The sequence below is a fragment of the Manis pentadactyla genome, chromosome 5 (genome assembly GCF_030020395.1).
Source record: "Manis pentadactyla isolate mManPen7 chromosome 5, mManPen7.hap1, whole genome shotgun sequence".
NCBI classification, from domain to species: Eukaryota; Metazoa; Chordata; class Mammalia; order Pholidota; family Manidae; genus Manis; species Manis pentadactyla.
Window position 1 is genome coordinate 6,670,485 of NC_080023.1, and position 141,868 is coordinate 6,812,352.

Here is a 141,868-nt window from a genome sequence, read left to right on the forward strand (position 1 = left end):
CCACGCAACATGCTCTGGATCGATGGTCCACGGCCCGGACAGAGGCCCAAACAGCACCAGCGGTCCAGCTGGCAGGAAGCAGCTCTGCCCCCTTTCCTACAGTCAAAGCGTCTGGAGTCTACAGCCAAGGCCCCTGATCAAATGTACCTGGTAATCGGAGAGTCTGAGAGACCAAAAGTAAAACGGCCAGTTCCTTCAGCGACTGGACCTGTCACTGGCCTTGCTGTGCGCGGCCTCTTGGTTCGGGGCTCACAGGCAGGTTCATGAACTGGGCCACTCGGCACACTGGTGGTGCCAAGCCCTGGGGCAGCTGGGCCAGCCGCCTCTGCTGGGCCACCCAGCGGGATTCCTGGCCGCCTCTCCAGGCCATGGCCCCCAGCCCATCCTGCTCTGTTATGGGCTGACTTGTGTCCCCCCCAAATTCATATATTGAAGTCCTAACTCCCTCAAAATGTGACTGTACTTGGAGAGTGGCCTTTCAAGAGGCGATTAAGGTAAAATGAGGTCCTATGGGTGGGCCCTAATGCAATGGAACTGGTGTCCTTCTAAGAGAAAGTGGGACCCCGACATGCCTAGAGGGATGAACACGTGCAGACACAGTGAGAAGACAGTGGTCTACATGGTGAGGACACAGGCCGCAGGGGACATCAAACCTCCGACACCTTGATCTTGGACTTCTGACCCCCAGACTGTAAGAAAACGGATGTTGTTAAGCTGCCCAGTCTGTGGTGCTTTGTTACGATGGCCCTCGGAAACTAATATATTCTATATTTGGAAATCTACCAAAGTCAGGCATAAATTAATACTAAACAAGAGAAAATTTTCTCCACATCTGGACAATCCTTTGCTTTTGTAAGTGTGTTAAAAATAATTTTCAAAAAACCATAAAATCGTCTTCTCATACAGATATGACAATAAATGTGTTAAAGATTTTTTTTAACTCATTAGTCTGGGAAGGAACTGGCCAGACACTCTAACCGGTTCAAGAGAAGCTGAAGAACATTCTCAGGTCAGGAATGTTGAGCGAACATGCAATGGAGGCAGCCGAAGCTCTGGTGGACAGGACACAGATGCGCGCCAGAGGCCGGAGTCACTCTGGTCCCACTGGTCCCAGGCTGAGTCAGGTTTACGCTGTCGCACTTCGTGCCTTAACTGTAAGGGGGACCTCCTGCTTCAACAGGGGTCTGGGACAGCATCGGCGCTCAACAGGATGACAAATAAGGCGCAAGTGACGCCTCTTCTTAGGACACATTCCTCAGCAGGGGAGAGAGAATGTGGCCTCACCAAATAGGCCTCTTAGGGGGCTGAGGGGTCAGGCGGGTGAACGCGCTTGGAGGTCCCACAGGGTGCAGCAGACCTGCCCGGCAGCCAGCCTCGGCTCTGCGGACTGGGGGGCTCTAGTGCCATCTGGTGGCTGGAAGGAAACCCGACACGAAACGCCTGGGTAGTCCATGTGCGTTCAAGGGAAACGACTATTTTGTGGAGCAACTGCCATCTGCCCAGAACTGTGCTTGGCCCTTCAAAACACCCTCAAGCTGAAGGGAGGCGGGATGGGAACATTAGACAGGGATTCAGAGGAAGACGTTCATGACAGTTCACTACACGAAAGGCAAAGGCGCGTGTATGGTGTGAACTGATTACAACTGTGGCTGCATTTATTAGTATCTGATTGCACAGGGAAATGTCTGGAAGGAAAAATCCCACGGTGGAAACAGAGTCCTGCCTCACTGGGTGTGGAAGGTGAGATAATGCCCTGGAAGCGTGGAGGCCGGGCGTGTGGTGTCAGCAAGTGTTAGCTGCTGTCAGCTGCTAGAATCACATTTACCATCACCATCTGTGGGTGAAGAAATTATTTCCCCTTTTTACTTCTGTGTATTTTCTGATTTTCCTCTGTTGTCTATGTTACATATCAAAAATGAGAAATTAAAGGGGAAACTTGTAAAAGCTCCCATGGAGAGACAAGTAGGAGTTTCCACAGTGTCGTGGCAGCAAGTTGTTCTCTCCAAACCTATCACCGGCCCGGCAGACCCCGCATGCCCGCTGGGTCCGATCCGGGCTTTGGGCTCTGCCACCACCCCACCTGGGACCTGGGGACCCAAAGCTGCCGCCTCCTGGCTGGGTGGGGTTGGACAAGTTCCCTGACCTCCCGCCGTCTCTTTCCTCATCTGTTCCTGGAGACAGTGACAAGATCCACCTCATAGGCTGCAATGAAGCTTAAGCAGGCTGACACTTGCAAAACTTGTACCCTCACGCCAGGCACAGGGTAAACACAGGGCATCTTGGCTGCTATTGCTCGGCAAGTCACTGCCCATCTCAGGGCGTCAATCCAAAGAGGGATCTAGACTAGATCAGGATTTCATAGAGGAAGAAGGAAACAATACTGCTCAACTGTCAGTACTGCACAGGAGTCAACAGGATGGGGATGGAGAATGGCCCCTGGGCTAGCAGGGGGACCTGGACAAACCGTGTTTCACTGGAGTCCTGGGGACAAGAGCTGTCTGACTGAACAGGGTTCCAGAGAGAAAAGAAAATTAGAGGGTCAATTGAAGAGGTCCAGTATTTTGACTCAAAGGTATTCTAGGAACATTCCTTGGACAGCTGTTTGTTGAGCACCTACTAAGTGGCAAACGCTGCTCTCGATAACAGCAGGAACAGGAGACAAAATTCCTAGGAGCCTATGTCCTGACGGGGAAACAACCAGAATCAGGCAGTGGTGTGGGGGGAACAAAGGGGAGCCGGGGAAGTTGAAGTTTCAGATGGGGCGCCACCTACTGGCACAGACACAAGGTGGGGCGCCACTGGCCGGCACAGGCACAGGGAGTCTGGTAGGTGCTGGGGCAGCTAAGGGAGGCTCCTGTCTATTTGCTTCTATGTTCTTATAGAAACAGGAAGTGAGATCCTGAGCAGAGGAGCCGGCATGAAGGCACAAAGCCCGGAGGACTGTGAAGACTCGGGGACAGTCCAAGGCAGCACAGGGTCCAGACCAGGCAGGATGAGGCGGACCAGAGGCGGTTGTGGCAGAAACCAGAGCACGGCTGTTTCTCACCAGACTGGCTCAGGCGCGTGTGCAGGACAGACAGGTGGAGGCTGAGCAGGTATGTTTGGTAAAGAAGCTTGGAGGGTGGGTTGTGCACGATGGGACATGGGGGTTAGCCTGGGAGGGACGTGGACAGAGACACGAGGAGTGAGGGGAGTGGAAGATGAGGGGTCACTGGACTGTAGGCCCCTGTGGGGAGGGGCCAGGATCCCCGAGAGAGGAGCGGAGCAGAGGGGAAGAAGAGCAAGACAAGGAGAGCAGACCACTCCTGTGTGACCTCCACATGTCCAGTGTCCCCCAAGCACACGCAGACCACGGTTCTCACCTCGCTAGCCGCATGCTTCTGCACAGGTTGCTGCACCCAGGCAGCCTCCCTCTGGAAGCTGGGGGAGCCAGCCATGCAGACTGCAGCATAGATAATAGTTGGGAGAACCAGGAATTGAACCTGAACCTGACTTCCAAGTTGACAGTCTACTCTGACACCAAGCTATTTTTCCACAAAAATCCTCACCTCCCTGTTCCCATCATTGGTCCTATTACATTTTTGAGGGAGAGCCGGCCATGGCAGTGTTTGGGGGCTCATTCTGTACCAGTCCTCTGCGTTTCCTAGGCAAGGAACCTCTGCTGCGACACAGGTAACTGCACTTTCACGTGCTTGCTCCCCCTCTGATGCTCTGACGACAGCCCTGCGGACACAACTCGCTCTCAGAGGCCAGCATGAATGCTGGGAAGGAGAGAGGACATGCACATTCACAGGCCTGCCCAGCACCAGACCCAGGGCAGGTATTTTCAAGTAGCGGCTGGGAACCTCCGAGCCTTGTATGAACCCTGAAAGACTTGGATCTCATACTGCAGGAAAAAAACCCAGAGAAGATCCTGAGAGGTGGAGCTAGCCAGTGATGGCAGCCAGGCTTCAGGCTGTCCCGACAGCTTCTGAAGCCCAGTCCCAGGACGGCCGGATTGAACCTGGTCTTTATCCATGCAGGCTGAGTCCTCGTTGACAGTTTTATGTCACTATGGTCTTTAGATTAATAAAGATACAAGAGGAAACATACATTATATAGAAAGGCAAATTTCAGTTATTCAAATTAAATTATAGTAAGTTTCATATACAAATAAATCTTTGTAAATAAAAATACAAAATGCTACAAATTTCAACCATGTAAAAATGCAAAAATAGTATTTGTATTATCTATTTTCTTTCCTCTTAACACAACCAAAATGTACAGTAACTGACCCCAATCTACCACGCTTGCTAAAGTCAGTGGGGTGGCTTCTCAAGCCTCTGGCTTCTGTGGCACGAGCCTGCTAGTCCTGCGTCTGCCTCCACGTGAGCCAGCAGGCCTTTGCTCCCAAGCCCTGAGCTCAGGATGCTTCCAACGACTGCCCGTCCCCAGGAGGGAAGCGGACTGTCCTCAGGCTGGTCAGAACGGGCCGGCCCGGGGAAGCAGCCCTCTCCCGAAGCGCCGCCGCGGGCCTGCCGAGCTCAGACGCCTCTGGCGTGGAGGACTGCCGGCGCAGGGCGTCACTGCTCCAGCTCGTTTTCGTTCTGCAGTGTCTTCATCGCCAGCCCCCAGAGAGTCATGCTGGAGAAAAACTGCCCCTCGGAGTTCCTGTATGGCGCGGCAGACGCCCGGCCGCCCAGGGGGTCGCCGCACTGATTGTCCAGAGCGGCCAGAGACGAGCGGATCAGGGACATATTGTCGGCCTGCAGCGGCTCGTCGCCGGCTGCGGTGTCCGCGTCTGAGTAAGCGTACGCCTCATGCTGCCCCTGCTGCGGCTGGGGCTTCGCGAGTTTGGCAGGATCCAAGCCAAGCTTCTCCTGCTCACCGGCTCCATGGGGCTGAATCAGGGAGCGGAACTTACAGTAGGAGCCGCCAGAGTGGCTGTCAAATTCTGTCACTGACTCTCCCACTGCGTGGACGGGGAATTTGACAGGCACGGGCATCAGTGTCACAGACACATCTTGGGCAAGGGAGTCTGAGCTCTGAGGCTTCCCCAGGCCGGAGGCCTCGGCAGCCGGAGCAAGCTCCGCCGGGGCTCTGCAGTGCATCTCCTTGTGGCGCCGGAGCACGGCGGAGCGCGTGAAGCACTTGTTACAGGTCGCACACGTGTACGGCTTCTCCCCGGTGTGAGAGCGCACGTGCCTGCGCAGGTCCCCGGAACCCCCGAAGCACTTCCCTGTGGAAGAACGGGGGTCTTTTAGAGGGGGCGTCTGGAAGGGGCTTCCCCTCCCCACCCTTACAAACACCCAAGGACTCTCTGACGGGAGCCAGTCCTCGTCCCTCCCCAGCTGAGGCCCCTCCCCCTGCAGCCTTCTGCTTTTGGGTATCAGGGCGAGGCCGCGTCTTCCTGCACAGAAGTGACTTGCTGGCCAAGCCAGGGTGCCTGCCTTGCTGCTGTGCTGGGAAACCTTGTCAATTTCATTTACATTTGCAGTAAACCTAACAGGACCAGACAATAATTGAGAAGCATCTTTTCTGAAGGTACTTTATGTATTCAGCTTTTAACCTAATTTTACACATACTTTTGGTTCGATTTTCTTTCTCTGTGACTATGATAGAGGTAGGGGATCTGTTTCCACGATTAGAGTAGGTAAGACGATCAGAAGAGAAAAAGTCAGTAAATAACCTTGCAGAAGTCATAATATATTGATGAAGGACTGAGAACAGACTGCACACTTTATGTGGCATTATGCTCACAACTCCTCACTTATCAACACGCCCCTGTATTTCAATTCTCAGCTGTCCAGCCCTAGTCAAGCAAAAGGTTTTTTGTGTTTTTTTTTAAAAAAAAGCTTTTGAACAATCAAATTGGAAGTCAATGCCCATGCAGAAAATTTTGGGCACTTTTCCCTCCACATAGCAAATACTGAAACATACCACAGTAACCTTCCTCTGTATTTTTACTTCTCCATGTTGCCCACAACATTAGGCTGTCTGTCACCTTCACATTTTTAAAGGTTTTAAAGTAAAAATATTTTTAAAGTTTGCTGTATTGTCTTTACAGTACATTTTGTTCAGATACAGCACTTCATGGGTTAGAAGCTTCATAACTCTTCCTCGGTTTGTGTCGCACTTGGCCTGCTTCCACCTGTTTGCTGCTGCACTTGATGTTCCATTGACACCTTCCTTTTCATGGTTTCCTTAAGAAATCTTCGATAGTGGAATTACTGGGCAAAAGCGGACAGCCATTCTTAGGGTCCTTTATACACAGCAGTCCCCCCTTATCTGTGGCTTCAGTTACCCGGGGCCAACGATGGGCTGGAAGCAGATGATCCTGCTCCTGATGCATCCTCAGGTCAGTGGCAGCCTGACACCAGGTCCCGGTGCCCACGCCATCACCTCCCTGCATCTCGTCAGGGGACATTTCATCATCTCCTATCATCCCAGGAAGGGCGACTGCAGCCCAGAAGATGTTTTGGGGGTGAGAGAGAGCCCGTGTTCACATAACCTTTATTACAGTATATGGTTTTAACTGCTCCGTTTTATTATCAGTTATTATTATTAATCTCTTACTAGCATAATGCCTCATTATCTAGCATAGGCGTGTGTGTGTCTAGGGAGAAACCTAGTATACATGGGTTCAGTCCTATCCTCGGTCTCAGCCATCCACTGGGGGTCTTGGAGTGTACCCCTGCAGGTAAGGGGGGACAACTGCAAACTTTAGCCAGGCTCCGCATGTCCCTGCCATGAGGATACAGTGAAATGGCACCTGCCTCCTGTAGCCAGGCAGGTCGGCAGCAGAGAGAGGAGGGTCCCTCTGCACCGGTGCGGGCCTGCAGTCCCCAGAGCACAGAACATCAATGCTCCAGGCTGCACCAGAGTCATCCCTGCAAGCGAGCAGCCTGGAGTCAGATTAAATACAGCCTAAGAGGACTGCCTTGGGGGTGATGAGACCAGAGCAGAGTAAGTTTCCTTGGAGTAAACTGCTAAGAACCAAGGCTAGAGGGAAAAGCCCGGATGGAAGAAGATGCACGTCTGCATCCTGGGAAGTGCAGTGACATGCTGGGGGAAGGAAAGGGGGAAGAGACAGGAAGGAAGGCTATCTTCAGAAGCAGGAGATGGGAGTGGGACAGGGAGAAGGGACAGAGAGAAGGAAGAGCAAGGAGAGGGGAGGCTTTAAACGCTGCAAAGCCCAGACTGTGGAGCGTCTTAAAACTGAATCTGTCTTTTGAACTCAAGAAAATGAAAACATACTCCTACACACAAACTTGTACATGAATGTTCATAGATTTACTAAGTGAAAGAAGTCAGTCACAAAGACCACATGTAGTATGAGTTCATTTGTATGAATGTCCAGAACAGAGGTGGTCAATCAGTGGTTGCCTGGGGCTGGGGGATAGGAATGGGGAGTAACTGCTAATGGGGTGGCATTTCCTTCTGGGGAGATGAAAATGTTTTAAAATTACATGGTGTGAGCTTGTACAACTCTGCAAATGTACCAAAACCACTTGATCTTTCATTTTAAATGGGTTGGTTTTATGGCACGGGCATTTTATCTTAAACTATTTAAAAAACTTGAACTTATCATGTGAGAATGTTCTTGCTCCCTTTCTCCCCTCAACCTGCAGGCTGACGTTGTCCTCAGAACAGGTTAGTGAGGCGAGCGAGGGGACGGAGAGGGAGGAGCTTGGGTGTGAGAGCAGAGGTCCCACTTTGCGTCCCCCTCTTTGGGGGCCTCAGCCAGCAGCCAGTCCTAGCTGGGGACGGGGAGGAACCTTTAAGCTTCAGTCCAGGTGACAGTTGTAACTAACATTTTAAATTGGTGATTTGCGACTGCAGTCAGGATCATTCAGGATCTAAAGTGATGAGCAATCAGTGTAGTCAGGGAGTTGCCTCAATTTGTATACTTTCAATGGGAGATGAAAACAAAATTGCCTTCTGGCCATATCCCGAAGTCCTTCCCTATTTTAGATCCAAGTACAGTTAGAATCTAGAGCCACTCTGAATGGAGCTCCAAGTCCAGGCTTCCCACAGCTGGACTCTGAGCATTCTCCCCATTTGTTCCGAACAGGAAATCATAAAAATGATTACTCACTGTTCACCCAGAATTCAATTTGCATCGTCAAGTACTTGCCCACAGGCATAGGTGTGCACACAGATGCGCACGTGTGCACACAGGTCCATGTGCACATACACACCTGCCCCGAGTTCTTTGGAGGCTCCAACACGCTGACCACAGGTAACAGGTGACTTGGAGGGCCCGTTCCCTCGTCTGTGCAATAACGTACCTTGAAACTGAGGACTGCTGGCTTTCCTCTCCTTCCCTGATGCGCCCAACACCAGTGGAAATGACATTTGCTCCGTAACAAGTGCTCTCAAGAAGCCCTCCCTCCCTTTGACCGCATCGTGTGCGCCAGATGCCCAGCATGACAGACAAAGCTGCAGGCCCAGGGCCCGCTCTTCAGGCCGCTGTGCTTTGGCACCTGCTGCTGACACCAGACTCTCCCACTTTCCCAAATGCCTATACCCCACCGGTCCACACCGGAAGCACGAGCACCCATGACTCCGTCAGTCATCTTTGTACCTGGAGCATCTTAGGACTGCTCTGGGCATCTTCCCTGAAGACCCTCGGTAAATGTCTGACACATACACGCAGGCGCAAGTGTGGGGAGACCAGGGAGGGGGAGACCACGGGAGGTGGTACAGAACAGCACTGCTGCCGTTTCACCTGGGAGTAAAGGGATGGCCTAGCTGCGACACCAGCACAGCCACCAGCGGGAGGCCCTGGAGACCGGCGCCTTCCCACAGCGGGAGGGCCAGGTGGCCCGTGGGCTTGCGGAGCTCAGACACTTACCGCACGCAGAGCAGCTGTGGGGCCGCTCACCCGTGTGCCGAGCTCTGTGCTTCACCAGCTTCCTTTGCATATTAAAAGACTTCCCACACTCATCACAGGTAAAGACTTTATCAGCCGTGTGTGTCTTCTTGTGCTCCTTCAGATTACTGAAGTTACTAAACCCTAGAGAGACCACAACAGGTGTTCAGCTGAAGGACTGAGGACATTTGCATCATAATCTTCAAGAGAAAAAGGAAAACTCTCAGCTATACCTCGGCCACAGATGTCACACAAGTGTGGCTTTTCTCCTGAGTGAATAATAATGTGACGCTGGACATCACCAGAGGCTGCAAACCTGTAACGTAATTTGGAAACGCGATTAAGAGCTTTTCCACTATACTACAAACCTTATAACTGCCAAGTTACTGAGGGAAGAGTTGAACTGCTCCTAAATTGCTTCAGAATGTAATCAGAAGTGGTCTGATTTCATTAAGAATGTGCATTTTGAAAAATCTTTACTTTTTTTTTTTTTAAAGCAAAGTAGAAAATGATGTGTTTTGTTTTTAAAACATTTTTTTCTTCCTAGTTTCATTAATCTTTTTTCTTCAGAGATGGTCACTGACTTGGCTCAGGGAGTTAATTCTAACCCAGGCTCCTAGATGTAAAAAGCTATGCTCTTTCCTTGCCATCCCACTTGGTAGAGCAGTACAATACATCTGGGGGACGATGTTGCATATGTGACTTTAAATGCATGCCTTTTAAGTGCAGATCAGAAGGCTCACATTTAAAACATCACTCAAAATAAGACATTCAGGACCACAAATGAAGGGATACCATGGGAAACAGCAGGGGTTCTTGCTGCCAGGCACCTGAACTAAGCAGTGCATGACACCTGGGCACTGAACTTGGCCTCAGTGTTCAGGTAGTTATGGCAGAAAGGGAGCCATGCTGGGCTAGGTAGCTTTTCTTTGTTTTCCACCATCTGCACAGACAAAGTTTCCTGGAACTCAACCAAGCATTGCTTCTTCTGTGAATGGTTAAATGAGTGAATGAATGAAATGCTATGTGACTGGTGCAGTCAGTCCTGGTTGATGCCCACTGACCTAGCATGACCATGGCATGAATGTATGGACCCCTGACAAATGACCCAGGGAGGAGCAGGGTCCAAGCTGCAGGCCTACGTGCCCATAGGAGGGGCGATCTCCTCGGGCTGCATTCCATCTTCAGAATCAGATTCTCTGACCCAAAGTCAATCTCACCGCCCCAATCAAATCCCTCCACCACTCCTGCCACGGAACTTTCAGTCCTCACAGATCCAGCTGGGGGCACTTCCTACCACCCTCTCCTCTGAAGTCAGGCATTCAGACTGCAAGTCTCATTTCCATGACTAGACAGTCACCTCCATCAGGGCATTCATCTATTTTAATAGACATTTTTCGACTGAATGGAAGTTTTAGCATAAAATAATTTTATTTCATGTAAAATCCTATTTTTTAAGACTTGTGACCTGGATTTTCTTTCAATGAACACCTCTTTTTGTTATTCTCATGGGAGCCACAAGAAAGGCCAGAGGGTTGGGCTTTACCTATGTTGCTTAGTGACAGTGACCCACAAGGGGCCCCAAGATGCCGATCTGCAAAAACATCCAGACTACACATGGCAGAGCAAGCCCGGAACTGACCTCTTTCCGCAGATTTCGCAGATGTATGGTTTTTCACCAGAATGCCGGCGTAAGTGAGTCTGCAAGTTACCTGCCTGCAAAAATGAAAAGAAAAAGCATGCCACTAATGAAAAGTTTTTTTTAAAGTTGCATAAATTCAAAAGGAAAATTGACAGGTTTAGCCAGATTCTAGTCCAACTTACAGATGACTACGTACATATGACTCAAAAGAAGCTGTGTGCGAGGTGATGGAGGACTGGCACGGTTGTGCCTAGGGAGTGGCCCCTGCCCAGCATTCTGCTCAACACAAGCGCATGTCAATTCTCAAAAGTGCCCGTTGTGAGCCGCTGGCTGTTCCTATCACAGGTGTGCACTATGCTTCCCTCGTAAACAGGCCTGACCCACAGCAGAGGCTGCTCCGGTGGTTGCTAAGCTTGTATTCAAACAGACTGTGGTGTTTTATTTCATGTATTTTGAAACTTACATCATCTACAGGCAAGCATCATTTAAAAAAACAAAAAGCAGCCCTTGTATTTGGTTACTGCAGTGTTCACTGTTTCTTTAAACACCATTCTTTTACTCCTCAAGAGGGGAAGACACTGCCAAACAGCATAGTTGTTCCATCTGACAGCTGTCTTTTTCACCTTTGTGTAAAACACAAACCAGGGATTCACAGTAGTCATACATATGCAAGGCCTTTCATGTTCCTATTTTCTGAAACTAGCAAGGCTTTATAAAGAATAATTTATTTAAATGAAGATCACAAAATACATTTCTATGTAATCAATAGAAAATCAATATTAAATTGGCTAAAAGTACAATAAAATTAACAGAGCAAATGCCTGAGATATTTAAAAAGCTCCTCAGTAATGCTTCAAATTAGAACTTGGAAACAAAATCTGCCATTGCTGTAATTTAATAGTCCCAATCTATCATTTCCCCTACTTTACTTTTTATAGTGTTCTGTTTCAAGAACACTGAAAAGAATGAATATACCCACGGGTAGTAATGTGCAGGCATTATGCACAAAATAAGCCTAAAAAGGAGAATGATCAGTAATATCCAATTAACAAATTTGGCTTTGTAAACCTGCAAATTGGATTTTAAATAGAATGCAAAGGCAGTTTATGGTTATGGGTTGGAAGATAGGACTGAAGTACACTGGTGAGCGGAAACTTACTAGTAGAAAAAATATGCTGGTGAATTTTGTATTATATAAATGGATGGTCATGTCTAATCAATTCTAGGGACTCACTGAATTAGATACTACCTTTCAGAACATGATCAATATGGTTTAGAAAAAAATTCAGTTTATTTTATGTAACTAAGGAGAATTAAGACTGGCAAACCACTGGGAAATATCCAGCTTTTAACAGAATGACCATCAATACCAAGACTAAAACCGAGGTCAACAGCAATACTCGTTTATTATGACAGCCTTTGCACGCGCTGCCAAGTGCCCTTAGGAACTGGTGTTCCCGTCTCCACCTTCTGGGCGAGAAACTGACGTTTAAATAAAGCAGCTACTCCTGTGAACGTGCTTGGGCCAGGAATTAGGACTCGTCTGAGTCTAAATTCTCATCGTGCGTGAGGGGAAAACCTGAAAGCATGCATGTTTCTGTGAATAAACTGTCTTGTGCTGAATATCCAGTATGATGACATCACTGTGATTCAGGAAGCAGCTCACTGGAGTTCAGATAATGCACCAAAGATTGTTTTAGATCAGTAAGTTCCAAATTTCACAAAAGCTCATCAATTATATAAATAGCACCATCTGCTCACCTGCTGAACTAGACTCACTTGTTTCAAGTTATTTTGAAAAGTATATATTATGACTGAAATGCAATCTGAGTCAATTCTTAGCAATGATGCATCTTTCCTTTTAAAATAAACCATAACAATTACTCGTTTTCAAATCAAGTATAATAGAATGGTGTTTCACTCAGTATTATAATAAAGAGTAAAGAAAAACACTTTACAATGTCTCTTTAGCTATTTAATATTGGAAATGTATAAAGACAATCTTCCCCCAGATCAAGGAACACATAAATAGTATAAAAGCAGATTAAATAATAAAAGATTCAGGCAAAAAAAGTCCAATAAAGCCATCAATAATTTATAAATTACACAGCAAACTGGGGCCCTGATTATTTGACCTTTAGTCAAGTACCTATTTTTGGTAAACTTTGATACACTATAATACTCATTATATGCTAAGTACACAGGGCACCTCTTACAAATTATCTGTAGTTGGATATATGAAAACTCTAGCAAGCAGTAGTAATCCTATAGCAACCTAGAAAATAGGTTTCTAAGAAAGAAGCACTGGGCTAAGCAGCTGCAAACAGCATTGCACCCAGCCCCCAAGGTTCCGTGTGAAGCAGCAGCACTTGCCGTGTACAGGACAAACGCAGTTGCTGGGGGACAGCAGCCGGCCTCCTACGGTCAGCATCCAATGCCCAACCAGGTTTGCTGACTTCCGCTGTGCTGTGCTGTTCAGCCTTGCTACACATTAAGCCCTAAAGGAAGACCTACTCTTTCTAAGCAAATTACCATTTTAAATGACGGTGGACTTGTCAGAATTTTGAACAGAAAAACTGCTGCAGGAAAGAACATCTGATTTTTAAGGAATGAACTCCTTCCAAAATGCATTTGAACATCGGAATTTAAACCTGCAAAAATCAAGTGTGAGCCCTCTCTCAGAATACTCTCTAATAGCAGCTGACTGTTTGGGTTTGCACAGCACCACGGGGGGATGGAACCGTGGCTCTGGCAGCAGGCCACATTGGTGGCCTGAGAGCGCCTCTAAGCTGCCTCTGCACAATCGTGCCCTGGACCCAGGCGCTGTGTCCCTCCAGACAGCACAGTAGAGAGGACACAGCCTCTCACTGCCACCTGCTGCACCAGCGGCTCAGTGTTTCCAAGTTGGCCTCCGGAGAGATGAAACAACTCTTCCTCTCCCCAAGGGCAGCCAATGACATCAAACAGCCCTTGTCCTAGTTCTCATGTGGCGGGTGTTCTGGACCTGTCACTTAGTTTCGTCTCTGGATGCCCCAGACAGTCCAGGCCCTACACACAGGAGACACGTCCCTCAGATGGAGGCTCACTCATTCTCTGCAGCATGGCGTGACGCTTATGTCCTGAGACCCAGGAATACATGGTGTCCAGAATTGTACCGATAGGTTTATATTCTGCTGTCACAATCTAGGATTGTAGCTTTCAAAGCTGATGTGTCATACTGCTGACTCATTATTACAGTTGTGGTTAACTTTTTTTTTCAAGACTAACCCTACTAAATACTAAATTGAGTGAACAGAAGGAAAATTCCTTCTTATTGGTAAATCTGTTTCCTAACTTTTGAATCTCCCAGAAGGGCAAATATTTACAAAGTCACTTGTACCAAAGCAAATGCTCGGCAGCATTCCCATTCATCACAGCCACGAATGTTTAATCCACTTCATTATGAGAAGGGAATGTTTGGTTTAAGGCAAAGGTCAGGTTGGCAGCATTACGAAGTGTCCCTGTGTAAAAAACACGACTACTCTCTTGACCTAGAGACTCGCCAGCGACGTCAGGCTTACCTCGAGGGCTTGCCTAAGCACTCTGCTAATACCTGTTCTGTCCCCATTCCCTAAACACCACCCCCTCTGGTAGAATGACAGCCCTTTTTGCCCATACTGTCCCCTGTACATATTTCTGTCACAGCACTTCTGACATTTTGTTGCACTTTTTTGTTTATACACCTGTTTCTTCCTCTAACAAAGGCTCCTCTGAGCTTTACCCATCTCTGCCCCCCAGCACATGGCAGAGCTCCTCGGGCACTAAGGCCTGCAGCAAACACTCAGAGAATAAAGTTTTTTAAGTCCTTGTTGACAAAAATTTCATCACGTTACTATGAAGTAAAACACCAGTATATATCTATATGTAGTAACTCTACATTCATAAAATTCAGACAGAAATGCAGACATCGACATGGAAGGAGGGTCTCTTCTGGCAGACAGGGGTGCTCTTGGAGGGACTCGAGAGGGAAAGTGCAGGGCAAAGACTGCGGCAGTGTCCCCAGCCTAGCTGCACATCAAAACTGCTGCATTAAAAAAGTACCAGCATGCGAGCCCACCCCAAACCAACGGAATCTGAACGTCTGAGGATGGGGCTGGCATCAGTGCCAGGAGAAGGCTGAAGGCAGACCCTGGATGCCTGGGTGTCAGGTTTACTTTATCCTGTTTGCAGTGAAGAGTCATAGAAGACTTCCAAGCAAGAGAAGGACAGAATTTAAACTGTCATCACAGCTTAAATGGATAAAGGACTTCCGTGTCCATTTTTTCACTTTATCTTCCTAATATTCCCATGAGGTAGTACTGTCCCTATTTTAAGAATAAGAATGAGGTCCAAAGAAGTTGTCATTGCTAATTCATGCTCATTAATGCCAGGACTTGGGCTTTCCTGCGATATGGAAGCAGGTCAAGATTAAAATGGTGGTGGTGGTGGGGAGGGGGAGTGGCCTTAGAAAGACGGGTGTGTGAGAGCAGAGAGGCCTGAAGAGACAAGACGAGAGAGAGGACACGGCCACGGGCCAGGGCAAGTTTTCTGAGCTCTGTGTGCCAGGCTGGAGTCCACATACTTCATCAGGGGGCACTCTACTGGGGGCAGCAACCTGACTTCCTGGTTTCACAGATTAGGAAGCTGAAGGGCCTCAAGGTTAGGGAGCTTGCCCAAGGTCAGAGTAAACCAGAGGCAGGACTGAGATGCAGGCTGTCCTGCTCTAGAGTCTAAGCTCTGAAGCCCCCGGCCAGGCTGGTATGAAGAAGGGCCTCAACGAGAACGGCAGCAAAGGTACCATGGCCCTGTTCAGCTCAGCACAGCCTTGCTACATGTCTGGGTGTACTGATGGTCTCCCAAAGGATAGATGAGGCACCCCCACCTGGACTAACAATGCAAAGCGTGCTGTTAGGACTTGGTGAAGGTCAGGAAGGTGGCAGGTCTGCGTGTGCTGGAGACAGATGGAGGGGAGGCGGGAAGGGCTGGCTCTGTGGGAAAAGCAGCCAAAGGTGGTGCTGTTCTTGCTGTTGGCTGCTCCGCAGGGCCTATCAGCCAACTCTGACCAGACCAGAGGCCTCTACTCCTTCAGCAAGGCCCCACCCCAGAGTCCTGTTCACAAACAGCGTCGGCACACACACAGTGCGAGTAAAAGCGTGTGTGTGGTGCCTCTTCCCTCCGCACGACTGGGTGCTCATGCCCACGCACAGCTTCTGCTCATTCACCTCTGCGATGCTAGTGCCCAGACACAGGTGGACGAAATTATTTCTTCCTTTTGCAGAAGGGAAGTAGGTTTCTACAGCCTATACTCAACATTTTCTCTGGAATATGAAATCTCTATGTTTCTTTATGTCTAAGGCCAGATCAGCGCATGGCCCAGGGGAAAGCACAGCCATGGTGGCCGAATGGGAGAATTAAGACATGTCCAAACGATCATCACAGGGGTTAACTTAGAGGTACTACAAGCATGGAACAAAAACTGGTCTGCAGGTATGCTTCCTATGGTTTCCTGGGGGATTCGCTCAGGATCTGTTCACACCTACAAAAATGGCATTTTCCCTCAGTGAACTAGAATTGTGCTTCCTGATTTAGTCTGAAGTCTTCTAAGAACTGGCATCATCAGAGGCTTCCTGACAAGTCTAAAAGAATGTCTCATTTGTAATAAAAATAAACACTGGGTTTCACGTTTCCAAATTATTAACAGTAAATAAGAGTATTCCCACCTGAGAGAAGTGTTTCCCACAAATGTTACATTCAAAAGGTTTCTCACCTAAAAGAAAACAAAAATAACTTGTAAAATCATTAATAACAGTTACACAATAGCTTTCTTTAAAGTGTTTAAGCATCTCCTGGGTCCTACCTTTCAAAACAGAACATGACATTCCTTGTTGTAAGAGTATGAAAATGGGAGTCACTACCCCCTTATAATTCTCTCTCACCCTTACATGACAGGCAGAGGTGATAAAAGTGAAATCTGTATTTACTTTTCTCTAAAACTTAAATTGCTCTCCAAATATAAACCTGTGTTGAAATCAACTTATTTATTTGCATTCAAAACACACCTAGATTTTGGGCGTGGTCTTTCCTTCGGTTGAAAATCACGTGAGTTTTCTGCTGAACAGCATGAGCCACGCTCACCAGCCCTGTAGCCGGGCTCCTCCACTTTGCCACCTGTGCCTAAGAGAACCAGGGAGACTCCTGCACACCTCAGGAGGCACAAACACGGAGAGCCCACACAGAGCGGGGCCTCCTGCAAGTGTGGCTGGGAGGGTGCCCGCTCCATGGCCCATCAGCCTCAGCTGACACACGCTACTGGGGAAAACAAGACTCCAGTATGGGGTGTGTGCTCCCCGTCCCCTCTTCCTCCTCAGACGTTAGTGACTCTGATGACTGCACTTTGGTACAGGACAGGTACAGAGCGTGTCCTCTCCTACAGAGGAGCCACAGCAGCTCTGAACAAAGGCCCTAGAACACTGTCTATTTAAACGTACATCAAGGTACCACCTTTAACTTACATAAATGCAGTTTGGAGACCAAGAACCTTCCATTTCCCCCATTCCTCTCACATCAAGTGGTTTCATGAAGATCCTCTTTAGAGCGGAATGTCTCTCTTCTTCCTGTACTGCCAGGGCTCACTAGCTTTCTGGGTTCCTACTAGGATCTTTCCCTGTAACTATTTCACGGTTTCTTCAAGGATGAGGGGGAGCTTTCAACCATGAGTAATTATAATCATATTAATTCTGTATTTGGGGGCTCCATTTATGTCTGGAATTATGGGGATAATGGGTAATGTTAAGTTAAAGCCCCTGCTACAAGATACAAATTCGAGAAAAGAGGTCTCTGATACTGAGACTCCCAGTGATCAGGGCGAAGAACCCCGCTCCCAGGGTTCTCAAACTTTTTGGTCTCAGGACCCCTTCGCACTCCCAATAACTGAGGACCCTCGAGAGCTCTTGTTTATGTGGGCTGTATCTGTTGGTTTTGTCCATATTAGAAATGAAAACTGAGTGATTTTTTTCAAACACATGACAAGACACATCACTGGCCTCATCCCATGTCCTCAGCCTTTGGCTGAGCGCACTGTACACTTGTGGAAGGAGAAGGAAGAGGCGAGTAACAGCATCCACTACGAGGGAAATGGTTTTGGCTGCACAGACCCCACACAGGGTCCCCAGACCGTAACTTGAGAACTGCTGCCCTTCTCCATAGTGTACTGATCTTCCAGTAAACATCTTTGCCATATGACTGTATGGCTATGTCACCATTCAAAGACGTTCTCCCAGAACGAACAATTTAATGTTTGTTTCCTTTAAAACTAAACAGGTATGTTTCTCAAATAAAAATTATCTTTAGTCTCTAGGAAATTTAAGTAAACAGAATGACCTACATTGTTTTTTCAAGGCAAAACTGGGTCAATAACACTGCCTTCAGAGGGGCAATTTTGAACTACTATTGATAATGATCATAGGACTTTATATTCAAACATATTAACACTTATAAAGGGCTTTCATACGCAGTAAGTCTCTCAACAATAAAGTGAGGTGATAAACACCTCAAGCAGCCTAGAAACCCACAGTGCAAGCGGGACGTCCCATCAGGAATCGCAATTACAGAAGCACCTGACAAGCAGTTGTTTGGGATGCATCCTGTGGCATATTGCTTCTTATGCCCATAAAACAACTGTCATAATTTAGACTATGTATTAAGAGTCATCATGTTTAATTATAGAAAGGAAAGCAATATATACATATTGTATATAACAGTTAAAACAATGTTAGGAAAAAATACACTTTATGGAAAGGGGAGGAGGTATGAATTAAGGTAATAAAACTGAAAATTCAATGTTCAAAATGGGAGACTTTTTCATTGGAAAATATCAAATGGTTAAAGCTGATCCTTATAAAACAGTTTACCTCCTGCCTCCCAAACCACAATTTAAAAAACCTGATATTCAAATTACTTTCCAGAGAACTTTTAGAATTACTTCAACTATTTTCATTAACTAACGTACATTACACTTTCAAAAAATGCACTTAATCCAATCCAAGAGACAAGTAAATATAGCTTCTCTGTTTAGAATGTATTTGAAACTTTCAGTTCATCAACTTAATATACTATACTTCTTTAGAGATGGAAAGTTTATCATATAAAAGCATCACTAAAATATGCCAGCTCGTCAAACTGGTTCTATGAAAGCATCTACAGAACTTTAGGATTATTCTTTCAGAGGCATCACCAAAAATATAAAAGAAGTAGCTAACACTTCTTGGTTTTGGGGGTAAACAGCAATGACGTACTCAAGCAACAGCAACACTTCTTACAAACACGGGAGCAGGCAGTGGAGGATGGGCACCTGTGTCACTTCCTTCCCTTTGGCCTGCGGGCCCTGAATCAGTGTACCTGTATGAGACCGTCTGTGAAGCTCCAGATTGCTTGGGTGCTTAAACGGCTTTCCACACAATTCGCACGCGTACTGTCTCTGTGCCTGAAGTATCTGGGACTGGTCTTCCAGCGCTGCGGGGTCTTCGGGCCTCTCCATTTCATTAATGCAATTAAAATTCTCAGAATTGACAAGTTCTTCACCTTCTTTTTCTTCAGGACTTTGGCTGCTAGCTTTCTCTATAGTACTTTCACTAGCAGATTCTTTCCTCTTTGTTCTTCCATCATTTGACATGGGTTCAGATATTGGCTCTGCAGATTTTTGTGATTTTAGGAAACTCAGCTTCTTAAGGTGAATGGCCTTTTTGAGCCTCATCTGTTTGGTAGGTTGTTGGCATGTGTTGTCTGACTCAGGACCTGCAGCAGATTCACTCAATGGCTGGGCCAGGAAGGTGGAAGGCAAGTGCTCAGAGGACTCCAGGACACACTCGGAATGACTGACAGCACAAGGCTGGCTTTCTATGGCACTGAGGTCTGCAGACGTGCTGAAAGTGAAAGGCTGCTCAGTAACTCTCTCATGACTGGGACCAGTGGCCTGTTTATAGTACTGCTTACTGTAAAAGTTTCTGAGTTTGTAGTAGTAATTCGGCTGTTTGCAAGGCAGTTCTGTGCGGCTGCCATCCAAAGAATCAGGGGCTTGTTTTGATGTTTCACCTGAAGAATGATGAGGATTAAGCGACAGTGGAGCATGAGAATGCGATTCCTCCAAAGCTTTACTATGCTGGACCTCGGCCGAACACTCTTGCAGCAAATGCGGAGGGTAGTTCTCACTCATGGCACAATTAGCGTCAGGAGTCAAGGCGTTTTGCAGGGAGAATGTACTGTTACAGGGCACGCCAGGGGGCTGTTCTACAGTGGCTGATTTTAGAAATGTGTGACACAGATTGAGAACATTCTGAACTTGCAGACACTGTGCTATGTCCAGCATTACTTGTATATTGTCCTGGGTAAGATCTAGATGAGAAGTGTACATGAAGTCCAGGATCTGCCCAATGCCGCTTACATTTTTAATATCCAAGTGAAAAACATCATTTTTCTGGCCTGAAGAATTTTGAAAGAGGTTCCTGATAAAAGAAAGGATATCTGTTTATAGTGTTAACAATTCACACATTCTGGTAACTTTTTCTTGTAGTAGTATTCATGTTAGTATTCAAAATTACTGTCCTATAAATGCCAAGATTTTAAAATTAAGTATGTTTTAATTCTTAAAAAAATTGCTAAAAAAATAAAGCGATTCAGATGAATTAAATTAGTGTGTTGGGTACCCAATCTTTTGAATAGACTTCAAAGTAAAATTTTGAAATACTGTACAGCAAAGGACACTATCAGCAGAACAAAAAGGCATCCTAAAGTATGGGAGAATATATTTGTAAACGACATATCCAACAAGGGGTTAACATCCAAAATATATAAAGAACTCACATGCCTCACACCCAAAAAGCAAATAACCCTATTAAAAAATGGGCAGAGGATGTGAACAGACAATTCTCCAAAGAAGAAATTCAGATGGCCAACAGGCACATGAAAAGATGCTCCACATCGCTAATTATCAGGGAAATGCAAATTAAAACTACAATGAGATATCACCTCACACCAGTTACGATGGCCAACATAGAAAAGAATAGGAACAACAAATGCAGGCGAGGATGCAGAGAGAGGGGAAGCCTCCTACACTACTGGTGGGAATGTAAACTAGTTCAACCACTATGGAAAGCAGTATGGAGGTTTCTCAAAAAACTAAAAACAGAAATAGCATTTAACCCAGGAATTCCACTCCTAGGAATTTACCCTAAGAATGCAGTTTCCCAGTTTCAAAAAGACATATGTTTATCGCAGCACTATTTACAATAGCCAAGAAATAGAAGCAACCTAAGTGTCCATCAGCAGATGAATGGATAAAGAAGATGTGGTACATATACACAATGGAGTATTATTCAGCCATAAGAAGAAAACAAATCCTACCATTTGCAACAACATGGATGGAGCTAGAGGGTATTATGTTCAGTGAAATAAGCCAGGTGGAGAAAGACAAGTACCAAATGATTTCATTCATCTGTGGAGCATAAGAACAAAGCAAAAACTGAAGGAACAAAACAGCAGCAGACTCACAGGACCCAATAATGGACTAACAGTTGCCAAAGGGAAAGGTACTTGGGGCGGGGGGGGGAGAAGGGAGGGAGAAGGGGAATAAGGGGCATTACGATTAGCACACATAATGTAGTGGGGTGCACAGGGAAGGCAGTACAGCATGGAGAAGACAAGTAGTGACTCTATAGCATCTTACTACACTGATGGACAGTGACTGTAATGGGGTATGTGGTAGGGACTTGACAGTGGGGGGAGTCTAGTAACCACAATGTTGCTCATGTAATTGTATATTAATGATAACAAAGAAAAAATTGAAATATATTCTCATTTCTCCTTTTGCAAAATGTAACTAGCCATATGTATTATTAATTGCACAGAGTATAGAAAACTAAAGGACACACATTTTTCAACATTTCATATTTAGTCTGACAATTATATTTCAGGCCATAAAAACATACAAAAATATCTAAGTGCCTTAAAAACAGCTAAATATAAAAGTAGCTTTAATAAACGAACTCTCAATATAAAATCATTGTAATTTTAATATTTTAATTGTGGCAAAATATACATATTTGCCATTTGAACCATTTTTAAGTGGCTAAAAATTTTACACTTATATGGTTCAAAGGTAAATTCAGTGGCATTCTCATTGTTGAGCAACCATCACCACTATCCATCTCCAGAACCTTTTTATCATGCCAAACAGAAACTCTGTCCCCATTAAACCCTAATTCCCATTACCCTCTGCCCCTCAGCTCCTGGTAAACACCATTCTACTTTCTATGAATCTGACTACTCTAGGGACTTGATATACATTCATCTTGAGTCAGTGATTTATCTGACTGTTAGGGGTTTTTTTCAGCAACCCAATGGTCCATAAGCAAGAAGTGAGAAAAGCTCTATGAGTTCATGAGGGAAAAAGGCACCATAAGGCCCAAGCACTTTATTATGGACACAAGTCAAAAGCACAGGTGAACGAATTTGTTCTGTGTATAAACTACCAAGCTGAGTTAGGTAAATTGTCTTGCAAATCTGTTGAAGACATTTTATCGAATGCAACCACCTATTTCCCCAAAACAGCCTTCAATTCTCTTCTTACCCAGGGAAATACAAATGAGAAGGGGAGGGGGAAACTCAAAGCAGCCAACGTATTACAACATCTAACCCCAACTGTCCTGGGAAGATAGAGGAAGCAGACAACAGCAAAGCCTGAGTCTGGGACCATTCTGCACAGGGACAAAGAGTGCTGCCTACCTTGGAGAGCTGATCCACTATCATTTGTACTCAGAGCACATGCAACAGCTGAGGTTTAACTGGTTGGTTTGGGATTATCAAGGAAAGAATAAAGCATGTTCCATATATTGTTTACTAGAACAGTAAAATGGTATTTTAGGAAAAAAGTACTAAAAAAGCTTTAGTGCTTAAAGAGAGATAAATCTCAGCTAATCAGAAAATGTATGTAGAATACTTAAGTTTAACAGTGTTGAAACAAATGAAATACTACTGCTTGATATTATTTAAAAGTAAATCTTTCATATAAGCAAAAATGACTATGGGGACTAAGTAAATTGAGTTCAAACCTGCTTTCTCAGAATATTCAAATGAGAAACAAAAACAAATTGAAAAGCAACAACAATACTATGTAGGATGTTTTCCCCTCTCTAAATTCTTATCACAGCAAAGTTCTTACCAGGAATTCTATTCCTCAATGTCTTTTTATCCTGAGAGGATAAGAAAATATATATACAAGGCTGACATAAATTAGGATTACTAACATCAAAGGCAAAGTGCCAAAATACTCTTGATCAGCCCAAATGTATTTTTAGTTGCAAGGCTCTTTTCCCCCCAGGTCACTCTAAATATAAAAGCAGAAAACCCACAATGTGCTACAAAAGATAAGGACAGTGAAATCCAAGGATAAAATAAAATTTAGTCAAAATATTTCCATGCTAGACGAGCATTTTCTCGGTACATTTAGAACAGCGTCTAAAATACGTACCTAAAATACTGACTGAACGCTGCTAGCACGTTCTTATGTGCCTTAAAGCAGACTCCTTTCACCACCAGCATACAGTCACAAAGCAGACCCTGAATGCGCTGCTCGTGCAGTTGCTGGAGGAGATGGCAGCTGTGAGTAGCCACTGGGTCCATGCTCCACCATTCAAGACCTATGACAAAGAGTGTGGACAAGAGAGTGATTCTCAGTGACATGACCGTAATGGCGCCATAATCACAGACTGATCAGTGATGCAGTGTCATGGCTCCCCATCCCAGTCCCAGTTAAAACAAACAAAAACAAAACAAAAATTTTGTCTTATGCCTCGAGACCAGTGCTGTCCGACAGAGCTACCTGCTGCGATGGAAATGCTCTACCTTTGCCCTGTTCCATACGGTAGCTGGTAGCCACATGCGGCCACTGCGTGCCTGAAATGTGGCTAGAAGGGTCAAGGAACTGAACCTCTGATGTAATTTATATTTAAGCAGCTGCCATATTTAACAGTGAAATTCTAGAAAATGGCCATGATAATACTACATGCATTTCCTTCGTTTCTACTCAAGAATATTTCAATGAAAAAATATACATACATGAACACTCATAAGGTTAGAAAAAAGGCAACTGGGCAAGATCAAGTCAGTATTTACTGAGCACTCGTACACGGGACACTGAGTTAGAAGTTGAGGAAACTTAAGAGCTTCTTTGGGGAGGTAAGGGACAAGTCAGTGATAAAAGGGGCATCACAAGGCGGTGCAGCCACTGACTCGCTCCTGGCGCCTCTCTGGAAAGGCACTACACTAGCAGCGCCCTGAGGGGAGGAAGAGAGTAAGTCACCCAGGTGCCTGGGGCAGAAATACTGGCAGGAGGACTTCAAGGCCAGTGCCTGCTGATCTGAAGGGCCTGCTGAAGCCCAGGAAGTGGCAGGACACGACCTGGGGTGGGGAGCGGGGAGAAGGACAGACCAGGTACCAGGTTCCAGGGCTAGGACAATGAGCAAGGCATGCCAAGCCCTGCCCTCATGATGCTTAAATTCTAGAGAGGTACACAAAACACAACTAAACAAAATGTAGTATTTAGAGCTAGATCAGAATACACAGCTGGGTAATGCGTCGGCTCTGACATTCAGCTCAGCCTAGTAAGATGTGATCAATGGACGAGGAATAGTGGGGAGAAACAAAGACAGAATGGGACAAGATACAGGGTTAAAATGCCAGTTCGGTACACTAAAAACCTAAAAAGCCATTCTCTGCTTCATCTTCAGTGCGCAAGCATCACTGAAAAGTCATGAAACTCCAAAGCCAAAATCGCAGCTTTTAACACAGCCCCAACTTCAACCATACTATTATTACCTCATCTCCTAATACTCCCAGTGTGGCCGGCTGAAATAAGCTACTCGTGGCTCCCCCAACAAGCTGTGTTCTTGGCCAGTTTTGGAGCCCCAGCCCACTACTCATCAGCTCACAACCTCAGACAAATGACCTCCCCACGTCCTATTTCCTCAATCTGCCTCACAGGTTACCGAGGTAGTTGTGAGAACCCACACATTTAGAAGAGAAACTGGCACATACAATTTTTCAACAATTGTTATCCACAAGGAGGGCCTGGAGAGTCTGTTAACAATGCAGATCCCAGATTCTGTCCCAGAGTTCTGTTTCTGTGCAGAGCTGGGGCACAGGCACCTCCGTTTTACGATCCGGGCGGCTCTGAGGCAGGCAGATTGCAGTCCTCTGCCTTGCTCTCTCCCCCAAAAGCCTTTGGTTCCGATACTTCCTGCCCTAGGAATACTTCATTGACATCCAACTCTCCACCTTCCAGATAGCTCCCATTCCCCTCTCAGGGCCCAGGTGAGCTGTCACCAACTCCCTGAAGCCTTTCCTGCCATTCTGAACATGTTCTTTATTCCCCACTGTTCTTTCTCCAAGTCTGACTTTGGGGTCCCCCCTCTGCGATCTTACAGCACCTTGGACACACTTCCATATGATAACATCACTACTGTCCATCATTTGTGTGCCCAACTGTGCTGTGAGCTCTGAGGGCACCATCTCAGCCTCTCTGCCTGGCACGCACAGATATTCAACAATTACAATTTATGCTAGCTAACTTCTGTTGCTAATCACTGGTGGTTTGTAATGATTTTATTTGTCTTTTTGACTCCCTCTACATTCCCCACAACAGCTCTTCTCATTACTTCCATTCTCTTCATGCCACAACATCTGTCTCCCTCATCCTTAAGAATGACAGTGACCCTCACTTAACTCGGGAGGCTGAGACCCTGGATAACGGGCTAGGAGCCATTCGCAATTCCTAATGTCCCACTCAGCCCACCCTCAATCTCTCTGGCTTCATGGCATTAAGTGTGCCTTCTCCTGTCCAAAGCCAACTTCCTTTGCCCCACCCCCGTCCCCGCTGTCCTCCACGCCAGGACTCTGCTTCATCACCTCTTTCACTGCTTCGCCCTGTCCCCCAGGGGCTCACCCACTCCTACAAACACAACAAGATCGCCCATGATGAGTAAAAGCAGAGTGAATTACACTGCCTGAAACAACACAGAAAGGGAATCGTTATGGCTGGTGGGGGGGGGCACTGCGCTCAAGGATCCTCCCCCGGACGCATCTATTCATCACAGGCCTCTTTCTTACACTTTTCAAAATAGCAGCCTATGCATCCTGCTGCTTGCTTATGGCTCCTTCCTCCCCTTTTCCCCTCGCTACCATGCCTGCTGTGCCCAAACAGAAGTGCCCACAGTGGCTTTCCTCAGCCCCACCCTCCCACTCCCCTGCAGCTTGTGGCGGTGACGTCTGCCCACGTGCACTTTGAAATGCCTCCTTCCCCAGGGCTCTCCTGGATCTCTCACTATACCCCTGATCCGCTCCATCTCTGTGCTGCACTTCTTCCTCTGCAGGCCTCCAAACGTTGATGTTCCTTAAGATTTCGACACCTGAGTCCCCTTTCTCCCTTGACAATCACATCCACTCTTGGCCTTCATCTGTCCTAAGCAAACAACTCCTAAATTTCATACCACCCATTCCAAATGTCCAGCCTTCTGCTAAACATCTCCAATTCTATGACCCCTCAACTTGGAATATCCAAAACTCATCCCCCATCACCTCACCCCCAGCTCTATGCCTTACATTCTTATTCTATTTCCTAATGGAAAGCCTAGTTTATACTATGTAGAGTTTGGGTACTGGCATGGCCTCCTGGTTTGAGATCAAGATGGAATTCAGAGAAAATGGACTAAAGGTGATGTCATCTATAAAGGGCAAACCCCAAAGCACTGGGCGGGGGGTGAATTACACTGCCTGAAACAACACAGAAAGGGAATCGTTATGGCTGGTGGTGGGAGCACTGCGCTCAGTGATGAGTCCTCAATGGTACTGAAAAGCCAATGACTGAGTAAATAAATCATCTACCTACCCGTGCCCCATTGATGGCTTGAAAAGAAAAGGATTTTTGGCTTATTATCATTAGCTTTCATTTATTGACTATTTATTATGGGCCAGGCACTGTGCTAAGCATATTCTATCCATTAACTCAAATAATGCTACATACGCGAACCATATTATCACCGTTTTACAAGTGAGGAAATTTAGAAATGGGGAGTTTAAGTAACTAGCCCAAGATCATAAAACTGCTATGTTCCAAAGCCAGGATTTAAATCCTGGTTCAAACCCTGGAGCCCATGCTGTTATGCTATGCTATCTCCCAAGAGAAAAAGGACAATAAAAAACACAACACAAAACCTTCTTCCTTAGACTAAATGTGAAAATGACACAAATATTCTGAATCTATTTTAGACATTTTCTAGCTATACAGAAACAATATGCAGTTATGAACCACTCCACAACTTACATGGACTATAAAAATTATAACTATTCTATATCACTTAGTATAATTCCCTAATTGCCTCATGATGTCAATCCTGTATCTCCCCCAAATTATAAAAACCTCCAGAAAAAGAACTTGCCTCTTATATGTTTTACATGTCCAATGAACAACAACTATAAGTATTAATGCACCATGTACTTAATAACAGTAAAAATAAACAACAGATGTATTAATTTATAAAACATTTCCTATATGCCAGGCACTACTCTAAGCTCTCTACACAGATGAACTCATTTAATTTAGATACTACTCTTGCCCTCATTTTACAGATGAGGACAGGGAGGCATTTGGAGGATTACAGACAGCTGCAACTTCTTTGACACTCCTCCCATGGGATGCGGTTCTAGGTCTCCCCTTCTTGAATCTGAGCAGCCTCTGCCCTTATCAACAGAACAGGCAAAAGGGTGTAAAGCTGCATTCACTTCTGGGCCCAGGCCCTAAAAACTGACGGCTTCTACCTTCTGGAAGGCCTGAGTTGGCTGTAAGATGCCCAACTGGAGAGAATGGAACACACAGAGCAGGAGAAGGACTTAGGTACCTCAGTCCAGCCTCCAGCCATCCCTTCCCAGGTACCAAATATGGAAGTAAAGCCACCCTGAATTTTCCAGCTCAGCCCCACCTCCAGCTGAACACCACACCCTGCTGACACCTTGTGGAGCTGAAGAACTGCCCAGTGGAGGCCTTCTGAAGTCCTGACCCACAAAACTCTGAGATAAAACTGTTCTTAAGTCACTCCGTTTTGGGGTAGTTTGTCACATAGCAATAGATAACTTGATCAGGTACAGGGAGGATGGACATAGCTAATAAGTAACAGATAATCAAGAAGCAGAGTTGGGATTTAAACCCACGGACTCTGACTCCAGAGCCTACATGCTTAACAACTACTCTTAGTTACATGCGCCAGATCAAAGGCTTTTCCTTGGATCACATCAGTTGCCTCTTCAGTCATAAGCCTATGCCTTACAGTCCATCCCACAGATAAGCACCAGTGAGGCACAGCACACGTAAGGACGAATGAGTGCAACATGAGGTGTTACGGTGTGACTTAGGAGGGCTTTCTCCATCTTTGCAGTTAATTCGCTTTGTGACAAGGACTATAAATCTGCGGTGAAGGTGTGGACTACATCTGTCTTATTGGTCAGTTTATCTCTGGTACTTAGAAGAGTGCCTTGGACACAGTAGGTGCTCAATACATCATTTCTGGATGGATGGAGACTCTGGGTTTCAGTTTTTTCATCTGTAAAAATGGAGGATTGCCCCAGTGGGTTAGATAATCTCTAAGGCGTCTTCCTGTTTAAATGTTACCAATCTATAATAAGGATATGATGGTGTACAGATGGACTGAATGGCATCAAAAAGAGTGGAAATATGGGAAAAGAGAAAAAGAAAAATACAAGAAAAAAGTGTAGCCAGATATGAATGAAGCAGTGCTTCTAAAGGAACAAGTGTCAGAATGGAATTTTATCCTGTAGCGATGGCTCCTACAGCAAAGCCCCTTCTGTTCTGTGGGGCAATTTACCAACTGGTTAACCACCAATTCTGTTCAGCGGTGCCATTAATAGATTACTTCTCCAAGAGTGCGCAGTTCATGCATCTCAGTACTTAGCTTGCCTCAGAGTGGTCCTATCTTCTTCTCTGGCCATCGTGTTTTTCAAATAGCTTCCCAACACCCCACCTCAAACTCAATGGCAAAAGCACTGGCTTCAAACAAGCCGGATTCTTGTCTTAGCTCCATACTAACTCCGATGCTATGCAGGCCAACTGAGTTAAACTGATGTTGTGTGCCTAATATGTACCAGACATTGTCATGAGGATGGAACGCTGATAAATTGAATGAGACCCGTTTCCTGACCTTCACAGGCTGTGTCTCAGTTTTCAAATCGTTCACTTGATCTTACAGTGTCCACTATATGCCAGACTCTGAGGATAGGCTGGGGAACAATTTGGATAGTCATACATGCCTTCATGAGTGTCAGTCTAGTGGGAGGAACAAGCATAGTGCTGGACTGGAGGCCATTCTGGTAAATTCCTTCTTTTATGGGCTGAATTGTGAGCCCCCCAAATTCGGTGCTGAAGCTCTAAGGCCCCAGGCTGTGGTTTTGTGATGGTGGCTCTGGCAAACGAATACACCTTCTACCCCAGGCCCAACGGCTCACCTCCAGAGTGAAACCCTCCTTATCACCCACCACCCGAGGTTTCTCACAACACTATGTTCATACCCCGTCAAACTTTCATTCACTCAATCAACAAACCACTGTCTGCCAGACCTGTCTTAAGGGCTGAGAAGAAGAGCTAAACCACTAAGGGAAAGGCACTCTCCTGGGTGCTTTCCCTTCACCAACTCAGTAAGCCCTACAAGGCCCGGACGAGGAAGGCGCGGTTACAGCCGTTTCACGAGTGTGGCACGGAGGTCACGCGGGGCGAGCCCGGCTGGGCTGAGCTGCGGGGTCCGAAGCCCCGCGCCCCTGCGGTGACAGAGGGAAGCGGAGCCGAGGGCCGGGCGGCGGGGGCGGGAGGGTCAGGAGGCCGGGGCAGGAGGCCGGTGGGCGCAGGCGGGGCTTCCAGGCCGAGGAGCCGCACGAGGACTAAGGCCCGCTCCGGCACCGGGTCTCTGTGCGGAGGCAGGGCTCGCGCGGTCGCTGGGTAACCCACGCGGGACCCGCCGGCTCCCTGGGTCCTCGCGGACCCCGGACCCGGCGGTCGGCGGCGGATCCATGCCCTGCCGGGCCCTGGGGGGCCCGGCCGCCTCTCCCACCGTGCTGGCCCCGAACACCCTCGCGAGACCGGCCTCCCGGCCCAGCGGCCACCTTACCCTCGGAGGCCGCTTCCTGCCTCGCAGCCGCCTCTTCACCTGCCTCCGCCACGGCGCTCTTCGCCACCCGCCGTGGTCCGCTGCCGCGGAACCATCATGACAACGCCCCCACGGCCGGCCGGACCCGCCCCCCGGCTTCCGGTGTGGCCACTTCCGCCGGGATGGCCGCACTGCGCAGGCGCCCCGGGTGGCTCCGAAGCGAATTCTGCGCGGGGAAGCTCAGGAGGTAGGTGGCGGTTACACCCGAGGAGCGGCGGTTTTTCCACGTGCTCCCCGCGGCCGGTTGAAACCGTGGCGGGCGCTGACTGAGAGCTGAGGGGCTGTGGTCCAGAGGTCCGGCCTAGAGGGCTGGCGCTCAGCGAAGGAGGATGGTGGGAGGTGAACGATGCCTGCATTTCCACCATTAGAGCCCCTCTGGCTTACACAGGAGGAGGAAAGCCATTCCGATCTTATTCGTGCTCTGGGGAAGTGGAAGCAGTCCTGGACTTAATATGACCAGTTCTCCCCGGTTTTAAAACGGAAAGGTCTGTCCCGGGCACCGCTGGACTGGGCTTCAGGCTTGCAGATTTTGTCTTCTCTGAGTCGTGGGGAGCCCGGTCCCTAAGGAGGTGGCCTTAGGACATCATGGTTGAGAGCACGGACTGAGAGCCAGAATAACTTGGTGTGAATTGAGGTTTGCCGCTAATTGGATGTGTGACCTGCAAGTTAATGAACCTCTTTGTTCCTCAGTTACGTGGTCTGTAAAAAGGGAATAATGTAGAACCCAACTCAGGACTGTTGTGGGTATTACAGGAGCACAAATGTGTGAACCACCCATGACAGGGCCGGGTACATAGTAGGTGCTCAGTAAAGGTCAGGATTTTTCTGAGGCAGCACCTACCTCTGAGGAGCCAGGTGGGGGGTGCTGGTGTATTTGCAGGGCTGAGTTTCTTGCAGAGAGGGCTCACTTGGGACTTACAGAGCAACCTAGTCCCCTTTCCCCTTGCGCCTTGCATAGTGCCTGACACATGGCAGATTTCTGCACAGTTGTTACACCAGTGAAGGGATGCTGTTCAAAATGATGTTGGTGATGTGGTGGGTGGGGAGGGGCAGAGATATGGCTGGACTTCTCCCAGCCTCTCATCTGTTAAGTGAAGATAGGTGTACCTCCTTCTAGGGTTTTTGCAAAGAGCAAAGGAGAGGTCCTGTGGGAATGCACATCAAGACTGTCATCACCCCCTCATTCAGAAGTTGAGGCAGAACTGTGGACAAGTGTGTACTCATTTGCCCCTCCCTGGTACCATGCACTTGGTTTTTGGGAATTCTACCTCTGGAAGGGGCTTTGGGCTGGTCTAGTTGGCCTGACCCGTTGTTTCACAAATGGAAGAACTTGAAGTTCAGAGGGGATGGTGACTTGTTGGGAACTGTGCTGAGGTTGCAGCCTGGCTCCTCAGGTGGGCTGTTTTGGTGGTGGTGGTGATGGGGTTTAGGTCTGTGTACACATGTGTGTGAGAGAATGTTTTAAGAATAGTGAGTGTAATTTTTGTGAAAAAACAAACAATAAAAATGTAGAGGGAGGAAGGTACAAAGTCACTCTAGATCCCAACCCCAGAACTAAACTGAGGTAATGTTACCAGGTAATGTTACCAGGATCAGGTTGGTAGAGTAGACATTCCGTGGTTTGGGGAGCCAGAGAAGACTGGAGTGAGTTTATGAAGATAAATGAGTGGATTGAGGGTCAAATTTAAAGAGACATGGTTTTAGGAAGGGACTGAGTGTAATAGCATTGAATGTACAAATTATAGGTCACGGGGACATTATTTCTGCCACTGGGTAAGGATGAATTTTCACATCTGGTATCCTATTTAACTTCCCAAACAAGGCTGTAAAATAGGTATTAGGCCCATTTTATAGATAAACAGATTCTGTAAAGTTAGGGTACCTTGAGGTTGCACTGTTTTGAATTGGCAGATGCAGGCTTCAGTTCATATCTCCTGGCCCTGATTCCAGACCCTGCTCAACAATGTGGCTGTCACCTTGATAAGAGGAGCCTGAGGTCCCCAAGTCCCTCATCAGTTATCCCCCAGCTGATGCTGTCTGCTGCCCCCAACTCAGTATCACAGATACTTGGTGGGTGAGCTCATACAGAGGACCTGGTGTACCCTCGCGGTGGAGTACCTGGCTGTATATGGATCCCAGTGCACACTTGGTATTCAGTAAATGTCTGCTTAATTGGATGACAGTGGCTTCCCTGGGGACAAGAAGACGTATGCTCACAACCAGTCCATGAATGCTGCTTTCTGCTTGCCTTTCTCTTTTCCCTTGCCCACATCTCTAGAAGGAAGAGCGCACAGAATCTGCGTGACTGAATTGGGACCCAGCCTTGGGCACAGAGGGCGGGGAAGCCAGGAAAGGGAAAAGAACTCTTATTTAGGCTCAAACCCATAACGAATGCCATCTTTTTACAACTGGGGCCAGACATTGAAATATATGACATCTGAACGTAGTGAACAGGGTGTCCTAAAATCCTAATGCAGCATTCTTCCAGCTTTCTGAATTTCCAGAGTAAAAATGTTAAAAATTTTATCAAGGACATCATTTGAAAGTTTAATAATATTTAAGTTTCTTTCACATTTGTTTAGTCTTGTGAAATTTGAACAAGTTTAATGGTTTGTTTTAGGCCATACTTGCTATTTTCAGTAGGATGGAATTTTCAAACCATGTCTTTTTGTAAGCTTACAGTGTTTACACTTCTTGAAATTGTTAAAGCTGCACTAAGACATGGGACACGCTGTCTGCTGTGCAGTTAGGATGGTTTACTGCTTTTCGCAGCCCACCTGCTATATACTCAGGCAAGTGTTTACTGCATCAAGGACGGGTGTCTCCCCCCAGGGGGCTAGGTGAGTTATGAGACCTAGTCAAGGTGACTCTTGCCTGGTGCTGGGGTGTCCTCAAGGCTCTGAATAAGGGAGGGGTCAGCTTCTTAACAGACCATATCTCATTAGCAAGCAGGTGGCCATACTGTCCCCATTTCAGATCAAGTGCAAATAATGTAATGGTGACTCTAAAAATCCTGAGGAAGGCACTAAGAGACTGAGTTGTAACTTACTGTGCAAGTTACCCATTCTGCCTTTTTTAAAAAAAAAACTATGAAATTCCTAAATGTGCACAATTTGCCATAAAAGACAGGATGAGAAAGGTTGAAGAGGTATTTTCCAAAGGACATGTGACCAAATTCTGATTCTCTCCTGACCTGATGTTTACACTGTATGCGGCTCATCCCCAGAGGATAACCTGTTTTGCATAGATATTCTGAGCATAGTTTTGGTTAACATCACTGTTTTGTTTCCAGCTGTCCTTCCCTGGCTTTTAAATCCTGACCTTCCATGACAGATCTGTCTCCCAGTTGAATCCCAAAGCTTGCTGAAACCTTTTCCTCTCCCCTCTCCCTGATGGATGAAAAACAGAATAGGCCTCTTCAGCAAAGCTCTAGGCTGGAACTTAAGTTGAGGGGGTAGTTTTCACTGTTGAATCTCATAATGAAAGTACTTTATAATTTTTATAGGCTTATTGTAGCTGTTTGTACCTTGTGGGTATAATGGCCATCCATTTCTTATTGAGTAACTAAAGATTCACTCTTGTTGTTACATGAAAGAGCCCCTACAGACTGTTTGATAATGTGGGGTTGGCTCTTGTTCTGACCTTTGTTCTCCCTCTGGAGGCAGGTTGGCTGATCTCGTTATTGCTTGTCCCTAATTGAGCATCCCTCTGCCACGTGCAGGATGCTGAGCCTGGAGGGAGCTGTGTGTGATGCCAGCTCTCCCACACGTGTGACTGTTTCATACATCTCTACCATAACCAGATGAAAGGGTGCACACCCCAGAACAGTCATGTTTGCTCTTCTCTGGAATTGGTGTCCTCCCTTGCCAACCTACCCAGATGGCAAGCTGAGAGAGGGGGAGCCTGGGCCAGGGGCCTGTGTTTGTGTGTAGCATATTAAACATAGCAAGCTGACATTTGACGGTGCCCTGCAGGACAAGAGGCCCCCCCGGAGAGACCGGCTGGGGTTGCGGCCAGGACTGAACTTTCCATTCAAGGCTGAATGGACAGGAACAGCCCCGATGCTTGCTTATGTGTGACCTCCAGCAGTGACCCTGAACGTGGGGCTGGAGGGGAGATGGTGATTTCATGCATGGGAATTCTCTGCAAACCAAGAGTTGCTGAAGGATTTTTAGATGAAGTCTTACCCCAAGCAAATTGCATCAGTTTACTTGATCCTTACCTTCATTTTCATAATGAGGAAGAAAGTGCTGGGTTAAGTAGTTCTCAAATATTTTTGAGGTAAAACTTGATTAAAAAACTGCATAACTAAGGAAAGTTACTGTGACTCCTGTAACACTTGTAGGTGAATTTGTTGTTTTAAGCACAGTGTCATCTGCATGGAGTTTTTAAGTGATGGATGTTTTGTGCAGATGACTTAATCCTGGGGCAGTGCAGAGCACACCTAGATTTGTGAATGCCCTCCAGTAATTCAGCACCCAACAGTGGGGACATCTGGATATGGTTCCATTTATTTCTTTGCTCAACAAGCCACATGAAAGAGACCCCTCACCTACTCCTTATCCATTAAGACCATCCTAGTATTTGAGCACCTGTGGATACATAGTAATGGCTAGAGGAGGGTTTTTTGTGATTATAAAAATTGTCTTAAGGCCTCTTTGCCACTTTCTAAACTTCCCTCGTTCCCCCCTCACTATGTTCTCACTGTATTTGGGGACCTGAAATAATTCACAATCCACATCTAAAGGCATGTGGGGATAAATGAGCCTAAAGTGATTCGAAAAGGTGAGATATTTCTTTTAACACCCCAAGAGGTAAGCCTAGAGCCAGCCTGCCAAGTTTAAATCCTGGTTCTGCTGCTGTGTGTCATTGGGCAGTTACTTAATTTCTCTGTGCTTCAATAGCTCATGAAAATTGTGAGCAATAATAGTCCTTCCCTCATAGGATTAAATTAAGTAGAATGTGTAAAGTTCTTAGAATAGGGCCTCGCACATGGTGAGCACAGTCAACAATGCTAGCCATTACTATCATTGTTAATTATATTTTACTTACACGGTGGGTAGAGTATGTAGATTGTTAATTTTGATTCTGCTGTTTGTAGCTATGCTATTTTCATGTGAAATTATCGTTGAAATGTTAACTGTATGATCATTTACTGTGAAAAAAATTTCATATTACAATGATTATCTTATTTTTCATTTCTTTAAAAATTTCTTTTTTTTTAGGGAAAGACAAAAACATCTTGGATAGAGAATACTTAATCATTTAACTAAAAATGGTATTTTTTACATGTAATGCATGTGGTGAATCAGTGAAGAAAATACAAGTGGAAAAGCATGTGGCTGTTTGCAGAAAATGTGAATGCCTTTCTTGCATTGACTGTGGCAAAGATTTCTGGTAAGTTGCACAGAATTCATGTAGATCCATAGTAAAGGTCCAGACCAGTTTTAGAAGCCCTGGCCACACAAGGCCTATAGAAAAAGATAGAGGCAAATTTGAAGAAAGAAAGAAGTTAAAAGTGCTTTACAAGGCCGTCTGCTTTTTAAGAATGACTTAAAGAGAAGAGTTGAGGGAAGAGAATTGCATGTTTAGAGCCCTCAATCGTCAGTGACCCTTGCTGTCATCTCATTGCCACTGTGACCAGATCCGGGGAGGTGACCACACAGAGTAATGGTGCGCTGATGACACTGAAGAGAGAGATTTATAAGCCAGAAAATGAATTTACTGATTCACAGTGTCTGGGAGAAGAGAGTTGGTTCCCCCTAGAAAGCTGGAGGTGATGGCGGGCGTATGAAGCTCTGTGGCCCCCCAGTGTCAGGCCCTTCACCGAAGGGGTCTCTGGAAAGGCAAGCGTGGAGGCGGGCAGGGGACATTGTGATCTGCTTGTTCCCTGGCCCTCCTGGCAGGTCATTTGCAGATGCCAACCCCTCCACCTTCTGCCAATCCCCTCAGCTTCCGAGGGTGGGTGAAAAGGCAGCCTTTTGGTGCATCTGACCTATGTCCATGGCATCTGGATATCTGACTTTCATTCTAGACAGTTTCTTTAAAAAGTTTTTTGGAAACTGCTTGTCTTTGTTCATAACTAATCCTAGGGGGAAGCTTGCTGCATAAAACAGGTAAAAATTGGGTTGTTTCTCATTAGAGGGCTTTGCCCCCAGTTGTGTCCCAGACATTTCCCTGAGGACGCATAGGGCTTCAGAGAGATTGTCTGAGACAGAACTGAGTTTCCTTTTATTACAAGACTCCAAGACCCATAATTTTTTAGTGACCTGTTACTACCATCTTACACTAGCTTTTAATTTACTCTGCAACTAATTACTGATTGCCTGCTGCATTTCAAGGAAATCACCCAGATTTTGTACTTTAGGATGGAGCTACCCTGTTAGAGAATTTTTTAAAGATTCAGTGTATATTCACTCATGACTTAAAAAATAATCCTGCCTGTCGATTCAAGACATTTTTATATAAAAATGGGTGGGATGTTTGATGGTGGGTTTTATACTGAACAGTTTGGAAGAAGGAAAATGTGTTTGTGATCAGGAGGCTGTTAGCATAGTAAGTGCTTGTGTCATGGACAGATGTGAGCTGAGACAGTGCAACTGGAACGGGGAGTGGCCTGGGAGCACTGCAGAGCCTCTGATCTGACAATCAATCTAATGGTGGGACTTTTTATCACGTTCAAGGGGTGATGACTATAAAAACCACGTGAAGTGCATAAGTGAAGATCAGAAGTATGGTGGCAAAGGTTATGAAGGTAAAGCCCACAAAGGCGATATCAAGCAGCAGGCATGGATCGAGGTAATGCCTCCCTTATTCATGGGGTAGCTTCATCCCCCCTTTCTTAGGAAGCCTGAGAAGAAATGCATCATCCATGTAGAGAAGACCCGGAAACATCATGTCCTGGGATAGACTGAGGTTGATCAACTAAACCTTCAAAAGAGCTTTTAATTTCTCTGTTAATACAATTGCAGTATACAGTTGACCCCTGAACAATATAGGGGTTAGGGACCCCGATCCCCTGTGCAGTTAAAAAATCTCCATATAACTTGACTTCCCCCGAAAGTTCACCAATAGTCTGCTTTTAACTGGTAGCCTTCTGATAAACAGTAGATTAACACATATTTTTTACATGTATTTTATATACTGTATCTTACAGTGAAGTGAGCTAGAGAAAAGAAAATGATTACTCAGAATTGGGAATCTCCAAAAAATTTTTCAATATATTCATTGAAAAAAATTCACATGTAAGTGGACCTGTGTTGTTCAAAGGTCAACTGTATTTTGTCTTTAATCCATATGTTTTATAGATTTCTTGAAAAAATGTTTTATAATTCTCATTAGCCTTCCCTTACCACAAAGCTGGATGGAGACATCTAATCTTTTTCTGCTTGTAGTGATAATGCACCTTTTATAACTAAACCATGTAAATTGGTCATGTCTGTCGGTCATTAGAGTCAGACAAAATAAAGATATTTTCGTAAGTATAACGAATTTTCTACTACCTAAAATAAAGTGAACACATACACAATAAAAATGGCAAAAGCAGTGAAATCCCTAATTCACTGAGAGGTACAACTTCCTGAATGTTACTCACCATTTACAAAATAGAAGAGGAAGGATTCAGAGAGGAAGATAGGAAAATGAAGACAGATGGCATCCATGTGGAAATTCTGTGTTTCCCTAGGAACTGAGGAAATAATGGTGACTCCCTTTGATGGCAGAGTTTAAAAGTACGTTTTCTGATATGCATTACCTCCTCAGTAAATTCTTAGGAGGGAATGTCTTCAGTTCACGAAGGACTAACAAACTCTACCCAGTGCAGATTGGGAAGCTAGTGAAACTCCTTAACCAAAATAGTTAGGCTGGTGACCGTCATGCATACTTTTGGGCCTTGGGCCCTGTATCTGTGATCCCCCTGAGAAACAGATGACATTATGAGACCCCAAGCTTATGGTACCTTGGTATATGAGTTACACCTCTGTTGACATCATGTCTTGAATGAAATCCTCTGAGCAGGGGCTAGCCAACTGCTACCCATGGGTCAACTATGACCCACAAGTCAAATCTGGCCCTCCACCTCTTTGTAAATAAGTTTTATTGCATACAGCTATGCCCATTTGTTTACATATTGTCTTTGGCATCTGCAAAGGCAGTGTTGAGTAGTTAGGATGGAAACTGGATGGTCTGCAAAACCTAAAATCTTAACTCTCCAGCCCTTCACAGAAAAGATTTGCCAAGCCCTAGTCTAAACTGTCAGTTTTCCATAGCTGTATCGTTGTATTAGATCAAGAACTTCCCTTCCGATTCTGCGCTGGCCCACCTGTCCACTTGCCATCTGATGCCCACCCAACTCCCTGGTTGATGTTGTTAACAGATGGAAAGACTAAGTGTGGTATGCTCAGAGAATAAACTGGGCCTGCTGTGACCCACCTGACAGATGGATTTGAGGGTTTCTTCTTTTCCTTAAATCCTTACCCAAACCCTTCATTTTTAAATACAGAATTTTGGAATCCTGTCAGTGTTACTGTCTTGAGCATCCTTCCAGTGGTCTGTCTGCATGCACAGTGTGGTCAGAGGGGTCAGGGAGAGATACGCCCCTTGGGTGGGTCTCTGTTTGCCTCCAAACTTTGCCACCAGTGGCCTGTTCTCTTCTGACACCGTGTGTTGCTCTCGTAGTGCCAAGTCAGCCTGGCTTGGTCTTTGCTCACGTTTGTGGTGTTCTCTTGAGTTTTCTGCCTGGGTGCCTAGATAAGCTTCACCATATCCTTGTCTTAGTTTCCTGTATTAGTTTTCCCGGGTCTGTTTATATTGTATCACTTCTGTTAGGTCACATGGGTTCTTCCCTAGTGCAGGGACCCCCTGCTGCACTGAGTGTGTTTTAGCTGCGTCGTCCTTGTATTGGCTCCTCAGTGACCATCTTTCTTGTGTACTGTCATCTCCTTAACTTTAATAATTGTCGTTTTTCCTCTGCCTTCACCGTGACTGTCACAAGCAGTTTGTCTAGTCTTCTAATTTAATTTTTATCTCTGTTCTATTCCTGCTGTTTGATTGATTTATTATATCTTAATGCTGTTGTTTTGGTCTTCAGTTTATTTTCTAGTCCCTATAATAATCCATTTTTGTCTGATTCTTTTGATCACTTTTCATTTGTTTATATTCTTTTCTAGTTTTTTTAAGCTGTGGTAAATTATACATGACATAAAGTTAACCATGTAATCATTTTTAAGTATACAATTAAGTACATCCACATTGTGCAGCCGCCAGCACCATTCATCTTCACAACTTTTTCATCCCCCCGCCCAGCTGAAACTCTGTCCCCATTAAACACTAACTTCTCATTCTCTCCTCCCCCAGCCCCTGGCAGCCACTCTTTCTGTCTCTGTGAATGTGACTACTCGAGATTATCTCACATAAGTGGAATCACACAGTATTTGTCCTTTTATAACTGGCTGATTTCTAGTATGTCTTCAAGGTTCATCCATGTTTAGAAGGTTTCAGGATTTCCCCCTTATTAAGGTTGAGCAGTAATTCCATCGTATGGATAGACCATGTTCTGTGTATACATTCATATGGACCCTGGGTTGCTTCAACCTTTTGGCTGTTGTGCATAGTACTGCCATGAACCTGGGTGTAAAAATACCTGTTTTAACCCTGCTTTTAATTCTTTTGGACATATACCCAGAAGTAGAATTGCTGGACTTTTAAATTTTTTGTGGAACCACCATTCTACCTTTTGTTTTCCACAGCAACTGTGCCATTTTACAATCCCACTAGCAATGCAAAAAGCCTTCCCATTCCTTCACATCCTCCCTAACACTTATTTTTCTATTTTTTTGATAATAGGTATCCTAGGGGGTATGAAGTGACATCTCCTTGTGGTTTTGATTCCTAATGAATAATGATTCCCTAATGAATTCCCTAATGAATAATGATTTTAAGCATTTTTTCATGTGTTACTGGCCATTTGTGTATCTTCTTTGGAGAAATGTCTATTCAAATCCTTTGCCCATTTTTTAATTGGGTTGTTTCTTTTTCGTTGTTGAGTTGTAGGCGTTCTTCACATGTTCAGGGTATTAATAGTGTCTTTGATGCACAAAATTAAAAAAATTTTGATAACATCCAATGTTTTTCTTTCACTTCTTTTGCTTTCGGTCATATAAAAGAAATCACTCCAAATCTAATGTCATAACACTTTTCCCCTGTTTTTTTTTCTAAGCGTCTTGTGGTTTTAGCTCTTAAATTTAGGTCTTTGGTCTATTTTGAGTTATCTTTGTATATCGTATTAGGTAAGGTTGTATATGGCGTTACACTTTTGCATGTGGATATCCACTTTTTCCAGCACCATTTGTTGAAAAGACCATTCTTTCCCCCATTGAATGGTCTTGTCACCCTTTTTGAAAATCACTTGACCATATATGTGAGGGTTTATTTCTGGGTTCTCTATTCCTGTCCTTATTGGTCTCTATGTCTGTCCTATGGCAGTACCATACATTGATTACTCTAGCTTTGTTATAAGCTTTGAAATCAGCAAGTGTGAGACCTCTAATTTTGTTCTTTTTCGAGATTATTTCAGCTCTTTGGTGTCCCTTGAGAGTCCATGTGAATTTTAGTATGGAGTTTTCTATTTCGGGGGGGTGGGGGGAATGTCAGTGATTTTATTAGATATTGCATTTGAACCTGTAGATTGCTTTGGTTAGTATGACATCTTAATAATATTGTTTCCTAATCTATGAACACAGGATGTCTTTCCATTTATTTGTGTTTCCTTTAATTTCTTTCAACAATGTTTTATAGTTTTCAATGTGTAAGTCTTTCACCTCTTTTGTTAAGTTTATTCTTAAGTTTTTATTTATTTTTTTGATGCTGTATAAATGGAAAGATTCTTTAGGGTATTCTGTATAAAAAAACCAAACCAAATTGTCTGCAGAGATAATTTTACTTCATCTTAATTTGTATGCCTTTTGATTTCTTTTCTTACCTAAGTGCTCTGCCTAGGGCTTCCAGTACTGTGGTGAATTGTAAGTGTAGACATTACTGGAAAATCTGGACTTGAAATGTGAATCCATGAGTCATGGGAAGGACACTTAAGTTTGGTTTTCATGATACTTACATGTTGGTCATTAATTATCTTTGTTTTCTCTTCCTTTTTTAGAAAATTAATGTATTAATAAAAAGACCCAATGTCAGCCCCAAAGTGAGAGAACTTTTAGAGCAAATTAGTGGTTTTGACAATGTCCCCAGGAAAAAGGCGAAATTTCAAGTAGGTATTTGATAAATACTTCCCTGAGTGGAGGGGTGTGTAGCCTATTGGTGACTGAGCCAGCATGTAACTGTCAAAATGGGACAAGTGGTTTGTTTTTTTCTCTTTGTTCCTTACAGAATTGGATGAAGAACAGTTTGAAAGTTCATAATGAATCTATTCTGGAGCAGGTGTGGAATATCTTTTCTGAAGCTTCCAGCAGTGTAAGTCAGATTTAATCTTAGACTTGTAGTGTGTTAAAAATGATCAGTAATAATTAAGTGGGAATGTTTTATTTTTGGAGGTCAAGATAGCCTTCTTTTCCACAGAGCCTCTGTGTGCCTTCATTTATGGGAGGGAATAAACTGAATGCACTGCAGAGAAGATGTCCTTATTGTGCAGAGAAAGGTATTTAATCCCAATGTTTGATAGTAGAACCAGCTAACAAGAAACGATTGCTTAGAAATCAGGCGGCAGGATATACTGGAAAGCGCAGGGGCTTTGGTGTCTGCCAGACCTAGTTTGAATCCCTGCTGTGCTGTTTGCCAAATGTTTGATCTTGGAGACATTACTTAACCTCTCTGATCTTCAGTTTCCATATCTGAAATAAGGGCAGATAGTCGTATTCATTTATTTATTCAATACTTACTCTGTGCCCAGTCTGTGCCAGACCCTAACAGAAAATAGAATGTATCTCAGGTGGTGACAGTGCCGTGAAGAAAAATAAGCAAGGTGAGAACATCGAGAGGTAAGGGGCAAGGGGTGCGGGGTCAGAGGCCCTTGCATGTTGCAGTATTAAGATAGACGAGGTATAGCAGCATCTCGCCCCATGCCCAGCAGTTAGTGGGCCCTTGGTAAGCGTTGTCTCCTTCTGGTGGAATGAGATTTCCTCTGGAGTAATTCAACCGCCTGTCAGTCAAAATGGTGTGATCAGAGAGACTCCAGGTATGGAATACAGTGCAGAGAATCTTGGTTTGGTATCTTGAGGCCACATTGTTGGTTACATTGCTAATTTAACTTTCTTTTCCCATTAATTCACTTGTGCTTTGCTCCTGTTTGGAGCTTATACTCCCATTTGAAGACTGATTTCATTAGTAGTTTTAAACGCAGCAGTGAGATTCTGGCTGTCAGTTATTCTAGTCACATTGTCAGTAGCTGATCGGTTTTATAGAGAATAGTTTTGGCAGCAAATTGGGATAAAAATGAAGCTTTCAGCAGTAGAGCTATCATTTGTCTCTTTCAGAATATATAAATTGGGCCTTCAAAATCTTATATCAATTCATTTACTTGGCATTTATGTGGCACCTATTTTTTTAAAGGTTATTTCCATTATTTTACCTAAGAATCAAAGATTTGGAATTACTTATTAGCTCAACTGCAGAGTTAAAAAAGTTTTCCGATTTCCCTTTGTAATTTGTGAACATAGTAAGAATTAAATGAAGTGCCCAGTAAACAGCTCAGGAGCTTAGACAGCATGACTTGATACTGCTTTGCTTTGCCCTGGGAACCTCACGGCACATCCCAGTGTCTGACTCTTCCGTGCCTGTGTCTGCCCTTTCCGTTACTCTGCACTGGGCGTCAGGTTGGAGGCTTCGTATACCTCTTCTGGGGTGCTTTCTACACTGCTGCACAAATCTCATGGGCGCAGCTGTGACCAGGCCAAGTTCTCCCTCGCAGAGCTGCGTCCGACTGTGGGAGACGGAAGCTACCTGCCGGTTTTGTGCCCCAGTGTCAGGTTGTGATGGGTGCTAGGCAGAGTGCAGGAGGTGCTCTGCGCCCGAGGAGAGCCTGGGGTGGAGTAGAAAGGAGTGGGGAGTACATCTGACCACTTACTCATTGAGTTGGTCCAAGACAGATGGATGTGTTTGCCGCCCACTTTTCCCTCTCTCCTCCCTCCCGACTGTGGGCTCTCGGTTGGGTGTGGGGGGCGCGCCAGCGGGAGCCTGTGGCCCTTGATGGCGGCTTCAGTGACACCTTCCTGGAAGGTGTGAGCAATGCTGTGGCATCCGTGTGGGGTGTCTTTGTCCCCTTCTTCCTTCCGTGTCTGTTTCTGAACTCATCCTGTGCCTTCTTCCCCCTGCACACCTGGACTAGTTGGTTTCTCTGAACTGCTACTGAAAAAACTCCCAACTGTTGAGTTTAACGTTTGTCTCCTAAATGCTGCTCTCAGCCGGCGGTCGAGCATTGAGGGGAGTGAGGGGTGACCTTTGTGGAGTTCGTACAATCGGCTGTAAGCCAGTCCTTCTTTATTTGGCCCCATGGACCGCAGCACACTGAGAGTCAGGGGGACAGCTAGCGGCAGGACTGGCTCTGCCGAAGTCATGTTTTCAGTAGGATCTAGTGCTGATTTGAATAAGGTCACATGGCAAATGGGAAGTTTATCATCCTCCAGGGCATGTAGTTACTTAGTTTTCCGTGGTCACTACTCACCATTCTTTGCACTCTGCCCAGGGGCCCCTGCCCTTTTGCCTGAGGGGCACTGTCCAGTCTGAGTAATGGCTAGGTTATACCTCTATCTAATACTCAGGGTTTACAAGGCCCTCCTGTGCGCTGAGCGGCTGGTTGAGCATCCGCAGTGCGCTCGTCCTTAGCACTGTGGGCTGTAAGCTCACAACACATCTGTCCTCATTTGATTTGCACATCAACTTTGTAAGGGAGGTGTTACTACCTTCATTTTACATGTGAGGAAATAGGTTTGGAGCAGATAAATAACTTGCCCCGAGTCACCTGGCTAGTAATAGAGCTGAACTCAGTTCTGTAGAGGCCTAAATCTAGTGGTTCCTGCCACACCTAAATGCTCGTCTTCCATCAAAAAGAAAGTGAGCTAAAATCAAAGGCCTGGCCTAAATGACCAGATTCTTCACATCCTATTGGAATGAACACAGCTGTTAAATGTGAGACCCTGTGGGGAGGGGGAGGTCTTCCCCATTTTTTATATATACTGCTGCATTTTAGCTATGGGGTGGGGTTCACAGTTACAAAACGGTAAACAGTAAAGACATTCTCCTTGGGACAGTTTGCCCAGTAGTTACATGCAGTCCTGTGCCTTGTGTCTGGGATGAGTATTTATGTGCTTCTTGGTTTTGCTTCATAACAAGGAGCCAGTCTGTCAAGGGAATGGTCAACAGCCACTTGACCATGTGGCCAACCCACCTCCTGCAGAAATTCCTGCCACAGGCCTATCTTCCAAAGCAAATGACACCACAGAAGAGCAAGGGAAGGTGAAGAAGAACAAGAGAGAAAGGAAGGAAGAACGGCAGAAGAATAGGAAAAAAGAAAAGAAACAACTAAAATTAGAAAACCACCAAGAGAACAGGAAGAGTCAGAAGCCTAAAAAGCACACAGTAGGCCTGGAGGTGGAGCCTGAGGCTGGAACGGAGGACACCCCCAAGGCCACTGGCTCTGCAGGGAGGAGGGACCAGAGCAAGAGGAGCAAGGCGAAGCGGGGGCCGGCCAGCGCCTGCAGGGTGGCCCAGGAGGAGGGAGACACAACAACCCGCCCGAGGAAGAGAAGGCTTTTGGAAGGTGTGTAGCCAGCTTCTGCTCTGGAGTTTGTTAAGGTTATAAAGTGATGGATTCGGGGCATCTAAACTCTGTTAGACCTCGCATTTTGAACAAGTAAGGCAGAGAGCATAGGCCCTGGGATCAGGCCAGCCTGGGCCCGGTCCAGGCAGGTGGCCTCGCCTCTCAGCTCCCCGGGTCCTCACTGGATGTGGAGGAGACCCCCCAGTGCCAGGATGCCTGGGGAGGGAGCAGGTGGATGTGAGGAGCCTGGCCAGGAAGCCTCTTACTAAATGCAGCTGCTATCATAAATGTAAAATCTTAAAAAAAAAATTCTTTTTTTTAATCTTTCTACTTAGATGAAGCAGTTTCTAAGAAGAAAAAGAAAAAGTTACCAGGACGTTCTGAGGGTGGAGAACCGGAAAACCATGAGGCTCCTCCAAAAGGTATCCCTGCCGTCATCTGGGAAGCTCTGCCCTCTGTCCCGTGAGGAAGGAGGAGGTGGTCCGGGACCCTCTGCAGGTCATTCCCTCCAGAGGCACGTGGAGGAGTTTGAAAGCAAAGTAAGGTTTTGCGGGTATGACTCCAAAGTAGTGAGTGCGAACCATGAGAGCCACTCAGACACTGCCTCTGTCTAGCTTTGAGGAGTAAGGTAAAGCGGTCTGGATTAGAAATATGTATTATCTTTGGAATTCAAAACAAACCTGGCATGTCTGTCCGAGACCCTGTTCCCTCGTCCCTGACTCTCCAGCCAGTCCGTCTTAGCTGTTCCTCTTATCCGGGTCTGTCCTGCTGTCTCCTGGCTTGGCACTCCATGCCTCCTTGTCCCTCAGCCAGGATGTGTACTTGTTAGAATCCAGCCTCTGGCCTGCAGGGTTACGTAAAATGCTGCCGCCTCCACGGGGCTGTTCCTACTTCCTCAGTGCAGTGCAGGATCCTTATGGTGATGGGCCTGAAGCATTCCCTAGGTCCTACCAACCGGGAACAGACTCAGGGGCTCAAATGGGATTGAAGGTTTATTAACAGAGGGTCAGGAGCTGCCCAGGTTGGGTTTGATCTCTGAACTTGAAACCTATCACTCCCAACTTTGTATGAGGCTTTAAAAAAAATTTTTTTTTTTGAAGTAATTGTAGATTCACATGCAGTTGTAAGAAATAATACACATTTATCTGTGATGTATCTTTTACCCATTTTCTTCAAGGGTAGCTAGCGCCTTGCACAACTGTAGTTCCACCAGAGTGTTGACATAATTACAGTCGAGACAAACATGCCCATCACCGTAAGGATCCGCATTGCACCTTTATAGCCATGCCCGCTCCCCCCTCCCCCTCAGCAGCCACTAAGCTGTCCTCCATTTCTATAATTTTGTAATTTCAGAATGTTACATAAATGGCATCATTTAGTCTGTAAGCGTTTGAGATGGACTGTCTTCCCTCAGCAGCATTGTCTGGAGACTCACCAGGTTGCTGCACGGATGGGTAATGGTAATGCATTCCTCTCACTGAGGTGGTGTTCCACGGTGTGGACGTGCCACTGTGTTTACTGCTGAAGGACACCTGGGTTACTTCCAGTTTCTGGTTGTTAGGAATAAAGCTGCTATAAACATTCATGTACAGGTTTTTGTGTGCCTGTACATCTTTTTTTTTCGGAATAAATGTCCAGCAGTGCAATTATTGTGTTGTAGTATGGTGGTTGCATGTTTAGTTTTTAAGGAAACTGCCAACTTTTCCAAGAGTGGCTATACCGTTTTATATTTCTACCAGCAATGTGAGTATAATCCAGTTTCCCCACATCTAGGCCAACATTTAGTGGTGTTACTATTTTTTATTTTAGCCATTGTGGTAAGTGTGTAGTAGTGGCTCATAGTGGTTTTAATTTGAACATTCCTAATGTTGAATATTTGTGATTTCTGTCATGTACTTATTTCTTCATTGAAATTTCTGTTCTTTTGCCCATTTTCTAATTGGGTTATTTGTTTTTTGTTTGTTTAACTGTTGAGATTTGAGAGTTCTTTATGGATCCTAAATATTAATCTTTTGGGGATATGTGTTTTGCAAGGTGTTTTTTCAGTCTGTAGCTTGTCTTTTTATCTTTTGTAGAGCAAAAGTTTTAATTTTGATGAAGTTGCCTTTTAGTGTTTCCTTTAATAGATTATGCTTTTGGTGTGAAGTCTGAGAATTCTGTCTAGCCCTTGATCCCAAATATCTTTTCCTATTTTATTTTTATTTTTATTTTCTTATCATTAATCTACAATTACAGGAAGAACATTATGTTTACTAGGCTCCCCGCTTCACCAAGTCCCCCCAACAAACCCCATTACAGTCAGTGTCCATCAGCGTAGTAAGAGGCTGTAGAATCGCTACTTGTCTTCTCTGTCCTATTTTTTTTTTTAATGTTTCGTGGTTTTACATTTTACATTTAAGTGTGTGATCCACTGAGATAATTTTTATAAAGATATGAGACTTAGCAATTCTGTAACATCATACTATGTTGATAGATAGTGACCACACTAGAGGGGGTGAGGAAATAATATGGGTAACTGTTGAACCACTGTGTTGTGTATTTGAAACCAACACAAGATTGTATGTTAATGATACTTTACTTTAAAAAAAAGATGTGAGACTTAGTACAAAGTTCATTTTTTTTGCCCATCAGTGTGTAATTATTCCAGTACCATGTGTTGAAAAGGTTGTCTTTTCCCTCATTAAATTCCTTTTGTACCTTTGTCAAAAATCAGTTGGCCATATTTATGCTGGTCTGTTCTGGGAGCTTTATTCCGTTTCATTGCTCTGTGTGTCTTTCTCTCCACCAGTAGATTACTGTAGCTCTATGAGAAGCTTTGGAATTCGGTAGGCTTATTCCTCCCACTCTATTCTTTCCAAAATAAAGTTTTAGAGTTATTTTGTTTATATCTACAAAAAAAATCTTGCAGTGGTTATATAGATATGTGATTAAATAGGAATTGCATTATATCTGTATATCAATTTGGAAAAAATTGATACTTTTACTTTGTTGAGTCTTCTATTCCATGAATGTGGTATGAATATGTTCTTTATTTATTTAAATTTCCTTTGATTTGTTTCATCAGTATTATGTATTTTTAGCATACAAGTTCTGTCTGTGTTTTGTGAGATTTACATCTAAGTATTTCATATTTTTTTAGCAATTATAAATGGTATTGTATTTTTAATTAAGTATTTACATGTTCATTGCAAATATACAGAAATGCATTTGTTTCTTTGTTCATCTTGTATCTTACAACCTTGCTGGACTCAATTATTAGTTCTAGGAGTGTTTTTGTAGATTTCCTTCATTGGTGATCGTGTTATCTACAAACAGAGGCAGTTTTATTTCTTCTTCTCTGATCTGTATGACTTCTATTTCCTTGCCTTGCCTTACTGTGCTGGCTAGAACTTCCAGCATTATTTGAGTAAGAATGGTAAGAGCAGGCATCCTTGCTTTGTTCCTGATCCTAAAGAAAGTCTTTCACCTTAATTATAATGTTAGTTGAAGGTTTTTGGTAGATGCTCTTTATCAACTTGAAGGAGTTCCCCTATATTCTTATTTTACTGAGAGTTTTCTTCATGAATGTGTGTTAAATTTTGTCAAATACTTTTTCTGCATTGATCATGTGATTTTTTTTTCCCCATTAGTTATTAATATGGTAGGTTACAGTGACTGATACTCAAAAATTGAATCAGCCATTTATTCCCAGAGTAAATCCCACTTGTGGTGGCATATAATTTTCTTACTGTATTACTTAATTGTTGAATTGTGTTAAGTTTTTTTTGGGATATTTGAGTCTATATACATGTGGGATGTTGGTCTATATAGTTTTCCCTAGTGCTCTGCAGGTTTTTTTTTTCAATTTATTTTCTCTCATTCAGATTGTGTAATTTCTGTTATTCTGTCCTCCAGTTCACGGATTCTTTCCTCTCTCCCTCCTTTCTGCTGTGCAGCCCATCCAATGAGCTTTTCAGTTTCAATTATTTTATTTTTCAGTTCTAAAATTTCCATTTAGTTCCTCATATTTCTATTTTTAACTGAGTGCTCCTACTTTTGTTTCAGATGTGTTCACAGTTGTTTGTTGAAGCATTTTTACCATGGCTGCTTTAAAACCTTTGAACGGTAATTCTAACATCTCTCATCTTAGTTTGGCTTCTGTTCATTCATTCAGTTTGAAATATTAGTTCTTGGAATGAGGAGTAATTTTCAGTTGAAACCTAGACATTATCATAGTTTATGAGATTCTGGATCTTATTCAAGACTTATCTTTTAACTGACTTTCTCTCACACAACTCTGGCAGGAGAAGGCAGTGTGGGAGTAGTGGGCGGCGGGACGGGGGCAGCACTTTGTTATGGCCAGCTGGAGGCAGAAGACCAGGTTCCGCACTTGGCACCGATGACAACAGAGGGAGGCACTCCTGTCAGTGCAGGTGGAGGTGGGGATTCTGGCTTCCCACCTGTTCTCTGCTGACACGCTGCCTGCAGCTTTGTCACCAGCCGGGGTGGATCGGTGTCCTGATTCGCTGCTTGGCCTTCTTTGATACCCTCTTTACAGCCTTGAGAGGATGGAACCACCTTTTATTTTCCTCTGGCTTTCAACTAAAGGAGAATAGTTATTGTCTATAAGTTTTGTCGTGCTGGGCTGGTCCTCTGCTGCAGGGGAGCAGGCTTCTGTTGGGGCTTGTTTTTGTTGGCATTCCAGGTCGCTGGCTTCATCAGCTCCAAATCTGGGATCTTTGAGGCAAAAAGAAAACCCAGGGAGCTCACCGTCGTGTCAGTCCTCAAGTTCTAAGCTCTCTAGCCAGTCTGCCTTCTCTCCGTCTTTTGGAGTCTTCTTATGTTTATTTAATATATGACCCCAGGGATTTTAGTTGTTCTCAGCAAGAGGAATAGGGAAAGCTCATCTACTCCATCTTTCGAGAACCAGAAGTCCCCTACATGAGTCTCTCAGCCTGCCACAAAGTAGTTCTCTGTGGCTTTTCCCTCTTCTATTCCAATGCTAAGCCGCTTTTGCTCATCTTTGTCTCACCAACTGCTCATAGACAGCCTCGTGATCTTTGTGAGATGCTTGATAAATTTTCTTGAGATCATCAGATACAACTCAGTCTTTTACATGGATTTGTTATACTGATGTTACCTGCAATACCTACTTAACCTGCTCACAGGTGAGTCCTGGGGGGAGCCAGTGCTTGTAGGCCACTGTGCTCGGACAGGCCGAGCCTGCCACAGACTGTGGTGTCCTATCATCCAGGTTTAGTTCATTTCTGGGGTAGCAAATAGGTGTCACAGAAATGGCTGCTTGATCCTTCTCCTAGTACCCTAGAACAGAATGTTTTACATCTTATTCTTTATACTCTAGGTAAATTCAACTGGAAGGGGACTATTAAAGCAGTCCTGAAGCAGGCCCCGAATAATGAAATGGCAATCAAAAAGCTAAGGAAAAAGGTATGGAGCACGAGCCCAGGTATATAAGCTGGGGAAAATCAGTTCTTTAATTTAGAATTTTTTCTTTTTTAGTTAAAATACTGCACATTTGTTTGTATCTTGATGATTTTCAAGCTGCTCCAATAGCCCCTCAGTGCTTGTGGGAAGGGATTGGAGCAAATCCCATCCCACTTCCTCAGTCAGAGCAGTGCCTTTATTCAGTCTGCAAGTTACTCTTCTAGATGTTTTGCTGTTACTTTTGTTTACTCCAGAGCAAGGGTTTCTTTTTCTTTTTTTAACTTCTTATTGCCATGTAGCACACATGGAACAAGGTGCTCTCCCGTATACAGCTGTGAGAGTTTTCACAAGCAGAACACACGTGTGTGACCAGCACCTGGGCTGCTTTTATGTGTTACTGTTGGCCTACTTCTGGGTTAAAGAAAGAGCATTTTTGGTAAATCTTCAGGACAAACACACCCATTTGACAATTCTCTCTCCTTGTGAAGGTTTTAGCTCAGTATTACACTGTGACAAGGAACCATCACAAATCTGAAGGGGAACTCCTGGTCATCTTTAACAAGAAAATCAGCAAGAACCCCACCTTTAAGTTACTAAAGGACAAAGTCAAGCTTTTGAAATGAACATTTTTGTATTTAAAAATCGGATTCTTTCTGTTGATATCTTCCTTTGACTGCTGTTTGTAAAACATGTAATGAATTATAATAACCCCAAACTTTGTTTTCAAAAGCTGTATTTTTAAGTTAAGGAAAATATATATTTTTGGTAGAACTTTTATGAGAAAAATAAAACATATTCTTGTCCAAAATTGCAAATTGGTAGTGGTGAAAATTATTGTACTTTTAAAAATGCTTTTATGTGGAAAGCTTTTTAAAATGTGTCACATCAAAAATAATTCTGTATGGTCAGACTAAAAAGTATTTGTTTCAATTGCATCACTTATGTGATCAGTGAGTTTCTGTGGGTTTGTTTGTGTTAAGATGGGTGAGTTGTGGTACCTGATCCAGGAATGGCAGTAACAACAGCTTTTGTGTGTGATGACCCGTGCCCATCACAGGAGGTTTCTCTCTCACAGTTTGGCCCCTTCACACTGTGGCCCAGTCTGTCCTCAGGCAGACAGATTTGCCAGTGCGCAGGAGTGGGGCCTGTGACCAGGTCCAGGGAAGCAGGTCATGTGAGACTGAGTCCCTCAGTCAGCCGTATTGCTGCCGCAGTGCTCTGACTAGAAATAAGTGCTTTCTGGAATGGTATTCTAAGTCCTCGTTTACTGTGCTGGGGGAGAGCTGTGTTGTGCCACTTTTGAAGTCTGAGTAGCTTTTGCCCATGAGTCCTCTTAAAAGCTGGTGCCCCTGGTAAGAATCACCCCTTTAAACAGTGTTAATGACTATTATGGGTAGTACGTCATGCAACAGGTGACAGCATGAATGGGGCGTAGAACAAGTGTTAAAGGGACTAGGAGGGGGAGGATGACCAGGAGGAGGGGCGCACAGGCAGGCAGACACTCACTGAGCCTCTGAGTCCCCGGGTGAGCCTGAGGAGCAAGCTCCTCCGGGCTGGGCAGCTGAGCGGAGCAGCACCATGTTCCCACCTGACCTGGGGACGTGCCACCATGTAGTGGTGGGGGTCAGTGGCCTTGTGTCAGGACAGACGAGGGCCTAAGCTTTAGAGCCAGATCTGGAGTCTGCTCCTGGCTATTCCTCTAATAGCTAACCTCTCTGAACCTCACTGTTTCCATCTGGACGGTGGGAACAGTAAAGGTTCCTCTTGGGTTGTGAGGAATGAACCAAATCCTGTGAAGTACACAGCACTGTGCCTAAACCCAGTAGATACTCACTTAGTGGTAGTTGTCACTGCTATTGTTATTGTCAGTAACAATTCTGGAGCCATGAGAGCTTCAGACTTTCTGGGAAGCCAAGGGAAAAGTGGGAAAGTGAGGCCTGACCCAGACCACTTAGTAGGGCGAACAGCAGAGCGCAGCTACGACCCCTCAGTGCAGTCCTGGGCGTCTTCTGCTCCGCCCGCCTCCCGAGCATGGGGTGCGCAGAGCTGCTCCTGCTCCGAGAGTTGCAGTGATGTGCAAGCTCCACGATACTTACAATTAGTGTCCATTTTTATTTTATCAGTTTTACTGGGATGCAGTTAAGGCAAGATTGGGCGAATTAACAGTTACCTAAAATGTATACCTATGACATGTATACTTACGCCATTTCTGTTGTCCTGTCAGCTATTACCCAAGGTTCTCAAGAGTGAGATCCCGCAGGAGTGTTAGCACGGTGCCCATGCGCTGGGGCTGGAGGAGGTGGCCTCTGTGCCCCTGAGCTCCACAAGGGTGAAGGAGCCAAGCTGGTGATGGCGATTCTGACAGTGCCGCGGAAGACCTCTTCGGGGGAGACTGCAGTCGGCAGGGTGGGCTCCCCTGTGTGCGGTTGCCCCTGTGGGTCTCGCTACAAGCATGACCCCACAAATCATTTGCGAGGTCCTTGCACTGAGACCACGCTTTGGTTTTGGCAGTTCCCTGTGGGACTTGGACTCAAACACATGATATTAGAGCCCCTGGAACTTGAGAAACCAGTCTAAGGATATTTGTGTCAGGTTTGACAGCTTCATTTGGTCTAAACTAAGTGTCAGATAGAATTCTACCATATTCTGCCTGTTCCCATGCTGGTCTTAATGGGTCTGGCACTCTGGTATCCCAAACCTGTCAGGGATGCATTTTGACACACAGGGTTTTTTTTTTTATCTAATACCTTATTTTCTGGCATTCCTGGCATTTGTCAACTTGTGTGCACTGGCAGTTTCCCATGATGCTTTCTACAAGCAGGATTTGGGAGAAGACAGACTGTATCCTGCCCTCCAGAAGATTAAGATGTGTGACTGTTACAGGCTGGGACCCTCCTAAGATGTCAGGCACATGAGCCAATTTGCAGTCTGAGGAGGAAACAGGCTCAGAACAGAGGGAGGCCAAGCAGAAGTAGACCCAGGGCTGCCTTTATCTTCTGGACTGTGCCATGGTAGAGTAAGTCAAAGAACGCAGCAGCTGATGACAGAGGGGCATTTATATGGAGAAAGTTAACGAATTTGCAGAGTCACTCAAGCCACATTACTGTTGCTTCAGAAACGTACAAGTGGCTTGCCAACCTTAGTGAAAGAAGGTGACCCCTCTAAGGAAAGAGGCTTTCAAGGACCCCATTCCTATTCTCTTTAAAAATCACCTGACAGGGTGGTGGTGAGGACAAGCTAATAAAAGTCAAGATTAATAGTCTGCATTTTTATAGGTGTGCAGATTTTTATGAATATCTTCAAAAAGTTCTCATATTCTCCTTCTAAACATGTCATTTTTCTTTCAAAGTTAAAACTCGAGCTCCTTAGGTCCTATTAAAACAATTTTAATTTGATCCTCTCATTACCTTGTAATTACCTTTCTTTTCCAGAGTAAGAGTTCTAGGAATTCTTTAAAATGCTGCTGCAGTCTTCAACATGGATGGAGCTGGAGGGTATTTTGCTCAGTGAAATAAGCCAGGTGGAGAAAAACAAGTACCAAATGATTTCCCTCATTTGTGGAGTATAACAACAAAGCAAAACTGAAGGAACAAAATAGCAGCAGACTCACAGACTCCAAGAAGGAACTAGTGGTTACCAAAGGGGAGGGGTGGGGGAGGGGGAGGTTGGGTGGGGAGGGAGGGAGAACAGGATTGAGGGGTATGATGATTGGCACACGTGGTATGTGAGGGGGTCATGGGGAAGACAGAGTAGCACAGAGAAGACAGTGACTCTGTGGCATCTTACTACACTGATGGACAGTGACTGCAATGGGGTATCGGGGGGACACGATAATATGGGTGAATGTAGTCACCACAATGTTGCTCATGTGAAACCTTCATAAAAGTGTGTATCAATGATATCTTAATAATAATTTTTTTTTTAAAGGAGCAGCAGTCTTGTGTATAGGCTGTTGTGACTTAGACTGCACTTCTGCAGTTGAATGGGGGAAGTTTCAGGACATCAGTGGTGTTAGCCAATTAATCTCATTAGTGAAAGCTATTGATAATACATCTTAGTTCTTTATTCTGCCACTGAAAACGGATCCCCCAGCTGGCAGTGGTCTTTTTTGTCTCAGTGGTGAACCTGGACACCAGCATAAAGCAGGTAATCGTACATTGCTCAGTTTTACCTGGATACAGAACCACGATACCATAGTCCTCAAGACTATAACTCCCACCCTTGGAGAAGGAAATCAGAGATCAGTTGTTGTATGCATCTAAGATAAAAGGCATATCCTATACATTTACCAGTACTTGGTGATTATGGCATCTCAACATATCTTCATTTTTATCCCTTACTCCAATTAGGCTTTCAAAAAATGGCTAAAATAGGCCTACATTCCTTTTCTACTTAGCCAAGGAGAACATATGATAATTCTCATTTACTAGGTACAGAAAGTGTTCCTTTGTATCAATTCCCAAACTACACAGGGGCAAGAGGTTGGTGGTGTAGTTAGCGTTCATTCTGTTCCCGGTAAACTGGATTTTGGCAGAAGCATTGGTACGGGTGAGGAAGCTCACCCCCTTCAGTTGAAGAGAAATCACATCATAATCACGTGGTGGGCGCTCACCTTTTAGGAGGTTCTGCTGGGACATTGTCTTGCGCACACTGACCCTTGCACTTCCTCACAAACACGTTTGGACCTGAGTCCTCCCGTGCTGCCAGCACCTGCAGCTCCGCACTCACCAAGCCCTCGCCACTGAAGCCATTCTGAGTCCCCAGGACAAATGAGGGGACCCCAGAGAGCCCACTTGGCGGGGAGGGCGAGACAGACAACTCAGGCAAGCACAAATGCCGTGGGGTGTATGGCTGGCGGAGCAGGGGCCCAGAGGCGGGGAGTCGGTCTGCCTGGCGTGGGGGTGGAGGGCACAGGTGATTAGAAGCCCCCTGGACTGATTCTTGAGAGGTACCCCTCACCTACCTGCTGTATTAGGGCATCTTTCTCCTGCCACTTCACCCACTTACCCCTGCAGCCTTCCGCCCCCATCCACGTGGGAGGCAGCATGAGGAGATTCGCGCCAAGCAGGGCTCCACGTGCCAGAGGAGCCTTGACGCTGAACCTGACCTTATATCTAGCCCAGGGCCCCTCAGGCAGGTTATTTAGCCTCCCTTGCATATAAGGTGTCCAGCACACAGTAGGAGTCTGAATGTATGCACAACGTATGCACAGGCTGCAGCGTTTACCACTAATTGTCTGAGGCACTGGCCCCGAGGAGAGGCCCCATCCTCTAGACACCTCGCTCTTTGCCGCACGCAGCCCTCTGAGTGACCAGACTGCAGCCGGAAGAGCCAGCGTGGTCAAACCGGCAGTCTGACGGCACATTTCAGTGAGGAAATCCACTGCAGCTGTGAAGTAACACTCAGGTTTACAGCTAATGTGTAACCATTTTTCAGGACCCAGGTACAGTCATAAACCTGCCAAACAACCCTAGATGAGTTCGTTTTAATGTAAACTTTCCACTTAAGTATACACACAGAAACCTCTAAGATCTAAGTGGGCAGCTTGGTGAATTTCACGAGGTACACATTGTATTTCTCATTTACTAGGTACAGAAAGTATTACTTTTTATTGATTCTTAGTTGTGTAGTTAATCCTTGTTCTGGTTCCAGTAAACTGTGCCATTACTACTCAAATCAAGAAACGACTATTTAGTCCACAGATAACTGTATGCTTACTTGGGGCAGCATGAACTGCTTTAGCCTGGGTTTGAACTTGATGTAAATAGCATCATCTCTCAGGTACCCCTTTTGCATCTGCCTTCTTTCACTCAGCTTCCAGAAGACCCATCCGTATCGCCCCGAAGCTGGAGTTTCTGCGGTCTATTGCTGTACATGATTGAACAAATCGATGAAATGCTTAGCTGCTCACAGGATGGCTGGATGTCTAATGAAGCTGTCTACTGCATATCTCCTGGTACATATACTTTCTCATTTCTGCTGAGCGTATGCCTGGGAGTGGAATTGCTGAGTCATCAGTTACATTTCACCTTTGATAGGGCCAGTTTTCCAAGTGCTTTCATCAGTTTATACTGCCACCCTCAGTGAATGATGGTAGGTGAGTTAATTTTGTCCAGAAATGCACTGAAATTTAACATTTCTCAAATTTCCATCTCTGTGTCTGTCTGGCATTCCATGAAGTCAAATAACGTCACTGGGGCTTATCACTAGATTATAAAACTGTAGAAGACGGTATCTTCAAGGGTTCACAGCAGATTTCAGACTTGAATGATATTAAAAATACATCAGAATAGCAATTTCCCCCAGCTTAAAGAATGGCGTGTTAGATACTCTACCACTGTCCTTTATCATTGAGAGAAACTCCTAATCTTGCTCAGCTTGCTATCATTAGGTTTTTCAACTTCCATAACTTGGGGCTGGACCTTCTCTCTGTCTTTGCCACAAAACAGTGAAGGCCTCTGAGAAGCAGCTGTAAGCCCTGATGAAGAGGAATTTGATTGTAAAGGCTACCTTGGCTCTTACTGTTATGGGACCCAGGGAAGCTTTACTTTATTCCCTTTGATATAAAAGATTAAACTGGTCCTTTGGTAGTTTGCATTGTAATTCTAAGTAAATATGTATGTTTGTCAGAGTGGGAAGGGCGGACGTCCCTTGGGAGGTCAGGCCTTTGTTTGGCCTCTGAGCGGATACTGTGAGCTGCTCCAGTACTGCCTTTGCAGCCCTGCCTTCAGGGGGCCGCCGGCTGACCTGCGGGAGGCTTGTGGAAGTCCACAGATCAGGTCTCCGCATGTAGATCAAAGGTAGGGAAGGACTCAGCTCTACCCGGTAGTTTCTGGCAGCATTGCTCTTGAGATCTGGCATCAAGTTTGCATCGGGATGCGAATGTAGTGACAGGATAGCCCTGCTCCGGCCATTTTTATCCTGAACAGAGAGGAATTTTACTGCAAAAATTAAGTGGCAACATCTCGTCTAGGTTTCAGAGAAAAGGTAATAGAATTTTCTCAATTTTAAGGTTTTCCTGCATAAAATTTCTTAAGCCTCCTGGCACTTACACCATGCAATTCTAATTTACATGCTGTGAGAGTTGGCATCAACTTTTACAGCACTTGGTTATTTTTCACTTCATTTATCCGTATTTTGTGATGTTCCACAAAAGTGCATAGCGTTCTGAGAATAGTATTTGACACTATTGATAGTTGGATAGTTGAATGGTATTTGAATAAGTTTAAGAATCATGAGTCTGTAAGGAGAGCCAGTGGTTCCAAAACACTGTCAGGATGGCAACCGTATCTCGAGGGCTCTCTGTGCCAGCGCAGGGTAGGTCCCCTAAAGGCGGGTCTCCCAGCTGCATACGAGCCCTGAGGCTGTGATTCACCATGTGGCCTCGCAGCCAGGAGCTCTGATCTCCACTGCCAATCCTGAAAGGCTGTTTTCTCCCCCTTGTTTTGTTAACTTGAGGGTCTGCAGGTTTCCTCAGGAGTTGTGGCTGTGGTATTGAGGGTGATGTCCAAGGGGAGGTAGAGTCCAGCTGACCCCCCTCCACATGCAGGACTCACCCTGCAGTACAACCTGCAATGCCTTGATTTTCCTAAAGTGGGCAAAGATTTCCCTGTGGGTTCTGTTCAAAACGTGTTTGCTTATTTACTTTTATGAATTTCAGTACATCTAGAGGAACAATATGTTTAGTCCCTTAAGGAATGACATACAGATTCTTCGTGGCATAAAATAATCCCCAGTTTGCATTTCTGTGCTCTTGTCTGGCATGCCTTAAGCCCTCAAGCTAGGGAAGGCAAATAGATCTTATCTGACCTACAACTCTATAGTCAACTGGTGGTGATTTTTTAAGCGTTCTTCAAGAACCCCAGCTCTTTAGGAAGGGGAAGAAATGCTAGGATCGATTAGCAATGTCTGCCATGGGGCTGCATGGGAAAGGAGCAACCAGATCACCACATATTCCGTTCATGGCTTCTAATCAAATGACAGTGTCGCAGCACCACAGAGTCAGCATTTGACAAGAATGAGCCCCAGGCACCCTGACTTTTCTATAGCTTAGGTCCTGGAGACTCTAAGTCATCAGAGCCAGTTTAGCATGACAGCCCAGAGCCGAGGCTCTGAAGCCAGACCTGCCTGGGTTCAAATCCGAGCTCCTCTCCACCATCCGAGAGACCATAGGCCAACACTGGGGTGCAGGCTGACAAAGTAGGCATTTACTCAGCAGTGAAGTGGGTAGTTTCATCCCTTATATCAAGGGAACAAATCAAAGTTTCCTTGGATCTCATAATACAAAAGCTGTGTGCCTCGGTTTCCTCCTGTATGAATGGGAATCACAATAGAGTTGCTGTGAAGATTGAAGTTGCCACACGTAAGGGGCTTGGTCCAAGATAGCCCCTGCTCTCCTCCTCCTCTCACTCTGTAGCCTGGCCTCTTCCTTCTGGCATGGCCCCAAGCCTCAGCCCTTCAAAGCTGCATCTTCTGACCTGCTGTGGCTCCACGGGTGCCGACCACCTGCCACTCCTGGGCTGCCTTTCCCCGCTGCCTAGATCCACTGCCCCAGTAACAAGAGCTCCTTTCTTGTGGAGTTTCCCCATAGGGCAGGCTCAGTGCTAAGCCTGACATATCATGACATCTTCCCACAGCCCTAGGAGGGCGATGCTCCTGGACCCTTTTCCGGGATGAGGAGATGCAGAGAGCCAAGGGACTTGCTCCAGGTCCCACTGGAAGTACCAGAATCATGATTTAAACTTGGGTTTCTCTTTGGTATCTTAGATTTTTTTCTCCAGGCCAAATTGTTCCTTTGTTCCAGGTCAGGAACCTCTCCTTGTTTCTACCTGCCTTTATTTAGCACTGATGACTCAGATCACTATTATATATTCCAGGTAAAGCTTTTTAAAAAACATGTCCAGGCCAGAGATTTCCTAGGGTTTCCACAATGGATCGTGTGATCAGAAAGACTTTTTCTTGGTTTTATCATTTTCATGAAGTTTGTGGCTACTGGATATCTGAATATATTTAGCCTTTAGCCCTTCTTCCAATTAGGTTTTCGAGAAGTGGCTAAATTAGGACTTCTAAGTTTCTTAGTGGAAATAGATGATAATGTGAGGTAAATATATTATTAAAAATACGGGAGTTTTTGAAAGAAAAAATTGACTTTGTTTTCTTTGATCACATATGCCCACTAACAGTGCCAACTGGGCACCGAACAATTTAGATGTGAATGATTGAGACTGGCACTAACAGCCCAGAGGGTTCTGGGCATCTGGGGAGGGTAGTCAGCCAGGACACACCCCCATTCTGGAGGTTCGCAAGCTTCACAGTGGCTTTCAACTGAAATGTAAGCGGTTTAATGTAAGATCTGGGATCTTCCCACAGAACCCAGTGGACCCAAACATTGCTCCCAAAATGGTCACAAAGCCAGAAATTTCAGGAATGCTTGGGACACTTACATAGTCAAGGACTCCTGCCTAGCTGGCCTGTCAGTTCTAGGCCGGTTCCCTCCCTCCCACCTCTTCCTTTCTAGTTTTAGAAACAGTCCTTTTCCCTGGCTTGATCTTTTGATCAAGAACAGCATCTCTCTTCTGCCTGCCAACATCCTATCCCAGGAAACAGCACACTGCCGGTCCTCAGAGGGTCGCCAGGGGCTTTTCTCACGAGTGCAGTAGACAGCTGTTAGGCTCACACCGGTCTCCCGGCTCTGAGAATTCCATCTCTCGCTGCTTTAGCAGGAGGCAGCCATGGAAAACCCCCAGGTAACACGGGTGCTGAGAGTCAGAAGCCGGCTGGCATGCGCTGAAATGGTTGGGGCCAAAGAGGTGACGCAGGGACCCCACGGTCTGCCACAGACGCGTAGTGTCCTCAGAGCTGAGGCAGGTTTGCTTCTGGAGCTATCCTGGGTGCCAACTGAAATCCTGTTTTTCTCTTAAAACACTTCATAGGAATTCCAGTAAGCTTCTTGTCAAAAAAATTGTACTTGTATTTTACGATTATGCTTTGCTCAGGCTCAGGCTCGTTAGAGCTGGTTTCAGTTGTAGTTGACTAAAAGGTCCTCTCCCACTATAGTTAGTTGAGTTACCAAAGGGGTAGTGAATGACTAGGTCCATTTGAAGAAGGTTCAAGTGGTACTTACTATGTGGTATGTCCCCAAGTGACATATACTAACACTGACTGGGCACTTACCACCTGCCAGGATTTCCCACTTAGACCCTACCAGGCAAGCTCATTCAAATTCTCTTTATCACAGACTTATGAGAATTGATGAAAAAGAAATAGAACACAGGTATAACATGATCAAACTTAAGTGGTAAACGATACATTGGGCAAAAATATAATCAGCACAGATCTGATATTCAATAATATTATTGATATATAAATATAAATCCTAAACAAAAATTATATAGAAACAGCCAATTACTATTTGAAAAGAATCTGTTAATAAAGAAAAAATTAAAATGGCAGATTCCTACCCCACCACCCCATTATCAATTCTGAAAAATAACCAAAATGAGAAGGCTAGTCATTGCTGCAAATGTTGAAGACAATTCCTCCTGCCCTGCTTATGGGAATGTAAAGTAGCACAGTATATCCCTTCTGGAACTGGTTTGAAAATACCAATACAGAGCCTTTAAAATGTTCATATCTTTTGACCTAGCAATTCCAATTATTTGGCTTTTATCGGGGAAATAGAGTTGTGTAGAAAAAAAGACCCATATTTCACTGCATTATTTGTGTAATTAAACAGATTTTTTTTTAATTGGCTTTCTTTTTGGAATGAAGGGCAGTACCCCAAATGATACATATTCACATTTCCTCAGCACTCTGCATATGTTGGGCATTTTTCTAAGAGCTTTACACGTAGGGCCTCATTCCTGAAGTGCTTACAGTCCAGCCGGGACCAATGGGGCAGCTGTGTGGCACAGTGCAAGAGCAAGAATTTTTTTTTGACTCAGAAATCTGAAGTCTCACCAATGGATAACAACAATAGCAAAAGCTTATTGAAAGCTTTTCATGGGCCAGGCACCGTTTTAAGCACTTTGCATATATTAATCTTTGCCCAATCCTGTGAAGTAGGTACTATTCTTAACACCATTTTGCAAGTGAGGAAATTAAGGCAAAAGAGAAGATAAGTGGCTTGCCCAAGGTTGCAGGGAATGACAGCTAGCCAGGCAGCTGGCTACAGAGCTCATGCTCTTAACCAGGTTAACTAGGGCTCAGCTGGATTCAAGAGTTGAAACAATGCTAACAAGCCCTCTTGGCTTGACTTGCATCTCAGAGCTTCGTTCCCACGTGGGCTCCGTCCATGTGTCTCAAAGGCGGCAGCCCCGAGCCCAAGCTGACCTCACAGTTTACCATACCCGCCGAGAAGTTCTTCTCAGCAGCCCCAGCCGAAGCCCTGGTTTGAGCCATGTGCCCTCCCCTCGGACAGGGCCGCCCTTCTGAGGACTGTGCAGGACCACCAGAAAAAGGAAGAAAAGTGGTTTCAGGAGGATGGGGTGCTGGGTGAATACATGTATGCCCACAAGGAAGACCCCTTAACTGTGATCATGGGTCAAAATGAAAACCAGGTAATGGAATTCCTGCTACACGCCAGGTGTTTGCAAAGAACTGGGGAGCTACTAAGACATGGTTGTCGCCCACAGTCAACTTGGGAGAGCACAAGTGAAAGGGAAACTGCAACAGAGAGTAACTGGAGCCCAAGGAGAAGGGAAGAACTGATCAGGAGGCAAGCAGGAGCCAGATCTGGAAGGCCCAGGAAGCCCAACTCAGTAGCAGTGACCAGCAACTACCACTGCTTCAAGGCATACAACATGCCAGGGACTAGGCTGGCCATCAGTATGCACTCACCTGCACTCTGGTACCTGCTGTCACACATGAGGAAATTAATACTTAGAACAATGAAATGACTTTCCCAGGACCCACAGTGATGGAGCCAGGATTCAGTAATCTATAAACACTTTGAACTTAATGGTATTGGTACAGGGAGGCCAGCAAAGGTCATAGTCAAATTTGTTTTTCCCAACAAGTAATCCACATTGAAAAATGAAACTTCTAAATTGGAAGCAATCTGGTATCGTATATCATTAAGGCACACAGTACATGCATTTAAGAACTTTTTTAATGGGCCCCGCAATGAATGTGGTCATTAAATACTGTTTTTTTTCCAACCTGCTTTTAAGTATCAATATCATGTGTAAGCAGTGCTATTTAAAATATCAGGGAAAACAAGGTGGAAGGATTTCAGATCTGAATACAAATGCTCTGAAACCAACAAAAGGGATACTGGATCTGACCTGAACATACCACATATAGAAACTCTGGAATTGTTGCGATACTCTTGGGAATATTTAGTTACAGAGCAGACCCAGCACTGACCTTTTGGTAAGGAGACAATCAACAGAAGACTGTGTTTGACAGGAGGAATTCACTTCTTGTTAATAAGGCTTCTAATCCTGTACAAGAGAGAGAAGGGAGGGCGGAGACCCTAGAGGGCTTTGAGGAGATGAACCCTGGTTCTTTAAGAGTCTGAAAGGAAAAGAAAAAAGAATACAGGAAAAAGGAGGTATTGTGTAGAAAGGCCATATAATCCACCCAGATGTTAGATCCTTCACTTCAGAGGGCTTGCTAGAAAGGCTGAAGACATGACAGAAACATACCAGTAGAAACTTGCCAATCTTTTCTTGAGTATTTCTTATTACATTTCTTCTGCCAACTACCCACTAAAGATAGAAGCCATTAAACAGTGCCTACTAATTCAAATTGGCTTTCTGCACTATCCATCCCTCTATTCAGCCCACCTCTCGGCTCTCCCTAGCAGAATACACTGCCCTTTATTCAGTGCTCCCATAACATACACAGTATTTCTATTATGGCACTGGATTGAAGTTGTGTCCTCCACTGGATTCTGACTGACTTATGTCCTCAGATTTTTAGCAGATACAGCTGCTCAGAAAATGTTTGTTGACTGAATTAAATGCTTCAGTATGGTTATAAATACTGTATTACATGGTAGTACATCTCTATGGTCAACTTTGGTCTAGGAGCTCCTGAAGTGCAACCTATCTTTACTTCCCATGCCTAGTACTGTGCCTAATAGTTCCTAGCAAACAGTTTCTAGCTTAGTAAACGTTTAAATGGTTTGGCACAAAATTTCTCAACACATGATGGGATAGGAGAGTAATAAACAGGATTGTTGATGGAGAAAACCTTGTCAATTAGCGACACAGTCTTTTGGGGTTTATAAGCATGAATGATGGGAAATTGCAGTTTTCTGGGAAGGTAGAAATTTAGGTTCTATGTTCCCACCTGGGGAATGTTGTCAAAAGGGGGTCAAGATGAACCACATAAGGTGCTTCTCATTTCAACTCCTCAACGAACCAACGAGGCAGAAGAGAAAACAGGCCCAGAGAGGTTTATTTCTTCCCCAAACCCAACAGCAGGCATCTGGGCCCGACCCTGCCATCCTTTCCACCTCCTGGGCTGGTCTTTGACCCTCTCTAGTCCAGCAGGGTGACTCCTGAAGAGGAGGAGTAGAATCAAAGCAGGGGTCTGAGATGCTCTGGGCAAAGTGGAGCAAGGCAAGGCTCCAGAGGCGGAGCAAAGAGACGCAGAGCAGCGCCGCATGGCTGTGAATGCCATCCGGCACATACACGCCAGCAGCGTGAGCTTAGTCCTTCCAGGCTTCTGTAGGTCGGCATAAACTTGGGGTATCTCCAGCCGGGGGAGAATCGGTGTAAGTCCAGGGAGAGGAAATCCCGGGACAAAATACCTCTAAAAACCAAAATCAGTCAAAGGGAGAAATAAAGTTTAAAACCCATCTATTGCTTACAAACCACAGTCCAGGGCCGTCTCTCTACCCTGCTGCAGAAGAAGCAAGCAAGAAGCCCCTCCCCTTAACCTCTCAGGTTCAGATATGCCCTCAGTTGCCCAGGTAATTACCCACTGACATGGAGATGAATTTCTCTCCACTCCTGAGGATATGCAAATGCGCTAAAGCCAGGTGAGATATTCTGGAAATATTACAATTTTACCCACAGGCCACCCCTCCAGAAATCTCGCCTTAAAATCTACTCATTCCCTTTCTTCCGCTATGGTCCCTGGGCAAGAAAACTGGAGCATTGTGACCAGACTATGACATAACAATAGCAACAGCAATAAAATCATGATAATCCTCAAGCCAGAGGATTCAGCCTATGCAGATTAAGTAAATGTACTTTACAGCACAATCTCTCACTAAGCACAAAATATGTTTCTACACTTGTTCACTCATTCCTAACAACCATGCTAGATTACACACAAAACTTTTACCAAACATTAGACAAAGTCAAGCTTCTCTTTAAGCATTTTTTTTCTTGACAACAGCAACACAATCAAGGTAATTCTCAAGCCAGAGGATTCAGCTAGGTTCAAAGTCCCATGCAGATTAAGTCCAAAGCTCGTTCATTCCAGCCATCACACAGCGGCTGCAGCCAGGGGGCACATCCAGGACACCACAAGGACTGTAGGAGAAAATAACCTTAAGAGCGATAAGATTCATGTTTTAATGAAATCAGTATATGCAAATCTTGTCCATCAGGTAGGATACATGCAGGAGAGTGGTCCTGTGATAAAACAGTGGCAGGAATGGGATCTCGTCCTGGTGTAGTACACCAGGATGTTGCTCTGATGGCCGTATCCTGGCTTTAATAACACTTCTTTGGTTTGCATATACAGTTGTATAGGAGAGGCAGCAAGATGTGTGAGCACATCCACAGGGCTCAAAGCTCCTTTAAGGGGCTTCTCATTCACACGCCACAGCACTGTCCACAGGCAAACTGACCAACCCCATAGACTATTGGTGTCCAACTTCAGGCCAGATTTCAACTAACCGTTGTACCTCTCTATCATGCCTGCCCCAGTAGGATTATACGGTACATGAAATTTCCACCTTATTCCTAATTGCTGCACCCATTGTTGTAATGCATGTCCAGTAAAGTGGGTGCCTTGATTGCTCTCAGTCACCTGTGGGTGGCCATAGGCTGCAAAGAGACGCTCCAGGCCCCTCTTGGTGGTTTGCTGATCTGCACGACGTGCAGGAAAAGCAACCAATAGTCAAATAGCCATGTCTGCACATGTCACAGCATGCCGATATCCTTCTGATTTGGGCAGAGGCCCAATATAGTCTATTTGCCACCTGACAAGGGGTACTGGCCCCCTTATTATTGTCCCATGTTGCTGTGGGACTCAGTGTAAGTCCCTCTTAGAGCACATAAGGCACTCCTTCGGCCTCTGCTGACCTCTTCAAATGTCAAGGGCAGGCCCCGCCTCCAGGAACTATGGCCCCACACCTTCCTGGCCCTACCTGCCCAGGCCCACACCTGGCGTCTGAGGGAGGAGAGGAGACCACAACCACTATCATAACCACGACAACTATCACCACCACAGTGACCAGCCCAGTTCTGTGTAATAACAACATCTCCAAGGGTGAAGGGCATGTGGAGTCTTCAGATTTAGGGAGCATGGCCAGCTGCACCCTGGGGCTCCTGGACTGCATGTACAGCATCTATGTCTACCCTGGCTCTGGCACTGAGATCCAGGTGCAGAGACAAAACCTGTCTCAGGAGGAGGAACTCCTGATATTGGCTGGTGGTGGGGGATCCCCAGGCCTGGCCCCCCGACTCCTGGTCAACTCCTCCATGCTGGGAGGACAGGTCTTTCAGAATCCAACCAACTGGCTGCTCCTGCACTTCCAGAGCCCACAGGTCCCAAGGGGCGGTGGCTTCAGGATCCACTCTCAGGCCTACCTTCTGAGCTGTGGCTTCCCTCCCTGGCCAGCCCATGGGGATGTGAGCATGACAGACCTGCACTCTGGGGGCACTGCTACCTTCCACTGTGATTCGGGCTACTAGCTGCAGGGTGAGAAGACCCTCATCTGCCTCAATGGCACCCACCAGCCTGGAGTGGGGAACCCCCTAGCTGTATAGCATCCTGTGGTGGCACCATCCACAATGCTACCCTGGGCTGCATCATGTTGCCTGAGCCCGGGGGAGCTGAGGGACCCAACGTCACCTGCCATTGGGTCACTGAAGCAGCAGAGGGAAGCTGGCTGCATCTGCACTTTGAGAGGGTCTCACTGGTGAGGACAATGATCAACTGATGGTACACTCGGGGCAGTCCCCTATCCCCAGTGATCTCAGACATGGATGATGTCCCAGAGCGAGGTCTCATCAGCGATGCCCAGTCCCTCTACATGGAGCTGCTTTCAGAGATACCTGCCAATCCTGTGCTGCTAAGCCTCCGATTTGAAGCCTTTGAGGAAGATCGCTGCTTTGCCCCTTTCCTGGCACATGGCAATGTCACCACCACAGACCGAGCACTGCCCAGGGGCACTGGCTACCTTCTCTTGCCTCCCAGGATATGCCCTGGAGCCACCTGGCCCCCCAAATGCCATTGAATGTGTGGATCCCACAGAACCCCGCTGGAACGACACAGAGCCAGCCTGCAAGGCCATGTGAGGAGGGGAGCTGTCAGAGCCCGATGGTGTAGTCCTCTTTACTGACTGGCCCCAGAGCTCCAGCCCTGGCCAGAACTGCACGTGGGGCCTGCAAGTCCAGGAAGAGAAGTGCACCTTGCTCCAGGTTGAGATCTTGAATGTGCATGAAGAAGACATGCTGACACTGTTTGATGGGATGGACCCAGCACCTGAGTCCTGGCTCAGCTGCGGGGACCTCAACCGGGCCACCTCCTTCTCTCCTCTGGGCCCAAACTCACGCTTCAATTCCAGGCACCACCTGGGCCCCGGAACCCAGGCCTGGGCCAGGGTTTCATATTGCACTTCAAAGAGATCCCGAGGAATGACATGTGCCCAGAGCTGCCACCTCCAGAGTGGGGCTGGAGGACAGCTTCCCCTGGGAACCTGATCCAAGGCACGGTGATTACTTACCAGTGCGAGCCTGGCTACGAGCTGCTCGGCTTCAACATTCTCACCTGCCAGTGGGACCTGTTCTGGAACTCTGTGCCACCTGCCTGCCAAAAAGTCATGATTTGTGCCGATCCTGGTGAAATTCCCAACGGGCACCAAACTATCACAGATGCTGGTTTCCCTGTTGGCTCCCATGTCCAGCACCGCTGTCTGCCAGGGTACAGCCTGGAAGGGGTGGCTGTGCTCACCTGCTATAGCTGGGACACAGGCATCCCCAAATGGAGTGACTGGGTCCCCAAATGCACCCTGAAGTATGAGCCGTGCCTGAACCCTGGGGTCCCAGAGAATGGCTATCAGACGTTGTACAAGCATCACTACCAGGCAGGTGAGTCTCTGTGCTTCTTCTGCTAATGAGGGCTTTGGGCTCATCAGCGAGGTCACCATCACCTATGTGCCTGGCCACCCCTCATAGTGGACCAACCAGCCCCCACTCCGCAAAGTGGCCTATGAGGAGCTCCTGGACAACAGAAAACTGGAAGTGACCCAGACAACAGACCCGACACGGCAGCTGGAGGGTGGGCACCTCGCCTTGGCCATCCTGCTGCCCCTTGGCTTGGTCATTGTCCTTGGCTGTGGCGTTTACATATACTACGGTAAGCCGCAGGGAAAATCCCTCTTCGGCTTCTCGGACTCCCATTCCTACAGCCCCATCTCAGTGGAGTCAGACTTCAGCAATCCACTGTATGAAGCTGGGGATACACGGGAGTATGAAGTTTCCATCTGAACCCCAAGACTTAAGCAGCTGGACCCAGGACACCCCTTCACTTCTCATTCTGGGCAGGGAGGGGTTCAGGACCTGGTCTCTGGTTCTTTTCCTCCCCGCTATGTAAATAGTCTCCTGGTCCCACAAGAGGGCTTTGATGGCCTAGAGGACCCTAGAGTAAATAAACCAGCATCCTGCCGACTAAGCCAGATGTAAGTCCGCGGAGAGGAAATCCCGGGACAAAATACCTCTAAAAACCAAAATCAGTCAAAGGGAGAAATAGTTTAAAACCCATCTATTGCTTAGGAACTGTAGTCCAGGGCCGTCTCTCTCCCCAGCTCTGGAAGAAGCAAGCAAGCAAGCCCCTCCCAGTAACCTCTCAGGTTCAGACACGCCCTCGGTTGCCCAGGTAATTACCCATTGATATGGAGATGAACTCTCCACCCCCGAAGATATGCAAATGTACTAAAGCCCGGCGAGATATTCTGGAAACATTACAATTTTACCCACAATCGGTATTTTGAAATTTAAATCACGGTTGCGGACTTGAGCGCGAAGATTGCAAAGCCAACCCAGTACTGGATTCTCATCAACCAAAACTCCGAAGACAATACGAGTCTCCAGCCGTTACGTAGGAACACAGGAGCTGATGCCGGAAGTTCCGGCGAACTTGACGTCACTTCCGTGGCGTTCCTGGGCGGTGCCAAGATGGACGCTTCTCGGGCCCGGGAGCAGCTCCGGCGGCGGTACTTGTTCCCGCCGCAAGCCGAGGCTCCGCTGGGTCGCGAGGGCCACGCCAGGCCGGGTGAGGCGCTTCCCCGGCCGCGCTTCGAGCCGCGCCGAGGTTCCTGGAGTCGAGGCTCCCGGGAACGGCGGCCCCGCGGGCTTCCCTGCACAGTCGGCGGGACCGGGTTTTGTTTTTGAAGGCTGATTACCAAGTAGTTTTGCAAGTCGGGTGTTTAGTGTTATAACAGGTGCTTAGAAATTCACGTAGCTTCTTGATCTTAGCTGCGCTTCAGGAGTCCCAGGAGAGCTGGTTTAACACCTATTGGGTGATACACATTAAAATTAAAATGCCCACTGGTTCTGTTTCTAAGAATCCACCAAAGGGACACAGCCGTACCAGTAGACAAGGACGTGTGTGCAAAGCGTTTCACCTCAGCGCTGCTTGTAGCAGCGAACGTTTAGAGACATACTTGCCGGTCAGCAGAGAGCCGGTTAAATACGTTTGGATGTATGTATCTATACATGCCACACCAGGCAGACCTTTATTTACCAATGTGGATGATTTTCAGAGGGAGGCACAGAGCAACGTATGGTGTGCCACCATTTGGGTACAAAACAACGTGTGGTGTGTGTTTTTCTGTAGATGCATAGAGTATAGAAGAATGGTTGTTTCTAGGCAGGGGACCTGAAGAGATTTCATTTTAGATCTTTTTGTCTTGTGTGTTGTAAACATTACCTTTAAAAAATAAACACAGAAAGTGTCATGTCTCAGCATGCTGGCTTGTAAATTTTGAGGATATCTCCCAGAATTTGAATTGTGAACTTCAATTCACAATTCACTGTGAGCTTCCTAGAAATTCTGATGGTCATCCAAAGGTGGAGAACCTCTGGTGTATACTGGTGCTTCTCACTTGAACTGAGAGCCAGCATGTCACCCAACTCCAGCCACATATTCTTTCAGATCTGATCCCAGATGGAACAAATGTGATGTCGTCCATCACCTGTCTAGACAGTTCTGTGCTAAGACTAGACCTCCAGTGTGTCCTTCCACTTTTGAGCTGCCATAAAAAGGCTGTGTTTGTTTAAAATAATGAAAATACTTAGTTAAAAGTAGTATTTTTGGAAAAATCATAAGTCCATTCTGTGTTTTGACATTTGCTATTTGCATTTTTCTTAACAGAACTAATTGCTTTCCTATATGATATATGAAACACGATATTAAAATTCTAATGCTACCACATGGCATTCTTTCTGAAAGGCTATGAGTAAGTAAATTTGATTTCAAAATTGGTTTGGAGGAAAAAAGCTGATTGTATTGAACATGTTTATAAAAGGCTCCTATTTGTACAAGTGTAACCCTATTTTGATGGTTTTACAGGAGAAATTGGCACTTGAATGGGAGAGAGTCTGGTTCTTAGAAAGCTTTAGAAAATTGTATCATTTAAAATAGGCTTAATTTTTCCTCATAAATTTATGGTAACTTGTACATTGAAATCTCCTTTATTTGCAGAAGCTTCTACAGCTGTTGAGAAAAAGGAGAAACCTCTTCCAAGACTTAATATCCATTCTGGATTCTGGATTTTGGCATCCATTGTTGTGACCTATTATGTTGATTTCTTTAAAACTGTCAGAGAAAACTTTCATGCTAGTAGGTAAGAAAACTTCACTGTTTTACAAGTTAAACACCCTTGCCTTATGTTTTCTGTTGTATTTTGTAGGTTGCATTCTTTGAATGCTTAGTAAGCACTTTCTGCCAGGCACCACAGTGGAGGTACTGGAGATCCCAAGAGGCGTAAGAGAGTGCGTGCTCTGGGCGTGTACAGCAGAGCGGCTGAGACGGGAAAGGACTTCAGTATGCTTTTTCAGCGTAACTGTCTTAGGATGGGGATGGCAGTGAATATAAGAAGGACGTAGCTATTTATAAACCGTGGTGAGAGACAGACCAGAGGTCCTTATTAAGATCCAGTACAGAAGTACTGGAAGGAGGGAATGAGAACCGTGGCAGAACCTGGTCTCAGAGTCTGTTTCCAGAGAGTAGTTAAACCCAACCAGTACCTGCAGGCTGTGATTGAATTGGAGTTGAGGTCTCTTGAGGGTGGGGCCAGGAGCTTTGAGGCAGGATGTCGAATAGTCCACTCCTGAGGATTGAGGTCTCTTCAGTATAATCTCAGGAGCTGACACGGAGGAGAAGGTTGTGTATCAGAGGCCTCACTGAATATGGGAGAGTGTTCTGGAGCCCCCAGAAAGCTGCGGAGGGAGAGAGGTTGGTGAGCTGGCGTCAGGAGGGTGGTTGGTGTGGGGTGCAAGCATCATTGTTTGGAAGCACCTGCAGGGCTGGGAGGTGCAGACTGGGCTGTGTGACCCTGCGTTATCGTTGGGTGGGGTGGAGGACACACAGCTTCTCCTCCCGAGGCTGTCATGAAGAGTGCTGACTGCTCGTGGGGAGAGAGAGGGAGCAGAGAGTGGGGATAGGAGGCCTTGGGACGTTTGCTTAGACTTGAGGGAGAAAGCATGTTCCTTTCTTCCCTTATTTCCAGAGTGGGACTTTCCTTGAACACTCTTCCTGCCCCTCCCCTCCCTTGCCCCTTCCCTGGGATGTGGTGGGACTGCCTGATTGATTTCAGAACAGAGAAGTCGGCCTGTGTGGCTAAGTACTTTCTTTCTCTTGGGAGCCAGCTGCCCATGGGAGGCACAGGTTCTGGTCTGGTATTCTATGCCATCTTTTTATGAGGGAAATACCAACCTGGGCAGGTCTCTAGGTTTTCATTTCACCTGGAGACCTGGTGGGTAAGTCTGTTTCTGGGTTTCAGTATTAGAAAGCACTTTGTCACTGTTCACCAAAACCATCTTCCCAGTTCGTCAGTAAAAAAGCTGACAGTTGATCTTCATTAGCCTAATGCCTTTGTTCTCAGATGGTTTAGAACTTGGACTGGGAAAAGAGGGAATGGTTGCCTCACACATCACCCATAGCGATTGCCCCTTCATTCATTAAATGTTTCATGAGAGCTTGAGATGTTTCAGCTGTGGTGACAGTGAAGAATAAGGCACATTTCTAGCCTTCCAGCAGCTCATTCTAGGCGGTGACAGATGGATGAATAGATCATGTGGTATGTGCAGGGTGCTGTGGGAGCACCTAGAAGGGGCACCTGATCCCACCCAACCTTAGGAGGTGGACCTTTGAGGTTTTAGGAGAGGTAAGAGGGTTGATGTATTTGTATTCTGTATTAAGTATTCTGAGTAGTTTAAGGAAATTGTGAGGTAAGGAATAATTAATTTCACATGTAAGATGTCTGGAATGCCCAGGTGCACATCACTGTTGTGTGGCAGAGCCAGGACTCAGAATCTGGGAGCAGGGCTGGGGAACATGAGGATATAGAAGTCATAGTCCTGGCCATAAGAAAGCGTTGACTAAGAAAGACCCTGTATACCCAAAGGCCGAGGATTTTAAGTAGCATTGTATTTTTGCTGGAGGTGGCAGGTATGGGGAGTTCAAGCAGCTGTGGGATGAGCGGGTTTCCCTCAGGGTACTGCAGACTGCCTTCTGCTTTCCTGAAAGTGGTTCATTCCTCTGATACCTGAAGTAATTTCTTTGCCCTGCTGTTAACCCTGGTTTGGAAGCTCAAGGCATTAGGGTTTGTTAAGTCTATGCAAAGCTGTAAGACTAAATGTTCAAAGATAACAGGCAAGTCAGCATTAAGAACAAAGCAAAACATTGTGATGCTTTGGAAATTACACTTAAAAATATATATATATATATTGGTCCTGTGCATCAAAAGCTGCTGTGGAGTGGATTAAATTAAAATTACAATCCCAGATGCTCAGGGCCTTCCTCAGACCCATCGAGTCAGAATTTTGGAAAATGGGACAAGTTAGCTTCTTTTTAGAAAGTTGCAAAGGTGACTTATACATAGGCAGGGTTGAGGACCACTTGCAGTATTTCATTTTGTTCAGGAATTTTTTCACTTGTTTATATACTTTGCCGTATCCGTATCTGGACACAGTGACTGCACTAGGATTCCATGTGAAGTTAAAAACTGCAGCAAATAGGACCGAGTCTGATAAAGTGAGAGCACCATAACTCCAGCACAGAGTTCCTTGGTCCCTCTTTGTTTTTCTTTCCTTGATCTTCCCCTCAGTCCCTCTTTATTATCACCTCCTGAGGAGTCTTTGTTAGACATTTTTTTCCTCATCGCTCCTTTACGTTCTACATGAATATTTATGCTTCATGCAAACAAAAAGAGTAAGACTTTTTGTTCACTTCGGGGGTGATATCACCCCTGTTGAGAATGTACACTCTAGCAGAAGAGAGGTCTTTGGAGACCCATAAAGAAGAATGTGGAAATACTAGCAGTGGACATAATGCTATTGAGGGTTAGTTGTGTGAGAAAGACTTCTAAACGACATGAGTCTCACAGCTATTCTTGAGTAAGCTGGGTTAATATTTCCGGAGCCCGCTGAAGTCATTGGCCCAGAATCACAAAGCCGGTCAGGTGGGAGCCGGGTTTCAGACCCTGACAGACAGGCTTAAGGCTGTGCTCCTGCACCTGCTGTACCGCCTCTCGTAGGTTGGAGCCCCAGGACCGCAGCGTCGTGAAATGCCTTAAGGACTCTGAAACCCCGCTGTTGTTGCAAGGCCATGCTGCCTGTGTGGTTCGGCTGCTCCAGCCTTCTGTTGCCCCTCTGTCTTCCATGTGGAACTCCAGTCTCCTCCCTGTGGAGAAGCAAAAGATAGCGGGGGTTTGGGGTTGAGTCGGGATACTGGGAAAGGGACTCCATTCCCCAAATGCGGCCTCCTTCCATGACCAGCAGGGCCGGGAAGGGAGGGGCTGACCAGGTTGCCTCATACTCACTGTGTGGGGTCTTGCATAGAACTGAAGTGAGGAAAAAGACATTGCCCCTAGGAGAAGGATTGGGGATATTCTAAAAATGGGAGGGTTTCATCCAGAAATCTCTTACAAGAGGCATTTCAAATTAACCATCTTCCAGATTGGTTTTCTGTACTGCAAGAAACCCTGCTTGCTTTGGAGGCATTGATGGTGCCTGTGGGTTACTCTCACACTCAGAACCTCAAAAACAAACAGGAAGCTGCGGTCTTTCCTGCGTTTTTTAGGAAAATGCATCGCTGTAAGCAGAGTTGTGCTGGTGGCTCATGGAAGTGTCCAGGCGTACCTGTGTTTCCAGTCTTACTTTCCGTCCTGTCACGTGGCGCGGTGTCATCCTTTCTCCTGTTAGGTCAGGACCTTCTCGTGGGATTGAGTCACTGAGGGTTGTCTGCCCCTTTGCCGGTTTATATTCTCTGTAGAACTGGACTCTAGGGGACTGTCAGTGTAACCTGCTAAGACACCTGGCGACACGCTAAGTGCCGCCCACCCTGGTACCCTCTTGTCTCTCCAGCTGGTTTCTCTTTGGCGCGGCCTTGCTCCTCATCAGCTTATCGGTTGCGTTTTACTGCATTCTCTACCTGGAGTGGTACCGGGGAGTTAACGATTATGATGTCAAGTACCCAGCCTTGATCCCCATCACAACTGCGACTTTCACTGTAGCAGGAATTTGGTAAGTTACCTTTGAAATGACTAATAGGAAGAAGACGTGTTCTGATCCAGTACTGGTGTACATGGTACAAAATTCCAAAGAGAGAAAATGAATAATGGGAAAATGATCCCTGTCATTCCTAGTCTCTGATTCCCTTTTTGCCAGTATCTTTCTCAATTTATGTATTTAGTTACTTAAAACACAAATAGTGACCTGCTATATATGCTCTACATTTTGTTTTTTAAGTCATTTTCATTGTGAAGTATAATACATACAGAAAGTGGAAAAAACCTAATTGTGCAGCTGAATGAATTATGAAATGAGCTTTGGTGTAAACCCCACCCAGGTGGAGAAAACCGTGCCAGCACCCCTGATCCCTTCCATGCCGCCGCCCAGTCACCACACCTTCCTTCCTGTTCATGGGTGAACACCGTCCCCACCTTTATAGTTATTGCTGTCTTTTGCACCTCTTTAATACTCTGGTTTGTCTGCATTTTTTAACTTTATGGAAGTAGATTCATACAATATGTATTCTTTTCCATTTGGCTATTCCTGTGCAACATTATGTGTGATTCATCCATATTGTTGTGCATAACAGCTGTTCATCGCTGTTTGCATTCCATCCTATCATTGAATCCCAACTTATCTGTTCTACTGTTGATAGCATTTGGATTGTTTTCAGTTTGGTGTTCTTATTAATGATACTGTTAAGACCATTGTTGTACGTGTCTCATGTGAGCCTGTGCACACGTTCCTGTTGGGTATGTGTGTACATATGTACATATATATACATGCCTCTAGAAGGGGAATTGTTAGCTCATAGGGTGTACATACCTCCAGCCTCAGTAAGTAGTGCCAGCTGTTTGCCAGTCATTGTTCATCTTTTTTTTTTTTTTAATGGAGCCATATAGCTTGGAATTCTCCCACATTGGTTCATGTAGACATGGCTCATTCTTTTTTATAGTTACATAGTTATCACTGTGTGGAAATTCCATGATTTATTTAACCAGCTCCCTGTTGTTGGACTTAAAATTGTTATTCTTCTGCTGTTACAAAAATGCCTTTGGAAGTTTCATTAACCTTCATAAGTTAATAGGTACTCAATGGAAAAACACTGGTGTTTTTTTTTAACGTGTATTAAAGTATACTCGCTCACTGAAGAAAATGTGTTCATTACAGAAACAACCCAAAGGAAATATATCCCATCAGCCTGCCAACCAAAGAGAAAAACTACTCTTTGTGTGTTATGCATAGCCCGTTGGCTTTTTTTCTTAATTTGTATTAACTGAATTTTGATTTTGGGAAAACCATATACTTCTGTACATACTCAGTATAACTATGTTTTTTTACAGTTTAATTTCTGTAGTTGAAGTTTAAAGCTGTTTAATATATATTACATTGTGATGTGGTTACTATTAACCGTTCATCGATAGGCATGTAGGGTAGACAAGTGTGTTATTTTATATTTTTTTGGGAGGCTAAGATCACCCCCAGAAACGTTATTTTATTTTTTGGTCTGTTTATCAAAATATTACATATTAAAAATCACTAACTATCTGACACATTTAATTGGCTGTAGTTTTCCCCAATTAACTTATGCTCTTACAAATTCAGCCCATAAAAACCATTTGCACTTGAAAGTGTTTTAGTCTTACCAGGAATAGTGCCTCTCTCAGTGAAAAATTTAATAGCAACTTATAAATTAAGCCTTTATTCTAACAGAAAGATATTTTCACCATCTTTTTACCATGATAGTTTGATAGCATGTAAGATTGCAAAAGTAGGCTGTAGCCGTTTTAACTCATGTTCCATTTCAGACATGAACTTTTAGAGACTTAAGTTCTATTAAACTATACCAGCTCTCATTAGAAGGCCTTTAGTGATCCAAGTTCCAAGTATATTTTGAAGAGATTGTGATATTTTGAATATCAGATAAATCACATACCTGAGAAACATGATACATAAAGTTGCTGGCTAAATGAACTTTCCCAAACTGAGTGACGAGTGGGTTCTTTAACTCTAGACTGCAGTAGAATGCGTCCGTGGGGGACAGCAGGAGGCGTCAACTGTGTGTTTTTTGTCCTCCTTCCAGCTTCAACATCGCCTTATGGCACGTGTGGTCGTTTTTCACTCCACTGTTGTTATTTACCCAATTTATGGGGGTTGTAATGTTGATCTCACTCCTTGGATGATTTGAAAAGGTAAGATTTGTGGAATGGTATTTCTAGAAATGAACTCATTCGAAAAATGTCTTTTGTGACAATTTTTAGGTGCTGCAGCCAGTAGCAGACTTCTTGTGAATTATTTCAGTCATGCTCATGCCCGAGCTGTTTCTCCACTGAGCTTGGAGATGTAAGGGGGACGAGACTCCTCCCCTTGGGTGCGGTTTAGTTCTCCGTGGCTACTTCTTAGAGAAGGCACCCCACTCTTCAAAGATCTCATGAAGATAGTATGTGTACCTTCTGGTATAGATCAGTTCACACATGAGACCATTTTCTATTGCAGTCCATTTCCATCAAATGACTTAGTTAGATCATGCTTAAGGAATGAGAATAGGGGAGAAATGGATAATTTTACCCAGTTGGGCAAAAAAAATTCTGCCATTTTTTAACTGCTCTGGCTGCCTCATATAAATTTGATGGGGGATACATCAATCTTTTCCCTCCATGTTATTTTTAGAATTTCTGCCTCCCCACAGACCACTGCATCCCTGGGCCTGCTGCTTACACAGGGGGGTCTGTTTGCTGAGTATCAGATAACCCACTTACCAAATAAGTATGTATTGAGAGTACTCAGTCTGTGTGCTTAGGGATGGGATGAAAGAGAGAGACTCCTTCCCCTTATGTCACTTCCATCAGAACTTGGAGGAAATATCCATTCATCAGTTTATAGGTGTGAAAATAGGACTGGAATAAAAGTTAACATGCTAAGTAAATGATTGGGGTGCTAAGGAAAACTGGCATTTCGGCTAAGAGACTGCATGCTCTTCCTTTGGAGTTCTGAAGGAAAGTTGCTCTAACCACAGAGAGAAGAAATGGCTACAGTCTCATTGTTGCCAGTCTGAAGTGGTTGCTAGGACGAGGTGACCATGCTGACGTGGGGTTCCCTGCATGCCTGGAGCTGGGCCTGGGACCACTGGGACTCTTGCATTATCCCTGTTGATGTGTGTCACCGCAAGAGCAGTCCCTCATCTGGTCCTGCCTCCCACCTTTCCTCTTCTAAAGGTGTTAAGCTTTGGGTTTTTACATGTGTTTGGGAGCTTTTGGCTTCCTGCTGACGTGAGTTTATGATCAGTAATGTAGATCCAGATAATGTTGTAGGCGTGTAGATTGAACTGTGCTTTTTAATATGAAATTTAACAACTTAAGATAGAATGTCTCACTTGGGACATTAATGCTGGTTTTTCTTTCAGATTTAAGGGCATGTCAATTTAAAACGAATGATCCAACATCCAGCTATAGCTGAAAGCATGGCAGACATAATGGAAAAGCTGCAATGTGTTTTTGCATCTATGAAGTTGGGTGGGTTCCTTGGAAAAATTATAATAATTAGTATGGTTAAAATCAGAATAAATTATATTTTATTTGCATATTAAGGTCAAGTGATTAAAAATTTTTTCAGATTCAAACCAAATACTCTATTTGAAATAGAAATAATTAATTTGCATTGTTAATTTGAGTTATTAGAGAAAGTATTGGTGTAAAAATTTGAATGAAGTTTCATTATAGATGCATAATGTACTCCCAATATTGTAGATAAATTGTTCAGGCTTTCATTTAAGGGATAGCAGTTCATTGTATAAAATGACTGGGTGTGTGTGTAAAGGGACAACAGTGTCATGTGCCTTTAGCCCAACTTCAGCAGTTACTGTGTATCTCATTAAAATAGTTTGTTAGGAGAGGGGACCAATTGAAACTATGTTTTCTTGTCACTCTAGATTGTATGTGTAAATTATTGGCTTTTTAGCATTTGTTTAACATACCAACTTTTAATCATTTTAAGTGTGTATAATTTTTTCCTTAACATTTAAATAAAATATTTTCATAACTTTATTGTGGGTTTTGTTGATACAAACTTGGGGATAGTTTCAGATGTTAGCTTTTTGAGTTAACTATAGGAATAAGGCTCAGTGGTCTGGAACATGTTAAGATACCGACCGCTCCAAGGTGAAAGACGAGATGCTACACCCTGTACCTACCTCCCATTAAAAAAGAGGCACAATACTTTTGGGAACTTGTAGACGTTGGAGACAACACATACCACACTTAGTGTGTTACTTTCACCTATTGACTGAGGAGCCCACAGTGCTGCCAGTTTTGAGTGGGTATTGGAGCAGGAGAAGTGTCCGGAGCATTTCCAGGCTGTGGTGTAAGCTGCTCTGCCACTTGGGTCTTACAGTCCAGCCAAGCCAATGACTCTTGAAGCGTCCGTGGCAAACAGTGATGTTGTATGGAGGCTTTGTCACAAACCAGTAGAAGAGTCAGCACAGACTGCAAGGATTTCAGAGCAAATTCATACCCTCTTCTGCAGATTATTTCCCTCTTGAGAAACAACGTGCTTGCTCCTGGGCTCTGGTAGAGACTGAACGCCAACTATGGCATGAACTGGATGTCTTCCAATCCACCAGGTCACCAGGTTGGGCCTGCACAGCAGTATGTTGTTGGGTAGAAATGACTATAAGACTTGAACTTGAGCAGAGTTAGAAACCATGAGGAAGCTGCATGTGCAGGTGGTTTAGTTTCTTTTGAGATCCAGTCCTGTTGTATTGTCTACTTTCCATCCACACCTGTGGTCCCATGGGGGGTTTCGCAGCCTCTGCCTGGCCACTCCAGTGCCTGCTCAGTGGGCCCTGTCTTAGGAACATGGTGGCAGGGATGGGGGCTTGCGTGCACTCAACAACATAGATGTCCCCTCTCCACGGATGACCTTGGAGTTAACTCTAGTGCTGAGTGTAGGACCTGCTTTGATGATTTGAAAAGAGGGCGCCGAATCTTTTGACTTTTCCCATTGAGAGGGAGATTTTTATCCCTTTCCCTTGAATCTGGACGCTCATGACTGCTTTCACCAGTAGAGTATGCCAGAAATCATGCTATATGGCTTTGAAGGCCAGGTTGTAAAGGCCATACAGCTTCTGTGAGCTCTCTTAGGGTGCTTGCTCTCCAGATGTTCCCCCTGGGACTCTCCCTCTAGAAGCCTGGATGCAAGACTGCGAGGTTCCAGCTGCATGAAGTGGTCACTTGGAGGTGCTCTGGTCAAGAGTCCCACCTGAGCCCAGCCGTTGGGTTCTCCTATTCCAGGCACCAAATGTGAGTGAAGGAACCTTCAGATGATTCCAGCCTTGGCCATTGAGTCACCACCAGCTATGCTTGTCTTCTGGCTAAGGCCTTAGACATTTAGATGAGAGAAAAAGAATGCCTGCTATGTCCTCTGCATATCCTGACCCCCAGGATCCGTGTTATATACTGCCAAGTCGGTTAGTTCATTATGCTGCCGCAGAACAGCTGCCAACAGCAGAGACCAACATGGAGCTGCTGACACGGCCCCTGTCCCTGGGGAGACTTGCCTGGTGGACATTTGCTTATATTGGATTCCTTCCATCATGGAGGGAGTGGAGCAGTGTTCCTCCTGGATAAGGCACGTATTTGGAAGATGTATGTGCCTTTCTGACCTATAATGCTTCTGCCAGCATTATATTGTCATGACATTTCACCCAACACAGCTTCCGACCAGAGTACTTATTTCACAGTGAAAGGAGTGACCATGGACTCCACCAGTGCCTGGGACGTAGCACCCACTCAGAGCCCATGTGTAGTGTTTTCCAAAAGATCTGTACAGGGAAAAACATGACATTAGTGGAAAAAGTAGCAAAGTCAGAATAAAGTGTAGTTTAATTAATAGTTTTATGTTGATGTTAATGTCTTAGTTTTGACAAAGTTGCCATGGTATATAAGATATTAGAGAGTGCTGGGGGAAGGGTAAACAGGCATGTTTATACTCTCTGCAACTTTTCTGTAACTCTAACGTCACTTCAAAAGAAAACGTTGAGGAAAAGACCTGGTAACTACCTTGTCCGAGGGAATGGTCACCACTTTTTATGCTGTATACCTTCTGGGGACGAAGGTCCACGGCACACCCGTGGCAGTACTGCAGGCTTTTCTCAAGGAGGCCCGGCCCCCTGTTCAGTCAAGGACTCCAGGTCCGCGAACTGGCTCAGGTTTGCAAATTGAGTGAGAGTTTTTGACTCTCTTGGAATGATTCGAGATAGATCTTTGTTTAACTTACCTAGAGATTTTCCACTTACGTAGATCAAATAATGCTTTGGATGGCTGCCTGTTTTGGGTTGAATTGTGTCCGTCCAAAGATACGGTGAAGTCTTAACCCTTGTGCCTGTGAATATGACCTTATATGGAAATAAGTCCTTTGCAGTTGTAATTGTGATGGAAGTTAAAGATGAAGCCATACTGGGGAAGGGTGGGCCCTTAATCCAACATGATAGGTGTCTTTATGAGAAGAAAAGAGACAGACACAGACACAGAGGGAGGATGGCCATGTGACAGCGGGTCCAGGGGGAGTTGGCAGCTGTAAGGAAGCTAAGGAGGGCCGAGTGGTGCGGGCAGCCTCTGGAAGCTGGGAGAGGCAAGGAGCCTCCTCGCCTGGGTCCTCCAGGGGGAGCATGTCGCTGCCGACACCTTGATTTCCACCTTTCAGGCTCCAGACCTGAGAGACAATAAATTTCTGTTTTGGGCCACCCAGTCGGTGCAGCTTTGTTATGGCACCCTAGGAAATGAATACACCCTGCACCTCTTTTGTTCTTAGAAACTCTGGGGTTTTATAGCCACCACCAGAGGTAACAGGGGCAAAATTGTCTAGTTGGTGCTCGGGTCCGGTGGCTCGTGCTGCCTGTGCTATCTGTGGCAGCTGGCCTCTGCCCTCTGGAGTCCCTCGTCCTCGCTGAGCTGGGGAGCTCATGCCGCAGGGGCAGAACGTCTCACCACCTACTGCATGGCTCTGACTCGTTGCTGGAAAGCAGTTGCCTGGCAAGGCATTTCCAGCCCCATGCGACCAGCTCCACAGTGGAATGTGGGTGAGGGCAGTGTGATCCAGAGGAGCCGGGAGCAAGGGATCTGGCTGCCCTCAGCGTCCACCATTCCTCATGCCCCATGCCTGCCCACCACTGAGCTGGGGGCGGTCATAAGAAATGGAAGATCCTGTGTGGCTCAGACCTTTGAAAACATTTCCTCAGCGGAAAACAGAAAGCGGTGTGGGTGACTCCGTGTTGGCATTGTCTTGAGAGGAAGGGGACAGACTTCTGTGTGTCTCTTTCATATCTGCAAGTTTCCATTTCATTGCTTATTTAAAAGCATTTAAGTCTCCCAGGGAAGGGAGCCCCAGTCCATTTCAGATGGAGATGCGTGCTCTATCTCTGTGGATGATTCAAGTATATGTACTGCTGGCAACTATAACATACATTTCATGATTGTGACGACAGCACAATGGAAGTGTATTTCCACTCATGGAAGGTCCAGCTTCCGCAGGGGAGAATCTGCCTTGCCGCTCACTAGAGGCACCCAGGCTGACAGGTGCTGCCGCCTTCAGCATGAGGCTCCTGAGGTTGCGTTGGGTGCTGGTGTCACCAGCCAGCTGGTAGGAGGCGTCCAGAGAAACTAGAGGTTCGTGGAGGAGGTTTTCATTGGCTGGGCCTGGGAGAGCACACATCCCTTCTGCACTCTGCTGACCACAGCTTAGTCACCTGGCCCACCTAGGTACAAGGAGCACTGAGAATTAGAGTCCCTGGCTGGGCAGCCACTTCCCAGTGACAACTCTACGCCACGGAAGGGGAGCACATGTTTGATGGACGGCTGGCCACCTCTGCCACATGGCCTCAGCCTGGAGTCTGACACATAGCAGACACCCCAGGAATAATAGTGTCTCTTGTACATTGTATTGGCAGGCACTTTCTAATGTGCTTCCTATGTATTCACACATTTTGGCCTCATAGAAACTCATAAGATGGTACTATTAAGAGCCCCGTTTTACAGATGCAGAAGTGGAGGCACAGGGAGGTTTAGTAACTTCTCCAGGGACATCCAGCTGTAAGTGATAGAGCCAGGAATCAAACCGTGCAGCCCAGCTTGAGAACTCACTCACCTGGGCACACTTGGTACTGCCTTTCCCTACAAATCCATGTTGACTTGAGCTGATTTATGAAAAAGAGATAATGCATATGAATGTGCTTTTTAAAACTGTAAAGTGAAATAAAAGTAGAAGTGGTTTTTATGAGTCTGGAGCTTTCACAGAGCTCCTGCCATCTGCAAGGCACTAAGCTCACTCACTCGCTCTCCCAGTTTCCCGTGGCATTTGGCACAGACTGTGGGCTCTCTGTTTTCCCCCTGCTTTTTTTTTTTAATTGAAGTATAGTTGACATACAATATTATATTAGTTTCAGGTATACAACATAGTGATTCAATAATTATATATATTATGAAACGTTCATCATGGTAAGTGTAGTTACCATTTGTCTCCATACAAAAGTGACGACAATTTTATTGGCTATATTCCTGTATTGTACTTTTCATCCCCATGACTTATTTTATAATTGGAAGTTTGTACGTCTTTATCCCCTTTACCAATTTCATTCATTCTCTCCAACCTCCTCCCCTCTAGCAACCACCAGCTTGTTCTGCTTATGAGTCTGTTTCTGTTTGTTGTGTTTTTTAGATTCCACATATAAGTTAAATCATATGGTATATGTCTTTTTCTCTCTGACTTATTTCATATAGCATAATGCCTGGTAGGTCCATCCACATTGCCACAAATGTGGGCTTCACCTTGTCCCCGGCCTGGCCCCATACATGGCACATGGGGGTTGCCTAGCTCACATTGCCCAACAGATGAAAAAACACATGTTGGGTGCTAGCGGGCAGGTGAATCAGATATAGTTCTTGTCTTTAGGGAGCTCAGAGTTGGAAAGACAATAATAACAGACTATGACATAGGGGAAATAGGGGTGGAGAGGAGGACAAGCCCACAGGGACTGCATGCTGAATAAGTAGGGTGTCTTAGTTTCTTGGGGCTGCCATAACAAAGGCCACAAACTGGGTGGCTTAAGCAACAGAAGTGTATCACCTCACAATTCTTGAGACTAGAAGTCCAGGACCAATGTTGGTTCCCTCTGAGGGCTGTGAGGGAGAATCTCTCCCAGCTTCTCCCTTGGGTGCTGGCAGTCTCAGGTGCTCAGCTTAGATGGCATTCTTTCTGTGTCTTCACGTCATTTCCCCTATACATGGGTCTGCAAATCTGTCCTTTTTGTAAGGACACAGTCATATCAGGTTGGGGTCCACCCTAATGACCTCTACTTGATCATCTGCAAAGGCCTTATTTCCAAATAAAGTCACATTCACAGGTACTAAGGGTTAGAACTTCAACATCTTTTGGAGGCACACAATTCAACACATTTATCGAGCATCTGCTGTGCGCGGGCACCGTGTTCCATGTGCTGAAGCAGTGGACGAGACAGACAGCGTCCCTGCCATAGAGCTCTCATTACTGGGAGGGACAGGCCACATGTACACATGTTCCAGGTGACGATGTGCACTAAGGAGGAACATTAAGCAAGGGAAGGGAAGAGAGCGCAGGCGGAGGACGGGAGGAGATGCGACGCCGAGCCCCACGCCCTCACTGAGCTGATGAGGGACGCCGGGTGGCTCATCCCGGCAGCATCCGTCGGCGTGTGCCTCGGCGAACTCCTTGGTTTGTTTACTGTGCGTCCGCCTGGCTCTGCTCTGGGGACACCCAGCTAGGGGCACGCTCTAAGCTTCGTACTGATGCACGCATCACCCGGTCACCACCTGCCTTTTCACACTCATTTCTGTGCGTGTGCTGCGCCTTGTCTCTGGAACTCCCTCCCTGCCCTGCCCTATGTCACCGGCCGGATCCTGCTCCTTGGTGGAAAGACTGGCAGCTGCTGCCTCCTCCAGGAACCTCTCACCCTTTCCGGCAGACTCAGGACTCACCAACCCTCCCCTCCAGGCCGTGCGGCTGGGAGGGACTGATTGCTCCCTGTGCCCTGCAGGCCACGAGCTCCTAGAAGGCAGGGCTCGCTCAGGGTCGATGCTCCCCGGCTTCCCAGTTGGTTCTCAATAAATCCTTGTCTACTGAGGGTGTCTCCTCCAGAACGTCGGCTCCGTGAGGGCGGTCTTTCATGGGGGAATCCCCGGTGCCTAGAACAGAGCCTGGCAGACGGTCCAGCGCTGGGTAAATGAGTGTTGGTCACATGAGCGAATGAACTGACAAAAAAGAAGGCAAGGCAAGGTCAGCAGGTTGACCCTCCCTGTCCAGCCTCCCCTGCCCCCGCCTAGCCAGGACCCTCTGGCGGCCAAAAGCAGCTACGTAATTCGCTGGATCCACTGCAAAGTGAAAATGCGGGTCCTCTTGTTCCAAAGGTAAGAATTTCAGGATGGCAGCAGCGGGCTACACCAAGGGGCACAGGGTGCCTCCTGAGCACCGCCCGTGTTCCTGCATGGGTGGCTTGCCCATTCGGCAGGCTGCCGTCTCTGAGGCTCTTGTCCACAGGTCCTCCCCAGCGCCCTGCTGCCCACCGACCCTTCGGCCAGCTTGCCCTTAGGGCGCGCTTTAGAAGAAACCCCCGGGAGATCTCATCTCGGCGACATTTGTGCGGGGCACGGTGGCAGACACTTTGGGCGGGATGGACCGCTAAGGGAGGCGCTCCACGCCCGCGGTCCCAGGGAGGACGCTGGGCACCCCAACCCCCAGCTCCGCTGGGTTCAGAAGCAGCTCCCCTTTCCCTGGAGGAGGGAGAGCGATGATCTCGTTTCTTGGGAAGTGCCTCCTGCCTTGACCGCATTTGAGCATCTCCCGGCAGACACACAGGTACACTAGACAGACAAACAGAGACGCCAAAAGACACCGGCACCCCCTATTCATAGACCTAGGGACAAGCGCTGGACGCACTCCACCCCCTCCCCTCACCAACCAGACAAACCCGACGACAGACGGCCAGAGACCTGAGCAGAGAAAACACGGCAGGAACACGCAGGGACGAGGAGGACGGGCAGGCGGACTCGCGCCCACGGACCCTTCCGGGTTCGCCTGACCTCGGCGATGCACAGCGGCCCGCGCCGGTGCCCGCCCCTGCGAGCCCCACGCGCCCATGCCCCCGGGCTGACCCAGAGCGACTGCCCGTCCTCACTCCAACCTTGGGAGCCCGCCGCAGGCACCTGCCGCCAGCCAGGGCTTCTGGGGCGCCGGGCGGCGGCGCGAGGGGACAGGGCTGCTGAAGCTGGCGGGGTCCGGGCGCGCGGCAGGGAGAGCGGGGGGACGCGCGGACATCCGGCAGGGTTGGCCGGGGCCCCGGGCGCCAGTGCCCTCGGCACTGCGGAGTTAAGGGGAGTGGGCAGTGCGCACCGGGGAGCCGAGGAAGCCGGGGCCAGCCCGGGCTAGCGGGTGCGGACGGTGCTAAGTGGGCCGGGTGGGCACCCTGCGCGAGGGCAGTAGGGGAGAGGGCGGGCTTCGGGGTGTGATCAGGAGAGGGGTGCTGATTGGCAGGGATCAGGCCTGGGGCAGCGGCCAGGGACCGCAGGCGGGGCCAGGGCTGCAGCCGCTCCCGGGACTAGACCGTGCGGGCGGCTCAGTGATGCCAGAGGGCCAGGGCGCGCCCGCCTCTCCCCCGGCGGCTCCGAGCGCCCCGGACAGGGGGTGGTCGGGGCCCGCGGTCGGCCCGGCGCCCCGGCGCTCAGCTCTGGCGCCCTCCGAGTCCCCCGTGTCGCCGGCCCCTCGGCGGGGCGCCGTCTGCGCCGGCGTCCCCCAGAAGCTGGCCGAGGCGCTGAGCAGCCAGTACGGGCTGAACGTGTTCGTGGCGGGGCTGCTGCTCCTCCTGGCCTGGGCCGTGCACGCCTCGGGCGTGGGCAAGAGCGGCCTGCTCTGCTTCCTCACCGCGCTCATGCTGCTGCAGCTGCTCTGGATGCTGTGGTACGTGGGCCGCGGCGCCGCGCGCCGCCGCCTCCCCCGCCTCAAGGACACGCACGCAGGCGCGCGCTGGCTCCGCGGTGAGTCCCCGAGCGGCGGGCGAGTGCGGGGGGCCCAGCCTGCTCGCCCGCCAGCTGCAGCCCTGCGCCCTTCCCGCCCTGTGACTTCTTCCCGTCAGTCTTTCCTGCCTGCGTCTTCCGGGGCGTCTTTTCTGGCTCTCCGGTCCTACCCTTCCTCTTTGCCATCTTTGTTAAGCCTGGGTTTTGCAGCAGGCTGTTCTCTCCGCCTTCAGGCTCTTGACTTGCACGCCACCATTGGCCACAGTGAAACAGAACTGTTCCTGCCTTTCCTTGGCCTAAAGCCCTGCAGTGGTGCCACTGACCCCATGATGGAGGCCACTCTCCCTGCCCGGGCATTCGAGGCCGTCTAAGATTTGGCCCCAGGTGGCCTCTTCAGTGGTAACCCTCCTCTGCCCTTATTCTGCTGCAGCCTCTAAGGCTTTGAACTCCCATCACAATATTTCATGTTTCCATGGCTTTGCATATTCTGTTCCCTCCTCCTGGAATGCCTCCCACCTTCTCCCCTTTACAAGACAGGCTCAGGCCTCACTGCACCCTCCCTGGTGAGGCTTTTCTGGCTCCCCCACCCCTGACTGCACTCCTCCACCCCCAACTGAGCCCTAGGTAGATGCTGTTCTTGTTGACACGTCTGTCCCCTCCAGCACACTGGGGTTGCTCTGTGCTGCTCACGTCTTAGCCCTAAGCCACCTCAGGGCCTGGCATAGAGCAGGTGGTAAGAAAATGATGGGCTGAAGGGATGAATGACTGGATCAACGCTGCGGCGGAAGAGGATAGAGGCACTTGCTGGGGACTCACAACATGTTGACTGAAACATCAGGATTGGGGCCCTGCCCTCCTCAAGGAGCTCCCATTCATGAACGGGAGATAGGTACGATGCGGGGCAGAGGGAGGAGGTGGACAGGAGCCTGGCTGTGGAGAAAGCCGCTGCCTGAGGAGCCTTCACGGATAAGGCCGTGCATTTCACTCCAGGCACTCAGACACATCACCCGTCTCTATCTGAATTCTCATGTCAGGCCTGAATTTAAATATCCCTTAGAGTGTGGCTTTCACTTTCCTTGCATAACCTTGAGCAAATTATGTAGCCTGCCCCCCATCACACACCGTTTTTAGCATGTGTGCAAATGGACTCACACACTCGGGTGGTCCATTGACTGCTCAATATGGTGTGGAGGCTGCGGGAGGGAGGGGTTGTGGGGGCACCCAGCACACACTACTTCTCCTTCCCACCCACATTCCCTTCAAAGGTCAGGCCCCAGCGCCACCTCCACGCACCTGGCAGGAGCGACTCCTCACTCCCCGGGGCTACCGCGGCTGTCCGCGTAGAGCTCTTCTGGTCCTTACCGGTTTCTGGATTGTATTCTGACTAGTTGGGTATGAGCCTTATCATCCGATGAGATTTTAGGTTTCTTAGGTCCAGGGACCGTGCCTCATTCATCTCGCCTTTGGAAAAACTGGACACAACTCCAGGGCAGCCCAAATGCCTGCTCTGAAAATGGCTGTTTTAAGGAGGTTCATGGTTTTGTGGCTTTCTGAAGAACAGCAGAACCCATGCCATCACAAGCACAAACAAAAATGGAAACCAAGCGTTATTTTAAGGATACTGACTTACAGAGGCTTCCACCCCATGCTTTCCTGTAGCAGAGGGATCCTTGCTTTGTCCCCTCCTTCCTCCTTCCCTCCCTCCCCTGCTCCCCACTTCCAGGAAGACTCCAAGCACTGGAGCTGGAGTCAGTGGGTGAATGGTGGTGCCATTTCCCAAGACTGGGGGGACAGAAGGGGATTCGGGGTGGAGATGCAGAACGGTTTTCTTTGGAGTACATGTTACATTTGGGATTTCTATTAGATACCAAGTAGTGATAGAATAAATGAGACACTAGAGAGAGCACATAGTAGCTGTTCAATAAATGGTGGCTGTTTAGGCACTCAGCAATTTTCCTCATAGCATAACCATGCAAATGAGGTGTGTGGATAATGGAAATGGTGCTGGTCCTGGGGGCTTGGCTGGATCTCTCAGCTTTGTTAACTTCACCCTTTGGAGTCCTGGGTTCCTCATCAGTAAAATGACAATCCTGGCCACCTCCAGAGAGGAGCTGGGAGATGCCAAGTGAATGCAGTTTGCAAAGTGCTGTCCATCCCTGTAAATAAGCTGCAACTCATCAGAGAAGCAAGAGGTTAATTATCCTGAAAGAATGTTGGGAGGCCATTGTGCCAAGGGAAGGGCCTTCAGCTCCATCCTGGACTGAGGTTTTCCCTGGAATCATAGCTGGAAAGACAGGTTTGATTTAGCTCTGACCTGGCTTCTGTGACAATCTGGGAAGTCGGGTTCTGAGACAGAGCCAGCCTGTGGAATCCCGGGCATTGGGGTTTTTCAGAGAAAGTGTTTGGGTCTTGATATAAGCTGTGAGGCATTTCTTTGAGTAAGAGACATCCTGTTCTGCCTACTGGGTAGGAGAAAATGAAGACTTCCTTTGGAACAAAAACTACTGACTTATTTTAAAAATCTGGTAGAAACGATGAATTGTTAACCCATCTCTTCTATTTGCTAAGTAAAGAGATTGATTTCTTCCAGAAGAAATACCAGCCTGGATGGTTCATGCCAGCCTAGTGTGTGTAGAAACACAAAACCCAGTGAATAGCTATTTCATCCTTTTCATTCCCAGGAGCCTGTCTCTATTCTGCTTCTAGTCTCGTAAAAGACTGCAATGGTAAAAGCAGAGCTTTTTCTTGTTTCTGCCTTGTCTCAAACCCAGAGAAGTGTTATTAGCACAAAATTATGGGAATGATGGTGATGAGAATAATAGCTACGCTTATTGAGTGTGTCTGGAATGCAGGTACATTACAGCATTGTCCCAGTGATTTGTCACAGCAATTCTTTTCTTGTGTGTCTGCATAATCACCTCCAAATTTACTCCTTTTATGAGATCAGATTTTTATGTAGTGCTTTTTCTTAACATGAGGCACACCCGTGTATATGACATATTACATCTGTGTTCAGCGTGCCATCCGTGCAAACCGGCTGCTCATTGTCCCTTAGGGGACTGGAAGTTAAGGGGCAGCCTTGAGCTGCTTATGTGAGATCACTCCAGGGGTGGTGGCTGGGCAAACTGTAGAGATAAAGGTCAGGAGCACGGTGATGGGTTTGGGAAACAGGTTGTCCCTGTATGTGAGATAGTAAAGGGTGCTGAAAGAGATGGGTCCCAGTGCATGAGTGAGGAGGTGTGGGCGCTGTGGGGGATGGTGGCAAAGAGCAGAGGAGGGGGCACAGGAGGGGGAGGGAGGCTACAGGACACAAAAGTGCCTGTAGTCAGGAGCCCACAGTGGGTTATAGAGCAGTCAGGACTCACAAGACACTACGGGAGGATGAAGGTGCGCTGAACACCAGTCTGGGGATCCCTTTGCTTTCCTGCCTCAGAATCCATGCTCTTCTTAATTTAATGGTCTCACTCTTCCACAGACATAGCCTCCCCAAGACACCCCTTGTTTCCCTGAGCTTCTGTCCCAGCTGCAGGTGTGTCCCCGCAATTCTTTTAATAGCTCTATTGAGATATTCACCCATTTAAAGTGCACAAATCATGGTTTGTAGTTTATTCACGGATAAGTGCAACCTTCACCCCAATTTTAGAATATTTTTACCACCCTAAAGACACATAGCACCCGTTAGCTATCACCCTCCACACCTTTTATTCCCCCAGCCCCAGGCAACACCAGTCTACTTTCTGCCTCTAGATCAGCCTAGTCTGAACAGTTCCTATGCATGGAATCATGGAATATGTCATTTTTGTGACTGGCATCGTGTTTCCAACCTCATGACAGTTTCTGAGGTGGGTGTTATCACACCCATTAACCAGGGCAGAAAGCTGAAAGGGCTTCAGGAGGAGGAATGAGTCCCCCATCACTGGCAAGATTCAAACAGATGAGAAATAGAAGAGGTATAAGCTCCTTGCCTCGAGGCAGATGGAGTAATATTCACAGAAGGCAGAGAATGCAGACCTTCACTTGCATTTTGCTTTCATCTTCTCCATCGAGCAGAAAGATCGTTAAAATCTGTAGAGAGGAACAGAGATGGGGGCCAGGCCCACAGCATGGACACAATGTCTGTGGTACCTGGGCACAGCCCTCGGTTCTGTTTTGTCCAACAGCCTGGGCTGAGCTTCCGTTCTTTGCAGGCATTGGCTGGGCTCTGGGATGGCAGGGTGCTCAGGCACGGCCCTGCCCGGATGGTGCAGGAGAGGGTGGGAGGGGCAGCAGGGCGTGACGGCTAAGGTCATGGTCCCCGGTCAGGGCCTGTGGCTCCACTTCTCTGCCTCCCTTTCCTCATCTGTAAAATGGGGATGATGACAGTGCCTGTCCCATAGGGTTGCTATGAAAATCAGTGAGTCAGTACACACAAAATACCTCGAGAAGCCTCTGACACATAGGAAAAGAAATATATTGCTGTTATGAAATACATGATTCAGTAGAATGATGTGCAGGAGATGGGTGGGTGGGTAAAAGAGTAGCCTGGGAATGAGGGTTTGGGGGTTAAGGTCAGGTCCCTAAAGGAAGATGTTTTGTTTTTGCTGGAGTCTGGAATTGAGTCCAGAGATGCTGGCAAGATGTGTTAGGTGAAGACCCTACATGAGAGCTTCAGACTTTGGCTTTGTCTTGTCAATAATGGGGAGCCATTGAAGGTTTTTTAAAAAGGGAGTGATGGGATTGTATTTGCATTTCAGAATGATCACTCTGTCTGCAGGGCGGAACCTGGGCTTCAGAGGAGTAAGACAGGAGGCTGGGAGACCACTTAGGAATCGAATGGACTCAGGGAGAATATGTAGGGTCTCAAATTCAGCTGCCCTGATTTTAAAGAAAGATGACAGAATACATAGACTTTAGGGAACTGAGAATGACAGTGACACCCAGCAAAATTCTGGAGCAGATCACCACGCAGGGAGTTTTGAAGAATTCCTTTAGGAAGGGGAGCAGTGATGCCCAAAACCTAGCCCCCTGATATTTACTGAATCATCCATCAAATGAATGGATGGATGGTTGGATGGATGGATGAATGAATGAATGAATGATGACAGAAATCTCCAGGTGAGAGGATGGCAGCTCCAGAAGGCCGGCTGAAGTTCAGGGTGAGGAAGAACATTTTAATATAAGCACCCCCTGGTGATGGAGGGTGCACTGGGAGAGATGGTGGACTGCCCGGCTCTGGGCACATCCCAGTGGAGGCCAGATGGCTCCAGTCGTGATGCACTGGGAAGCGTCCTCACAAAAGACGGGAGATGTAGGCTAACTTTGTGGGACTTTCCCCCTCTAAGAGTCTGTGGTTCTGGACTCCTAGGAGGCCTTTGGGTGCCTAACACAGAGGAGGGGTCTCCCCTCTGCCAATGCTAGATATTTTAGGATTATTCTCAAGTAATGTGGCTGGTAAACTTCCTGTCGGTTCTAATTTGTTAAGCTTTTCTTGTGGTTGAATGATGATGGTAATGTTGATAATAATAGAATTACAGAATCTTTTATGTATGGGGTGCGGATCCAGGTGCTTTTAAAGTGGTGACTTATTCAGTTTTCTCCACATCCCTAAGAGACAGGAAATCTTATTGTTATTATCCACACATTTACAGATAAGGAAACTGAGACACAGAGAAGTTAAGTCATTGCCCAAGATTATCAATTAATAAATGATAGAAAACAGGATTTGATGCCAGACAGCCAGCTCTTCCCACTCCCCTCCACTGTCTTTTTATAGCATATTTGATTTTTGTTAATATTCTATTGACATCCAAAATTATATATTCTTTTTCTGAGGTGTGCAAGGCGATATTATAAGACCAAGCTTATTGATGGTGTGATTCAATTCTTCCATGTCCTTACTTATACTTTTTCTACTAGATTTGTCTAATTCTGAAATCTTCCAATCTATTTTTTTAAAGTAACAGTTAAACACATAAAACAAAAACTATTTCGTTTGGGCACACATGTAATTACTATGTCTTCCTCATCATATGTTATGACTTCTTTTCAGGTACATGATAAAGGTAGAAAGAGTCTTTATTTTACTTATTACATCTAACCTTAAATTCCATATGGTCCGATATTAATAGTTATTCCTGCTTTCTTTTTGATTACATTTCTTAGTTCCTCTTTGTCTACCCCTTTATTTTTTCACCACTATCACTTAGTTAAAAGTGTCATTTATATAAAGAGCATATAGTTAGGTTTGTTTTAATTCAATATTCCCACCCTTGTTTACTGGTTAATGGGAGAGTTAGGTCACCCTTATTTACTGTAATGATTTATACACTCGACTTTATTGTTTCCATTTTTCTTTATGATGATTATAATGATTTGTTTTACATATTTTCCCCTCAATTTCCTTTTCCACATGATTGCCTTTGGGAGCGCTTGAACATCGCTTTTTATTTGTGTTTTTCTACTTAATTAATGATTATCTCCCCTTTCCTCATTGTCCTGATCAGATGCATGTGACTCCATTCTTTTCTGAAAATAAAATACTAAGCGTTTCCCCCAGCAGTGCACATTCCTTCCTGCTCCGAGACCCTCCACTTCCTCTGTTCCAGTGAGATGAGGCCTTTAGGATACACTTGCCTTCCCTTTATGCCCCTTTGTTCTCCCAGTACCCATCTTTACCATGAGACTTTTAAAAGGTTTTCATCTCTGCTCCCCACCCAGTACCTCCCCAACTTTATTCTGTGTCATAGCTCTTTACAAAACATGAAAACTACACATTTGCAGGCAGTTTATCCTCATCCGTTTGGATTTAACTTCTTTTATCTTGTTTTCTTTACTATTACTGGATTATTCACCCACCCACCCACCCATCTATCCATCTGCTTACCCACCCATCTATCCACCCATCCATCCACTATCCATTCATCCATCCATTCACCCATCCATCCACCCACCCACTTGGCACCTTCTCTCCTTTCTTCCTACCCGTCCTTTCCTCCTTTGTCCCAATATACATCCGTGTACTTTTCCAATCTTCTGCAGTTTGTTGCACAACTGTTCCCTCTTCTTTTCACCTCCCTAGTGATAAAGACTCTCTCCTAGTTCACTGGTTGTTCAGTTAAAGCCTTTTGTCAGATAAGTCACGTGGTTGATATTTGTCTCCCATCCTCTGTTCTCTGCTCAACTGTCACCTTCTCAGAGTTCATTTCTGACTGCCCATCATCAACCTCTATCTTCTTCCCTCCTTGACTTTTCTTCATGCACTTAGCACTTCCTGACATTTCTTCTATGTTTATTACTTATTTGTTAATTTTCTGTGTCTTCCCCACAAGAATGTTAAACTCATCAAGGGCAGATACTTTATTTTATTGGCTTTTAAAATATCTCCAGGGCCTGGGACAGTGCCTGGACTATAGCGGTACTCAACAAATAGTTGCCGAATGAGTTGCATCTTCATATTTTTAAATATCCTTCTGCCTTTTGCCCTGACACGTGGGTGATGTCTTGGCTGGGAACAGGGTTCTTGAGCAGCAGCCCCTTCCTTGCAGTGGCTCTGGCTGCTCTTCCCCTGGCTTCCGGTTTCCCGTACTGCAGATGAGAAGTCTGGTGCCAGTTAGCCCTCCCTCTATATTTTGTGCATACCCAAATTTATGACAATATTGTACATATATATTTTTGTTTCTCCAGCAATCTTATTTGTTTAAGTTTGAGGCTCATTCATAATGTCTCATTCATAATAGGAGTTCCCCAAACTATTTGTTGTATACATAGATGGGTGGATGAAGAAAGGAAGGATTTGAAGCGTGTGAGTAGTATATGATGTACTTATCACAGCCCTTGAAATGTCAGTGGCAGAGATGTTCTAGATCGGTGGTTCTCAAGGTGGAGTCCCAGACCAACAGTAGCAGCACTGCCTGGGAACTTGTTAGGGATGCAAATTTTGGGACCCCACCCCAGCCCTGTTTGGAAACTGCTGGGGAGCCTAGCACTCTGTCCTAACAAGACCTCAAGGTGATTCTAATGCCTGTTGAAGGTTGAGAACCACTGCCATGGACCAATCTCATCTTATAGATGGGGGAAACTGAGGCTATGAGCAGAGAAGTGACTTATCTGAGCCCACGCACGCCATCAGTGGTACAGCCAGGACCGGCGCCCAGGTTCCCGTAGCTCCAGCCTGTGCTCTGGCGGTACTAACCAGGCTGCCTCGCCTCATCTCACTCCTTCTTTTTGTGATCCAAACGAACTGTTCATTTGTCAAACCATTTCAAAGCACTAGGATTGAATCTCCCATCTTACAACGTTTCTGATTTCACTGGGCGCTTTCCAGGATTTAAAAAGATGTGACTCAGTTGTTTCTATAAGACTTTGAGCAATGGAAATGCGCCAGGCGATTGTGTTACTTTTCCCTGGAGGCTCCTTGGGCTGCAGTTGTAATGCTATCCCAGTGGTAGGAGACTGGTAGGGCTCATGCCCTTCTGTCTCTCTTGCCATAATGCGTGTCTCACACTGTCTGATTTCCTCCCCTTCGTGGGAGAGGACGGGTGAATGGTGGTCAGTGTTGGCCCAGAAGATGGATCAGGAACTTTGATGTTGATCAAAGCCCCACGATCACTGTTTTTCTTCCTTATTTCATTTGTTACAAGTTTCTTTTTAATATATTTTGTATATTCCTTTCCAGTCCTTTTTTCATACACACATTTTGTTTGTTTTGTTTTTGTTAAACACACATTTTATTTAACCATGCTTGTTATAATCACTGAAAAATATTTCTGTTCTTTACTTCACCTAGCATAGGCCCTTTCCATGCCATTGCTATAGATACCCTGTCATTTAAAAAAAATAGAGCTTTTACTTCATAAAAGTTTTACGTTTCCAGAAGAGCTGCAAAGACAGAAGAGAGTTGCTGACATACCCCTCATCCTTATTCTTTACAGAGCAGGATTTTAGCATTTTAGCTGAGATTTCTGAGCAGGATGGTGATACTCTTAGATTGATCTTTTTTTGGGAAAAGTTTCTAGAGGCCTTCTGTGGATTTGGCCAAACTTTATTGAATGTATACCATTTGTCACACCCTGCGATATGCACGGGATGGGCACAGTGATAAATAGGACACAGTATTGTCTTCTAGTTTCAGCTTATCAGACCAGTAATAGAATTTATTATGAAATTTACCAATCTAATTATTCTTTAAGTGTATAGTTCAGTAGTGTTAAGCCAATTCACGTTATGCAATTATTCTCTAGACCTCTTTCATCTTGTAAAATTAAACTTCGGTCCCCATTACATAACACTTCCTCCTCTCCCGCCCCAGCCCCAGTAGCCACTATTCTACTTTCCATGTCTATGAATTTAACTATCCTAGGGAACCTGATAAGTGGAATCATACAGTATTTATCCTTTTGTGACTGAGTTTTCTTACTTGGCAAGATTCATCCATGTTGTAGCATGTGTCAGCATGTTTAAGACTGAATAATATTCCATTGTGAGGAGCGACCACATTTTGTTTATCCATGTATCTGTGGCAGGACACTTGGGTTGCTTCCACATTTTGGCTATTGTGAATAATGCTGCCATGACATGAACACAGGTGTTCAAATATCCCTTTGTGTCCCTGCCTTTGATCCTTTTGAGTATATACCCCCAAGCGGAGTTGCTGGATCCTGCGCAAGTGATGCAGGGCAGGGACATGGGACGAGCATCACGATTAACTTTTCCTGCCTGTGATGAAAAATGCTGAGATATAAATAGTGTGATAAGAACAGGAGGACTACATCTGAAGGCTAAGGTTCCATTTTGAAAACCAGGGAGTTAGGAAGTAAGATTCCTAATATATGTTATGATAATTAGCCAATAACCGACCCTATCTTAAGGCAGGGCAAGCAGTTCTAAATGGTATGTTCCCAGTGCTTGAGGGTCACCACTATCTTGGAGACCAATAACACTGGACTAATAAATTCTTTGTGTTAAGTTTATCTTGCAGAAAATCTGGAGGACTGACTATGGATGATATAAAATGTCTCTCACTAGAGATCACTATCACGAGACCACATATCAAGCCCATGCTCCCCTGGCCCTTTACCCCATTCTTGAAATCCCTAGAAGACATGAATCCTAAGCCTTTAAGCATGCCTCTTCTCTGAGGCTGCCTACAGTCCCCTTTCTTCGAGTGTGTACTTTGCCTTAAATAAAGCCTTCTTGCTGCTCAATTTACAGTGTTTTATCTCTGTTCTCTTCCACGATTCTGTTTTCTTGAGAGATTAATAAGAGACATCTTTTTCCAGTGGTAAGCATCTTTGTTTCTTTGCTATTTCATTCTGTGTTCTAGACTTAAGCACACATTTTCTCTCTGTGTTCTACTTCAGATAAGTAGGGAGGGGCTGTTGAGATCTCTCATTTGTGTTTGCAAGTTCCCCTCTCCTGCATGCCCCAGACAGGACTGCAGCTGTGTATGATCATGTTCTTTTGCAGCCTGCCCGAAAATCTATTTTCTTTGCTTGGGAAGTTCTCAGAACATATTATCACTCCATCCAGTGCTCTGAGGCTCCCCCAAATTCTGAGTGGTAGGGGTTTATTTCTCACACTGTGCAGACTCAAGTGGACACTGGCTGCCAGGTGACTCTGGCTTTAGGAGCTGGCAAGAGATCTTCCCTGTGCCAAGCAGGAGTTCAATGAACTTCCGTGTCCTCCCTCAGTTCTTCCTTGCTCTCTACTGCCTGCATGGCTGCTGCCATTCTCACTTTAATGAATTCCTCCCTTCCCTACACCACTTGGATCCATTTGTGAATTCTTTCTCAATCAGAATCAAGAACCCTTCTCCATCCAGGATGAGGTTTCACCTAGTGCGCAGGGAGGGACACCCCCAGGAGCAGCTGCCTGGCAACAGAAATGCTATTTTAATTTTTGGGGAAATTGCCATATTGTTTTCCACAGCGGCTACACCATTTTAGGTTTCCATCAACAGTGCATAAAGGTTCTAATTTTTCCACAACTTTGCCAACATTTGTTATTTTCCTCCTGTCTCTCTTTCCTCCTTTCTTCCCTCCCTCCCTCCCTCCCTCTGTCTTTCTTTCCTTTTCTTGAAAGCAGGCATCTTAACGGATATGAGGTGGCGTCTCACTGTCATTTTCATTTGTATTTCCCTAATGATGCATGTGTTGAGCATCTTTTCATCTGTTAACTAGCCATTTGTGTATATCTTCTTTGGGGAAATGTCTGAGTCCTGTGCCCATTTTTTAATAGTGTTTTTCTCCCGTTCTGTGGGTTGATGGTGTTCTCTGATGCACAGATGGCTTTTCATTTGATGCAGCTGAATTTATTTATTTTTACTTTTGTTGCTTGTGCTTATGATGTCATAGTCAATAAATCATCACCAAATCCAACATTATGAAGATATTCGCCTCTGAGTTCTTCCAAGGGTTTCATAGTTATAGGTTTTACTTTTAAGTCGTGATCCATTTTGCTTTAATTTTGTATATGGTGTGAAGTAAGGGTCCGGCTTCATTCTTTCACAGGTGGATCTCCAATTTCCCAGCACAACTGGGAACAACTATCCTTTCCCGCTGCACGGTCTCGTCAGCCTTGTTAAATCATTGATCATATATGTGAGGGTTTAATGTAATTTATTTTGAAATGACAAAAGTGCATATTAAAAAGCGTTCATATGTGTGTGTTTCTACCCCTTCCCCGCATCCCCCATTTAGGGAGTATCACGTTGTTTGCAGTCATTACCATCATTCTGGGATGCCTTAAAATTGGGTACTTCGTTGGATTTTCAGAATGTTTATCAGCCACTGAAGGAGTTTTTCCTGTTACACATGCGGTACATACTTTATTGCAGGTAAACCACATGGCATTTATGTATGTTCCTTGGCTCCTGTTACGTGTATCCCAGGGGATTTAAAATGGAGTACGTGGAGGGCAGCGTAGGGTGAGCTCAAGTCTGTCTCTGAGGCTCAGTCCTTTAGCTGCCTGCACTGTAAGAGGGGACTCTGTGTGCCCTTGGCCACCTTTGTGGGGATCCCATGAGGCAGAACCTGTGATGATGAAGCGTCAGAAAATTCTGCCAAGCTGGAGTTCACCAGAAAAGTCTTGGGAGAATTTTAATAAAACAGTTTTATTGAGCTAGATTCATAGGCTATACAATTCAGCCTTTTAAAGTGGACAATTCAGTGGTTTAGTGTGTTTACAGGGCTGTGGATCCATCACCACAATCAGTCTTAGAATATTTTCATCACTTCCAGAAGCCATTACAGTCACTCCACTGGGTCATCAAATCACTTTTTTTGTTTGCTTACTTGTGGATTAAAATCTTTTGGAAATGTATTTAGAGGTTCTTTCTCAGCCTTGTTAAACTTGGTCTGGCTGAGAAATACGGATTTGACATACATAATTTAAGTATATAGCTTGGAATCAGAAAAATCTTGTGTTTAAAAAGAATCTTCGATGGACCTCCAGTGTGACTTTCATCCTGAGATGAAAATCCCTGGTAATCATTGTCAGAGTCGGGATCCCTGTTACTCTAATGATCAAAGTAGTAATTAATATTTCTGTAGAACTTGGAGTATTCACAGTATTTTCCTTTATCACTTTGTGCAATGCTTGTAACAACTCCAGAAACACAGGTGTTGGGTCATCACAGTCATTTCTAAGGAAGAAGTTGGAGATCAGAGAAGACAGATGACTTACCTGAAGTTACAGTCAGGACATAGTGGTCTTCTTCTCCATACAAGGCCATGAACTTGGTCCATGGATACTACTATTGTTCAAATATTTCTGGATTCCCAGTTCGAGAACATTCTTCAGGACCAATTTTCCACCCCCAGGATGCCAATGATGCCAATTTTGAACTCCATCTTTTGTCCAAGGTGGTCTCCAGTCTGTGCACCCAGGCAACTTGCCAGACAGCTCTTGATGATCTTAGGATGTTTCTTGAGATCAAACACATTCTCACCAGCGAAGCTCTTTGAAGCTCTTTGCCAAATGAGCCAGGCAGCCCGTTAGTTCTGTGGTAGCACGTGGAAGGCCAGCAGCTTCCTGCGGGACTAGTTTGAAGGGGTCACCTTGCATTTGAGATTTGTTCTGGACTGAACTATGCCCTCCCCGAATTCATGTGCTGAAATCCTAACCTCCAGCACTTCAGAGTGCGACTGTGTTTGGAGTCAGGGTCCTTACAGAGGAAACTGAGGCTGAATGAGGTCGTATGGGTGGGCCCCAATCCAACAGGACTCAGGAGAGGTCCTTATGAGAAGAGACTGGGGCACAGGCACCCAAGGGAACAACAGTGTGAGGACAACTGGGGAGGCCATCTGCACGCCAAGGAGAGAGGCCTCAGAAGCAGCCAACTTGCTGACCTCCCCATCTATGCTTCTGGCCTTCAGAAGTGTGAGAAAATTCATTTCTGTTGTTTTAAGCCTGCCAGTCTGTAGTACTCTGTTACAGAGGTACCAGCCAACTAATACAAGAGGTAACTGGCTGTTTATTTTGGGGAATCAGATCCCATGGCGACAGAGACTCCTGGTGAGAGCGGCGACAGTGTGGAAAGCCTTCGTGAGACCAGGGAGAACAACTTCCCTCCTCCCTTCCCCGCTGGACCGGCAAACGCTGTTCTCGGTACTGGGAACACGGGGTGAAAGCCATGGTCTGAGCTTAAACAGGGAGCTTCTTAAAATGGGAACCCAGAAATATTCTGAGCAATGCCACTGTCAGGGACCAAGTTCATGGACTTCCAGGCGGCTTGTGTGGAGGAGGAGAAGCAGCGGTGACTCGGGCAAGTCATTCTCCTCTCTGCGCCCTACGGAGGTTTCAGTACGACGGACGGGGAGCCATCCACAAAGACAGACCATGACGGCAGCGGGGCTCGATGCTTTGACCAAAGTCTCCCAGTGCTGTGCGAGGGCCTGTCCCCAGCTTTGAGGTGCAGGGTGGTTTCTGCCCCGGGGAGAGCCCCAGAGATGTCAGTGAAGGAGGGGTGTGGTGCGTCAGAGACCACTGAAAGAGGGCATTCTGGGGATATGCAGCCTTTCCACATGACGGGGAGGAGAGCTGGCGGATGGGCACAGACTGGGGGGGCGGTTTTAGTGTCGGGCCTCTAAGCACGGACTCGGGTCAGACCCCGTGGCCCTGGCTCACAGCGGCAGTGTGACCTCGGGCAAACTACTTACCTCCCTGGGCCTCATGGTCTCATCTGTAAAGTGCCTACTTCATGATGTCGTTTGGAGGATTAAAGGTGCTGATGTGTGTAAAACACTTTGCAGTGAGCGCTTGGTTAAGGCTAACGGCCACAATACCCTCCCAGGTAGGTTCTGCTATCATCCCCATTTCACGGATGGGAAACCAGGTGCAGAGAAGTTCACCATCTTGCCACAGTCCAAAGTCACCAGTCTCGGCACACAGGCCCCACCCCAGCGTCCGCCCAGCAGCCCCTACCCTGTGTTGCTACTAGGGAGAGCATGCTGGGGGCTGCACAGCGTATGTGACCGAGTGAAATAGAAGGCCAGCCCGAAGCAATTCTGTTTTCTTTAAAGCACTCAAAATTTGGGTTCTGGCCCCTGGCACAGTAACTGCCCTTGGCCTTTTCTCAGATGAAGCCTGACCTGGGCATGTGAGCAGGTTCGCAGCGGTTAGGACAGCCAGGCCGCCACCTCCCATGGTCCCACGGCAGACGTCTGCCATCTGCCTTGCCACCATTTCCTCCGAAACCCGGAGACCTCACCAGAATCTCACTCCAGGGCTCACCGAGCACTGTCCCCACTGGGGAATGGCACTGCCATCTGAGATGAGGATGGCGACTTGCCATTCTCGGGGTGGGAGGTCACTGATGTCCCCAGTATTTTCCCACACCTTTTCCTAAAGTTGTGTAGCTTCTCAAGGGTGCAGATGTAATGATGCTCTTCCCATTGATGTGTTTTTCTCTCCTTCCTTCATTCCCGTCTAGGTCTGTTTTCTTTGGGGGCATGCAAAGGATATCATCCAGTCTTTCAAAACACTGGAAAGGTAACAATCGTGGATAATTGCCTCATATGTTGAAGCTGGTGTTCACTTGGAACAAACAAAACTCATCACTGCCATCTTGCTTGGGTTATAAAAGTGAGAGCAACTCTCCTCTCCATCCTGACCAGTGACTCCTTCACTCATGGCCCTGAGAAGAGACCTCTCCCTGCCTTAGCCTCTTCCTGGGCACAGTCCTGCAAGCAGGGGATGTCGGTTGCAGTTTCACTCTGCACTTCCCCTTTGTGATCCTCAGTCTCCTCATCTATAAAATGGAGATATTAGCACACCAACATCTGAAGACTGAATGATGTAAAGCTTGTGCCTGGTGCATAGCAAGCACTCAGTGTGCTGGGTCCATGATTACTCCATCCATCTCTCTCTGGAGGTGGTGTGAGGATCAAGGGAAAGAATCTGTAGGATAATGGGGCAAATTACCTAAAAGCAAGGTATTATCGTCATGGGGGAAAGCCCTACGTGCGCACATACAGATGAAGAAAGGGACCCGTCCTTGCTTTATAGAAAAATCCCTCATCATAAGTGCCAATCAGGAACAGAAAACTCTCCAGTGCCTTTGAAATGACAACTGACATTTAAAAGATTGATTTATGTATGACCATTGGATAGAACTATTTTAATAGACTTTTGGAATAGAAATAACTTTCACTAATCTCATTATGCAAAAAGGATCAGCTTCAACAAGCAGTTGGGCATCTGTTGAGTGCCTACTGTGTGCAGGGCCAGCTGCAGGCACTGTTGGGGATGGGCAGTGGCGGTGGGCCAGGTGTCCCGGGGACGTATCGTCCCGGAGCTGTGCACTGGCCGCCTGTGTTGTGCCCTGCGCTGCCCCAGCTGTCGCCTTGGCGGTTATCCTCAACCCCTGTGTTAGCAGGAGAGGCCACGCCTCCTTCTGGGGGAGGAGCAAGGGAGGCGTGGCAGGGGAGGGGCCAGAGGAGGGCCCTGATGCTCCTGCCTCCAGGGGAAGGGAGTGGACAAATGGGGTCAAATGAAGTTCAGGCCCCTAGGACCCAGCAAAGATAACATATGGTCCCTGAGAGCAGGGCGAAGACTTCCACATCCAACCCGCATTAGGCCTCCTGTGGGCTCTGTGAGGGTAACTGTGTTTCTCTGCATTACGTGGGGGAAGCAGCAGGTGTCTGCAGGTTAGGGCCTTGCCCGGGTCTCCGGAGTGCAAGCGGTGGGCGTGGCATTTCCTTCCTGGTTTCTGCCGTTCTGTGCGCCTGTCACGCGCCCTTCCTCCCATTGGCGGGGCTGGGCTCTGTTCCCGCTTGAAGGAAAATGTGCTGTTCTTGGATTTCACTTCATCTACTCCACAGAGAGTCTTTAAAAATTGTACTTTTTTCCCTGATAAAGCTTGTAAGGATACAGTAGAATTGAAAAATCACCATAATGCCACTGTATGGACTGAATGTTTGTGTTCTCCCCAAATTCAGATGTTGAAGCTCTAACCCCTGATGTGATGGTGTTTGGAGGTGGGGCCTTGGGGGGTAATTCGGTATAGATGAAGTCATGTGGGGGGGCCCCCGGTGGGATCAGTGTCATTGTAGGAAGAGCCACGGGGGAGCCCTCTCTGTGCACACCCAGAGGAAAGGCCACACGCGGACATGGTCAGGAGACGGCTGTCTGCAGGCCGGCAAGCGAGCCCTCACCAGAACCCAGCCGGCCTCACCTTGATCTTGGACTTCCAGCCTCTAGAACTGGAGAGATAATTGTCTGTCGTTTTGTTAATAGCAGCCTGAGCTGAGTCACCCACCACCCAGACGTAATTGTTAACATTTTGATGTTTCCTTCCAGTCTTTTTTCCATGAATAGATACATATTTCTTCCCTTTTTCCTTTACACAGTTGTGGTCCTGCTCTTCTCACTCTGCCTTTATTTCTGTTTTATTGTTAACGTTTCCTGCTGCCAGTCTTTTTCTACACCATGGTGTTTACTGATTGCATGGTATGTCATCACCACAGTTTAACTAATACCGTGGTGCTTGCTAGTCTGCTTGGGCCACCATAACGGAAGTCCACAGACTGGGAGGCTTAAACAACAAAAACTTATCTTCCGACTGTTCTGGAGGCTCAAAGTCCAAGATCAGGGTGCCAGCAGGGTTGGTTTCTGGTGATGTTTCCATGTCTTTGCAGTGACCACAGGGGCCAACTGGGTCTCCTTGGCCAGCAGACGGCTGCCTTCCTCCTTGTCCTCACATGGCCTTTTCTCTGGACAGGGAGAGAGAGAATTCTGGCATCTCTTCCTTTTCTTATAAGGATACCAGTCCTGTTGGATTAGGATTCCACCCTGATGACCCCATTTAACCTTATTACCTCCATAGAGGGCCCTACCTCCAAATACAGTCACCTTAGGGGTTATGGCTTCTACATATAAATTTTGAGAAGGCACAATTCCAGTCTATAACACCTGTTGTGAGACAGTGAATCTTCCTGAAAATGTTGTTGTCATTACAATTAGCACTGTGATGAACATCTTCAGTCAATATGTTTGAGCATTTCTGATGATTAGTTTGGCATAAAGGGTGAGATGTTTTCCACAAATGTATACTGGGCAGCTTGTCTGTAGCCAGGACCTCCTGGCTGAGCAGAGTGAACTTGCCTACGTATAATACACTTTCTTTTATGTGTGTTACTCAGGAGGTCTTCTCTCACAACAGCCTTGTCAGTTAGGGACAATAGGACTATCGTGATTCCATTCAGCAGATGAGGAAACTGAGGCTCAGAGAAACAAAGCAGATATCCCAGGTCAGGCAGTTCACCTGTGCATAGCTGGTGGGATGTGAAAGTCAACTTTAAATCCATGGCTATTTCCACGTCTTTGCAGTGACCACAGGGGCCAGCTGGGTTTGCTGGGCAGGACTTTCTCTTTGCTTAGTCGCTTATTTAATCACAGCATCATGACCTTTGGGCCCACTTCCCTCCAGGCAGAAATGGGTCTTTGGCTTTGCTTTCTAGACCTGGGTTGTCCAACGCAGCAGCCACCAGCCATGTGTGGCTACTGAGCACTTGAACTGTGGCTAGTTCAAGCTGACATGTGCTCTTAGTATAAAGTGAACACCGAATTTCGGAGACTAGAATGATAAATAGAACATAAGATATCTTAATCGTAATTTTTTTGGTGTTGATTATATGTTGACATCACAGTATACTAGATACACAGGACTTAATAAAATACTATTAAAATTATTTTCACATGCTCCTTTTCACTGGTTTTTTTAAAAAAATGTGGCTACTTGACAATTTAAAATTACACATGTGCTTACATCTGCGTTCTTGCATTATCTTTTTTCTGGACAATGCTGCTCTGGGCCAGGTACCCAGGTATTTACTCCCCAGTCTTTCATCTTAGTCACAAGGATGCAGTCCTGCCTTGACCTTCCTGTTGAGTGATTGGACACAAGTCTCTCTGTCTCTGGGTCTGTTCCCTGAATTGGGCAGTGAAAAACTCGACCAGGTGTGCGTGTAGCTTGATTTAGTCTGTTTTGTTTGTAGGGCAAAGTGTTACGCATTTTTTAGTTACTTACCACCTTTAAGTTTTAAATTTGGACTTCTGTAGAAAAACTGGAATCCCAAGTGTTTATGGCAACAAGGAGTTAGAGCTGAGTGGGGATTCTTCCCTCCAGATGGGGCTGTCCTCTCAGTTTGCTACAGTCCCCACCACTCCCTAATAACCCTAGACCTGCTTTATTCACTGACATTTCCTGCCAGGCCCTGGAGGCTTCAGAATTTACCAGTCCTGGTCTTTTTGTTTTTTCTGGTCTTTGGAGCCAATATTCTACTAGCCCATGCTTTTAGTACATACAGGGTTTTTTTTAAATCCTGATCTGAAAATCCCCCTTTAACTGGTTTGAGTCATTTACTCTTCCCGGGGTGAGGTTTAGAGGAATAATGGTTGTGAAAGCAGAGATGGAAATAAAATTAAGATTGTAAATGGCTCATGGAAACCTTCTCTTTATTGTGATGTGATGTTATCGGATCCAAGTATGAGAAAGACGACCTGGTTTTAGGAAATGATGTCTGCCCTTGGTTTGTAGGATGGTTTCCAGATCAAACCAACAGGAGGCTACCAGCTCGCAGGGGTCTTGCATGGCAGAACAGCCTGCATCTGTGGGCAGCACTGGTGTTTTCTTGTTGGGTTCAGTGGGCCTGGGATTGGACACCACCATTTGGACCAGGATAGAAGAAGAGAAAGGGGAGCTGTGTGCATTATAAGTAAAAGAGAAACCAGCCAGCCTGAGGCACATGGCATTGTCTGCATTTGTCAAAAGCTCTTTACAATGTCTCCCAGATGCCCCGGGGACAGCTGGCCACAATCTATACAACTGGGCAAGCAGGAGGGGCACGCAGATGTGCAAACATCTGACTCAGACACCCCTGGAAGGCTGTTTCCTTCTGCAGCTGTACCCGGGCCTTATGCAGCTGCCAAAAGAAGCCAGGGTTCAGATAAAGAGAGGTTGTTTGCAGTTGCTCACGGGAGCCCCAGAGGAGTCAGCTGAGGTTAAAACTCAGAGAAGAGGAAAGGTCAGGGTTGAGGACCCAGTAGGTCCTACCACGTTTCCTGTAGGCAGATCATGGACAAGTGTGATCATGGTTAAACAAGTTGGGGTCATACTTCCTCTGGGCCTCTGCTCTCCAACCAAGGAGGGATCAGTTACACACACGTTTCAAGGAGAGCCTCTCAAATCAGTATTAGCTCTGCCTGCTACATGCAAGGTCCACTTTTCAGTATCCTAGAAGCTACCAATGTGAATATGTCTTAAACTGGCAGGCATGGGGAGACTTTGGAGGTTTTGAAACAAGCAGTAACCCCATCAGAGCCATATTCCCCACAGACCTCTCCTCTGTTCCTGAGTCCGGTGTCCACCTTCCATGCCATCCCCTTTCTTCTTCCTCAGGAGGCAGTGTAGCCTAGAGGCAGGGGCAGGACTCTGGGTCAGAACAGCCCTGCTGCTTACAACTCTTCAAACCCCAGTGAGGCTGCTTACTGTTTTGTGACCATGCTTACTTCCTGAACATACCTGAGACTCCAGCAGCTCAATGACATCATCACAGAACAGGCTCTTTCTACGTTTCTGCTCTGCCATCCTCAGTGGGTTAGGGTTTCATCTCATGCTGTCTGCTTCATGGACACAAGATAGCTGCCACAACTCCAGCTTTCATGTCTACATTCAAGGCTGGATAAAAAAGGCAGAGGGACATTAGGCTTTTCTCATTCTTACCTTTTTTGTCAAGAAAGCAGAAGTTTTTTAGTAGTGCCAGTAGATCTCACCTCACATCCCAGTGACCAGAATGGTCATATCTGGATGCAAGGGAGGCCAGATGGCACATCGCTGGCTTGTTTGGTGTATTTAGAGGGAAGTGGCAAGGCAGAGGGGATGGATGATGAATGTGGGGTTGGCCAACCAACAGCAAGGGTGTATCCAGCTCTCCAGATTGCCAGTGAGCCCTTCGTCCTTCTTTCCCTCACTGCTCTCTCCTCTCCCCTTCTGGAAGGGCTTGGGGTATGGTGGGGCTGGCTGCCTGCTTTCAGTAAATTCCCATCCTTGGATCCCTTCTTCCAAGATCCAGTTTCTTTTTGTCCTATAGACAGTGAGTTGAGTACTAGCAGGTTCACGATTAAGGCAGAATACCAAGACCATGGTTTTGGAAGGTCCCGTGGCACTGCCCCCCCAGCTAGACAGGGGCTCACGGAGAGGCTGAGCTACCCGACGAAACCAGAAACATGGCTAAGAAAGAGGCGCGCGCATGTGTGTATGTGTGTGTGTGTGTGTGTGTGTGTGTGTATGTGCGTGCGCACACACATGTGCAATGTCTCCATCTCCCCTTGGGGCTCTGAGCTTCCCAGGGCTGCTCAAACTGAGTCCTTGTGTTTTTCAGGTTTGGGGTGATCCACTCAGTGTTCACCAACCTGCTTCTGTGGGCCAACAGTGTCCTGAACGAGTCAAAGCACCAACTTAACGAGCACAAGGAACGGCTCATCACCCTGGGCTTTGGGAACGTAACCGCAGGTGAGTGCTCAGAGCTGCTCTGCTCTCCGGGGGGACGTCTTGGGAGCCTGCAGAGGCTCCGATGCTGGAGCTGGGAGGGCGGACTCCTCACAGCTGCAGGGCCCTCCAGCTCAACATCAGCCAGACGGCGCTCTGTTGTCGAAAACCTTTCAAAACCTCCCAAGTCTCTCAGCCTGGCTCCACAAATAGGGCGTGGTGAGCATGATTAAAGGTTTCTTCAGTGACTTCGGACTTATCAGACCCAAGGGTTATCATTTTGATGACCATTTCTCATGGTCTAGCTTGGTATGGAAAAGAATGTCTTTGTTTACAAGATTGGCAGTTGTTTCTATTTGTGTTTTTAATTAAGCCTCTATTATCAGTTCTTTCTACTGAAAGTATAGCTTTAAAGAGTCCATAGACGTCTAATGGTGGGTTGTGGTTAATTGGTTTCAGTTTATTTGAAGTTTTTACTTAACTCTACGGGGCTTATAATTTTGGCCCATCTTTATCCCCCCCTGTTCCTATTTGAGAGCCTGTAGTATAGTACTCATCTTCGTATTTTCTCCCAAAGTTCTTTAGCATTTGTGATCTTTCACTTCTCTTTTAAAGCCTTGGGGTTCAGAGGAATGTGGGGTAGAGGAAGGTGCGATGTACCAGGAACTGGATGCCCCAGGTTTGGGGCCTGTTCTCAACACATACTGGCTGTGTGACCTTTGGAAGCCATCCCATGTCTCTGAGCCTCGCATTTCTGATTGGTAAAGTGAGGAGACCTGAACCATGTACTTTCAAAGAGTCCTTCCAGCATTAATGTGCTACACATTATACTCATTGTAGGAGCCCGGCCAGGCATGGAGAGCAACTTTCAAGCCATGTCCTCCCCAGTGGGGTGGGGCCGCTGAAAGCAAGGTCATTGCTCTGTTTTCTTCGCCCCCATCCTGCTCCGCTAGCAGCCCACTAGGGAAAGTCTCCTTCTCCTTGGGCCTCATTTCCCTGTTGGTAGCATTACAGAAACAGCAATAACAAAAACAAACTTTTACTAAGCATTTGCTGAGTGCCTGGAGCTGTTCTAGGCACTTCATGTGGCCCATTTAATTCTTGTCCCAACACTCAGAGGTAGTCAGCATTGACCTTGCTATACATAAAGCCACTGAGCCACAGAGAAGTCACCTAAGTAGCCCACGATCACACAGTGAATAAATGATTGAGCCAGGATTTGGTCTAGCTCCAGAGACCTCTGTGAAAAGATGGGATTAGATTAATTTATGGAAAAGAGACTCTGTCAGCTCCAACATTTGTTAGTCTGAAACTTTGCTCTTGATTTCTCCCCCTGTTACATAGTACTGTTTGGGGTTACAAGTGGTGGAGAAACTCCTTATGAATTGAAAATTCACTTTGGCAGCGTTGTGCAAAAGTGAGGGTACTTAGTGCTACCACAGCTTTTCCATCTGATTTTAAAGTGGCATATGCAATATCATAAATTTAAAAAATGACAGTGTAAATGAAACACATCTACAGTAACACCTACCCAGAAATGCACCTAAATGCTGTTAATATTTGGCAATTTCCTTGTGGTGTGCTATTACTTATTTATAGTTAAGATTCTCTGTCATGTGCTATTATTTATAGTTAAGATTATACTGTATATATTCAATCTTTGTCTTCACTGCAAACTACCATAAGAAATAGACTTTACATTGCAACCTAAATGCATACATACCCACATGTGTGTACACATATGTCATGAAATGATAATCTTGCTATATCAGAGACACTCTCAAAGTTCAATTATATTAAATTTCATTCCATTCTTTCCCTTCTATTTCATTACGATTCCATTCTGTTAAAAAATACATTGGTTGCTATCCTCTAAATTGACTTCACAACTGAGTACTGGGTTGTGAAATGCATTAAAAAAATAATACCTGGATATACAACTAGTCCATTGTATATCCACTTCACACTTTCTAAATTATTGGACACTAAGGCGTTTCTCTTCTTTCTCTCTCACACACAGTTTTACCTAACGTTTTGATTAATTTTTGACTTGACCCTTGAAAACAGATTGGAATTACAGGTCAGAGACTCTATCCATATCATCTTTAAGGTGTTTGTTACATATTTGATTACTTATGTACAGCATTTTCCTCTGCCTTATAAAATGGTTCCTTATGCCATTTCCATTGACTTCCAGAAGGTGGTGCCAACTTGCACTCCTGTTACCAATGAGTGACAACTGCCAGGCTTGCTAGCTTTCCCAGGATGAAAGTCTTTGCTAATAAGAAAATGCATTTTCACTCGCAAAGTTATTATTTAAAAAAAATTTTTTTATTAAGGTATTATTGATATATACTCTTATAAAGGTTTCACATGAAAAAACAATGTGGTTACTACATTTACTCATATTATCAAATCCCCACCCACCCATACTCCATTGCAGTCACTGTCCATCAGTATAGTAAGTAAGATGCCACAGATTCACTGTTTGCCTTCTCTGTGCTACACTGTCTTCCCCGTGACCCCTCACACCATGTGTACTAAACATAATATCCCTCAACCCCCTTCTCCCTCCCTCCCCACCCACCCTCCCACACCTCCCTCCCCTTTGGTAACCGCTAGTCCCTTCTTGGAGTCTCTGAGTCTGCTGCTGTTTTGTTCCTTCAGTTTTACTTTATTGTTATACTCCAAAAATGAGGGAAATCATTTGGCACTTGTCTTTCTCCACCTGGCTTATTTCACTGAGCATAATAACCTCCAGCTCCATCCATGTTGTTGCAAATGGTAGGATTTGTTTCTTTCTTATGGCTGAATAGTATTCCATTGTGTATATGTACCACCTCTTCTTTATCCATTCATCTACTGATGGACACTTAGGTTGCTTCCATATCTTGGCTACTGTAAATACTGTAAATAGTGCTGCGATAAACATAGGGATGCATATGTCTTTTTGAATCTGAGAAGTTGTATTCTTTGGGTATATTCCAAGGAGTGGGATTCCTGGGTCAAATGGTATTTCTATTTTTAGTTTTTTGAGGAATCTCCATATTGCTTTCTGCAATGGTTGAACTAGCTTACATTCCCACCAGCAGTGTAGGAGGGTTCCCCCTTCTCCACATCCTCACCAGAAATTGTTGTTCTTAGTCTTTTCGATGCTGGCCATCCTTACTGGTGTGAGGTGATATCTCATTGTGATTTTAATTCGCATTTCCCTGATGATTAGTGATGTGGAGCATCTTTTCATGTGTCTGTTGGCCATCTGAATTTCTTCTTTGGAGAAGTGTCTGTTCATATCCTTTGCCCATTTTTTAATTGGGTTATTTGCTTTTTGGGTGTTGAGGCATGTGAGTTCTTTATATATTTTGGATGTTAACCCCTTGTCACATATGTCATTTACAAATATATTCTCCCATACTGTAGGATGCCTTTTTGTTCTGTTAATGGTCTCTTTTGCCGTACAGAAGATTTTTAGTTTGATGTAGTCCCATGTGTTTATCTTTGCTTTCGTTTCCCTTGCTTGAAGAGATGCATTCAGGAAGAAGTTGCTCATGTTTATATTCAGGATATTTTTGCCTATGTTGTCTTCCAAGAGTTTTATGGTTTCATGACTTACATTCAGGTTTTTTATACATTTCAAGTTTACTTTTGTGTATGGGGTTAAACAATAATCCAGTTTCATTCTCTTGCATGTAGCTGTCCAGTTTTGCCAACACCAGCTGTGGAAGAGGCTGTCATTTCCCCATTGTATGTCCATGGCTCCTTTATCATATATTAATTGACCATATATGGTTGGGTTTATATCTGGGCTCTCTAGTCTGTTCCATTGGTCTATGTTTCTGTTCTTGTGCCAGTACCAGATAGTCTTGATTACTGTGGCTTTGTAGTAGAGCTCGAAGTTGGAGAGTGTAATCCCCCATGCTTTATTCTTCCTTCTCAGGATTGCTTTGGCTATTCGGGGTCTTCTGTGGTTCCATATGAATTTAAGAATGATTTGCTCTAGTTCATTGAAGAATGCTGTTGGTATTTTGATAGGAATTGCATTGAATCTGTAGATTGCTTTAGGCAGGATGGCCATTTTGACAATATTAATTCTTCCTATCCATGAGCACAGGATGTGTTTCCATTCATTGGTATCTTCTTTAATTTCTCTCATGAGTGTCTTGTAGTTTTTAGAGTATAGGTTTTTAACTTCCTTGGTTAGGTTTATTCCTAGGTATTTTATTCTTTTTGATGAAATTGTGAATGGAATTGTTTTCCTGATTTCTCTTTCTGATAGTTCACCATTAATGTATAAGAATTCAACAGATTTCTGTGTATTAATTTTGTATCCCACAACTTTGCTGAATTCAGATATTAGATCTAGTAGTTTTGGAGTGGATTCTTTAGGGTTTTTTATATACAATATCATGTCATCTGCAAACAGAGACAGTTTAACTTCTTCCTTGCCAATCTGGTTGCCTTTTATTTCTTTGTGTTGTCTGATTGCCATAGATAGGACCTCCAGAAATATGTTGAATAAAAGTGGGGAGAGTGGACATCCTTGTCTTGTTCCCGATCTTAAAGGAAAAGCTTTCAGCTTCTTGCTGTTTAATATAATGTTGGCTGTGGGTTTGTCATATATGGCCTTTATTATGTTGAGGTACTTGCCCTCTATACCCATTTTGTTGAGAGTTTTTATCATGAATGGATGTTGAATTATGTTGAATGCTTTTTCAGCATCTATGGAGATGATCATGTGGTTTTTGTCCTTCTTTTTGTTGATGTGGTGGATGATGTTGATGGATTTTTTAACGGTGTACTGTCCTTGCATCCCTGGGATAAATCCTACTTGATCATGATGGATGATCTTTTTGATGTATTTTTGAATTTGGTTTGCTAATATTTTGTTGAGTATTTTTGCATTTATGTTCATCAGGGATATTGGTCTGTAATTTTCTTTTTTTGTGTTATATTTGCCTGATTTTGGTATTAGGGTGATGCTGGTCTCATAGAATGAGTTTGAAGTATTCCCTCCTCTTCTACTTTTTGGAAAACTTTAAGGAGGATGGGTATTAGGTCCTCACTAAATGTTTGATAAAATTCAGCAGTGAAGCCATCTGGTCCAGAGGTTTTTTTCTTAGGTAGGTTTTTGATTATCCGTTCAATTTCGTTGCTAGTAATTGGTCTGTTCATATTTTCTGTATCTTTCTGGGTCAACCTTGAAAGGTTGTATTTTTCTAGAAGGTTGTCCATTTCTTCTGGGTTATCCAGTTTGTTAGCATATAATTTTTCATAGTATTCTCTAATAATTCTTTGTATTTCTATGGTTTCCATAGTGATTTTTCCTTTCTCATTTTTGATTCTGTTTATGTGTGTAGACTCACTATTTTTCTTGATAAATCTGGCTATGGGTTTATCTATTTTGTTTATTTTCTTGAAGAACCAGCTCCTGCTTTCATTGATTCTTTCTATTGTTTTATTCTTCTCAATTTTATTTATTTCTGCTCTAATCTTTATTATGTCCCTCCTTCTACTGACTCTGGGCCTTATTTGTTCTTTTTCTAGTTTTGCTAAACTGTTCATATGGGATTGTTCTTCTTTCCTGAGGCAGGCCTGTATTGCAATATACTTTCCTCTTAGCACTGCCTTCGCTGTGTCCCACAGATTTTGCAGTCTTGAATTATTGTTGTCATTTGTCTCCATATATTGCTTGATCTCTGTTTTTATTTGGTCATTGATCCATTGGTTGTTTAGGGGCATGTTGTGAAGCCTCCATGTGTTTGTGGGATTTTTCATTTTCTTAGCATAATTTATTTCTAGTTTCATACCTTTGTGGTCTGAGAAACTGGTTGTACAATTTCAATCTTTTTTAGTTTACCGAGGCTCTTTTTGTGGCCTAGTATATGATCTATTGAAAATGTTCCATGTGCACTTGTGAAGAATGTGTATCCTGCTGCTTTTGGGTGTAGAGTTCTGTAGATGTCTGTTAGGTCCATCTGTTCTAGTGTGTTGTTCAGTGCCTCTGTCTCCTTACTTATTTTCTGTCTAGTTGATCTGTCCTTTGGAGTGAATGGAGTGTTGAGGTCTCCTAGAATGAATGCATTGCATTCAATTTTCCCTTTTAATTCTGTTAGTATTTGTTTCACATTTGTAGGTGCTCCTGTATTGGGTGCTTAGATATTTATAATAGTTATATCTTCTTGTTGGATTGACCCCTTTATCATTATGAAATGTCCTTTTTTTTGTCTCTTGTGACTTTCTTTGTTTTGAAGTCTATTTTGTCTGATACAAGTACTGCAACACCTGCTTTTTTCTCCCTATTAGTTATATGTAATATCTTTTTCCATTCCTTCACTTTTAGTCTGTGTATGTCTTTGGATTTAAAGTGAGTCTTTTGTAGGCAGCATATAGATGGGTTTCATATTTTTATCCATTCAGTGACTCTATGCCTTTTGATTGGTGCATTCAGACCATTTACATTTAAGGTTATTATTGATAGGTATGTACTTATTGCCATTGCAGGCTTTAGATTCATGGTTACCAAAGGTTCAAGGGTAACTTCCTTACTATCTAAGAGTCTAACTTAACTCACTTAGTATGCTGTTACAAACACAATCTGAGGGTTCTTTTTTTCTTCACCTTTTTCTTCCTCCTCCATTCTTTATATATGAGGTATCATATTCTGTACTCTTTGTCTATCCCTTGATTAACTTTGGGCTAGTTGATTTAATTTTGCATTTTCTTAGTAATTATCTGTTCTACTTTTCTTTACTGTGATTTTATTACCTCTGGTGACAGCTATTAAAATTTAAGAACACTTCCATCTATAGCAGTCCCTCCAAAATACACTGTAGAGATGGTTTGTGGGAGGTAAATTCTCTCAGCTTTTACTTATTTGGGAATTGCTTAATCCCTCCTTCAAATTTAAATGATAATTTTGCCGGATAAAGTATTCTTGGTTCAAGGCCCTTCTGCTTCATTGCATTAAATAGATCATGCCACTCCCTTCTGGCCTGTAAGGTTTCTGCTGAGAAGTCTGATGATCACCTGATGGGGTTTCCTTTGTATGTGATCTTATTTCTCTCTCTGGCTGTTTTTAGTAGTCTGTCCTTATCCTTGATCTTTGCCATTTTAATTATTACATGTCTTGGTGTTGTCTTCCTTTGGTCCCTTGTTTTGGGAGATCTGTGCACCTCCATGGCCTGAGAGACTCTCTCCTTCCCCAGATTGGTGAAGTTTTCAGCATTACCTCCTCAGCATTACTTCTTCTTCTGATATCCCTACAGTGTGAATATTGTTCTGTTTGGATTGGCCACACAGTTCTCTCAATATTCTTTCATTCTTAGAGATCCTTTTTTTCTCTCTGTGCTTCAGCTTCTTTGTATTCCTTTTCTCTAATTTCTATTTCATTTATTGTCTCCTCCACTGTATCTAATCTGCTTTTAAAACCTTCCATTTTATGTTTCATTTCTGACACTGTGTTTTGTAATGAATGGATCTCCAACCGGAATTCATTCCTGAGTTCTTGAATATTTTTCTGTACCTCCATTATCTTGTTAAAGATTTTTATTTTGAAATCTCTTTCAGGAAGATTCATGAGGTTGATTTCATTTGACTCTTTCTCTGGTGTATTTATAATTTTGTTTTGGACCAGGTTCCTTTAACATTTCATATTTGTATGTGGCGCCCTCTAGTGCCCAGAAGCTCTACTCTCTGGAGGTGCTCAGCCCCTGAAGCAATGTCGGGGGTCACAGGGGAGCAGTGTTGGTGCCTGGTGGGAAGAAAGAGCTTTTTCCTGCTTTTCAACTGCTATGCCTGTCTCCACTGCCAGAACCAGTAGTCTGAGCACACAAATATAAGCCTCTATGCTTTGTGTTTGTAGCTGCTGTAGGCGGGGCTTCCCTCTGGCTGGCCTGATGCCAGGGCAGGGTTTGCTGGTTTGCGAGCCAGGTGGGGCTGGCTGGGAGGAAGGTGCAGCAGGCTGTGTATCATGGAGGGTGGCCTTGGAGCTGTGTAGCCATCCAGGGGGCTGGAGCACCTGAAGATCGTGAAAGTTCACAACCTGCTGGGCAGAGTGCACCCAGACAGTTTTGTCTACCTGTCCTTTCTCCTGAGCAGCAAGCTCTGTGCAATCCTTGCCCCTTTAGCAGCCCTCTCGCTGTTAGGAAGTCTCTCCGACTGCCCGCCTTTCTTTTGTCCCAGAGCAGCCAGTATGGATCCCTGCTTTCCACAAGCGGCTGGAATCTCAGTCTCTTCAGGTATTCTGCCTGTCTTAGCTTTCCAACCCCCCTAATTCGAGAGCACCATGAAATATAGGTTTGTGCTCCCAGAGCAAATCTCCAGAGCTAGGTGTTCAGCAGTCTCAGGTCTTCACTCCCTCTCTGCTCCGTTTCTCTTCCTCCTGCCAGTGAGCTGGGGTGGGGGAAGGCTTGGGTCCCACTGGACCATGGCTTTGGTACGTTACCCTGTTCTGGGAGGTTTATTCTTTTCCCCAGGTCTGTACAGTCTGGTGCAGTCCTCCTTCCTGTTGCTCTCTCAGGATTAGTTGTATTAATTATATTTTCATATTATATGCAGTTTTAAGAGGAAGCCTCTGTCTCACCTCTCATGCTGCCATCTTTAATCCAATCCCGCACAAAGTTATTTTAAAAAAATAATTTTAAAATCACACATGTAAGTCATGTTCTCTTAAAAAGTTTAGAAAATGCAGCACAATGTAGTAGAAAATAACCCACTGTACATCTCAACTTACAAAATGTTATATTTTGTAAGTCAATTATATTTCAATAGTCAATTATATTTCAATAAAGCTGTAAAAAAGACACCATAGATATTTCTTTTACATAAAAGAAAACTCACCAGTCATTTTTCCACCCAGAAATGTTAACATTTTAGTTTATGTCCTTTTAGACTTTTTCTGTCTATAGATCTTCTTTTCATCTATATATCTATACTTTATAAAAATGGAGTCATCGTCTCCTCATTGGCAAGCTGCTTTTGTTCATATATCTTGTGCATATCTTTATATGTTGGTAAGGAAATTTCTACAATACCATTTCCCATGGCTGTATAATATTCTGATGTCTGGATAAAATATGATTCATGTAATTAGCACTCTTGGGGATATTCATGGCTGATAACTTTGCCATGATATTAAACATGATGATAAGCCATGAAATAAAGTTTTTAATTCAATGGGAATGCCCAAGCGTAAGCATGACTTCAGAGTGAAAATATTTCTTCCGCTTTTCTACTTTCCCCATACGCACTAACCGCCCTCCTGTGTGGTCTGCCTCTTGCCCCTAGTGTTAGATGACCACACACCTCCGTGTAATTGCACCCCCCCGACTCTCTGCTCTGCCATCTCACACGGGATCTACTACCTCTACCCTTTCAACATAGAGTATCAGATCCTGGCTTCCACGATGCTCTACGTCCTGTGGAAAAACATTGGACGCAAAGTTGACAGCCATCAGCATCGGAAGATGCAGTTCAAGTTTCACGGGGTCGTGGTGGGCTCAGTCCTGGGCCTGGCTGTGCTGGCTGCCACCATTGGGGTCGTGGTGGTATATCTGATTCAGATAGGGCGCTCCAAACCCAAGAGCGAGTTGGCACTCACCATGTTCTACCTGTATGCCATCACCTTGCTGACGTTCATGGGGGCTGCAGGGCTGGTTGGAATCCGGATTTACAGGATAGATGAGAAATCATTGGATGAGTCCAAAAATCCCGCCCGCAAGCTGGATGCGGACCTCTTGGTGGGCACTGCCTCTGGCTCCTGGCTCATCTCCTGGGGCTCCATCCTGGCCATCCTCTGTGCCGAAGCCTGTCCCCCCTACACCTGGTACAACCTGCCCTACTCCATCCTGGTGATTGTGGAGAAATACATCCAGAATCTCTTCATCATCGAGTCTACTCACCGAGAGCCGGAGAGGCTCTCCGAGGACGTCAGAGCCCTGCGTGTGGTCACAGTCTGCAATGGTAATGCCACATCCCTCACTTCTTCCTGCCTCAAGAGCGGAGCTGTGGCCAGGGATGTGGCCCTCCAGGGCAGTGAGATGCCCCCTGCAGCCAATGGCAATATGCCTCTGAGAGAAGGCTGTGGCAAAGAGGGCGAGGAGAGGATCAGGGAAGGAGTCCGGGGCCTGGCCCGCTGCCCCCATTTCTTGCAAGGCAATGCCAAGAGACGAGTCCTGAGGAATATTGCAGCCTTTTTGTTCCTCTGCAACATTTCGGTAATCTGCATAAAGTTATTTATTTATTTTAAAAGATTACTTGGGCTATTTTCCTTGCCTTTTTCAAATAAGGAATGAAGTAGCTTATAATCAAAATAATTCAGGTGTAAAGTTTAAAAAGTGAGGCTGGAATGTAGGCCTATATTCCACAAATCCACTTACCGAGTATATCTGCTGTGTGCCAGGGGCTGAGGCAAGAACTAAAGGTGAAAGGTGAGAAGACTCAATCTTTTTCCTCCAAAAGATTACAGTATAGTGGGGGAGGGAGACAAGGGAAAAATATAGTACAGTGACTATGGCAAGTGGTAGGAAAGGATAAGGGTATGTGCAAAGTGTAGTAGGAGCATGGATTCAGGGAGGGACTTCAGTGAGCAGGGGATGCTTGAGGTGAGACCCAGTCTCAATTAGGAATGCTTTTGGCTGCAAATAACCAGAAGTTTGACCAGCAGTATCTTCAGTCTTAAAGACTAGAATTATGGTGGTTGGCTGCTTGGAGTTGATCTGGCAGCTAAACCCTATTACCAAGGATCCAGGCACTGTTCATCTTTCCACTCAACCATGCTTGATTGGTCTTGTTGCCACATGGTCATAAGGTGGCTGCAGCAGCACCAGGCATCACATCTGGGTTCAAGACAGAAGAAGGAGGGAAAGACTGGTGCCAGGCAATGTCTTTCACACGGCCTCTCCTAGCTACAAGGGAGGCTTCTGAAGTGGACTGTTTGCTTTCCAGCATCTATGATGGAAGGCAGCAAGGTCAGTCACTCAGTATTGTCTGCTGCAGCTTCAAGGAACAGTTGGGAGTTTACCAAGTGGTCAAGGTGATTGAAAGCATTTGGGACAAGGCACACCACATTAGAAGGCAAAAAGGCAAAAGACACCATGGCCTATTTCGGGAGCACCAAGTAGTTAGCATGGATTCCATACATGTTAAGCAGAGCAGGGGAGTGGGAAACAGATGGAGGGGCCGGTTATGTGGATCTGGCTTGAGTGGGTCTTATAAGCCTGGCTGAGTCTCATCTTTATGCTGAGGGCAATAGAGGACCTGCTCAGATTTGAGTTACGGAGTGATCCCGTTAGCAGCAGCATGCAGGAAGGTTGGGAGAGGCAAGATCAGAGGCAAGGAGATGGAACAGAAGCCCCTGCAGCTGCCCAGATAGCAAATTATGGGAACTTGAACAGGGCAGTGGTGGTGATGGAGAAGGAGAAAAAGAAATCAAAAGCTCTGTGTGCTGTTGGGACTTGTTTTAGAGACACACAGAAGGATGGGAAGGCTTGGTGAAAAGGAGAGGGAAACCGCCTGTGGCCCCACACAGGCCTCAGCCACTGCAGCGGCTGGTGGACTGGTGGGGACGCCCCAGGGCATGGAGCCTGCCCGCCCTCGCCCTGTAGTGGCTCTTGGCCACCTGCCTCCCATCAGGGCCTCTCTGTTTCTCCACCCGCTCATTGGGGTTTCAGCTCCCTCCCCCTAATTTCAGGTGGTGCATGCCCAGGTGCTGCAGCTTTTGGCCTTACCCTAAAGCCACAGCATTGGGAGGCTCCATCTGAAGCCAAAATGCCATATGTCTGCCAATCAAACCTGATTCTTGCTCTGGGCCATCTGGACCTGGGTCTCCTTCCAGGTCTGCAGACAGTTGTGAGGAGCTCTGAGGGGAGAAGGGGCCCCAGAAGAGTTTGACTCCGGGCAGGCCCTCTTCTTTCATCAGTCATTTATGGGGCACCTGCCATGTGCCAGGCACTTTGTGTGCTGCAGTGAACAAAGGTGTTGAACAGGAAGACAACAGATCAGGATTAGTAACCACTGGTTGGTTATTCTGCACTTGATGCAAGGCCTCTGTTCCAGGAGGGGTGTGTGGGCTCAGAGGCAGATAGAGTCAGAGTGGCTTCTAGAATCCCCGGAAAGCGTGTTGCTTTTGTATACACTCCACGGGAAGAATATGTCTCTCCTCAGCAAGTTCAGAAAAGCCAACCCCGTGCTGAATCTTTGCCTGACCACCAGGTGAAACACTGGGCTGGCATTTTTAGACCAGCACTAACAAGGAGAGTGCCGCTCGCAATACCAGAATCAAGGGGCAGCTGATGGTCTGTTGGGACCCAAAGTCCAGGCCTGGGGCTCGTCCCAGGACACGTTTTCTCCTCTTCACCTCTGTGCTCCGCTGAGGCCCTCAGGCACTGCCTCTGTTCATTGGTGAGGGAGCCACAAGGGGAAATCACTGCAGGGTGAAGCCTTAGGGTGCCCTGAGCCATTTTGAAACCTGGTAGTTAACCCCGCGGAGTGACAAAGGGCCAAGGACAGGTGTTGCTCTTCTCCAGGTCCAGGAGCTGGCACTGAGGTTGCAGCTCGGGGTGCCTGTGTGCACGTCCACGTGGGGAGATGAGCAGCTCTGGGGTGCGCAGGAAAGGGGGTGGCTGTGGTGACAGGGTCGTTCAGGGTGCAGGGAAACACGGTGTCAGGGAAGGCATCCTCTGGGGGAAAGAGTGGCAGGTGGTGCCTGGGGGGGAGTCTGGGCACAGGGACAGGCACGGGAAGGCACAGATGCAAAGCAAGGCTGGCTTGAGGAGATGGAGGGGCAGGCGCCTGGAAGAACATGGGAAGCAAGGGGCGAGGGCACCCAGGCAGCCCACCAGGGCCTCACAAGCCACGGCCGCAGCTGGGACTCAACCCTAAATGCCGCAGAAAACCTTTGAAGGTTTTATGCTGGGAGTGACAGGATCTGATTCATGTTTTTTTTCTTTTTAATTTTTATTGTAGTAAAAAGCACGCAATATAAATTTTAGCATTTCAACCATGTTTGTGTACAGTTCAGTAGGCTTAAGTACAGTCCTGTTGTTGTACACCCATCTCTACAACTCTTTTTGTCTTACAACATTGAAATGCCGTGGTCATTACACAACTCCCATGCCCAGCACCCCGGCTCCTGGCAATGCCATCTTACTGTCTGCAAGTCTGACGACTCTGTGGACCTCACATCAGGGGATCATACAGTATTTGTCCCCTTGTGACAGGCTTATCTCACTGAGCATAACGTCCTTCAGCTTCATCCACGTTGTAGCACGTGAGGGGATAGATGTTCTGACTCGTGCTTCTCGGGGTAGATAGTGGTGCTATTCATGGAGACTGGGGACTCGGAGAGGGCAGGCTTGGGAGGGGCTCCGTGTGGAAGGAAGACCATGAGCTCTGCACTGACACCTCCAAGTGGGCACAGCAGACAGGCAGGTGTGTCAGTTTTCCACTGCTGCATAACAAATGACCCCAAATGCATGACAAAAACAATTGTTTTGTTGTCTTTTGACCTTGTGGGTTAGAAATTCCAGAAGGCCTGGCTGTTCCTTATGGTACTGATGCTGGGGACTGGGCTGGGCTGGAGGTTCCAAGGTCTGGTGCCCTGGGTAGGGTTGGCTGAAAGGCCGGGCTTGGCCAGGGTGCTTGGCTGCAGCATTCACATGTGGGGCCACGTCAGGGTGGGTGGGCTTTGCATGTGGTGGCTCAGGGACCCCCCAGCCAACCTTCCGAGAAATGGAAAGTGCCAGTCTCTCAAGGCCAAGTGTGGATATTGTGTGGCATCAGGTCTGCCATATTTTATGAGTCAAGCAGTGACAGTCCCCTGGATTCAAGGGAAGGGGACACAGACCCAGTGCCCAGTGAGAGCAATAGCAAGAATTCCAGCCTACTCAACAGCAGGAAAGAGGTTCATTCGTCTCTCCTTTCCCTCTTCTCATTTTCCCACCCTCTCTGCTTCCTCCTTGACTGCAGCCAAGAGTCCTGGCTGAGCCCAGCTTCTTAGCTGCCTGAAAGGTCTGGGCCTTCCTCTGTGGGGCCTACACAATGGTGGCAGGGCTGGCCATAAATAATCCAACAGGAAAAACACCTCACAGTGATGTGTGCTCTGCAGAGAATAAATGAGGAGGGCGTGCACGGTAGTATTTGGTGCCCCTTGGCATCAGAAGGCCCAGATTGACAAGGAAGGCTTTCTCAGGTGGTGGCCTCAGAGCTGAGAGCTGAACAGCAGGGAGGAGGCGACCATGACCCACCCAGACACCAGCCAGTGCCAACCGCATGTGGGAATGGGCTTGTCTTGTTTGAGGACGAGGAAGAAGATGACCTATGTGGCCGGGGCCAGCTGGGTGGGCGGCAGTGCAGGGAGCAGCCTAGTGGGGAGGTAAGGGATCAGCTAACAGAGGGCTTTATAATCCTCCGTAGAAGGGTAGATTTTACTTTAAGCATGCTGTGAAGATTTTGGGGGTTGAATCAGGGAAGGAATACAATATTCAGAGTGGCAAATTGATGGTAGGAGTAAGAGGGTGGTCATCCAGGGTCGCTGATGAACTGGGTAGCAGGTGGGTGCTTACGAGAGTCAGAGGGAAAATGAGGCTGACAGCTGGCGTTTTGACTGAGCGCCTGGGAGAAAATGTTGCGGATGGGATGGAGGACGGAGAAGGCATGTTGAGCTTGAGGCCGTTTAGGCACCCAAGTAGCCATCGGGATGTAGGAGCCTCGACTTCTCCGGGGCGGGCCAGGCTGGTCATTCCGACGGGGAACTCCCAGGGCTGATTTGCAAGGTGTTCACAACCAGGGGCTGGCTGAGATCATCCGGGGGTCTTGTGTGCGGAGAAGCAAAGAAGACCCAGGAACGAGCCCTGGGACCAGACAACATGAAGGGGTGGAGCAGAGGAGGAGGAGCCAACGGAGGAGCCTGGGAAGAACCAGCGGGAGAGGCTGGCAGAGCCCGAGAATCACAGAGCCCGGAAAACACGATAGGGACGTGGGCGAGGGGAAGTTCTGGAGGGACGTGGTAACGAAAGCCATGGGTATCAGCCACCTTTGCCGGGTAAGAAATTCCCCCACACGAGCACTTTTACCCAGTTTCTGTAGGTCAGGAACCCGTGCATGGCTTAGCTGGGTGCCTCTGCTCTCAGGGTCCCCCACCGGCCACCCCCAAGGGCTGCAGTCATTTCAAGACGTGATTGTTGGATAGGAGTGGGGGAGGGGATCTGCTTCCAAACCCACTCACGTGGCTGTGGGCAGGATTCAGTTCCTGGCAGGTTGCGCTGAGGGCTTGAGCTCTTTGCTGGCTGCTGGCCTGAGGCCCCTTCACTCCCTGGCCACATGGCCTCTCTGTAGAGTAGCTCACAGTGTGGCAGCTGACTTCCAACCTCGTAGGAGTGGACTCTGGAGTCTTTGTAGCCTAATCTCAGAAGTGACATCCCATGACTTCTGTCATATTCTGTTTGTTACAAGAAAGTCTGTAGGTTCAGGCCATACCCAAGGGGAGGGGGCTTCTCAAGACTGTGATGCCCCAAGAGGTGGGATCATTGGGGTCATCCAAGGTCTGCCTGCAGAAGTGTGCAGTGTGAAAGAGAAGCAGGCTTAAGGGCCCCAAGACTTAAGGGTAGGTGGAGGAGAGACTGGAGCCAGGAGACTGACAAGGGGACCAGTACGCAGGTTCCATGAGCAACAAGAATAATAGGTTGTCGCTTTGGGTTTTAGAAACTTAGTTGCCATTTCGTCTCATCAGAGCCCTCTGAGACAGGAGTCGGTTCCCACCTTACAGATGAGGAAACCAAAGCTTGGAGAGGCGAGGTTACAGTCTGTCAGGGGCAGGAACCCAGGTCTGGCTCCAAAGCATGGGTTCCTCCCTAGTCAGGGGTTGCGGGCTGTTCTCCATGCCGAGGATGAGCCAGAAAGGAGACCACGGAATGCACCAGCCCAGGCGCACGTGGCCAGGATTTCCAAGCATGAGCATGAGCGTTGGTAGATAAAGGCAGGAGTGGTAAGCAGGTGGCTTCCACTGTAGGTAAATGCAGGGGCCTGTGGGAACACAGGGAGTCCCTGCCTGGACTAGTTAGATCAAGGAGGGCTTCCTGGAAGAAGTGGTGTCTCAGGACTTGGAAAAAATGTAGGATTTAGCACTAGAAGGAAGACAGGGAGTCCTGAAACAGGGAGAGGCAGAAGCAAATCCCTGAAGACTTGGCAGGGAAAGGCACACTTGGAGATTGCGCACAGCCCGGGGAGGCTGGAGTGAAGGGCGCTGGGAGCGCCATGGAGGTGAGGGTGGTGCTCTGTCTCTTAGGGAATTTGGACTTCCTGCTGAAGGCAGTGGGAGCCAATGGCGAGTGACAAGCGGAGAGGGTGACTAGGTCAGGTGCCTGCTTTGTAAATATCCGTCCCACACCGACACTGGGCGGGGATCTGAGGCGCCCCCGGGGATGGGGTGAGCCCTGGGAGGCGCTGAGCCGGTCAGGTCAGGGATGCTGAGGACCCACCACGGACGGCGCTAGAGGGGTGGGGGCATCAGACGGGGTTGGGCAGCGTTCATTCTGGAGGGGCGCTGAGGAAGCGGGAAGGATCGGCGGGCTCAGTGGCCAGGGCTGCTTGTCACCGCGGCGGCCGTGGCGCAGTCCCCGAGTCCGGACAGCGCCGGAGGTTTGCGTCAGCCTCCTGGGCGGCTGCTGGGACGCCCCCTCTTCTCTTGCAGCTCTGGATCCCTCCCGCCTTCGGCTGCCGCCCCGAGTACGACAACGGACTGGAGGAAATTGTCTTTGGCTTTGAGCCCTGGATAATTGTGGTCAACCTGGCCATGCCCTTTTCTATTTTCTACCGGATGCACGCAGCTGCGTCCCTCTTTGAGGTCTATGGTACGATATAGTCTGGTCCGCATGAAAGACCGGGCAGCGAGCGAGCAAGAGGATTCACTGCAGCCACCTGGGAATGGCCGGCTTGGGCAAATACTGCCTTATAAATGCGAGAGAGGCCGCCTTTGTCCGTGGTCACTGTGGTTGTCACTGTGAGCGGCAAGTGTCCATCTCCCCGGATGAATGTAAACAAGTTAGATCGAACTCGGTGAGGCTGCTGAAATCTGTGCTTGGTTTGCTAATTCTGAGCAAACCCTGATCATTTCATCTCCTTCTGTTTTAGAAGAATGTGATCCCAGGTTGGAAAACAAAATCCTGTTCAGGTTGTTTTTCATAAAAATCGGTTTCTGTTACCGTGTTTCTATGTACTACTTTTTCTGACCACATGTAGTGTAATTACCCTTAAAATTTATCCTCCCCAGAGCTGGGAAATGTAGATACAATATCGCATTAATTGTATGTTGTACTTTCTGAATATGTTTAATTTTTTGAACAAAGTTATTTTTAGCGTCTGGATGGAAATCTGTATACAGAGCAGTAGGAAGACATATTTCTTACCTGAAATTTTGGCATGTTTGTTTCTGATGATTTTGAAGTGTTTTTAAAAAATAAATTTTACTGTTCTCTCTGTGACTACACACCCATACACGTTGATTGTAGAGAATTTGGACATTTCAAAAGAGTACAGAGAAAAAAAATCACCCAGGATGCTATTGTTCAATTGACAACCACTTTTAACATCTTTTGGTGTATTATTTTAGTCATGTGTATGCACAGGATTCTTTTTATTCTTGCCAGTAATGATGCCATATATTCAACTTTGTAGCCATTCTCTTTAACAGTATGGTATAAACCTTTCCCCTATACTGTTATAAACTCCTTGTAAATATTTTAGTACTGTTTTATAGTCTATCAAGTGAATGTACCATAATTAACTTGGTTTCCTATTGCTGGTTTTAGAGTATTTAAGCTTTTTGTTTTCATAAATTACTCTGCAAAAATCAACTATATTTGTAAAGCATTTCCTATATTTAGCATTGTTTCTTTAAGATACATACTTAAAATCAGGATGCCCCTTCCAAAGGTTGTACGTGTTTTAAAGCTCTTAGGAATATTGACATTTGGGAGGACTTTGTATGTGCTTTTCCAAAATTATTTTAAAATCATAATAAAATTAGTTTGCTTACTGTAAATACTAATGTGAACATCTTTTCATCTGAGTGTATTTTTTTTGACAGCATAAGCAATGAGAAAGAAACACCGATTTTTTTACACAACTAAAATATTTTATATTCATTTTAGGGAAGAAAAAACAAAAAAAATGGGCAGATAGATGAAAAACAAAGTAAAATATCATCTATCACACCTTCCATCTCAGGCAGTGGTTTTTGACCTGGGGCCATCTTGTCTCCCAGGAGACACTGTCTGACCGTTTTGGTTGTTACCGCTAAGGGGTGTTACTGGCACCTGGTGGGCAGTTGTCCTGTGCCCCAAAGCACAGGACAGCTTCCGCCACAATTATCCAGCCCCAAATGTTAGTGCCCAGGTTGAGAAATTGTGATCTAGAGGTAATCGCTGTTAATTTTTGGTATGTAGGTACCTGTTAGAACACACACACACACACACACACACACACACACACACACACACACACACACGAATGGGATTGTTTTTTATATATATTGAATTTGCATGTAACTTGCTCTTGTTCTCTTACTATGCCAGCCTGCTGCGTCCTGCTTTAGGAACCCCCTGGCATTGACTCTCATATGCCTGTATGCGTAAGAACCATCAGGGGAGCTTGCTAGGATCCCTGCCCTCTCTGCCAGAAGTTCAGCTTCTATGAGGCGGGTGTGGGGCCTGGGAGATGCCGAGTCCCTTCCAGAAGCATCTCATCAGGAGTCCATGGATGCCAAGTTCAGACTCCTGAACAACCTTTCCTGACATTGTGTACTCTTCTTCAGATGGCTTTGGATTGCTTCAAAGTACCTTCCATGGAGGGCTGTACCATTTCTTCTTTGGTCAAACCCTGATATTGGTGTTTAGAGACATTTAGGTGGTTTGTTTGTTTATGCTTTATTTTTATTTTTTCTGTTCCAAATGACACCATGGAAAGCATCTTTGTGGCTGCCTCTTTCTGCACAGTGATAAACTACCCTGCATGAGATGACTGCATGGGAATGTCAGTTTCTCCAAGGGATCATATTTAGGTTAGCATTAATTTTTCCCCTGTTCTAAGCCCATCAGTAGCCTTAGGGCCTCAGCTTGTGGGTCTTGGACTCTGTTAAGGAGATAAAGAGAATCACAGTGATGCTGGGAACAGCTGATCCCGGCGTGGTGGTTTTGGGGCAGGGACACAAGGCAGCATCAGGGCTGGGAAAAGTCAGCGCAGTCTTTCTGGGCTCAGGGCTTCTGAGGAGTGACCTTAGACGCGTATCATCTCTTGCCCTAAACAGGAACAGCCTGCAGCCCCAGAGATGGATATTCCAGCCAGGCAGCTTCAGTTCACAAGTAGTCAGGCATCTTGACTCAACCAGCTTAGGCAACAAGGAAAATTTATTACCTTAATACCAAGGTAATTAGCAGAAGAGGAACTGGTGTCTGCAATAAACAAGTATAAAGGTCACAGATCTAGAATAGGAGAAACACAAATTAAAACAACAATGAAATACCATTCCCCATTCATTAGATTGGCAGGGTTGACAAGAGGAGGGAAAGGAGACCACACATCCTGCCGGTAGGAGAGTAGACTGAACAGTCAGATCAGGGAATGACTGGTAATACCAACTAGGGCTGAAGGTGCACATTCTTCAGACCTAGCAATTCCACTCCTTGGCATGTATCCTAGGCACACCCTTACGTGGATGTGTAAGGACATGTGCTCAGAAATGTCCACTGCAGCAGTGCTCATAATTGGGGAAAATTGAAAACAGCCTAAATATCCACCCATTAGGAGTATAACTAGATAAATTATGGACTATTCCTGCAATGGAATATTACACAGGACTGAAAAGTGGATGGGGCAGAATGACACGTATCAACATGCGTAATCCCCCAAGACAACATTGAATTAAGAAGTAATTAGCATAAAGGTATAATTGGTGTTATATCATTAATATACTATTTAAGGACAGGTAACATAATCAATGATACTTGGTGGATACATACATATGTAGTAAAATTTTAAACACGTTCGAAGAAAGACTGTGCCTGAGGTTCAGTGTAGTGGTCACTTTTGGGCAGGCAGGTGGGGAGGACTAGAGTGCAGACAAGCGTCTGGGTGCACGCTGTGTCTGAAATGTTTGATTTCTTTGGCAAGTGACCAGTACAGAGGGATTAGCTATATTTTCTTCTGTGCTTTTTTAATGCATGAGATATTTATAATAAAAATACTTGAAGAGAAGAAAAAGTCAGCACAAGGAGCATAAACTGAGGGTCATCAATGAAGGTGAATTTCCAATATTCAGCCACCATTGTTGGGAGGAGAGTGTCTCCATGGCCAGTAGATCCCTGAGTTGGGGCAGCTCAGTGCCGTTAGTTGTAAAGACCACCCCTGGCTCCCTGGAGATGATTCTGTGCTCATCAGGAAACCAGCATCTTTGCCTTTCCACGGAGCGCATCCTTGGGATGCGAGTGATGTTCTAGGCACTCAAATTATCAAGAAAATTTCTCACTCACCTGTTGCAACCTCGTATAGAAGGAGCCTGAGCATTTGGTAGTGTGAGCTCATTCATCCCTGACCCCTGTCAAGCCAGGATCTGGACTCATGGTTTCTGGGTGCCATGGCTCTAGGTGAGGCCCAGGGGAAGGGCAAGAACATTGGGGCTGGACACCCAGGCTCCCAACTACCCCTGAGGCACCTGGGCGGGCATCAGAAAAGGTACCCCTCCTACAAGATGTTTTATGAACTCTTGAACAAAACCCTACCCAGCATTCACCTAGTCACCTGTGCCTGGGGGTCAAATCAGACTCCTTTGTCTCTTCATGGCAAACACCGACCATGAGATCCAGTTGGAGGAATTGCTACTGCCTCCTCACCTTACTGCATAGCCCTGTGGTTAACGAAGCGCCTCCAGTATCCATCTCTACCTCTGAAGGCTCAGCTGCGCATTGACCTGGTCAGGTAAGCAGGTAAGATTACTACCCTGTTTGAACGGGAGGAGCCTGTGACCATGCCCACATAGCTAGTAAGTTGCAGTGTTTGCACTGTTATGCCTTAAAAATACACTTTCCTCTCTCTTAGACATATCACCTTACAAAGAAAGTCACTTTGGTAAAAATATCCTTCAAACAATTGCTTGGAAAATATATATACAGAACCATCCCTCAGCAGACAGATTATTTCCCTTTTCATCCAGTTGTAAATTGCTCACTTGGCTTGAAGTGTGAAGAGCAAAAGCTACTGGAAAACAGTTGGTTCTTTGGCCTGGAAAGTGACTTTGCTGTGGGAGAGCACGGCCAGAAGGGGGTATGGGTGCCTTTTCTCTGCTCCTCACCTGCGCTTTCAGGTCAAAGTCAAAGTGAGGTAGACAGGTGGGCAGACAGCAGCCTTCAGGGGAACGGGTGAGGGAGTGGGCACAGAACACCCCCAGTGTCCTCCCTGCACAGCCTTGGGCTCCTGCAGTGTGTGTTGGCCACGACTGTCACCACCCAGGAGAGGCTGGGAGGGTCCTGAGTCCCCACAGGGGAGCTGGGAGCTGGTCAGGGTCTCACCAAGGATGGCCCCTCCATCTCCCACTCCCCGCAGGGCACCCTTGCCTCTATCAAGAGGCTGTGGAGGGGCATGGTTGCAGAGCGTTCCGTGTGAGCAGAGTCCCCAGCAGGAGGGCAGGCTGGCACGGGTCACGGCGGGGAGAGCGCTTCTGAGGGTCTGATGGGGAGTGACCTAGACATTAGCCCCCCCTCAGGGCAGACCCAGGGGCCGTGGGGAGGGGACAGGAGGAGGAGGAGTGTGGTGTTTTCATGCCCCAAAGGAATGGTAATTCTGGAATGGTGTTTCGGGCACATTTGTTAACACAGGAAGCTTCACAACAATGATAGGAATGCTAATTCTAAAAGTGTCAAATCAAGTCTCCTTCTAAAGTCCCTTCCACAGCTTCCCATTGTCTTAGAGGAAAGTACAACCCAGGGCCCCCAGGGACCCTCATGACCCGGCCTGGGCTACTGCCTCCCCTCACCCCAGTGCCTTCCTCCGCCTGCCTCGTCCTCCCCAGGTGCCCTGACAGCAGCATGCATCTGTCTCCCTTCATATTCCCAACTCTCTGCTCCTCAGGACCTTTGCATGTGCTAATCTCGCTCTCAGGAGAGTGCCTGGGGGCACCTGGAGATGGATCAGCCTTTCTCACCTGTCAGGCCACACATGAGGTCCCTGGAGTGCGGCTGCCCTGGTCATCTGTCTAGACAGATCCCCTCTTAGGCTTCACGGTGGCACCCTTTGCCATTATCTGCTTATTTATTTATGCTTATCTGTCCCGGACATGCTTTCTGCATTGTGAGGGCAGAGGTTTTGTCTCTTTCTTTCCCAGGTCCTCACCCTGTGAGTTGCATGAACACATGCGCTTCCCTCAGAGCACCGGGCTACAGCCCATGGGGGAAGTGCCTGATGGGTGCTCATCACTGGCGGGTCTCCTGGAATAGTTTTGAAAACCCTGGCAGAGATTCCCTGCAGCTTCTGTACACACCTCCAGTCCCCTGTTCACCTTAAAGGCACAAGGGGGCGCTTTAAGCCTGGTTGTTAATGAACAGTCCAGAAGAATCTTGAATCAGGATATGCATCCCTCTGTTCTGGCCTATGAGGGGAGCAGCGGGCTCCAGCTTTATAGAGGTTCCTGGGAATGGAAGAACCAACAGCCAGTCTTCCCTGCAGGGCAGGTGGAGTTGGATTGCTCCTGACAGCGGCAAGTGCTGCCTAGCTCTGGCAGATGTTTCTGGAATACCAATTTTGGGTGATTGGTCAAAGCCAAGTTACAGTAAGCCTGCTCCCCCTTTGCTGGAGATTGGTATACAGGTAGGCATGCAAATAGTTCTAGACCATGAGCTAAGAATGGTATTTACATTTTGAAAGGCTGTAAAAAAAGAAAGCCACATACACAAAACGATTATGCTGCAGAGACCACACATGGCCCACAACACCTAAATTATTTACTATCTGGCACTTTATAGAAAACGTTTGCTGATTGCCAGTCTTGACAATGAAAGGTAAGGGGACTCTGCTAGATAGCCCTGGGAGGGTTTTGGTCCCTAATAAGGAAGAGATGAGGAGGAGGTCTGCTCTTCTCCTTGATGGAATGTGGTTGTGGGGATATGTTAAGCCTGGAGCTGTGGCAGCCAGTTTGTGACCATGAAGCAACCAGCCCAAGAATGAGAGGCTAATATGCTGAGGAAGGAGAGAGGAGGCCAGGTCCTTGAAAACACTGGTAAGCCCCTCTATGACCCTCCTCTTGGCCATTTGGTGTTGCAGTTTTCAGGAGCCGTACTGGGCCTCTCACTCTGCTCTCCTTAGTGGTCTAGTTCACAGCCAGTGGCTTACTTATCATCTATGCTGTAGACTCCCAAGTTTGCATTTTCATACTGACCTCTCTGCTTCCTGCTGGTTATTTCCAGCAGCTTACTTGGATGTCTCAAAGGCCCTTAAAACTGCATGTGTCCAACCCCAAACTCAAGGTTGCCCACTCTTCTGACCAGTTCTTCCTCCCTATGAATTGTGCCAATTCTATGATCCAAGGGAGACACACAGGGCTGTCTTTACACTGTGCTTAGGACTTGTCTCCAGTCAACAGCCACACACATCACATCTACTCCCAAATATCTTGGCTTCACCCTCTTCTCCCCACTTCCACCCTCAGCACCTGCTCCAAGTCACCAGCATCTGCTCCTGGGTCTTCTGAAGCTGCTTCCTCACTCATCTCCCCTACCAGTCTGTCTTTCTCACTGTGGCTAGAGTGGCATTTGAGAAAGGCAAATATGCATCTATCCCTCGCCTGGGCAACATCCACCAGTGGCCACTCATTTGCTCATTAGGTAAAGAACAAAACCTTACCTTGGGTCCTGCACAGTCTTTCTTGCCCACCTCCCCAGCCTGATCTCATATCACTTTCCTTCTGGTTTTCCCCTCTGCTCCATGACACTAGGTTTTTGAAGGCGTTATGTTCCCTCTTGCCTCAGGGCCTTTGCACTTGCTGCTTAGCTTCCTTTCACTTAGTTGATTCTTCTTATCTTTCAAATCTCCAAACAACTGTCTCTCAGGGAAGTCCTTACTCACCCAGCAACCTGGCCTGGTGTCCCTGAGCTCTTGTGACACTACCTAGCTTTGCTCCAGTGCAGTTATTATCACTAAATATATGACCATTTAGTCATACAACGATGTGTTGGATTGTTTGAGTAGTGGTCTTTTTAAAAAACCACTTAGCTATAAGCCTCAAAAGGGAGGGACAAGGTCTATTTTGTTCTCCAAACTGTATGCCAAATGCCAGTGGTGGAGGAGCTCCATGATGATAGTTGAATGAACAAATAAATGGTTGGATGCTTAAAGATCTTTTGAGACAAAAATAGGAACTGGGAGATAGTTTCAATACAACAGAAAGCTCAGGACAAAACATGTTTACTGAACATCTGGCTGTGCAGGTTAAAAAGTGACTTTTAAATTTATTTGTTTCTAGAAAAAGTCAGATCAGTAAGGTAAGGTCACCTTTTCCTGGAGCCCCTTGCAAATTGAGCTCTAAAGGGGCTTCTGTGTTCGGGATGGAGAGCTGTGATGGGGAGCTGCTGGGACTGCCAGAGGACATGGACTGTGAGCTCCCAGGGATGGGGACTGAGTCCTCATCTCTAGAATACTAATGTTCAGTACACCGTTGACCTGAGCAGGTGCTTAGCAAATACTAATTAAGGCGCACACTGTTACTTGCCTTCCTGGTAGTGATTCCTTTGCTTTCCACAAAAACCGTGGTTGTGGTTGGGGAAGTGAAGTGCCCAGTCTCAGAAGATGAACTTGGTATATTTAAGTCACGCCTGGGTGTTGTGTGCCTTTTGCTTGACACTTGAAACAGTTTGCAGTGTGCCTTGTAGCTAGGGGTGGCTGTGTGGTTCATTTCTGGCTAATGGGGCGTACAGTCCTTCTAGGATTTTCTTCACTGGTGATAGGTGACAGACTCAAGAAAAGTCCCCCCTGACACAGCTTCCCTCCGTTTTGCTCTTGGAGTTTGGACGTGGTCATGATGCCTGAAGCTGTCATAGCCGTCCTGTGACCACGAGCCTTCAAGCGCAGGGAGCCACAACACTGAGAAAGGTGAGACAGTGGAGGACAAGACAAAGGGAGCCTGGGTCCTCAGTTACATCAGCACCAGCCCCTGCCGGCTCCCTCTGAATTTCCTGTCAGGTTAGAGAATTGGTTGCATAAACCACGAATAGTCAGGCTTTCTGTAACTCACAGCCGAAAGCATTCCTGATCAATATGTTCATTTAAAATTTCTTTTATTTCGAAATGATTTTAAACTTACAGAAGAGTTGTGTGATGAGGACCCTTCATCCACCCTTCACCCAGACTCGCCATTTGCTACCTCAGCATGGCTTCGCTAAGGACCAGGAGAGTCTACTGACCGAATTCAGGACATTTAAGATTGACACCGTACAATCGCCTAATTGTCAGTAACTGTCTGCCACGCAGTCCACAAGAACGTTTTGCCAGCTGTCCAGTGATGTGTTTTTCAAGGACGCTCCCCTGACCCAGCTGGCTTGCCTCTTTGGTCTCCTTTAATCTGGAACAGTTCCTCATTCTTCATTTGTTGTGACATCAACACCTTTGAAAAGGTCAGGCGAGGTGTAGAAAGTCCCTCCATCTGGGTTTGCCAGACAGACGGCTCCTCAGGAGATGGGGATGCCTCAGAAGGATGCTGTGCCCTTGGCACGTCAAGTCAACAGGCTCCTGGCATCTGTTTGGCACCACCATTCCTGGTGGTGGTAACTTTGTTCATCACCGAGGGGGGGCCTGCTTCTCAACTGTAAGTTACCATTTTTTCTCTTTATAATCAGTAAGTAACATGAGGTGCTTTGAAACCATGCCGATGTGCTGCTCCTCCCCAGACCTTTACTTAGTGGTGATTCTTGTCTAAATCCATTACTATTATGGCTGCAAAATGTGATTTTTTCCCCTGTTACTCCTTTGAAACTTACTAACTGGCATTTGACCACCAGAGAGAAGGCTCCTCCCTCACCTCCCTCTCTCTCCCTCCCTCCACCTCCCCTTCCTTCCTTTTTCCTTTTATCACTATAGATTCATTGGATTCTCATTTTATTAATTCAAGTGTAGTCCATTATTATCATTGTTAGTTCTGATGCTTGCCCCAGATCTGGCAGGTGGGGGCCCCACCAAGATCCGGGTGCCTGTGCATATTGAGCAACATTCCGTCAGAAGCCATGAGAAATGGAGCAACACTTACTCATCCACGAATTAGTTGCACTAGTTAATGCTAGTCTAAACTGCAGGGAAAAATAACCCCCAAATCCCAGTGACAAAGAGAAAGAAGCATACTTCTCCCTTATGTAAAGTCTGGTGCCAGCCAGTGGGGGCCTCCTCCATCCAGTAACTCAGGCTTCCAGGCCGATTCCATCTTGCATCTCTGCCGTCCCTGCATGAGGCCATCACTGAAGAGGAGAGAGGGACAGGGAGTCATGCCAGTCAGGTTTAGGTGCTCTGGCAGGGACAGCTGCCTCACGGCTGCTCACTTTCCCACTTCCCAGAAATGCCAGGGGATCTGGGCAGCCCAGAATGCACAGGGGTCATGGGTGTGCCCTCCTTCCTCATCCCTCCTTGGCATGGACTGGTTTCCTCCTGCCCAGGCTGACCCGAAGTGGATGAAACAACATCCTCAGGTGATTTTCAGCTGGGGTAAGAAAGGTAAATAGACAAGAAGTGAACAGCCATCACCCTGCAGTGAGCTGGCAGGCGAGCTGACGAGGGGTAGGTGCCATGGGGCTAGTCACAGAGCATTTACCTCTCTGGAGTCCTGAGGTTCATTGGCCCCAGGTTTGAAAGACGAATGGGTGTTGGGCCCCATTCAGAAAAGAGTGGGAAGGACCCTCCAGCCAGAGGGGAGAACAAGCGAGGGCATCTGACCTCAGGAAACAGATGTGCTGGAGAAAGGGGAACGTGGGCTGGGAGGAGATGGAGCCTGCTGGGCAAGGCCCGGGAGGCAACAGACAAGGCTGACCAGTAGGGAACCAGGTGGTGACCAGATGGCAAAGAGCCATGCTAAGAAGTTTGGAATGAGTACATCAGATTCTGTTAGTTGGGTTAATAACCAATAACATGGGTTGTGAGGAATCGCAGGACATGTTTAAGCTGATAAGGGCTTCGCATTGTTGGGGGAATTATCCTGTGGCAGAGCCTCAGGTGGAGGGAAGAGAAGACACCGTGACACAGGGACCTGTTGGGAGGTTCTGGCCACCATGCAGGTACAAAGCAATAAGGCCCTTAGTTGGGGGCAGCACAGGGGACAGAGAGAAAGGGGTGGCTGTTGGAGCAATTTTGGCACAATGACACAACAATGGCTTCTGTTCATCGCAGACGGCATGGATGATATTATTTGCTCCAGTTCTACCTGGCCTCCCTGCCTTGCTGTGGCTTCCTGAGGGCAGGACATATTTCTTGCTTGCCCGGGTGACCTGCTGTGATCAGGTGCCTGTGAGCTCCGTGAACACAGGCCCCATCTGACCAGAGACTCCATGCATATGTGTAGTTGGGGCAGCCCTGTCAGATCCTGCCCTGCACCCCAAGAAGAGTGAGCTTCAGGGGAAGCGCTGACCTGGGAGTCAGGGGGGCAAGGGGCAAACTGAACCCGACCCACCATTTAGGGTAAAGCTCCTCCAGCTGAACACAGATCATTGGTGAGAAATGAATGTTTGGTGTTTTAAACCACTGAGATCCTACGGCTGTTTGCTACATAGCATTATAGTAACAAAACTTGACTAATACAGAGACCTACCATTTCCTGAGTAGAGCATGTCATCTTTTCACAATATCTCTACAGAGTAAGTATCAGTGTTACCATCTTAAAGATGAGGAAACAAGTTCAAATAGGTGAAGTCACTTGCTCAAGTTTCCAGAGCTGGCGAATCAGAGCAGAGAGCTTTGAGCCCAGGGCTGTCTGATCTGCAAGTCCATCTTCCTTCCCCTACCTACACGGAGGTGCCAGTCTTCTGGGGTAGCTACTTTATCCTGCCAGAAATGGCTGCTGCCAGCTTCCTGTGCTTCTGAGCTGGGAAGGGGGAGGAGACTGACCTTGGGTGTGAAGGGGAGGCCTCCAGGTCACAGTCAGTGGGCCTGGGCTTGCGTGGCTTTTCCAACCACAGGGATGGATATTGAGGATGATAACGCAGGGTCATCTCTGCCTTTCTGCCTGGGCTCTGCTGAGCCAGGCTGAGCACAGAGGCAGGCCTGGCACCCGGGGAGCTCAGGTTTATCCTGTAGCCAAGGAACCAAGCCTTTCTTGGTATAAAACAGAGTTGCATCTTTTGATACCTGCTGTGGCTTCACCAACATCCTGAGTACTGTCTTTAGGATTTTTCCACTTGCCTCAGTAAAGCAAATCCAATTTAAAATATATCTTCAGGAAAAGGAGGACCGATGAGTTCAAATAGAAGACTATTTGCCGGCCAGATTAGGAAAACTCCCTTTTTGGCTAAAACAATCCAAGTAAATCTCCTAGTACAATCTTGCACGAGCCAAATGTGTGACATGATCCCTTCCTGGCTGCCATCCTCTGAAGGCAGGGCTCTGGCTGGGATAAAATGAGAGGAGTTTATTAGCTGCCTAGCTGGACTCCACGCTGACAGTGCTGGGCTCGGAGGCAGACTGAACAGATTTCTTGGTTTTCTGGTTGTTGTTAACTCTGCCCAGCTCTTCTGAAAAATGTGCGAAAGAGCCTGGAGGGAGAGGGCAGCCTGGGCTTACCCAAAACCGTCCTCCCCAGCAGACACACCACTCCAGGAGCCCTCTCAGGGGTGATGGGAGAGACACGGGCTGTGGCAACCTGGCTGCATATTGTTGCTTTGCATGTGTAAGGTGTTATTGATTAAAAAATGCTCGGTTTCCCAAAGTGATGGGAAACATGGTCTTTTGGATAACAGAGGGGAAAGTCTTAATGTTCTGAAAATCTGTCCTTTCACACACGAAGCTTCATGCCACTGAGCCTTTGCACATGCTATTCCCTCTGTTGGGATGCCCTCCACCCAGAATGTGGCTGGACTCTTGTTTCACCCTCCAGCTCAAGTGTCCTTTTGTCTGTCAGCCCCTCACTGTGCTGCCTGCCCAAACAGGCCTCCGTCCCCTTGTGCTCACACCACCACCAAGCCTTGTTTGTTCCTCGTGCAAGGTGGGGCTTTTCCAGTTACAGGTGAGAACTGAGGCTCAACTCAGGCTCGTGTTAGCAAAGGGTGATTTTTTGGCTTTTGTACGAATGGATGAGAGGTTCGATGACGTCCTTCCCTCTCCTTGTCTGTCTCTGATTCCTTTCCTCGCCTTCTCCGCCTCTTCCCCCTTCCTTTCCCTGGTCTTCTTCCCTCCTCCCTCCCCCTTCTCGCCAATGTCATAACTATGGCAGATAAGCTGACACAGGGGCCTACTGGATCGCAGGACGCCAGCTCAGTCCAGAAGAATCCGGTACGCGTCCTGGACAGGTGGTGTCAAAGTAAGATCTAAAAGGAGGGAAAGGTACCAACACTGTGACGGTACGAGCCTTATAACAGTGGGACTTGGGGGGTTAGAGGATGAGCAGTAAGATCCGGAACGCTGCTCTCTTGTGTTTCTCCACCATTCTTTAAAAAAAAAAAAACGGCTTTGGGCCACCTCCCGTTTCAAGCCTCAGTTTCCTCTTCTGTTAAGCACTGAATCCATCCTTTTAAGGTCTAAAAGGAGAAAGAGGGCAAGTGTCTGCAGGGAGGAGGCTCCTTCCTACCGCTTGTCCTCCGGGGTCACCCCAAGTTATTCTCCAAGGGGGTGAAGTGGGGGCGACTCCCCCAGGAGGTCCCCTAAGCCCTCCTAGGATGGATGTTAGGGGGCGTGTTCCTAGGAGTCGCGCTCCCTGAGCACTTTCCCTGGATGGCCTCACTGAACCCGTACAGCACCCTGAGGAGTAGGGTTCATTAGCCCATTCTGTGGATGAGGAAACAGTAGGGCGCCCAAGGCCCCGCAGCCAGGGATGGGTCCGGACTGGGACTTGGGTCTGTGAGAAATCCCAGACCGCCGTCTTGACTCTGCAAACGCTCTTTGCCAGTCTGGAAGCCAGGGGCTCCCCCCATCCCGAACGCGCGTTCACCGAACGTGGTCAGGGCCAGGGCGCCAGGGCCGAGCCAGGCGCCGCGGGGACTCCCCGGCAGCGCGTTCTCCTCTGCGCCGGGAGAGGGTCCGGCGCCGGCGCGCCTCTCCCCGCGGGCTCGCCCCGGACTCCGGCGGGCGCAGCGCGGGGAGTGTGCGCGCCAGGGCACAGGTGCGGCGGGTGCGCGGGGAGCAGGAGGATGCGAGCGCGGAGCGCGGGGGCTGGGGCCCGGGCCCCAGGAGCGGAGAGGGACCGCGGCGCCGCAGCAGCGCTCGCCCGGCGCCGGCAGCTCCGGCCGCCGCCCCCTCGGGGCTGGGTCGCGCTTCGCTTCTCGGGGCCCAACCGGACACAGCCACGGCCGCCGCTGCCCTGCGCCCTGGCGGCTCCCGGGGACAGCCTGGCTGCCCCGGCCGCTTCCTGCCCCCAGCGCGGGCACTGGATGGGGGCAACGCGGCGACAGACCCGGAGGCGCTCCAGGAGGCGAGAGCGGTCACCGCGCGCTCCGGGGTCCCGACGCAACGTTCGGTGAGCGCCCCGCGGGGCCCTGGGAGCCCTTAGCCTCGGGTACCGGCACGCCAGCCCCCGGTGCCTGATGGGGCCGCCCTGCGGGAGTAGGGCTGAAGTTGGGACCGCGCGCAGCCCTCCCCTGCCGCTGAGCCCGACATGCTGCGGCCGGGGCGCAATGGCACCGCGTACCGCGCGTGGTTCGGGCGGCGGTATCTGGCGCAGGGGGGCGCCGTGGGGGGCTCGGCGGGAGCGGCGCCGCTGGGGCCCGCGCAGGTGGTCACCGCCGGCCTCCTGACCCTGCTCATCGTCTGGACCCTGCTGGGCAACGTGCTGGTGTGCGCGGCCATCGTGCGCAGCCGCCACCTGCGCGCCAAGATGACCAACGTCTTCATCGTGTCTCTGGCTGTGTCTGATCTCTTGGTGGCACTGCTGGTCATGCCCTGGAAGGCGGTCGCAGAAGTGGCCGGTTACTGGCCCTTTGGGACCTTCTGTGACGTCTGGGTGGCCTTCGACATCATGTGTTCCACTGCCTCCATCCTGAACCTGTGTGTCATCAGCTTGGACCGCTACTGGGCCATCTCCAAGCCCTTCCGCTACCAGCGCAAGATGACCCAGCGCATGGCCTTTGCCATGGTCGGCCTGGCTTGGACCTTGTCCATACTCATCTCCTTCATCCCAGTCCAGCTCCACTGGCACAGGGACAAAGCAGGCTCCTGGCGCGGGATGAACGCGCCATCCAACCTGGCCAATGGGACGCCCTGGGAGGAAGCCGGGGAGCCACAGTTGAGGGCAGAGAACTGTGACTCCAGCCTGAACCGAACCTACGCCATCTCCTCCTCGTTGATCAGCTTCTACATCCCGGTGGCCATCATGATTGTGACCTACACGCGCATCTACCGCATCGCCCAGGTGCAGATCCGCAGGATTTCCTCCCTGGAGAGGGCCGCGGAGCACGCGCAGAGCTGCCGGAGCCGTGCGGCCTGTGCGCCTGACACCAGCCTGCGGGCATCCATCAAGAAGGAGACCAAGGTCCTTAAGACCCTGTCGCTGATCATGGGGGTCTTCGTGTGCTGCTGGCTGCCCTTCTTCATCCTTAACTGCATGGTCCCCTTCTGCAGTGGACGCCCCGAGGGTCCTCGGGCGGGCTTCCCCTGCGTCAGCGAGACCACCTTCGACGTGTTTGTCTGGTTCGGCTGGGCCAACTCCTCCCTCAACCCGGTCATCTACGCCTTCAACGCCGACTTCCGGAAGGTGTTTGCCCAGCTGCTGGGGTGCAGCCGCCTCTGCTTCCGCACCCCGGTGGAGGCAGTGAACATCAGCAATGAGCTCATCTCCTACAACCAGGACACCGTCTTCCACAAGGAGATTGCAGCAGCCTACATGCACATGATCCCCAATGCCGTGACCCCGGGGGACGAGGATGTGGACAAGGAGGAGAAAGAGGGCCCTTTCGACCAGATGTCCCAGATCTCTCAGACGTCCCCAGGTGGTGACCCTGCTGCCGAGTATGCCTGGGAGCTGGACTGCGAGGGTGAGATTTCATTAGGCAAAATAACGCCTTTCACCCCAAATGGATTCCATGAAACCGCGTAAGAAATGCCCCTGGTGGGTCTGGATAGCTGCACAGACATGAACAAGCATGCGGAACACACAGGGACACACAGATATGTTTGCAGGGCTGCTCAGGCGATCACGTGTTCCATTTGTGTTGTAGCCCATGTGCTCAGAAACCTCACCAGTCTGATTTGTTGTTTGAAGAAATTGGCAGAAGCAGTTGGAATAAACTCAAATATATCCAGCCTGGTAGAGATGGACTAATGTTCTTGCTAGACAAGAGAAGATGGTGTTTGGTTCTCAAAAAAAAGGGGGCACTTGGAATTTAAAAATATACCCCTTCCCCCTTTAAACAAGTGGATTGTTCAGTGTTACTGTGTTCGGGATCATATTAAACAGGTTCCATGTGTGTGTAGTGCTGATGGGTGTGTGTGGCTCTCCCGTGTCTTGCTTCCTGTGGCCCTGTGTTAATGCAGTTTCTGTTCTGTGTGTGTCTTAGGACAGCTGAGGAATTCTTCCTGATTTGTTCTGGTGTCTAATAAACACAAATTACGTGTATTATGGGGTGATTATCTTTGCTTTGCCAGACCCGTTTTCAGGACAGCCTTTGGAGAAACCACAAGAACATCCTTAAGAGCAGGGGAGATTTTGGCTGAGTCTGGAAGCACGTATTTATTTTCTTTACAGACAGCTTGGACTTAAAGGTATACACAGGGGCAAGGGACCTGGAGAACCTTCTGATTTCTCAGGTTCTTTTTCATTAGATACATCTTGATCCTGTGCACCAAATACGGACTTCTCAAGCCCAGAATTCTAATATATTTTTTTCATAAGGAATCTTCTTTTTAAAATAATGTAACATAAACCTCTTCTCTGGATTCCTAGATGATGCTATCAGTTCACTGAGGAGATGATATAGGATAATAGCTCGATCTTTCTCAATCTCAAACCTAGAGTGTTTTAGAGTTACATGGCTTTTGATCAACCATGTTTTCTGAAGGACTTTGAAATGTGTGAGCCGATATGCTTTAAAAAAACAAATGCCATTTTTAAATAGGCATTTTCATTTCATAATAAGAAATGAGGCAAGGCATTTTAACTAAAATCTGGGAGCCAGAGATGATATCCAAATGAACTTAAAGTTGGAAAATACGTTGGTTGAGATGCCCAACAAAAAACCCCAATGGATTCCAGTCTTTTTGTTTTCTCTTTCTGCGGTCTGCACAGTGAAGGGGAGCATTTTATTCCAGAACTGTTCCAGTTGAGAGCATATTATTACCATTAGATCTAAATGTGAGCGTTGTTAATGGAAGCAAATGAAATGTAAATATGCAATTTCTAACAAGTCCCTACTTTGAAGCAGGTTTATCAAGGACAGTTCAATCAGTTTCAGTTTCCCTAGGGATAATTTTATTGTCAGTCTACTGAACAACCATGTCTTTTTCACTATAAAATGTACAGCACCTGGCATGTAAGTAAAGCTTAATAAATATTTGTGGAATAAATAACAGACTATTTCTGGAACAGTGAGATTGAAAGCATACCCTGTTTGGCACATTAATTTTCATTTATGATTTAGTCAAACTCATATTGGAATCTGAGGTCTGTGTTCTGTTTCTGACTTCTTGTGAACTGATAGCTAAGTGGATCTTCGGGAAACATCCAGGGGAGTGAACACCTCCCTGCTCTAGGATTCGGGAGATGGCTCTGTGACCTTGAGTGAATCAGTTAACCCCTCTGGACCTCACTTTCTATCTGCATCTGTAAAGTGAAAGACTTACACTAGAGCATGATTTTCCACATTGTTTTTCATGATACACATTCTACCGGTTGGGGTCTAAGGTAAAGTAAGTTCAGCAAACATAGGTACAGTATCTGTTGTCTCTACAAGGCTTCTTAGAGCTTCTCCTATGCATTGTGAATCTCTAAGCAGGAGAAATTTCCCGGTGTGAATCCTTGTTTGGTGGAATTCTTCATTACCATCTTTTTGAAGACTAAAATTGCCGGGAACACTATTGGAGAATCTCTAATTGATCTGGAAGTCTCTCTAAAATGCTGCTATTCTGTTCTAAAAAAATAGATTGTTATTAGCAAAACCTTTGGTGGCAATGTGTTCCAGGTTCCTGTTTAGTTTCTGTTTTAGGAAAAATGGGTTCTCTAAGGACTTTGGAAAGTCCTTCCACAAAATATCATTCATTACAATTATTTACACCTACTGTGTGCTAGGCACCATTCTAGGAACACAGTCCCCAGGAAAATACTGTGATGTCTTAGAACTTACACATTAGTGGGAGAGAGACAAGCAAATGAACACGGCTATGCTACACATGTGTATCAGGTCAGGCTGTGATAACTGATGTGACACAAAATGATACATTGTTTTGATGTGATCATTTTAAGTGTGAGGACCCTGCTCTTTTATTTAGGGTGGTCCAGGAAGGCCTCTCGGAAGAGACCAAGCTGAAGAGCAAGGGTTGGGGTGGTGCTAATGTCCAGGAGGGAGAGCGCTCCAGGCGGGGGGAATAGCAGGTGCACAGGCCTGGCAGCGGGACCGGACCTGGCCCGAGTGCTGGGAGAGGAGACAGGGGGCCCGTGTGGCTGGAGGCCTATCAAGGGTCATGCCATTAAATAAGAGCAACTCGCTTGGTGGTGCTGGCACTCATCTGCGCTTGTCCATTTAATGCTCATAACCCTGTTGTGGGGCTGCCACTTTTATTACTTCCGTTTTGCAGAGAAGGAAGTGAGGGCATTAGGAGGCTGAATATCTAGCC

General features: G+C 46.6%; 5 protein-coding genes and 2 pseudogenes across 8 annotated transcripts; 6 read left to right on the forward strand and 1 right to left on the reverse strand.

Annotated features, from left to right (window-relative positions):
* Nucleotides 1–4,093: 4,093 nt before the first annotated feature.
* On the reverse strand, nt 4,094–29,887 carry ZBTB49 (zinc finger and BTB domain containing 49). 2 transcript variants are annotated; one of them, XM_036921122.2, is made up of 8 exons: nt 29,735–29,887; nt 23,038–23,206; nt 18,912–20,014; nt 16,235–16,281; nt 10,497–10,570; nt 9,088–9,170; nt 8,837–8,998; nt 4,094–5,218 (listed from the first exon to the last, which is right to left on the reverse strand). In XM_036921122.2, the coding sequence occupies exons 2-8, from the start codon at nt 23,187–23,189 to the stop codon at nt 4,563–4,565; spliced, it is 2,277 nt and encodes a 758-aa protein (XP_036777017.2). In that variant the 5' UTR covers nt 23,190–23,206; nt 29,735–29,887; the 3' UTR covers nt 4,094–4,562. The 2 variants fall into 2 exon arrangements, with proteins under 2 accessions (XP_036777017.2, XP_036777018.2); XM_036921123.2 differs by lacking the exon at nt 23,038–23,206 and having other exon boundaries at nt 29,735–29,874.
* LYAR (Ly1 antibody reactive) lies at nt 29,881–50,776 on the forward strand. The gene is made up of 9 exons (XM_036921125.2): nt 29,881–29,960; nt 34,999–35,170; nt 36,457–36,571; nt 40,926–41,033; nt 41,153–41,236; nt 44,111–44,537; nt 44,873–44,959; nt 49,879–49,964; nt 50,450–50,776. The coding sequence occupies exons 2-9, from the start codon at nt 35,049–35,051 to the stop codon at nt 50,582–50,584; spliced, it is 1,164 nt and encodes a 387-aa protein (XP_036777020.2). The 5' UTR covers nt 29,881–29,960; nt 34,999–35,048; the 3' UTR covers nt 50,585–50,776.
* A 12,797-nt stretch (nt 50,777–63,573) lies between these two features.
* LOC118930336 (seizure 6-like protein 2) lies at nt 63,574–67,955 on the forward strand (annotated as a pseudogene).
* A 315-nt stretch (nt 67,956–68,270) lies between these two features.
* Nucleotides 68,271–77,925, forward strand: TMEM128 (transmembrane protein 128). 3 transcript variants are annotated; one of them, XM_036921119.2, is made up of 5 exons: nt 68,271–68,420; nt 69,852–69,993; nt 73,736–73,894; nt 75,966–76,074; nt 77,286–77,925. In XM_036921119.2, exons 1-4 carry the CDS (start codon nt 68,324–68,326, stop codon nt 76,063–76,065), a joined length of 498 nt encoding a protein of 165 aa, XP_036777014.2. In that variant the 5' UTR covers nt 68,271–68,323; the 3' UTR covers nt 76,066–76,074; nt 77,286–77,925. The 3 variants fall into 3 exon arrangements, with proteins under 3 accessions (XP_036777014.2, XP_036777016.2, XP_036777015.2); XM_036921120.2 differs by having other exon boundaries at nt 68,283–68,420; nt 69,855–69,993; XM_036921121.2 differs by lacking the exon at nt 75,966–76,074.
* A 7,449-nt stretch (nt 77,926–85,374) lies between these two features.
* On the forward strand, nt 85,375–124,886 carry OTOP1 (otopetrin 1). The gene is made up of 6 exons (XM_036921118.2): nt 85,375–85,938; nt 97,593–97,729; nt 100,826–100,884; nt 106,776–106,906; nt 116,168–117,096; nt 123,570–124,886. Exons 1-6 carry the CDS (start codon nt 85,527–85,529, stop codon nt 123,738–123,740), a joined length of 1,839 nt encoding a protein of 612 aa, XP_036777013.2. The 5' UTR covers nt 85,375–85,526; the 3' UTR covers nt 123,741–124,886.
* Nucleotides 124,887–136,315: 11,429 nt separating this feature from the next.
* Nucleotides 136,316–137,594, forward strand: LOC118930335 (collagen alpha-1(III) chain-like; annotated as a pseudogene).
* Nucleotides 137,576–139,809, forward strand: DRD5 (dopamine receptor D5). Its single transcript, XM_036921482.2, has one exon. It carries the CDS (start codon nt 137,700–137,702, stop codon nt 139,134–139,136), a length of 1,437 nt encoding a protein of 478 aa, XP_036777377.2. The 5' UTR covers nt 137,576–137,699; the 3' UTR covers nt 139,137–139,809.
* Nucleotides 139,810–141,868: the final 2,059 nt, after the last annotated feature.

Coding starts and splice junctions, on each gene's coding strand:
- ZBTB49 (XM_036921122.2), bottom strand. CDS start 23,189: ATGGACCCAGTGGCTACTCACAGCTGCCATCTCCTCCAGCAACTGCAC. Junction 20,015..23,037: donor GCGTTCAGTCAGTATTTTAG/GTACGTATTTTA, acceptor TTCTTTTATCAG/GAACCTCTTTCAAAATTCTT. Junction 16,282..18,911: donor TCACAGACGGTCTCATACAG/GTACACTGATTC, acceptor GTTTTCTTTTAG/GTGAGAAACCTTTTGAATGT.
- LYAR (XM_036921125.2), top strand. CDS start 35,049: ATGGTATTTTTTACATGTAATGCATGTGGTGAATCAGTGAAGAAAATA. Junction 36,572..40,925: donor AGCAGCAGGCATGGATCGAG/GTAATGCCTCCC, acceptor TTCCTTTTTTAG/AAAATTAATGTATTAATAAA. Junction 41,237..44,110: donor TTTCTGAAGCTTCCAGCAGT/GTAAGTCAGATT, acceptor CTTCATAACAAG/GAGCCAGTCTGTCAAGGGAA.
- TMEM128 (XM_036921119.2), top strand. CDS start 68,324: ATGGACGCTTCTCGGGCCCGGGAGCAGCTCCGGCGGCGGTACTTGTTC. Junction 68,421..69,851: donor CGAGGGCCACGCCAGGCCGG/GTGAGGCGCTTC, acceptor CTTTATTTGCAG/AAGCTTCTACAGCTGTTGAG. Junction 73,895..75,965: donor TTCACTGTAGCAGGAATTTG/GTAAGTTACCTT, acceptor TCCTCCTTCCAG/CTTCAACATCGCCTTATGGC.
- OTOP1 (XM_036921118.2), top strand. CDS start 85,527: ATGCCAGAGGGCCAGGGCGCGCCCGCCTCTCCCCCGGCGGCTCCGAGC. Junction 106,907..116,167: donor CTTTGGGAACGTAACCGCAG/GTGAGTGCTCAG, acceptor TCTTGCCCCTAG/TGTTAGATGACCACACACCT. Junction 117,097..123,569: donor TGTTCCTCTGCAACATTTCG/GTAATCTGCATA, acceptor CTTCTCTTGCAG/CTCTGGATCCCTCCCGCCTT.
- DRD5 (XM_036921482.2), top strand. CDS start 137,700: ATGCTGCGGCCGGGGCGCAATGGCACCGCGTACCGCGCGTGGTTCGGG.